Source organism: Canis aureus, chromosome 30, assembly GCF_053574225.1.
Source record: "Canis aureus isolate CA01 chromosome 30, VMU_Caureus_v.1.0, whole genome shotgun sequence".
Lineage (NCBI taxonomy): Eukaryota > Metazoa > Chordata > Mammalia > Carnivora > Canidae > Canis > Canis aureus.
In genome coordinates, this window is record NC_135640.1 from 9,820,820 (window position 1) to 9,964,998 (window position 144,179).

The 144,179-nt window shown below is 33.8% G+C and overlaps 2 long non-coding RNA genes across 10 annotated transcripts; one reads left to right on the top strand and one right to left on the bottom strand.

The window, feature by feature from the left end:
• Window positions 1–256: 256 nt before the first annotated feature.
• Window positions 257–72,299, bottom strand: LOC144301722 (uncharacterized). 9 transcript variants are annotated; one of them, XR_013368476.1, is made up of 7 exons: window positions 72,122–72,299; window positions 54,695–54,988; window positions 44,296–44,496; window positions 36,954–37,092; window positions 35,567–35,657; window positions 18,028–18,199; window positions 257–515 (listed from the first exon to the last, which is right to left on the bottom strand). It is a non-coding gene; the product is annotated as an uncharacterized LOC144301722 (long non-coding RNA). The 9 variants fall into 9 exon arrangements; XR_013368472.1 differs by lacking the exon at window positions 257–515 and adding an exon at window positions 14,912–15,279; XR_013368473.1 differs by lacking the exons at window positions 257–515; window positions 36,954–37,092 and adding exons at window positions 14,912–15,279; window positions 41,598–41,630 and having other exon boundaries at window positions 72,122–72,298.
• A 35-nt stretch (window positions 72,300–72,334) lies between these two features.
• LOC144301724 (uncharacterized) lies at window positions 72,335–95,644 on the top strand. The gene is made up of 3 exons (XR_013368480.1): window positions 72,335–72,755; window positions 74,370–74,445; window positions 94,702–95,644. It is a non-coding gene; the product is annotated as an uncharacterized LOC144301724 (long non-coding RNA).
• Window positions 95,645–144,179: the final 48,535 nt, after the last annotated feature.

Below are 144,179 nucleotides of genomic sequence, written 5' to 3' on the forward strand. Positions count from 1 at the left end.
TTCCAGAGAAATCCATACCTTCTTTGATAGTCCCAAACTGCACTTGGCAAAATTTTATGAAATGATACTAAAGACATTAGCAGAAATGTTTGTACAGAATTAGAGTCCTTGATTGTATTAAGTTTAATATTCCAACTATCCCATTTACAAATATAGTTGAATTGGATGCAAGAATTGAAGATTTCTTACATAATAATATTTCAAAGAAATGTTTTAGAACTTGGTTTGATAGAAAAAAAAACAAAAGCATAAATCTCTAATGTTTATAAAGCAATTTCAAAGTTTATTCATCCTCTTGATTCTGTGATGTGGCTTGAACAGGATTATGATTTCCAGTTTACAGAAGATGTAACTAAGGCTCTTGGGATGGTAAACAGACTCCCAATATAATACAGGAAGCAGGGGATAAAGCTCAGACTCAAACACAAGTTTTTCTGGCTCTAAATCTCCTACATTTGTCACCAGAATTTTAAACCCCAATGTTGCATAGAAGAAAAACAAAGGTTTCTTTAAACCTAGAGAAAGAGGAGAAATGAGCATTTTTAGTTGGTTCATTAAATGACACTGCAAATACAAATTCATAGAGTGATATTTGACTTAGAAAGTTAACATTTGAATGTATTTGGAGGAAGAGAAGTACTTAGATGGTAAATATAGTAACACAACTTTATAAACATATAAAACAAGATTTAAAATGTAGAACTAGAAGAAACACATTTGTATGAACTGTATGAAAATAACATTCTTCTTGAGCACCTAAACGTCTGAGCCCTATGGTCTTGTGCCTAGGAAGCATTTATTTGTCATACAAAAGTATTAAATTTCTACTATGTCAGGTACTAAGGTAGTTGTTGGGGCTAAAATAGTGAACAACAAAAATTCCTGTTGTATGTAAATTTACATTCCAGTAGAGCTGGCATAAATAATGATTTTTAGGTAAGGGTAGGAAGTAAAGAAAATAAAATGGGAGGGGCAAAGAATGGAGGAGGCATGCTCATGGAAATTCTTGTTTTATTATTTGTTAACTACTTTAATAATTCCACTTTATTAAATAGATTACTAGTTCTACCAGCCTACAAGAAATTCTCAAAAACAGTCCCAATTTTGACATGAAACATTGAAGAGTCTTCTTAAAATGGAAACAAGCTAACTGGAAAAGATAATTTAGAAACCTTACTTATGTTAGCCAGTCATCTTGCAAAGCTCAGTGACAATAATATAGAAAACTAGTAATTTTTGATGAGGAGGATGTGAAAAACACGAGAAGAGAAAACGAATCAGTTAGTAATAGCCGATAATTCAGTACAAATGGAATTCAAAAGCAAAGGGTACTGTCCTTCATTTCAGCATTTCTGAACCTCCCTACTTGAGTAAATGCTTATGAAATCTAACCTGCATGATGACAATGTAGTTCTGCTATGGCATCCTCAGATGTTCTTTTAATCTAGAGGTTTTTTGTTTTGTTTTGTTTTTTTAAGATTTTATTTATTTATTCATGAGAGACACAAAGAGAGGCAGAGACACAGGCAGAGGGAGAAGCAGGCTCCATCCAAGGAGCCTGACATGAAATTCGATCCCCCGTCTCCAGGATCACACCCTGGGCTGAAGGTGGCGCTAAACCGCTGAGCCATCCGGGCTGCCCAGATGTTCTTTTAATCTAATTGTGACACAATTTATACCAAATGACATGCCTATTGATGCTTGTGTCTAAGCCTATCTTGTCATTGTCTGCAACATTCTATAATTTAGAAGAAAAAAATTCGTAGTAATTTGTTAGGCCACTGCATATTTCATTATCAGTGAATTGTTCCTCTGAAGTTGTACATAGCATATAGTGAAATATATAAGGGAAAAGTAAATTCTATTATTATAAATCAGAATTATTTGTATTTTGCTCAGAAATCTCTAGTTTGAGGAAAATGTTTAAAGTCCTGAAGGAAATGGTGCATAAAATATTTTATGAATCTGGTCCTTACTGTGTAATTTAACTCATGGGGAATAATTAAGGCATTAAACAGCCTCCAAGTATTTGTTTGTCATTTTTATTGAAACAAAAGCAATTAAGACAATTTTAATGAAAGACTTAATTATATACACCTAATTATGAGTATTTTAGAGAAACAAAACCTAAAAAAATGGAGTCCTTATAAAGCTAGTAATGATCCTTTTAAACCATAAGCAAAGAGTTTTAGAAGATTCAGAAAGGAATTTTTAAAAGGGATAGCTCTAATTTCTAATTTGGCAAGAAAGGAAAAAAAAAAACAACTTACTCCTACAGACAGGTTCAGTGAATAAATAATTCAATAAAATGTAAATATAAATATATTTGAATAAACAACTAAATTTTCTCTAAGAAAAAAGGAAGCAAACGGGCAAACAAATTAATTTACCCACTTTAAAAATGGCAGATCATCTGAAATTGTCTGAAAAGTTTGTAATCAACTTTACATTTTTCAGCATCATCAGATGTAATAATATAAAGTTTAGGCAAAGTAGTTTTATGATACAAATGTACTTAAAAGTCAAACAACTTGCTAGACATTAGAAATTATGCATATTTCATCAAATCTCATGGGACCAATATTTGTGAACAGAGGGAAAAGTATGCTAAATAAATCTGAGATGTAAAGTCTAAAAGTCAGAAAAACGTGACTGTGATAGCCTATAGCGTAACTGAACAAAAGATCACAAATGAAGACGTATATAATGTCAAAATATTATCTTTTTATTTCCTAGTAATACTAGGAAAACATTGAAAAAAAGAACTAAAGAACAATTACAATGTTGGCTATGAACCTAAGAAAAAGATCAAATAAATGTATTTCTCTGTGTTAAGTTTCTTATTTTCATTTCAGTGAAAACAAATCACTTTGGTGGGTAGCAACACAGTTCAAATAAATACTGAATGTAATTTGGATGAAAAATAATTTAGAAATTTAGAGTTTTTGCACCCTCTCAATTTTGTAAGTGGAAGAATCACAGTACAATATATCTGGCTCTGGTTTTAAAAGAATTTGTTTTAGCCATGCTAGAAATAAATGCATCTTGTTTCCTATGAATGTTTGCAATGTCTTTGAGTTTTATAGGTATAAATATATTGTTAGGATATGGGTTGGGGAAATTATTGGATTTACATTTTTAAGATATCGGTTTAATATAATCTTATTTCAGGGCAGAATACACTAAGAATGTTAAAATTTGCATTTTTATATGTAATTTAAACAATATTTCTGAATATATATAAAGGGAAAAAGAGTAAAAACAAACCAATAAAAACGTTCAGAAACAGACTGGAAGTAAAAGCATGCTTTGAAGATGTGGGGTTATACAATGTGTCTAGTTTGAGAAAATAACTAGTGATAGAAGAGTAAATAACTGAAGGTGTGGGTATCTCTTAGAGAATTATCTGTTGGTCTTTAGAAAATTATGTTTATAGCTGATAAATGTGACAGAGAAAATAATAAGTAAGACAAAGTAGGCATGAAGTAAAAATTTTTGAAGAGATTGACACTTAAAAATGTAGACTAGAGAGAGACTCTATTAATGGGACAAGACAAAGTGTGGGAAATATAGAGGTGTTAAAATTGTGGTCAAAAAGATAGATAGATGATAGATAGATAGATAGATAGATAGATAGATAGATAGATCGATCTTCTTATTTATCATCATTCACCATCATCATCATCTACCTCCTTCCACATCAGCTTAACTTGTAGTTATACCCTTTATAGTGGGAAAAAAAAAGATCATTCAGGATCACTCATTCATTCATATTAAGAATATAGGGAATAGCTTTATTCAGGTTGTTTTGTACTATGAAAAATAGTTATTTCCCATTTATAAATATAAAATCATATGGATATGTGAATATTGAATATATATTTTCAAGTACCATATCCTCTTCTCATGAATATTTTTGTAATTACCATTGTTGTACAGTAACTTTTTAGACGAGTGAACACAAATTTTTCTTATAAATAAAATGAGCACCATTAAAAATGATAGCCTTACATACTTCGAACAATTTCCCATTTGAAGTGAAGTGATTAAACAGCAGAAACACACGTGAAGTTTGAAATTGAATGGATACAAGATAAGTTTCACTGTCCCATCTACTTGATTGAACAAAAGATAGCACATTAAAGAAAAAAATAAGTGTATTACAAAGCAAATATCCCACTAGAAAAAAAAATGTGTGGAAGGAATAGAGCTCTCTGTTTAATCTCATGGTGGTAGTTGTATGGGTTTAGACAGGGATGAGATGTCATTGGCTGTGGTGTATGAACATTTGGCGTCATGAGCATCTGTTTGAAGATTCAGCATCACCTTCTCTAGTTTACCACTCAACTTCCTAGGCCAGTCTCAAAAGTCTATGTTTAGAAGAGATTATTCCCAATCCTCTGTATACTTGAGACAGCTCTATAAAGAAATAATATTCTTTTAAAAATTATTTTTTTATTTATTCATGAGAGACATAAAGGCAGAGACATAGGCAAAGGGAGAAGCAGGCTCCATGCAGGGAGCCCAGTGCAGGACTCCATCCTAGGACCCTGGTATCATGACCTGAGCGGAAGGCAGATGCTCAATCACTGAGCCACCCAGGCACCCAACAGACCATATTCTAAGCCAGGTTGCTTGACCAGAGCCACCTTACGATTCTCTGAGCCACAAAGAAGAGAAACTAGGAAATGTAGGAAATATATTTTTCAGGGTTCAAAGAAAAACAAAATAACCTCCAGGCTTATGATACACGATAAGCTAAAGCTAAAGCTATGTACCTGAAACTACTTAAGATATCCCTTTTTTGCTTGTTTTGATAATAGTCATGGTTATATATTCTATGAACATTTTACTATATAAATGGACTTGAAAATACAGCAGTAATTTAAATAAATCACAACAAAGAAAAAATAAACATTAAACCTTAATTAAAAGTAAGCATTAAAACATTAAAAGTTTACATGTTCGCTCAGAAGAGTGACATGAGGTGATAGAGAAATCAACAAAGCAAATAATTTCAGTGTATTGCAGTGATTTCACTGACTTTGACAAAGAGATTCAGTGCACCTAAGGACTCCCTCTGAGTCTTGCTCTAATTTACTCTGTGACCTTGACCTTGACTAGCTTACTTGGGTTTTTTTATTTCTTAGTTTTCTCAATAAATTAAAAAGAAAAGAGTAAATGGAAAAAGGATTACTAAGCCTTATCACTATATAACATTATGGAGGGCATTAAGAAATACAGTTAGAACTCATCATGCCTCCTACAAAAAACTTGTAAAGACTTAGTGGGTTTTTGTTTTGTTTTGTTTTTAATCTGTGACATTTTCCCTGGTTGTTTTGGAATGCTTCTGAGTGTAGATCTCCATGATTGGTAATTTGTGTGGTATATGGGTGATTTCTGGAACCACTATACTTCCCATTTGTAAGTCAATATAAGTAAATGTGACCTTCAGATCTTCAGAGATGAAAAGAGACAGCCTTAACATTAATTCATTGTGTCACCTAACCTCTCTCCTCTTCAGGTAGAAAAATATATTGAGTCTTCTATTTTAGCGAATTTAAATAGGTTAGAAATAAAGGGCATTTGGCGTAACATATTAAATATATTTCCAGTTGAACTTTAATGGTGGTAAATTCTGTTTAACATCATATGCTTCAAAAACAAAGAAGCTTCTTCTGATAAAATATTGAAGGTACAAAATTGTTTATATATACACACAAACTTGAATAAATATATATCATTATATACATGGTCTTTGGAATTAAAATCTTATCACATCAAGCCATAAGCAGGCATGACACCTAATCCTTATCTACTTAAAAGTGCCTCAAAGATGGAACAGTGGTGTTAACTTTGACAAAATCATATATAAGGGAAAAGGCAATGCTGAGTATAAGAGTTATTTATTTTCAGGTTCTTTCTCTCTTTTTCAATGTTTGTCATTGAAATTTCTATAGAATATGATCTTCATTAGATATGTCAGCATTAGCAATTTGGAAAAATACAATTTGAAAGAATTAGTTAGGTACCATAGAAAATGTGGTGATAATGCAATAAGCAGGTAGGGGAATACTGTCAGAAACTAACCTTATGCCAATATGTGTAGGTGATAACTGAAATAAAAATTAAAAAAAAAAAAATAGAGGGATGCCTGGGTGACTTAGCGGTTGAGTGTCTGCCTTTGGCTCAGGTCATGATCCCGGAGCCCAGGCATCCAGTCCCACATCGGGCTCCCTGCAGGGAGCCTGCTTCTCCCTCTGCCTGTGTCTCTGCCTCTTTCTGTGCGTCTCTTATGGATAAATAAATTAGATCTTAAAAAAAAAAAAAGCCTAGAATGATCATTGCCTTAATAATTACACATCAGTATTTTTAAGATAGACTTCCTAACTTGAATGATATACTACAAAGAAATAATATATATTTGAAGTATATAAGTAATATATACTGAAAAAGTATATATTAGAGAAAAATATTTTAAAGGTATAATAATGAAAATGATTGTATACTGAGCATGATTGTCCTAAGGTCATTAAAATACATTATCTCCCTTCATAATTAACATAAATCAGTTGGCTAATTTTTACTTTCTCTTTTATCTGTATAAAAGCTGAGGTCAAAGAAGTGTTATTTTCCCAAGATCATACATCAAATTAAAATTATGCCAGAATTTAAAATTAGATCTACTTATTATAGACAGTCCCTTTCCAATAACTCACAATGTCTATAAACATATTTTTAATTTATATGAAATCTTTTCATTAAATTGGAAATACATATGGGTAATTATAAGCTTCAGTGGTTATCTTAAAAATAAAGTGCAGCCTGGTTGAAATTTTATAACTGCCTCAGTATGTTATTGGACATGTGTTCTGATTCCTGTTCAGATATGTACCTACCTGGTAGGTACAGATAGCCCAACTTCATGAGATGGTAGAAGCATTGTTTATGGGAGTCATAGCAGGGGGAATTGCCTATCTCTACACACAGTAATCACCTATCAAGATATTTTCCAATCTCTTTCCTGAGAATCCCAAAATCTGAAATATACATATTTTTCTCTTCTTGTGGTTCACTTAAAAATCCATAGATCTATGAATATATTCAAGCTATATTAAACACATTTGAATATATGCAGTATATAACTGCTCATAGAATAACTTAGAAATCAACATTTTCAAAATACAAAACAGTGCATCCAAAGTTTATTCATATATGAAAGTCAGTAGTATAGATCGTTTCATTGAAAAAAAGCAAAAACAGGTTTAAGAGGCTTATTCATAGATGATCTATGGAAATGGGTCTTGCAGAATAGCTGACTTTTAAATATTTTCCCTGCATATTGCTTCTTTTTTTTCAAATGAAATTTCCTTTAATCAAACCCTTTGATGGCAAACTGTCTTTCATAGTGGCTGTGCCATTTTGCATTCCCACCAGTGATGAATAGGAATTTCTGTTGTACCATTCTCATCAGCATTTGGTATTGTTACTGTTCCTAATTACGGACATTCCTATAGATGTTAATGGTATCTTGTTCAAATTTACATTTTCCTAATGATATATGGTGTGGAGCATCCTTTTCTATGCTTGCTTATCATCTATATATCTTCTTTGGTAAGGTCCCTGTTCACATCTTTGGCTCATTATTTTTTTAAAAGATTTTATTTATTTATTTATGAAAGATGCAGAGAGAGAGGCAGAGAGAGATACAGGCAGAGGGAGAAGCAGGCACCCCTCAGGGAGCCTGATGCAGGACTTGATTCTGGACCCTGGGATCATGTCCTGAGCTGCAGGCAGACCCTCAACCGCTGAGCCACCCAGCATCCCTTTTGCTCATCATTTAAATTAAGTTGTTTTCTTATTGATGAATATTAAGAGTTCTTTGTGTATTTTGCAGAATATTCTTTTATCAGAAATGTCTTTTTCAAATATTTTCTCCCAGTGTGGCTTATCTTCTCATTCTCTTAAGTGCCTGTCACAGAGCAGAAATTTTTAATTTTAATGAAGTCCAGCTTATCAATTATTTCTGTTATGGATCGTGCCTTATGTATTGTATCTAAAAAGTCATTGCCATACCCAAGGCCATCTATTTTTTTTTCTATGTTGCTATCTAGGAGGTTCACAATTTTGTATTTAGATTTGTGATCCATTTATGAGTTTCCATTTTTGTGAAAGGTATAAGGTCTATGTCTAGACTCTTTATTGCATGTGATGTCCACATTTTCCAGTACCGTTTGTTAAGGAGACTTTGCTTCATTATTGCCTTTGCTCCTTTGTCAAAGGTCAGTTGACTGTTTTATTCCATTAGCCTATTTGCCCTTTCTTGGGGAATTACTAAACTATCCTTATTATTATAACTTTATAGAAGTCTTGAAGTTGAATCATGTCAGTCCTTCAAATTTGTTCTCTTTCAGTGTTGTTCTGGCTATTCTGGATCTATTTTCACATCACATAAATTTGAGAATCAGTTTATGATATCCACAAACCTTTTGCTTTTTTATACCCAAACCCAATAAACTGTCCATATATCTCAATATAACACTTTCAGCTATTTAATAGGCTTATACAAAACAATGTGCTAGCAGAGTCTTGTGCTATACTCCAGATATAATCGGTAAATCATCAAAATAGCATGTAAAACACCAGATGTCAACAAAGGGGAATGTTATTGGCTCTAAGAGAGGCTATATGACACATTATTACATTCAAAGCAATGTTTGTTAATGGCCATCCTAATCAGTGATCAGGAAGAGATTAAATATGTTACTTCCTTATATCATGAGATTTTCCTGCCGCATGAGATCATTATCTTAAGTTCCTAAATCTAACGGTTTTCTATTATCCAATTAAATGGTCTCTTTGGAGCAAAACCAAAATCCAAAATTAGAATTTTGCTATACTTTTCATCAGATAGGGAAAGAAAAAACCGCAATTGGGAAACCTAGGGCAAAACACATTACCTTGAGTAGTACCTGCATTAGCACTAGATATGCCAAGGATATTTGGCGAATCCTGTTAAAACAGACCTAAGGGACCTTTGGCCATTTACCATGTGGCAATATTTTATTTAGCTCTGAACATATGGAGCTTGCTGACTCTTATGAGGAAAATATGGTCTAGGCTATTCAGTCACCATGATATATAAAAGTTATAGAGGAAGGGAATATAAATCTTCTGTATATTTTAGCTGTGTTATGAAAATGTTTACAAGCTTGCTATTTTGTAATAATTCAATCAGAGAATAGGGAAGGCTTACCTTTTTGTATTCAAATGATAAAAGAAACATTGTTATTAAACCTCTTAGGTATAAATAAGGGAAGAGAGTAGTCCTAAACATAAGGAAAAAATGAAGAGTTACTGTTTACAGACCTTGACCACAGATGAACATATTTTATCTACACATTATTTTAAAGGGGTATGGAATGAGGAGGAGGGTCTGCAGTATTTCTCAGACTTATGAAGCAGTTCATGAAGACAAAGATTCCTAGCAAAGAGTTAAATTTGTTATCCTCATGAGTAGAAAATAAGATAGCATTGGAGAAAAGACCTTCTAAATAATGTCTGTCACTTAAGACATGATAATTTGTTTATTGCCTTACAAAGTGAATCTACTAATTACTTTATGAATTGAAAAATAAAAATAATTCTCCCTTGACATTTGGCCCAAATTCCCTAATTATTTGGGTAAGTACATTCAATGGCTCCTTTTAATACATTTAAACAATCTGGAGGCTTCAGGAAATAGGAAAATAGTCAACATATCAATTAATTTATTCTGAAGACATGTTGAACACCTTTAGTATAAATGGTAAAATGAGCATAAGTGCTGTAAAAGTCAAATTCCTGCCTTTCATAGAGCTTACATTCTGGTGGAGTATATTCTGCTATGGAAGATACCACATTTTCCCTCAACCGAAGCTTTACCATGTACTTGCTATATCTTTTGCTTAAAAAAAAATAAAATAAAAGGTGCAATATTTTCCACTAAGGCAAAATAGGAAGCTAACCAAGCAAGCAGGAAATCAAGAAGATGGTCATATGAGTTAATTTGTAGGGGAAATTGTGTGTGTGGGTGTGTGTGAGTGGGTGTGTGTGTGTGTGAATTTGGATATATTTGTATGTATATTTATAATGGAAATAGTTGGGTGCAAAAACAAGTATTTTAAGGAAAGATAAGGTAATAGAAAATTGGAAAATAAATAATAGAAGAAAATAGAAGAGAAATGTTACTGTTGCTTCAGTATTTCCGCTAAAAAGCCCCCAAGAATTCTGTAGCACATTTTTTTAATTTATCCTACTTTAGAATATTTAGTTCAGAAATTTCAATTCTCAAAAAGAAATGAAATTTAATAAACTTTGTGTCTCTTGCAAGTGCTTTGATAAATTCTTCCATATGATCTCCCAGTGTTTCTATATTTAGAATTTTAAAGAATGTTTTTTGAGAAGGGCAAAAAATCATATTGAAATTGCATAAAAGCTTCCCAAAATGGGAAGGGCAAAAAGGGCAAAAAATCATATTGAAATTGCATAAAAGCTTCCCAAAATGGTAGTCCAGGGTTAAATTAAAGATTGACTCATTCTGATTCAAGGAAACCATCTACATTGCTAGACTACAATAAAATTCACCTGCAGATCAGAAATATATACAACAAGCTTCTGTATTGGTTTAAAATTGTGTCTCAATAAAATTGTGTTACGTTGCCAAAATGCTAACCACTGAATCCTCTCATATTTCTATTAATTTTATCTGCTATTATTTATTTTATTTACTTACATAGTTCTACAATGCAGTGTCATTTAAAACTTAACGTGACTAGAAATAAATTACATTCTAAAATTCAACAAAGACTTCTATTGGAAGAGGTTGTTTCATTAATTATACTAGACAGAGTGTAAATTAGAAGCTAAAATATTATTTTCCTTATAGTTACAGATTGTAAATGTATTTTTAAAAAGTTATAGACCTTTCCGAGCTTGAATCTATATTTGTCTCATTAAGTGGATTGATTCAATTTCTGGTTAGGAAAGATTTCAGCAGGTTAAATATGACATAAGTATTGTTGAAAAGATGGAACTATTGAAAAGTGCCTACCCCAGCTAAAGTCTATCAGTTTTCAATAATTTATGTCAGTAATGCAATAGACATATTAAGATTATGTTTCAGATTGGGAAAGAGACAGAGACAACAAAGAATTTTTTTTTTTATTTGCACTTTCATCCCAAAAGCAACCCTTGTAGTGTATCATGTACAGAAGAGTTATGTGAAAATTTGGATTTTTCACATGTAGGTAGAATGATTCAAATTACACACACGGAGCTGGCTAGCTGAGAAGTTCTACCAAATTCAAAATTTTGTTCAAGTATATTACTTTCTAAATACAATGAACCACAAAGTGAAGACTTGAAATTGAATACCTGAAATCTTTTATTTTTGTGAGGAACTGTTGTCATTGAAATAGGGAAAGATGAAGTAGCTAATTAACCTTTAAAAGGCTTTTCAATCCATGCCTAGTGAAAAATGTTTACAGTATTCTGATTTATTATGTTCTCTTATTCTTTGAAAAATGATATAGAAAGTTTGAGTTTGTCTGACTTTGATACTGAGCCTGTGTGTTTCTTTGTGACATTTCATCATACATTGGATGATAGCTTTTTATCAGCAGTTCTTCTCAAGTCAACTCAACCCATCACTTCCTTATTTTTATTTGAAACTCTATCTCAGCTAAATAGAATGAAAACACTTTCATGCTAGCTCCTCTCTGTTTTCTTCTTTCTATGTTTAAAGAAGTAGACGTGTTTTGTTTTGCTTTAATTTATTTTGACAATCTTCTTGTAATTGTTGAAATTCGAAAACTCCTATAACTAAATGATGCCATACAAAGTTGTGTGGGTTTCTTATGATTTGTAGAACTTTCTTTGTTTCTCTTTTTATTTGATATCATGCCACAGGATTTTTTTAAGCAAAAATTAACACCAGTAGATGCCTTGGAGATCTTCTGTTTAAATGTCTTCTTTATTTCCCACAAAAGAATTGAAAGCTTTGGGATGTGCATGCACAAGAGCACCAAGAGTTTAATGACTGAAGCTTGACCTCAGTATTCCAAGTATAATGCTTTCTTCACCACCTTCAGTCAATCATAGTACTGGACACTAATAAAGTGGCAAGGACATCTCTCTTTCCTAAAACATTCCCTTTAACTGTAGTTAGTCTCAACATCGAAATATATGTGGGTGCCTAAAATATGCTGACACATTCTCCTAAATAAGTATATAAAACTTAACACAACAGTAAATTGCATTTTTACCTCCTTCCCGTTTTAAAACTTTGTTGTGATTATTGCTATCTCACCATTCTATAACACTGACTATTTCACTTGGCTGACTCCTTTGTTGTATTAACTGCATTTATTTTTAATATTTTTAAACCCATAGGGGAAAATACTCTTGTCCTCAATCAGTTCATCTGAATGACTACAAATAAAAAAGTCTTTAAAGAGAATTTATTTCCACAGATTTCTCTTAGCTTTAATGTCGAATATAGTAAATGAAGATTTTTCTTTTCAGGGAAACATATTTTCCTTGTGTATTTTTAAAAACTACTTTAGCTCACCTTTAAGAAGAAAAAAGTTTTCATGTTTCAATAGAATTCTCTTGTCTTCATTTATTCATCATTAGGCCAAGTGCTGGAAGGAAATCCTTTGTGATTTATTCATTTTGAAATCATCTTTTATTAATTAAGGTGGAAGTACATTTACAACAATCACTGGTAAATGATGTGAAAAAATATTTAGCCTACTCTTCTTGATTGTAATATATTTGTTGAAGACTTTTCATGGTTTTCAAATTGGCATTTAGAAACTCACTTGGTTTAAGTGCTGAATATTTTGCTTGATATAATAATACAAAAGGTAACCTTGTGTCTTCCTTCATCTCTCTTTTTCAATATAAGTTTTCTAAGTGCTGCTTGCATACTCCTTGAGTATGACAAAGGAGAGAACATGCATTTCCTTGATACAAGACAGAACATTAGGAAACCTTGAGCTTCAACTTAGGTAATTAGTAACCCAAGTAAACAACCTTTCTAAATGCCCAGTGTATTTTTGTATTGTTTTGTTGATGTGAGTCCAATCTAATCTCATTTATTTTGCTACCCCTAAATTCATATTTGCTAGCATTCAAGGGTAGCAAGCAACCTACTTGATTTAAACCTTTTACCATCCTAATGTGTCACCTCAATGGAAAGAGAATGGACCATGAGCAGGGATCCAACAGAATGCTTACTTGAAATGTCAAGCAGAATTTGCTTGGTTGTTAGACTTCTGCCTAATAAACAAGTAACCTATTTTTATAACTATTCAGTTAGAGTGGCTAGAGGTTTAAAAGCAGTGTATTTGCCTATATAGTAAGATCATTATCTTTAAACATCCATATAGAGTAACTGGGAGATTGCTGTTACTATTGCAAAAATTGCTGCTCATATATGCATTGTCTTAAAATCTTCCTGCTATCCATAATACTGAGATTTCTTCACCTTACTGAAAGGTTACACATACTGTGAAACTGACCAATACAGTTCCTATGAGAGTCAATAGAAATTATGTGGAACTACAATCCTGTGTGAATTTTTGAAAATGGTAAATTTTAGGGGCACCTGGGTGGCTCAGCGGTTGAGCATCTGCCTTTGGCTCAGGTCGTGATCTCGGGGTTCCAGGATCAAGTCCCACATCAGGCTTCCTGCATGGAGCCTGCTTCTCCCTCTGCCATGTCTCTGCCTCTCTCTGTGTGCCTCTCACAAATAAATAAATAAAATCTAAAAGAAAGAAAAGAAAGAAAGAGAAAGAAAGAAAGAAAGAAAGAAAGAAAGAAAGAAAGAAAGAAAGAAAGAAAGAAAGAAAGAAGAAAGAAAAGAAAGAAAAAGAAAAAAGAAATTTTCTCTTCTTGAAGGTTGGAGAAGTTGGAGGCAATATTTGAAACCCGAAATGTGAGACCAAAAAAAGGTAGAAGTTGCCTATCTGTCATTCTTTACCATCAAAATGAGACATGAAAGACTTAAAGGAATAATTATTACACACTGCTTTTAAAGTAATCATTTTAATAATATTTATAATTATTCTATAGGATCCAAACAATTCTTTGTAAATATGCATTTCAAAAAAGCAATGGCACGACCTGTATATTGTAAAATCGTAATTGTTTCTATCATTTTATCCCACTTGCTAAGTCTCTGCTAAAATTATTTAATCATTATTTAAACCTCTCATAATATTCATGAAAGTATTTATTTTTCCTTTCGTTTTCTTCTCTTACTAGTCATGAAACTATTCAAGAATTAAAGATGTTTTAAAATATATCTTTCTTCAGAAAACGTTTAATATATGGAAGATGCATAATTTTTTCTTTAAATCAAATAAATATTTATTATTGTTATTAATGAATCATTGGAGCTTTTGTGACTGTATAGTTATGTTTCTGTGTTTTGTAAGAAAGTAAAAAGATACTACAAACCCATTTTCTTGGCTCTGCTATATATTACCCAGTTGCATTCAGGTAACTTCCCAATAGTCTACATTAGCAACCTGGGCCAAGCTGTTGTGTATACAAGTGATTTTTTTTTCCTTATCACATCATTTTGTTTCATGGAGAGATAAGTACAGAGCCTTTTTCACTTTGAAATAAAAATAAATTGCTTACTGAGTTCAGGAAATCATTTTGCAACTTCCTCTGTTTTTTTTTTTTTCTCCTCTGTTTTTATTTATTAAATTCAGATTCTATACTCTGATGCTTTTATAACAAAATGTGCCTTATACAGGATTATGAGAAATAAAAATATACTGGGTAATTAAATGATTTTATTTAGGCTTTTGCAGTAGAGAGACTATTTATTAATGAGAAACATTTCCATAAAGAAGAATAGGGTCTAGGCTTTAATAGAGGCAAATAAAATAAAGAAGTATGGACAGAGGTCTTATGAGAGCCATAAGGAAGAGTGAAGACAAGGTTCAGGTAGTATGTTCTTAGAGTATGTGGGAAGTCCTTTGCAAAAAGCAGTTCGTCACAACAAAAGTCTAAGATACTTCTCAGCCATTCCTGAAATCAAGGTGACAACAAAGGACATGTTGTCTCTGAAGTCTTCTAGAGAGGAGTCCTTTTGTCTTTTCATTGCTTCTGATGGCTCCTCACAGTTCATGGCCTTCCTTAGCTTGTAGAAAATCACTCCAATCTCTGCTTCATTCTTCACATGGCCTTCTTCTCTGTGTCCTCTCCTCTTTTCTAAGGACACTGGTAATTGTATTTAAGACAAACTCCAATACATTATTACCTCTGACTAATTACATTTGTGAAGACCTTATTTCCAAATAAAGTCACATTCTAAAGTTTCATTTAGACATGAACTTTTGGGAGTCACTCATTTAACCCACTACAGATAGGATTATAGGTTATGTATGAAGAAAAAGCACTTGGCTACCCATTTACTCACAATGACAACAAAAGATTTTAAAAATAATCATAGGAGGTTACAAGATTGTAAATAACCTTATCTTTTTCAAAAATGAGAACTTTGTTTTCATAAATAAGACACCATAAAATTAGCATACAGCTCAGATAACCATTCTGATAAGACACAGGATCTCTCTCCCATCCCATTGTTCAAATTGTGTAACTAACCTATTCTTGTTAAATAATACTCTTTCAGACTTTCCTGGTTCAAACAGTTTTCTTTCTATTTTAATTTTAACTATTGAGTTGAACAGTTCTGGTACCCTATTAAATGATGTCTTTCCATGACTGCTCAGCTTCATGATTAGTCACTACTCTGTGTCCTCTCCATGATTCCTGCCATTCCCACTGGTCTCAATCCTCTGTCTCTTCTTTCTAACCCCACATCTCTGTTAGTTCATTATAGTCTGATCATCCCCGTGTTCTTTTACTGGGAAAAGCCAGGACTTCTGGGTCCCCCATACTCTGTGCATGTTATGGAAAGGAGTGTTGACTCAGGCCTATCTATCAGTTTCTTACTGCTATCTTCAAACATGATGGATAAATATCTATATCCCAATCTATAAATATAGATTGAATCAGATAGAGCCTTTTTCAAAGACAGATCCATCTACTTATCACTCAGGCTCCTCTAAAGTAAAGCAAAGACAATCATTCTAGAATACAAGAAAGGACAAAATATCTTTCTCTTCTCTCTTTTATTCTGAACTTCTCTAGTTACACCTTCAGAATGACAGGTGCTTTTCACAAGTTTACCATTTTACTTGTCATTTTTCTCCCCAGAAAAGGGTTAGGCATCTTTTTCTGCTTCTCTTAACAACTCTTATCTCCTTTCTTTCTATCTAAAAGTCATCTATTATATTTTTTTTTCACGTTAAACATATCACTTCTCCTTTTTATCTCACTTTCTCCAATTTCTTCATATACTCTCCTTCGTGAAATAACTGTCTTTTCTATTCTGGGTCTTCAATGTCTTCCCACTCTGTTTTTTGTCTTTCTCAATAACATGTATGTTATTCAGATTTCCCAAGGATAAGGAAAGATACCTACCTCATACCCTATAACATACACTTTGTGTAAGGTACTTATCTTTTAGTTGAACTGGGAAAATTCTATGCTTTTCTCTGGGGTCATTTGGAAGCCTACTACTGACTGTGGCCAATATAAAAATCATAGACTTATGTAATAATCTATAATCTGCTGTTTAGCTTAGCTACCTAATCAGTGGGACATAAAGGACACTAATGGAAACTTTTGCACAATGTCTGCTTAAACCAAGATGCCCTGTATGTATCTTGGTGGTACATAATTTAGAGATGGAATACTTTCTGTCCAACGATAAAAGGGTCCTAGTTAGTTATGCAGAAATCTTCAGACCCATGATTCTTATCTGTGCTTTCTTTCCTCTAACATACCATACTCTTGTCTTGATTAAAACTTGATCTAAATATGCCTTGTAGTCTTGTGAGTCCTTTTAGTTATCTGGAAAGGTATAATCATTTCACTCTTTAACAAAAACCTCATCTTCTAACTGTAGACATAATATTCCATAAAAAGCAGCAGAGATAAGCCAGTCCAGTCAGATTTTTTTTTTCAGTCAGATTTTTAAGCACATGCTAAGAGAGAGAAAAGCTCCTTCTTTCTCTGGGATTATAAATTGAAATGATGTATTTCCAGAATTTTTGCTACAATGTTGTCACCTTTACCATCCTGATGGAATTCATTTGCATCGAGGCAAAGGGTGACTAGGACAATACACAAAGAAATTATAAATTTAACAGAAACAGAGAAAGGTATGTAAAAGAACCCTGAAGTCCTAAGTAAGCTCTACTACTTGACTCCAGTTATTTAAGCAATAAATTCTCATTTATGTTTAAGCAGTATGAGTGGTGTTTCTCTCACACTTAACCAAAGCAACTTTGACTAATATATTATTTAAGGACAAAAGCCATGTTTTATTCATATATTTGTTTCCAGTTTTAGTATAATGCCTGGCATTTTTTAGGTAAGTTACTTAATAAATTTTGAATCAAAGAATTAAACTAACAAATATCCTTAAGTCCACCTTAGGAAAACACTTTTAGATGTCCCCAAATTCATGAAATGGCAGGCTGAATTCAGCCTACAAGTCTCCACTGAAGCATATAAACAAATTGTGTAAAATTTAAAGCAATTTGAAATATGTGTAGTAGAAATATCTTAATTTTATAATAAAATATATAAGCACCACCCTTGAAATATAATATGTAAGGACTATTATCTCTCCTTTTCCATTCATATTAATTAGTGGAGCTAATTTTTTCATACTTCTAGAAGAAATTTTGGTGAAGACTCTTGAGTTTCTAGTCACTCCCTTGTGATACGTCTTCTGATCAGTAATAAATATGTCTCCAAAATCATTGACAATACCAAAGGCTGACAAGGACATGAAGCAGTAGGAGCTCTCATTCATTGCTAGTGAGAATGTAAAATGGCATAGCCATTCTGAAAATGTTTGACAGGGTCTTACAAAATTAAATATGCTCTTACCATATAATCCAGCAATTGTGCTCCTTGGTATTTACCCAGATGAGCTGAAGTTTATATCCTTATATTCATATAGAAACCAGTACTTGAGTATGTATAGCAGATTTAATATAAATTTCTAAAATTTGAAAGTAACCAAGATGTCCTAAGTAGATGAATAGATAAACTGTGGTACCTGCAAACAATGGAATGTTATTCAGCACTAAAATCAAAGGAGTTATCAAGCCATGAAAGACATAAAAGAAACTTCAATGCATATTACTAAGGGAAAGAAGCCTATCAAAAAATTATATTCTATATGATTCTAACTATGTGACATTCTGGAGAAGGAAAAGCTATACAGTAAAAGGATCAGTGATTGCCCAGAGTTGGGAGGAGTAACGGATAAATAGGCAGGGCATAGAGCATTTTCTAGGGCAACAAAACTACCCTGGTACGATACTATAATTGTGGCCACATGTCATTATACATTTGTCAAAACTTACACAATGTACAAAACTGAGAACACTAATGTAAATTATGGACTTTTGGTGATAATGAAGTATTAAACAGGTCCAGTGATGTGATAGATGTACCATTCTAGTGTGGGATGATCATATTGGGGGAGGTTGTGTGTTTGTGGAAGTGGGGCATTTATGGGAACTGTCCATGCCCCCCCCTTTTTTTTGCTGTAAACCTAGAATTGCTGTAACAGCAAAAAATCTATTAAAATTATTTTAAAATAATGATTCTACCAATTCCTGTAAAATTCTGAACAACTTAAAACTTCATTTCAAGCCAGAGTTTTCCCATTCCCCTAGACCAGACTTGTTAAGTCTTACTGTGTAAGTGGGGTGGTATTGGGTGGGGGTTGAGTTTTTTTCTTTCCACTTTTCCTATCTATGCTCATTTCTCAATTTGTCAAACTCTGTTTCATATCCCTCCAGGATAAAAAGGATCTCAACAGAATAAAAGTTTCATGAGAAGTGGGGACAGAGAGACAGACAAAAAAAGCTCCAACTCATTTGAAATTGTAGTGGTACAATGCCTTAATTGCTGGATGTGAGTGTTTTTGAAAGCTAGCTGAATTATGAAACTTGTTTGTGATTTTTTTCTATCACTGGGAGATATCTCATTTAGAGTTCCATTGTCTATTGTGACTGGTCAATTACTCATGCATTAAGCTTCTCAAGTCCAATGAAGCTTCTTTTTTGCTGAGGTCCATTTGCCTATGAAGCTGAACTCTTGGAAAAGAACTGACAGACACCTACACGCTCTCTGTATTATGTGCAATCCACAATTTCTCCTCAAGAGAGGGTCACGCATTTTGGGCCCAATAACTCTGAGCATGAAGATTTCTCTGCACTGCTATGTTGTCAGGCATGAATCCAACACCAGTCTTAATTGCAGAAGGCAATTTTGAAACATCCTGATTTTTCCATATGGCTTCTTGCTCTTGATTTGAATATAAGAAAAGCAAACCCATGACTACAGCAAAATTTAGCTCTTGCTAAAACTCCACTTAAAAAATAAAATAAAACAAAGCAACTCTTCCCAAGGTCCCCACAATTTATATACTTGGTGTTGGCAAGGAGATTTTAACATGACAACTTTAGGGTTTTATCATTTCTTTTTTTGCATGTACTGCTAGCGCCATCAAAATTTACTTTGTCCTTGGTTTTAGTGGAAAATTCTACCTGAGTATGATGTTATGTGTGCTAGAAAAAATAAGTACATAAAAACCTATTTCATGAAGTGTTTAGAAGCCCAGGTTTTAGGGAAAAGATGGCACGGATTTAAATCCCAGCTCTGCCACTTTTATCAGTTTTATGACCTTCACAAATAGTTTTAAAATTCTAGTCTTCAGGTTTTTGTCCCTAAAGATGAAGATAGAACAGTACATAACCTCACAGGATATTGGTAAAATGAGTAATTTAATACACTTAAAGAACCAGGGTATCTTTAACATGGTAAATTCTCAATATTAACTAAATAATCACCATATTTTTGTCACTAAAACTCTCCTTCTGTTTCAGCATATAATGTCATCAAATGTCATCAATTTGAATATTATATTACTGAAAACATGATGAAGGAAAAACTAAAAAAGCTTGCTCAAGCCAATATTTTGATGCAATAATATATTTCCCATTTTCTGCTATTTTTTCTATCCTATTATTTCTTAACTATCTTTTTTCATCCATTTTCCTTATTTTCATTTCTCCTCTTTCCCTCCTCTTCTTTACATATAAACTTTATGTCAATGTAAAAATCAATAAATATCCAGCTATTAAAACTTATCAACAGTACTTATATTATAAATATTTTGTGAAAACTTCAAAGAATTGAAAATGTTAATGAACTTTGTATTTTGCCTGAGAACCCAACAATTTACAATGTAGACTAATCAAGCTACAGATAAAAAGGAAAAACTATCACAATTTAATCTTTATTAGAAGATCCATAAATGTAGATCCTCATATAACAAAGATTTTCCATTTATTTCATAAAGAATCTAACATCCAATGTTTATCTCTGAAAGCCCTCTGAATTGATCACAATAAACAGAAAAGAGACTGTCTTTCATAATCAGGTATCATATGGGTGTTGGAAGAGGGTGATAACTTCCTGTTCTATTCTATTTTATAAGAAAAGGAGAAATTACATGGATGAAAGAAGATAAGGTAGCTTATTCCCTTTAGTTCTCCTAAATTTCTTATATTTAAGTATGGTATAAGACAAGGAGATGAAGAAAAATCAAGTTAGACACAACATTGAAAGCATGCCATACTAAAGAGTTCTTTATAATCAAAGCTGAGAAAAATTTTGCAGATAAGAAATATGGAAATAAATTACCAAGTCATTTAACAAAGCTTCAAAATTTATATTGCCCAGACATGAGTGAGGAAAAGGCTGTAGAATTCTTTTCCTTCAAGCAAGGAACAGGATAAAACTAATTTTTCCTTAATCTCTGGCTCATTTTTTAAATCACAAAAGTTTTCCTTTAGCTACTTCCATTCAACTTGTCCCCAATATTTTTCTTCATTAGTAAAATATTTAGCAGTTCAGACAAATGGATATAGGTTCAAGGGATAACAATGCAAAGGGGCTCTGATGTCATCAATAATTTGTGAGAATTAATTTACAAATAAAGATGAGTTTATATACACATTTTCCTCCTCTCCTTCTGAAGGAGGATGAAAAACAATCTCCCTGATAGTAAACAAAGTCTCTTTCAGAAAAGATGGGTAAGGATCTCGGCTTTTTATTCTCTAGAATGTAAATAAATGTCTCTAGGGAAAGATAAGACAAGTGTTGGAGTGTTTCAATCCTTGGAATGTTTCCATGGTCTGGATTTTATCTCTCAGTGATGTTTAAAAACATACCTCCACTAATGTAAATCCCTTGCTATTTATTCAGTCATCTCTCAGTTCTTTAATTTAAATCTAATTCTTTCTTTAATTCAGTTCCACATTTCTTTTTTAGTTTTATTCAGAAAGCACTAACTGCAGAAACATGAAAATATTTTCTCTACAGTCTCACAAATATTGCACTTCATATTCCACTTTTTTTATACATTTGTGTTACAAAGCTTTTTTAAAAAAATCTGACTTTTCCCCCCTCTCATAGCAACATTCACTTTTTGTTCATCAAAAAGTTAACTTTTCATTGTAGATGTCTCTCGTCTTTGCAAAAGCTCTTATTTAGCCACATGTATAAAGCTCTAGGGCTTAGGGTGTTTTTTTTCATTCTAATAATATCAGAGAGGAAAGGGATTGAAGATATCAAGTTACACAGAAAATGATGGAAGTAAAAGTGGGCCACAGGCCACACAATGCATCTGGAGATGACGTGATCTCAACACTTCATCTGGAAAAAGATAACAGTGGAGGTGCAGGGATGAAGTACTTTGTCCAGTGTTGTTGTTTGGGGGGCAAAGCTAATATCAATTTGTATTGTGAGGTTTTGGTGTCATCCTTACACTCAAGGTCTTTAATCTTACAGGTTCAGAATGAGAAAAACCTTGTTACCTCAGTAGAATACCATTAAGTTCAAAACAGTACAACTTTCAGTTATAAAACTCAGAAGTTACGCCAATTTAAAAAATTACCCCAAAGTATTGAAAGATGACTAAGAAACTATGTCATCAGCTAATGGAACGGCATGGGCACTACTTTTAAAAGTGACCTAAAAGACTGATACACTCTTCCACTGCATAGAAAAAGAAAACAGCACCATGAGCTCTAATAGGCACTATGATGTCAATGTCTCTGGTAGCCTCTCTTAGACACTTTTCTCCCAGTTGTTGTCTCCTGGACATCAGACATTGTATTATTGTAATATCTCCCTCCACACACTAATTCTCTTCACATCAATATTCTCCATATAGTTTCTTAATATACTCATAAATTATAGTATTGGTGAGTATTTCTCAAGTGTTGAGCATGGTTCTGGACTCTGTGCATTATTTTATTTTAATATTCACAACTTCATGATTATTATCCCTATTTACAGATGAGGCTCAGAGAGACTAAATAAGTTGCTGGCAGTCAGCTAGCTGAGAATTGGTTTGAATAAGGGACACATGGGTGACTCATGGGTTGAGCCTCTGCCCTTGGCTCAGGGCATGATCCCAGAGTTCCAGGATCAAGTCTTACATGGGATTCCCCTCAGGGAGCCTGCTTCTCCCTCTATGTGTCTGCCTCTCTCTGTGTGTCTCTCAGGAGTAAATAAATAAAATCTTAAAAAAAAAAAAAAACCCACGACCCTCAAGTAATGTTATTAAATATACTAATTCAGACCCAGTGGTATAAAACAGCTATTTCAAATGAGTTCTGATGTCAGAGATCTTTATAAGAAAATAATTTCAAAATTTAGTATGTTTATAGCCCCCAAACTGGTCATTGCCTTTATTTTTAGCTGTGAAATCATTTGGGGAAAAGAGTCATGAATTTCAATCCATGAGGGTCACGTTTAAAACAAAAGTGTTTTTGTACTTTCCTTGCTTCCTCTACCACCATCTATGCTCCATTAATATTTTACTTAAATGTGTATATATCATTCCATAATGTTAATATCCCTTGCATCATTTAATTCTATAAGCATATTTAAAAAATGTCCAACATTCTAAGTTGTACTGTATAAAATGTTTATAAAAGAAGATAACCCTTCCATGATAACTGGATAACTCTAACTTTTATAATAAACCTAAAGATTTTTTTTGTTCCTACAGATGTTTTTTTGATAAATTTTAATGCAAAATTAGCAGTTATTTGCAAAAAGTCCATCCATCCATCCATCCATCCATCCATCCATCCATCCACCCATTTAGTTTATTAAAAAATATTTAATATCATTGGCCCTAGGAATACTATGCTAAACATAGCAGACAAAAATCTGTGCATCTTGGTGTCCACATAGTGTGCGAATGTGTGAAGAAGTGAAAAGTAGTTGCTTAAGGACAATAAAAAATGAAAAAGTATAATGAAAATTGGAGTATAGTATTACATTCAAGCCAACTACATAAATTTTGCTACCATACTAACGAAGTAAAAATATAAATGACAAATATTCTCTATAGGAGGACAAATTTGACTGCTTATAATGCCAGAACAGGTACACCATCATTTATATTGTCTAACATACACTTTTATCCTTAAGGACTGGTTATTCTTTTTTATTTTTTATTTTTTTTTAATTTTTAGGGCTGATTATTGTTAAATGTTTATGAATTGGCTCCAGCATGCATGGCTCTGGCTATATATTATTACCATATTATAGGCCTCAATTTATGAACTCATTTAGCTAAGATATTAAGAAATAATTTATTGCTATGGAGGTAAAAACACAAAGGAAAATGTTACAAAATTATCTGAACCAAGAACTACTATTAAACCAAAATCAAGCCCAGTATCTCTCTCTCTCAGTACCTTGTGCTGGCCGCTATCTCTGTCCACTTACTTCAAGCTAGAAAGAGGATCCCTTGAAAAGATAAAGGGTTCCAAAGTGCCAGACTAAACCTATTCTTTTATGTTTCACATTTGTATAAATTTTTTTTAAAAGATTTTATTTATTCATGAGAGACACACACACACAGAGAGAGAGAGCGAGAGAGAGAGAGAGGCAGAGACATAGGCGAAGGGAGAAGCAGGCTCCATGCAGGAGTACGATCTGGGAATAGATCCTGGCACCCAAGGATCACGCCCTGGGCCAAAGGCATGTGCCAAACCACTGAGCAACCCCGGCGTCCCCCATTTGTTTAAAATTTTCAGAGGCAAAGCAATTTGTATATAGGAGACTAGGACTAAGAAAGAAGAGTGGGGGAGGCAATGTATGAATGGAAATTTTTTCTTTCCTTGTCTTCCAAGCTTGAGAAAAACTTGTATGGCTGCCCTAAACCTAAATTAAATATTCCCTATTGCAGCTCATCCTAGGGGTGTCTGGGCAACTGAGGAACTTCAGTGTATCTTTTTGCTTCTCTTCTTTCTATCTAAAGTTGATGTATTTTTCTCTACTGTTATCCAAATTAGGGTTCTCTAAGGGCTCTCTTCCCCAGAAACATGCCCTTTATGTGCAACTGGCTTTTTGTATAGGAAGTGACCCTTTACTTTTGATGGCAGAGTCTATGGGGGTACTGTTTTCCATATGACTTGCATTTGTGAGCAAAATTATTGAGGGACAAACCTGATATTCTGGTTTAATATCCTAGGGAAAACTAAAAGGGCCCTGTAATGATACAAGAAATCTTTTACTACAGAGGAAAAGAAAAGAGAGGAGAGGAGGGGAGAGGAGAGGAGTGGGATGAGAAGAGAAGAAGGTAAAAAAAGAAAGGGATGGGAAGGGAAGAACTTACTTTATTGGACTTGAAAAAAAAAAAAAGAGCAATGGTAGGCACATACTGTCTTTATAGAAAAAAAGCCACACTTTCTCAATATTTTCTGGGTGCCACTGATATTTTTTCAAGAAATTTAAGTAAAAATAAATTCATAATAAGTAAAACTTTCTTAGAAATAACCATTTTTATAGCAAATTTTAATTAGAGTGGATATGCACCCAGCATACCCACAATTCAATATCAAGGTTTTGGTGTCATTATAAATGTGTTCACAGTTTGTTCTGTTTCATTATGATATTTTATGAACCCTTTAATGGATTACAATCCATTAGGTGATCTAGATCTACCTAATAATTGTTACACTAGAATTATTTCAGTAGAAATGTATTAATTTTCAGAACCTATTTATGAAAATATCCTAATAGTAAGTTATAATAGGCGAGAAGAGATGGAATCATATTTGTGGTTACTTATGTTTAAGATTAAACATAGAAATAGTTATAATATACATTAGGAATATATCCATATTTCTAAGAACTCGATTTATACTCATGGGGGGAAATGGCTTTCAGTTTAAAATATTAATGGATGAAATAAAGTAATATACATCTTTGTAAATTTATATAACTGTTAAATACCAAATATGGCAAAGTTAAGGAAGGACTATGTGAAACAAAGTGGTATTAATAACTCTTTTTTTCTAATCATAAACTCCTAAACAAGTTAGAATCTCATTCTCTGGCTCCAAAAGAGGAACACGTCCTGTGTGTGCTTATATAAATAAAGCACAATAATAAACTGCTATTTATTTCAGTCCCTCCTACAGCTTTCTAAAAAGTCAGAACATTGGATATATTCCCCCACTTCTAGGGCAAGCCACAAGTTGAGCGCTTCCTTCAGTCATGCTGGACTGTGCCAACCTCCACTGCAGACCCTCTGGTGCTACAAACTGCCCATGGTCTCCTCTGTTTTCAGCAGGTGCCAGGTGGGCAGACTGTGCATTAGCACTTCAAGTCAGGTGAGGCACAAATGGTTCCCTTGGAAAGCCTTCCAAAGAGCTGGAATAAAGGCCTATAAGCATTTCAGTGTTGCCATCCACCGCTTGTATTTCCCAGTGGTATTGTAACTTCTGGTTGCTGGAGTTCCCATTTTAAGAGTCTCATCATGTCTTCACCCAAACCCTCTCTTGAGCTGACTCACAATCCTACCAAACCAATGTTCCGTAACTCCTGCATGGTCCAGATCTCCTTCCTCCCTAACTTCTATCCTGTGACAACCTGATCTTTTTCCTCTTCCTGTTCCTTGATCATACCAGCACCCATTAATGCTCAGATCTTTCATGTTCTATCTGCTGACATGTTATCCTTCCTCCATATAACCCCTTGGTTAACTCTCTTATCTCTTCCAAAACTGCACAGATATTATCTTCTCAAGAAGGCTAACACATAATTTCCAACTCAGGATCCCAATCTGGTTTAGCCAGATCTATATTTTCTTTATTTCACAGTCAAAAAATAACTTCTATTATTAGCACTAATGGAAGTAGAAAGTGGCACAATTTACATGTAATCCTACCATGATTTTTTAATTATTTTAAAATCAATTGTAACTGTTATTACTATTTTATTTTGATTGACAATAAATCTTTATCATTGTGTATGCCACATCTGATAATAAGCAAACGTGTTCATGGCTGCTGCAGTAGAGTACACATGAATCAATCAGAAAAGATAGTGTCTGTAAACAATCATTAAAGATATACCAGTGTCTACAGGCAAAACAGCCTCTTGTGATAGGAAAATACCAGTAGACAGTTTATTCTGTTATTATACCATCCATACAGGAATATTTAAGCTTTTAAGTATTGGATACAATCTTTTAACCGATTCCCCCTCCTGAATACCTATACCTTTCAGATACTTCTATTCTGATTCCTGTGACAGTAAATCAATGTGTTTCAGTTACTAAAGGAAAGAAAAGAGGCATGCAGCAAACATCCACAACATCTATTATTTTAATAATTCATTCAACAAACCCATTGAGCATCTTGCATGTGATAGCTTTTGGGATTAGAACTTGAACTATTGAAAAAAATAGGACATTGGCTCAATTAGGGAGCTCATGAAATAGCAGGGAGACAGTCCTATACAAAACTGGTTCTAAAGTAGCAAAAGGTTCTGCACTAACAATGTGAAAAAAGTGGTAAGGAATCACAAAGCAGACAAATGCTAGAATAATGTTATAGACTCATAAACATTTCAAATTTCCCTACAAGATCCCTGAATCAATATTGATAATCAACATCAATGTTTGTCCTTTATCATAATTACCTTTTCCCCCTCTTAGGTTAGTGTTTGATTATATACTACTTTATTTTTACTATCTCATAACTATTAAAGAGAATGCACATCAAAGGAAGTATTGTTCCCAGGAGAAGAAAGTACTAAATCCTACTGAGGAAGAAAATGCAGGCATTCCAGTAGTGTTCTAACTAAAAAATCAATAGATCTCTCATCTCCTGGTATTGTGGACCTTGGCTATGTATATAACCGCATGAGTTTCTATAGCTTGAATACTCTGCTGTATCCTGGGTGCACACATATTTAGGACGACAGTCCTGTATTTACCCTGTCAAAAATTTTAGGTCCAATATCTGGTTCACTTAGTAACTTCATATTATTGCTACTGTGATATGATAAAACAATTCAAAATGGCATATAGAACAATCATGCTTCTTGGGGTACCTGGAAAATAGGATTTATAAAAGTATATTCTTTCTAGAAAGTATGGAAAGGAGATGTTGTTTAATATATTATTTTATTTTATTAAATGTATTTTTTAAAGATTTTATTTATTTATTCATGAGAGACACACAGAGAGGCAGAGACACAGGCAGAGGGAGAAGCAGGCCCCATGCAGGGTGTCCGATGTGGGACTCAATCCCAGGACTCCAGGATCATGCCTTGGGCCAAAGGCTGCTCAACCACTGAGCCACCCAGGCGTCCCTAATATATTATTTTAAATGAGTTAGTTGAATTAATTTCCTGAACACTATCTTTTGTTGATACATTCTCATAACTGAGTTTAACAACAAAAGCAAAATATATTATTGACTAGTAAAGAAAAATAAAATGAAACAAATAATTTAAAAAAACAGGTTTCCAGTAGCTTCAAACCTATATTCTTATAAAACAATAGAGACAATAAAACTCTCTCTGTCCTCCAATTTTTGGAGCTAAACAGTGTAATATCTACTTTAAATTTTATTCTTAGTGTTTTCTAATTGCACATGAACTTTTTATAGACAAAAAAAGCATGTCACCATTTCTTTCTTACATCACTCTTAGACTAAGAATAAGAGTAAAATTTTACAGGCAACCCTTTGCTTATAATCAGAATATGGATTCTAATTCCACGGAAAATTTACCCATAATCTAAATCATTAAAAAAAATTATCGAAGTACTAGTTGTTTAAAAAGGGCTGCATAAATCATTTATTACAAAACAAACAGATCCTCTTATGTCCCGTTTCCCATGGTTTCTGATTATGGTAAAAATCAATGTATTAAATGGTGCCTAGGTGGCTCAGTCAATTAAGCCTATGACTCTTGATTTAGGCTCAGGTCATGATCTCAGAGTCCACAGGATCCAGCCCCACAGGGATCTCTGCACTAAGTTGGCTCCTCTCTCTCCCTCTGTTCCTCCCCCACTTGCACATGCATGTACTCTGTCTCCAAATAAATAAATAAATAAAATCTTTAAAAAAAATCCTCCTCAATTATATCATCAACATTTAGCCCACCTGTACAGTCAGAACATTTTCCATCCTAGATGTGACAAGAGGCTATAGTAAAAGAAACTTCAAATCAAAAGGGTCAGAAGAGCTTAAATGGAGGCTAGTTATAGCATATTAAGTCTTCTCCTTAACAAAGGCATGTTCTGCATTCAAAGGTGATTTCTTCTAGCTTGAGTCTGACATTAAAATATCTATGGAGTTCTCTACAAAAAAAAAAAAAAAATTTAGTGCCTTTTAATTACTGAAAACACTTTTTTAGGCAAAAAATCTAGGATTTTAGATAAAAAATATTTTTCTTAGTTTATTTTCCTTTCTTTTTTAAAGATTTTATTTATTTATTCATGAGAGACACAGAGAAAGGCAGAGACATATGCAGAGGGAGAAATAGGCTCCATGCAGGGAGCAAGATGTGGGACTTGATCCCGGGACTCCAGAGTCACTCCCTGGGCTAAAGGCAGATGCTCAACTGCTGAGGCACCCAGACATCCCTCCTGTTCTTTTTTTTTACCCCTATGAAAATTGTATCAATTTTGATTAGATTGTAACCTTGTATTACTATAACCACACTACATACCTAAGAGCAATTAATTTGTTTCACAATTGTTATGTCCATAATAGTTCCTAACAAAATTTCTTACTAATGTATATGTGCATATATGTAATATATAATAACATATATTAAAATAATTGAAAGTGAATGTTTTACTCCATACTAATATGTATAGTTAAAAGTAAACACTTTACTTCTTAAACTTACATTTGCTACTTACTCCATGCAGGGAGCCTGATGTGGGACTTGATCCTGGGACTCCAGGATCACGCCCTGAGCCAAAGGCAGACGCTCAACTGATGAGCCACCCAGGCATTCCAGAAACTGAATTCTAATTACACTCTTATTGGTACAAAGTGAGAGAAATGACATAAAACATCCTTAGGAATGCTTGTTTTATTTGTAGTCCTTGTTCTCTATAACTTTTTTAAATGATTGGAGGCAGCTTAGAAACAAAATATTGGACAACAGATTTTAAAAACAGAATGGACTATGAGAAGATGCACAAAATAAAGTTTTCTTACATATGGCTTTTGAACATGTTGCTTTTTGTTGCACACAAAAGCAGCTTTCCATTTCCTGTATCTAAGGAAGCATACTGGGTAGTGTGATTTTATGGCTTTTTACCTGTTTTTTGGTTTGTTTCTTAATAAAATATGGAATTCTCTTTCACACACACACACACAAAAGGAAGTCTTAAAAAGTATAAGAGATTCTTATATTTCTTTAATTATTTCATCTATAGATGTATGTATCTGTATTCATTCATTTTTTATCAAATCCATCATTTTATTTAATTTTATCTGAAAATATACTTTTTTTTTCAAGATTTTGTTTATTTTTTCATGAGAGACACAGAGAGAGACAGAAACACAGGCAGAGAGAAGAAGGCTCCATGCAGGGAGCCCGACGTGGGACTCGATCCCGGGATTCCAAGATCATGCCCTGGGCTGAAGGCAGATGCTCAACCGCTGAGCCACCCAGGTGTCACTGAAAATGTATTTCAATTAGGTTCTGCAACACAAGTAAATTATCACGGCTTAAAGTAAAGAATAGCATGCTCTCTGCTCCAGTTTCTTCAAAGAACCAGTCAGCATAAAATCACTTGCTAAAATCCAATAAAAATGGGTATAATAGAAAGTTTGCTTGTAAAATTTAGCAAAATCAATAAAGAAAAAGGTAATTTCTGAGACTAATTTGGAGGATATTTTGTTTGAATTCCTGAGATAACTATTTTCTTACTTTTTGCCTACTTATAAATTTTACTGGTTTTTAGTAGATTTTTTTTCTTACTGAAGACATTTTAGCTAGTTATGATAGTTTTACCTGAACAACAGAAAAAAAAAGGGGGGGGGCATAAATATGATAACCTAAATACAGGCATTTGTATAGGTACCTTTTATAATTGCTAATTGTCAAGTAAGATAATCCTCTTCATTAAATGAGTGAATAGTAACATACTTTAGAAAGCTTCATACTTGAATATTTCTTCAGTAGTTAGTAAATATGAAAGAATTTTTAGTCCATGGAATTTTAACATACATGTAAGTATTCTCTAGAGTACTACTCCAAATCAGCAACTACTATGGGAAGGATTAGTATCATGCCACATCCTATCAAATATCTAAATAATTCTATTACAACTTTAGATGTTGTTAGTCTAGCTTTACCTCCTTTAATTTTGAAATAGCTTCCTTTTAAAATTTATTAATTTACTTTCCATGTATATTTTGATCATGAAAACAATATAGCACTAAAATTTCCTTAAAAAAAAATTTACTTATTTATTCATGAAAGACACAGAGAGAGAGAGAGGAAGAGACACAGGCAGAGGGAGAAGCTGACTCCATGCAGGAAGCCCAACGTGGGACTTGATCTGGGGTCTCCAGGATCACAACCTGGGGAAGGTGGCGCTAAATTTGAGAGACAAACAATAGACAAGTAAGCAAATAAAGGATACTGTTTTGGTTAAGATATACTGACAAGAAGGGTAACAAATTAGGAAAAGTAGAGAGCGTGATGGGAGTGGGAAGATTTGAACTATTTTAAAAGATCAGGGAAGATTTATAGGAAGTAACAGTAGACAATTGAATGAAATGAACAGAGCACTGAAAAAAATTGGAAAGAAAAAGAATTTTGAGCAAAAGTAAGGGCAGAAGTTTTGAACTTACTGTGTTTGAGAAGCAAAAAAGGAGATTAGATTGGTGAGAGATGAGGGAGCAAGAGAAGCAGGAAATGATGACTCTGAGAGGTACACAAGGTTGGAACCAAACAGGGAAGTGGGAGCAGATGTATTCAGGAGTTAACATTTTCATGTATTTGAGGTAATGGAATTTGAACAGGGGAGTGACATGATTTTTTTTTTAAAGTTCTAATCAGGTGAAAGTTTAATTGCCTATTCATTATCCCAATGAAATATTGGGTAGCAAATCTGAAAATCTGAATCTTGGGGTAGTTTCATAAAACCTCATCTAAATAGTTTGAATAAAATTAAATTTCAGTTTCAAAAAAGAAAGAGAATGAAAGAAAGAGAGAAAAAAAAAGAAAAGAGCACCATATTGGATTAAAACTATGTGTTTTACAAATTTGAAATAGGCTTTAGTTTGCTCTACTCCTGAATGTTCCTAGAGGTCCTAGAAATTCTGATTCTTTTCATTTAGATTACAATCATGAATGGGCTTTCAATATTGTGATTGCATTATTGCATTTTTCAGCCTTTTAAAGTAATTAATTGTATGTTATTTTCTGAAATAACTCTCTTCTTTCTGTACAACCAGGTAGAATTAATTCTATTTATCTGAAAGTGATCTACTTAGAATTATTTTATTTTTCTGCTAAGTGAATGTGAAGGACATATGCTTTCAGAGTCCTCATTTTTCATTTAGGAATATGATAATGTGTTATTTATTCTCCACAAAAAGAGAAAAACAAAGAAGAAACAAATTTTCTTAATTATAATGAAGAAAAATCTGTTATTTATATTACATCTTATTGGGCATTTTCATCCTTTTTCTTTTCAAAGTTAATAGCAAGTAAAATTTTGTTAAAATTAAATAAATACATGATGAAATTCTTTATTATAGATCATATCTTAATGTGCTAAATTAGTGCATGGGCATTGTGTTGACGAAGAAAACTTTGTGATCCAGAAATAAGAGTGTGACCTTTATATAGCAAATCTTTATTTATACTGTCAATACACACACACACACACACACACTTTTCCTAAAGAAGAATATTTAGTGAGGAATACACTGAAAATCAAGTCCAGATTGATTCTTTGGGTTCTTACAAGATAAATGCCTTTGGCGTGTCATGTAACCTCTTCTTTCCATAATGAAGGGATGAGATACAATGAATGCCTGTTCTATTGTAACACACTTAAGAATTAAATGATTGGAAAGTCTAAAATATTGCTAAGATTAGGTATGAAGACTATAAGAGGTAATTCATTAAGTTATTCAAAGTTATTCATTAAGTTATTCAATTACCTACAATAGTCTAGTACATATTTTAGGCATATAATTCTAGAAATGAACAAATGAGACAAAATTTCTGTCCTCATGGTCTTTGTGTTCTAGTGGGAGGTAACAAACAAAAAAAGAAATAGGAAATATGTCAGATGGTAATTATGTATGAGAAGAGGGAGAGGCACAATAGGCAGTTGGCTGATACTTCAAATTTAATAGGGTACTCTGGGAAGCCCTCATAGATATGAAAATATTTGAACAGAGAACTATTGTAAGTGAAGAACCACATGGAGAGCCCTGAGGCAGGAACATGCTTCCAATTCAAAGGACACAGCAGAAACCAGAGAGTAGTTATAGTAAACTGAGAGGATAGAGTGGCAGATGATGAACCCAGAGTGAAAGTGAGCCTCCAGAGAACAAAGGCTGTTAGGCCATTCTGAAAACTTATAATTCTGAATTAATCAATAATTAGTAAGAGGATTAGAAAAGGAGTGAACTGGTCACTTTCATTTTATTTATCTATTTGTTTGTTTGTTTGTTTATTTATTTAGTTATTTATTAAAGATTTTATTTATTTATTCATGAGAGACACAGAGAGAGAGGCAGAGACACAGGCAGAGGGAGAAGTAGGCTCCTTGCAGGGAGGGGAGCCCGATGTAGGACTAGATCCCAGGAACCCAGGATCACACTCTGAGCCAAAGGCAGACGCTCAACCACTGAGCCACCCTGGTGTCCCAAGGTCACTTTCATTTTAAATGGCTCAATCTAGCATTTATATGGAAAATAAAATCCAGGGATATAAGTAGGTAGGAGAATAGATGATTCAAGTCATAGATAGCAGAATCCTTTTTTTTCTGCTGGAGAGGTTTATTTTATTTTTATTTAAATTCAATTTGCCAATATATAGTATAACACCCAGCGCTCATCATATTACATGTTCTCTTTAGTGCCTCCCCATCATCCAGTTACCCCATCACCCCCAGCCAGCTGCCCTTCAGCAACCTTCCAGTGAAAGTCAATTCTGTTTAGCACAACTACTGAATTAAAACCATATCTTTTTCTACAGTTAACTAAGGTCATGTAAGGATAGATAAATCCAGAATAGAGAGGATAGAAATAGGCCCGAATATATATATTCGGTTAAATTTAGAATAAGGAATCAAATCAATCCAATGAGGAGAAAAAAGTATTTGTTTATACATTTTTTCTGAAACAAATATCTATGTTAAAAAACAAAAACATGATACTTTTCTCACTCCATACACAACATTTAATTTGAGATGGGTCTTAAACCTAAACTCAGAACCCACAATCTTAAAGCTTTTAGAAAGAAACGTAATAGAACTATAACACAATTCCCTGTCAGGACTACCCTTTGTTTTGAACTGCCTTTCAAAGGATATTTATATAGTCATCAGTCTTAGAAGATAAAGGTAGTGTCTCCCTCCAGAACAAAAGGCAAGCTTGCTGATAATCTTGGAAAATAAAGATAAAGTCTCTTCTAGAAAAAAGTTATGCTTACTGATGAGTATAATTAAGATAATGTCTCCTTCTAGAGCAAGGAGCTCACAAACTTACTGCCTATTATAAAAGACTCAGATTTACTAAGCTCAGAGTTTCCCTTCTGTAACTCTACCCTCTGAACAAGGACACACCAATTTTGGTCCATTCATATTACTTCATGGAATTTGGGAGTCAAAGGAATTTGATAAAAATATGTGAATGTCAATGCTATGTATTGTTTCCTGACTAATAAGATCCTTTGTGTTGGACACCTGAGCATTAGATATTCTAATAACATCCATCATCCTGTAGTGACTTAATTTATTAGCTTGGAAGTATAAGACATCAGACCCTCCACAGTTCTTGAAAAGAATGCCATTGTAGCTTCAGATTAGGCAAAAAATTATTTTTTCCCTGTCAAACACACACACACACATACACACACACACAAATCATAAAAGGAATTGATAAATTGGACATGCTCAAAATTAAATATTTCTCATCAAAATATATGTTTAAGAAAATTATCAGACAAAGATAGACTGGGGGAAAAAAAAAGACCTCACAGAACATATATCTCACAAGGGACCAGTATTCAGAGTATTTAAGGAAATATTAAGAATCATCAATAAAAAAATAACCTAGTTTTTTTAAGGCAAACAATTGAATAGCCATATTACAAAATAGAATATACAAAATATCAGTAAGTACATGAAAAGCAGCTAATTATCATTAACCATTCAAGAAAGTTAATTGAACTGCAATTTATTTTAGTGGTATTTATTACCACTATAATGGAAACAAAACAAAACAAAACAAAACCTGATAATACCAAGTGTTGGAGAGGATATGTAGTAACCACAAATCTCATACTTTGCTGATAACAGCATAATACAGTGCAACCAACTTGAATAAATATTTTGGAACTCCTTATAAGTAATCATTCCAATCCCATTTATTCCAGATAAACATGAGAATATAGCCACATAAAGATATGTGTACAGCATCTATATTCAAAATAGCCCAAAAGTGGAAAAACAAGATCATCAATAGAAAAATGAATAAAAATAAAAAGTAAAAAAAAAGAAAAAAAAGAAAAAAAAGAAAAATGAATAAAACATTTTAATATGTACACGCGATGGAATACTACTTAATGATAAAAAGAATGAACTATTAATACATTATCTTATCAAGTTGAATAGTTACAATCTGTGTATTTTGTGTTCATTGTATTTCAATAAAATACCCATTTATGAAAAAATGAGATTACAAAAGAATATTTCTATAGGACAAATGTGAACACATTGCATAACCTTACTGATGCTTGTTTTTTTCAATTGTAATATAAAAAAAAACAAAAAAAAAACACAGCTGAGCCTTGAACAATATAGGTTTGAAAGTCCACTTACACACAGTGTTTCCAATAAATAAAGCACAGTGTGTAGATGTTATTTTTTCTTCCTTTTGATTTTCTTAACATTTTCTTTTCTCTTGCTCACTCTATTGTAAGAATACAGTGTATTAGACATGTAACAGACAAAATGTGTGATAACTGGTTGTTATCAGTTAGACTTCCAGTCAATAGTAGGCTATTAGCACTTAAGTTTTAGAATCAAAAGTTATATATGCATTTTCTATTTTGAAGGGAGTTGGGGCCCCAAACCGTTGCATTGTTTGATAATCAACTGGAATATTAAAATAATGCAGGGCTTCTTTTATTTGTGTAATTTACCAGGGATTATTTATTTTTCAGAAGCAGGAACATATTCAAACTAAATTTGGGATGAAAATAATTAGGAAATGTATAAGGCAGGGAATAGTGTAAACATTCACAAGGAACTAAATAAGTAAAATTCAACTGGTATAAAGATTATTTTTCTATCTCTCACTCTTTCTGTCTCTCTCACTCTTAGTTTCTCTGTCTCAATCTCTCTGTCTCTTGTCTCACTCCTTCCACTCTCATTTTAGGGTTTCTCTCTCTCTCTCTGTTTTTTCCTCTATAGTCTGGCCCTCATGATTTACCTTTTCATAGACCATAACGGCTGCCCCAAATTGATACCATCAGATACTAAGTTGACGTAATGTAACAAATTCTATCTTACATTTAAGTAACCCAGTTTCTTCAAGTACTAATACCCAGCAGAGAGAAACTTATTGGACCAGTTTACACTCTAGGATATCATATGCTCACTTCATTTGAATTCAGAGAAAGCAAAGCTAAATGCATTGGTCTGGTAAATAATTATAGCTCTAGAGCAATAGAGGAAGCAGTAGGCTTTTCTGAGACTGCAAATTAATAATAACAGCAACAATAATACAAATAAAGTAATAATGATAAACTTATTTTAATTATATAAATATTTTGATTATATGTAAAATTATTATATATATAATCCTATTTTTATACTTAGTGATATATACCTCCTTGATGCTTATAGACACACCAAAATAATAATAATAATAATAATAATAATAATAATAATAGAAGAAGAAGAAGAAGAAGAAGAAGAAGAAGAAGAAGAAGAAGAAGAAGAAGAAGAAGACATTTTATTTTACATATATGTAATACTATTACTTCCTGAATCTAAGCTTTGGGCTCATATGTTTGTTAGACTGCTTTTACAAATAAAATGAATATAATAAATATATGACTTCTGAGGAGGCCAGATTCAAGGGGACCATTCTTTGTCATGCAAATGTAATTTCAAACACCTAGTTTCTAATGTTTTGGTTAGAAAATTATTTTAAAAATTAATAAAGCGGGATCTCTGGGTGGATCAGCAGTTTAGCACCTACCTTTAGCCCAGGGCATGATCTTGGAGTCCTGGGATCCAGTCCCACATCGGGCTCCCTGCTTCTCCCTCTGCCTGTGTTTCTGTCTCTGTCTCTCTCTCTCTCTCTCTCCCCATGTCGCTCATGAATAAATAAATAAAATCTTTAAAAAAATAAAAAATAAAAATTAATAAAGCTAGGGACGCCTGGGTGGCTCAGCAGTTGAGCATCTGCCTTTGGCTTAGGGCATGATCCCAGGTCCGGATGGAGTCCCACACTGGGCTCCCTGAGAGGAGCCTGCTTCTCCCTCTGCCTATGTCTCTGCCTCTCTCTCTGTGTCTCTCATGAATAAATACATAAAATATTTTCTAAAAATTAATAAAGCTAAACCCAATCTTTTTTCTATGACATGCAGCAAAATGGCTAAGTGAGAATAAGAATCAGGACATATCTCTTCTTAAGTCCAAACTTAATCACCCAAGATATAGGGGAAGGGGGATATTAACTTTTAAACTTATATGGGAGATTTCTCTATTGTTTCTGAAGCAAATGATTTCTAAAATAGGATCTAAAAAAAAACTGATATTTTTTGAGCTTATATCTTCTCCCCAAGAATAAAAGAAACCAAACAAATCCACAGCTCTCGTTCTTTTTGAAACTAGATATAGTTAAGTCACTCTAAATGAATTAAAGTCTATTTTTTGTGTGCACGAGAAACAGATATTTCTACTAAAACTGAGACTACAAATTGCAGTCGAAAATGGATAGAAAAATGTATCTCTGTATTCAAATGGTAAATTTGTACCTCCACTTCACATGATGTACCAATAATCTTTATAAACAGCCTATGAGTTGCCAATCAATACCACAAAGGCTCTGACAAGGTTAATACAGGATAGAAAAAGTGACTTTATAACTTTATAACTTCCAGTTAAATACACAGGTTAACATATATTAACCTAATTTGTCTCTGTTTTACTTCATTGAAAGTTCCTATGTTTTTTTTTTTAATTTTTTTTAATTTTTTTATTTATGATAGTCACAGAGAGAGAAAGAGAGAGAGGCAGAGACATAGGCAGAGAGAGAAGCAGGCTCCATGCACCGGGAGCCCGATGTGGGATTCGATCCCGGGTCTCCAGGATCGCGCCCTGGGCCAAAGGCAGGCGCCAAACCGCTGCGCCACCCAGGGATCCCAAGTTCCTATGTTAATAGATTTAATTTATATATAAATATGAAATAATAGGAAAGAAATTATTATTTACAACAAAAAAAAAGGACTGCTTGATTTGGAAGAAACTTTGGCAGTCTTCTGGTTCTGTATTTTGAATACTTGAATACTAAATGTATTATCTTCAGAGTCTGAATACCTCCAGTATTTGGAAACTCTGGACCTCTTAGGCAGTCCACTGTCATCTCCAGAATGCTCTGCAGTACATGCATAGGGCATCAGCAAAACAGGCCCAAGCAATGTAATCATGTTTTCTGAAATAACTCAGAGTGCCAATGTGTCAAACACATTATGAATAGTAAGAGAAAAAAATAGAATTATTTTAGACTTCCATTCACATTTTTCATGTATCAGAGCTATTATATTTTGAATTACTTATGAGAGATTTGGTTCCATAAAGTGCTTGGGGCCTCATGAAGTTCATAGTGTGGGCCTATTTGCTGCCCCATAATTTTCCATTTTTCATATTAAATATTTTTGTCTCCTCTAATCATTCCTCATATGCCACTGCTACAAATCCATTGAAAGCACTGGCGACTTGCCTCTGAGTGTGCTTCATGTTTTTGCCTTAAACTGTAATAGGATAAAACTGAATACAGAGTCCCATTTGTGGTCTGACAACAGATTGTGGAGTAAGACTACCACTCCCCACCAATTAGTACTAATAATTAAGCCTAAGATAGTATCAATTTGGCAAGGGGATCTCGTGGTTGGCTCACATTTACTTCACAGTCAGAAAGCTTCCAAATATATTTATATGTATATACACTGGTCTCTCACATACTGTACTGTACAGATGGAGTTTCTGGACACAAGTCCAATACTAAATTTCTTTCTATTAAACTTCGTTTTGCTACATTCAATCTTTTAGCATATCTTTGACATTTTTTTTTTATGCGGAGTTTGTTACGACTTTTAACCGAACAACAACAACAACAACAAAAAATCCACATTCTGTTACAATATTCTACTATGACTTGATTCTGCTATGAATCACAAAAATCCAACAATCCACATTTTTCTATACTTATAACCAGAAATCCACTTTATATATAGGCTTTATATAAACTTATCCAATATTTAATCAATGATCTTCTTTTTTTAATTTTTTATTTATTTATGATAGTCACAGAGAGAGAAAGGGAGAGAGGCAGAGACATAGGCAGAGGGAGAAGCAAGCTCCATGCACCAGGAGCCCAATGTGGGATTCGATCCCGGGTCTCCAGGATCGCGCCCTGGGCCAAAGTCAGGCGCCAAACCGCTGCGCCACCCAGGGATCCCAATCAATGGTCTTTTGGAGAGAAATTTCTATGCTTATAAAATTTAAAGTTCTCTCTCAACTGTTTTGTCTTTTTTTAACTAGAATACAAAACTCCATATCCGTAGGATAAATGTTAGGACAAAACATACATCCCCAGTTCTATGCCCTTCTGCTAGGTAATCCAAGATGTCAAATAAGCCTCTTGAACTAGCAAATTAAAACATTGTAAAGAAAAACAAAAGAATGGGATGGAGAACATTATCTTTATAATATAATGAAAACAATTTGGTTGGAATAAAAAATATATAAATTAACTTAATTTCAGCTGTGTTTTGGGTCAAATAGGACTTTGTGGATTAACCTACAGATAAAATATCACTTAATGCATTTTGAAGCAAAACAAGTTTTAATTTTTAAATCACTTTTAAGATAGAACCCTTTTGTTTGAAGATTATATTTAAGTATACAATAATACATATTCTAGCATATTTACAAGTCACTACTAGTTTTTAATTATAGAACTCTTGACAGCTTTTAGAGGTTTTTAGCTTCCTGATAACTTCTTCATATCAAGAGTATTTTCTTGATCTTATGTTCTCTTCTCACACCTGTAGCTTTACAGTTTATTTTTTTCTCCTAAGAATGTACTTTCAAAAACTGTACCTTCTTATGAAGCAATGCTGGATCTTTTTTGCATTAACAATCAGTTGGGTGCTCAAAGTGACCTTCTACCATTAGAATATGTTTTATGTTCCACATAAATTGTTATGATCTTTTCAGTTTCAGGAATATACTCATGATTTTTATTTTACCACCAGACTTCATTTGTTGGCATTTAAAAAATATTTATAATGACTCTAATTTCCCTCCCCAGAGAAAGAAATTCTCCCTAGTCGTATGATTCATGTTGTACATCCGAGAAAGAGTAGCTGTTATAAAATGACCTCATGGCACATTCACTCAAAGGTCAGGAAGTGCCTGTTCTCTCTGGACACTGGGCTAAGATGCTTCCTCCATGTAGAACCCCTTGAATTGACTGATATTGAAGTCAAGCTCTGTTAAATGGAGCACTTCCTTTCTATGAAAATATTTCTCTTTCAGATCTTCTGCTTCCTCTTCTGAGGAAGCTCATTCTCTGATCTGCACTTGAATATGTGTTGACCTCTAGGTCTCATAGGTGGATCTACTTCCATTCACTGTTAGTTGTCTTCTGGTATGATGTTGCTTTTATCACATTTTCAGAAAAAGATCAGTTTTTCATCTTCCTTTTCTCTACTGATTGTGTTAGATCCTAGAAATATTTCCCTGAAGCAGTGTTACTGAGACCTCTGGTGCCACCATCTCATCCTGAATGGCCATAGAAAGGATTTTTTTTTTTTTTTTGTCTACAAGAGTTGAATTAAGTTACTTTAAAAGTAACACCTGAACTTGTTGAAAAATATTATGTCAATTGAAGAACAAGTAAACAGAGAACATTCCATAAATACCCATGGTCAGGGAAAACAACATATGATCCTATAATTTTGAAGAAACAGCCAGAAACAGCATCCCCAGGACATTTAGATATACGTCAACAAGAGGGTTTCTATCTAGGGGGCACAGCAATGTCTGAGATTAAATATACTGATGATGCCCAATAAAACCTGTCAATCAAACCACCTCTCCTCTTCAGAGCTATTTCCAGAAATCATTTGGAAGAAGTCATTGTATCAAATGAAAGATGTGGTTTTGATTTTTGATTCCTCAGAAAATAAAATATTTCATTTATGATAAAACCAGTACAAGTAGGTTGACCAAAATTAGACGAAATAACCAAAAAAGCCCTCTATGTTTCTTTATTTTCTAACTTGGACCTCAGTTTTACTGCTTAAAAGTCTCATTCTAAATCTCCCCTCCTTTACTTTCTTTATCCAATCAGTTACAAGCATTGGCATTTTAATCTCCAAAATATATCTCTTATGTTCCCTCTGCCTTTCTTTTAGCAAATTACCAATAAATACGAAAAGGAGCAGAAAGAAGACGTATTTGTACAAGAACAATATTATCAGAAAATTATGAAAGATATGATATAGCATGCCATTTAAACAAAATTTAAAGTGTTTAAGGGATTAAGAAAAGAATTTACCAAAGCTTGTATTATATTTACTTATGAAAGAAATGATATAAATAAAAAGAGTACCTGAATAAGCCTTCATTTTTTTTCTTGTCTTTTCTGTCAAGGAAAATTATATTCAGTTGGAAATATTATTTCAAAAGGGAAGTAAAAGCTAACCTAAGTCATAGAATGAGTGCACGTAGCTTTTCTGAAGGAACTTTTCCAGGCAAAATATCTCCATTTACAAATTTACTACAAAACAACAAGTATATATTTCACTCACCCATACTCGCTATAGTAAATATGATGATGATTATGATGGAAACTACAATTTGCTCCTTATTAATATCTCCAAATTCATGTACTGCAAGGATTCTACAAACACACTGTGATTAAAGTTTTCTAGAAATATCATAAGTTGTTTTCAAGTTTTTTTATAATCTGCCATATGATTGTCTATCACAATATTGCTTACTAACTCCCAATAGACTCTCTTTGTGTTTCCACAGCTCTCTAGACATATATTAATACGGAATATGTTATGCTATAATATAAATTTTATAAAGTCTCACTCTCAAATTTATAAAGTCTTTGAGTGGAGGAATAATATATTTTTCCTGCATGGGAGGATCCTGCATGGTCAATCCCTAAATAAGTATGTAGCATATATTACATAGATGTATAATAAATTTTGGTTTAACTGAAACTTATATAATTAATCATCATTGAAACTCAATTCATGCTGTAGAGTTAAATAACTACTTCAGAGGGAAAAAAAAAAAGGTATAGGAAACAAAACAAATACAATTTAAAAGTGACCTAATCATCAGAGTTGTTTAATATCAACATAAGTATGTGTGGTTTTTCTCAATACATACATACATACAATATAAATAATGAAGGGACTGTGATAAGTAGTTACGTCAATAAGATTCCTTAAACACACAGTTCATGATCACATTTCCAAATTCAGGTTGTTTCTAAAGACTGAGCAAACTAAATCTGCAATAGGAGCATAGTGATAACTGGTATTTTTGGTTCAGTAATATGCATGGGATTTGCCTGAGTTATAGATAATCATGGAGAGAATTAACTTTCACTCATTAAGTTATGAAATGATAGTGTAGAATACAGAAACTAACTCCACTCTGAGAAGGGTGATGCTGCTCCTTTTTGGAGGCATATTAATTCATACAATCCACAAGGGGCCCATGTAACCACTGTGAAATATAATCGGTACAGTTAAAATAGGATAGCTTGATCCATTATAACCTCCTTTCACTCCATTCTAATAATTACCTGAGGTATTTGGGGGTTGGTACTACATATGGAAGTAATTCTCTACCAGTTTCTTGTTCACTGTGATGTGCTACAAAGCCCATTAAGAATAAAATCATAGCATAAGTTTAAATGTAAAAACCATGTAGGGAAAATATTTTTATAGTTATAAATAAAAAGAGATGTGTGTGTGTGTGTGTACATCATTGATAAAATGATGGCCAAATACAGATAACTAAAGGTTTATCTTTACCATGGGAGAAGCTAGCAAGCAATATTATGTGTTAAAATACCTATACTTGATGTTTCCAGTCCCTCGTTTAATTTTATGTTCTCAGATCAGTAAAATAGTTCTGATTAGTAAAGAAACATGTTGGGAGAAAGATGAGGATATATAAAGCTTAAAGTTTCAGAGTCAAGCTTTAGACTCTAAAGGTTGAAATGTATTACATTTATAATATAAAACACAAAGAATAGAATTCTCTAGTCATGATAATAGTATTCATGGCTACAGTTAAACATTAGGTATTTCTCCTGCCATTTTCTGCCTCCTGGCTTTGTATCTACTCTTTTATATGTAAAATCTGCTCATTGCATTTCATTATACAGTTAAGAAAATGCTTACAATTAAAATCAAAATTTTATGTTAGGAGTTTTGATTTCAAGGTACTGAAACTGACTTTGTTCAAACATCTCTGTAAAGGAAATCTATAATGTTTTCTCTATATTTTGAAGTCCACAGAAACCTGAACAAATGACACAATTGATAACTTTATAAAATTTAGTATGAACTTAGAATTAACAATATTCAATATAACAAAGATTCAATATAACATTCATTCAAGATTCAATATAACAAAGGTAGTAAGTAAAATTAATTGGTGGTAAAAGTGACCCATAGATCTTACATACACAGTCATATGGTCAAGTTATGCATGTGTATGTGTTTTTCTTAGACCATTATTTAATAATTATATTCCCTTAAAGACAGTCTTGATATTATCCAAGAACATCTGGTTTTTATATCAATATTTAGCTTAATAATTGCATTTCTCACAAAGAGAGAGCGAGAAAGAGAATATACAGAAATTGAATTCCAGCTTGCATCCCATATTTATCTTTATTATGTGATTGTCTATTAAAGACTATGTAAAAAGTGAAAAGAATAAAGACAAGGAAAAATTGGAAGATGCAAATTATAATGTCCCAGGACCTTGAGAAAGCCTTTTTCAAAGTGAAAAAAAGTTTAATTTTCATTTAGAAAGTGAGAAAATCAAGGAAAATGTAATTAAGAGATTATATTGCAAATATAAGTAACTGGAGAAAGCATGGAAATAGGAGGATGGGAAACATTCTCTCTGACAGCATAACTTCAGTACTATATATATTTTTTTCATCAAAGTAAGGTAACAGTAGCATGATATTTACCATATTTGTACTGGAATGACAAAATTCTATGAAAACACTAGATTTTAAATAATATGCCCTCTTTTTACTTTCTTACCACTTTTTCTCCATATGTTGAACATCTTTTCCCTATTATTTTTCCTTTGAATTTCTCCAATTTTGTCCTGATGGTTTACTTCACTTGCATAATCTCCACGTAACCTTTGATACTGCACATTCCAAATGAAATCAACATCACTCAATTTGTCCAAGAGAACAAAGGGAAGATGGAGCAGAAAACAGGCTGAGGAAATGTGTGCTAAGAATATAATTGAAAAAAAAAAAAAAGAATATAATTGAACAGATGTTAAACTACATCAGAAAAGATCAAAATGTATTAATAAATTAACCAAACAGAAATCATCCAGACAAAGTTAAAGGGTGTTGTTTCTACTGGGTAAGCACTCTTTTTCCCCTCATTTTTCATTCCTACTCTTAAACATATGCAGCTCCTTAAAATGTTGTATCAATTTCCTAAGTGATATATACAAAACTACAATCTGTGTCCCTGCTAATATCTAAAGTCATAAATGCTAGGAGACAACCAAAAAATTAAAGAAAAAAAACATTATTGCCTAAGCCTATATAATTATGTGATTATGATCAATAAAGTTTGCACCAATTTTTACAATATTCAATATTTCCATACTGATTGATTTGCATAGAGTTGGCCACAGTGGCAGTTGATGGGGTCTGACAGAATGCTACCAGTGGTCACAAAGTGGCACAGGAGAATGAATGCATGTGGTATGTTCTCCAAGGGAACTCAACTTCATGGGGGCAGTGAAGCAAGTGACAAAACAGGCAGCAATTTTGTAAGCATTATCAACAGTCACAAAGGTCTTTCTGAGACCAGCCATTGTAAGAAGTACTGCCTTAAAGTATGTACAATCTAGGACAGGTGGCAAAGCACCTGGGTGCCCTCTGGCTGCACCAAGTGCCAGAAGCTGGTAGAATCAGAGAATAAGTACTTATTATGCAATTCATAATTCCTTTTGTCAAATTTGAGGTGAGATAAGGACATCCTTTACCTAGTGGTGTTACTTCATACAATTTTGAAAAATCAAAAAATGATTTAGAAATTATTAGAAGGATTTGGTAAGTAATTTCTACTGTAATGCATACCACTGATAACCAGATTTCCAAATATATGGGGTTGAGTTTTTAAAGGTGTGTTGTCTAACGTGGACAGTACCAATAACATATGGTGATTTGAATGCCAACTTAAATTGATTAGAGTTAAAAGTAAAATTCATTTCTTCAGACACACTTGCTACATTTCAAGTGTTCAATAGCCACATGTGTGGTTAGTGGCTACCACATTGTATGATGCAGAAACATTTCTATCCTTGCAAACAGTTCTCTAAGCAATGATTTGAAGATTAAAATGGAATATATTTGTAGGTAGTAATCTATATTATTGTGCCATTTGTTAAAAATGAATATATCCTTAGGGCATATTATCCCAATTTATTGATTTATATAATCAATAAATTATTGCTAGGTAATGGTATACTTCACAGTAAAGAATCATCTGATATATTTTTAAAACAATAATAAGGAAGCATTTTCAAAAGTTCTGTTATGTTGTATAAATGTATCTATAAAATATCTGTATTCATTAGCAGAACTCAGAATCTATCACATCAGACTTTGGAAATATTAGCGACTCTCTCTCTCTCTAAAAAACATATGTACTCACAAACGCAAAAGCTTTCTTTTTCACCATTCAAATTATGGTCTCTGCATTAAAAAGCTATTGGTCTTCATGGCAGTTTGAATACAAAAAAAAAAAAAGTTTTTTACTTATTTCCATATGATAAGAGCCAGTTGAAATATAGTGTTTTAACCCTCGCTCAAATGCTTCATAGCTTTATTAGGGTGAAATGCAGCATCTGAGATCTTTTTCCTACTTCACTGCTATTGATTTGTTTTTGAGCTCCCATTTACAAGTATGACAATATACACGTATCATTACTTGAACATCAATTATTATCTTGCATACAAATAATTATATTTCCTAAAATACTAATAATGCTTTATGATATTATAGCAATAATCTATTAAATCTCACCGTGCTAATAATCATTATCCATATAGCCAGATTTTCACTTCCAAAAACTCAATTTTTTAAAAAATTGAAGTAATATTGTTTATAAATAATTTTCCTTTATAGAGTTTAAAGTTATATTTGTTTTTGCCATTCCTGTGTTCAGATCAAAGGATAATTAGAGATTTCATAAGTTAAATCCCAACATATTTTTAAATATTTTAAAAATCTGTTTTATTTTTATCAAATTCTGATTTTCAACACTTTTTTTAAAGATTTTATTTATTCATGAGAGATACTGAGAGAGAGAGACAAAGACATAGGCAGAGGGAGAAGCAGGCCCCATGCAGGGAGCCCGACGTGGGATTCAATCCCAGGTCTCCAATATCACGCCCAGAGCCAAAGGCAGGTGCCAAACAGCTGAGCTACCCAGGCATCCCTGATTTTGAACATTTTCATTTTCCCATATATTTTTTCATAATTCAATCTTTACCTCCTCTAGCCCATACATATTATGAACCATTTCATACAGTTTTTCAAAGTCATAATCACCAGGGGTATAGGCAATAATGAAATACTCGTGGAAAAGACAATCTAGAAGGAGAAATATCCATTCCCTTTTTTCTTCTGTCTTTCCCTCTACCTTGATTTCCACCTTTATTAGTTTTACACTGAAAGATTAGCAGTGCAAAAATAGAGAAGGAATTCTAACTACATTTTGCAACCTATATCAGAATTTCAATTTGGTGGGAAACATAGTAGCAAAATATGCAATATTTTATATGCTTCCACTTGCCAGGCCCTGTCAACTTTACATAAATTGTGTGGAATTCTCACAAAGACACTGTAAAATAGTTTCATGGTAGCTATATACATTTGAACACTGAAGCTCAGATTAAAAGATGTTAGGTAATGTGCCCAGGTTGACACAGAAAGTATGGAAGAACAAAAATAATCACTTGAAAACCTGTTTTCTTTTCAATCAGGAGGGAATCCTCAACACCTGTCTACAGATTGCATTTTTTAATATAAAATTGTTCAAACACATTTGAAATGATAGTCTTATTAGTTCATAGACAATTGGTAGTTATCATCTGAAAACCCAGTGTAGGAGTGCCTGGGTGGCTCAGTTAGTGAAGCCTCTGATTTTGGCTCAGGTCATGATCCCAGCATCCTGAGATCAAGCCCTACATCAGGGTTCCTGTTCAGCGAAGAGTCTGCTCCTTCTTCCTCTCCCTCTGCCCCTCTTCCCCCACTCATGTTCTCTCTCTCTCTTGATCTCTGTCTCCAATACATACATACATATATATATATATATATATATATATTTTTTTTTTTTTTTAAAGGAAACCCAGAGTACTGTGGCATTAAAAGAAATACAAGAGCTAATTACTGTCTTTGAGAAGCCAATAGTATAACAAGAAGTTAAATAGGACACATTCTGGCTTAGTTTAAGCTGAAAGCATGAGGATAGTGCATTCTATATTTTAAAGATTATCTTTCAAAATGCTCTAATGGCAGTACCTGAGAATCAGGTAGATGGGATGGAATGTTGTAAAACAGACGATCTGTAAGGATTTCCTTGCAGAAAGTTCCTGCGAACTGCACTCCACCAAGTGGGAGAGAAGATAAATGTTTTTTCTCTGCCCAGTGTTAAAAGAGAAAGGCCTTAACATTACAGGGTGTAGTATTTTCCACATTCAGTTTGGAGAAGCAGAGGTGCCTGGTTTCTACCTTTTGCTTGAGACATTTAAGGACAAGATGTACTGCTAGGTCAATGTTGAGAAATGAGTCAAGGAGAAGCAGCCCAATGGGATCTGTCTGTACTCTGAAATTTGGCTGCATCAAAGGTTTCATGAATGTTCATCAATCAAATATGTGCCACACTTAAGAACATCCCAGCATGGGTTCACTTTACAAACTGTGTAACAGCACTAAGACAGTTATACAACTCACAGAAGCTAAAGTCGATTTCAACTTTTCTAGGCATCTTGGAAGGAGTAAAGCAACCAGTTGAATTAAGCGGGCATTTACTATGGATGCAGGTAAGACATTTGCAGTACTGATGTATCTATGAAGAATTCCCCATACTCACACACAGGAAAGTGCCACTTGAGATAAATTCAGCTTTAACTATTTGCAGGACCCAGCAATTGTAAGATTGCCAATAAAGTCAAAATATTTGCTCTCCTTCTTATTTTTCTTTCCCAGCTTCAACTTTGGAGAAACAGATAGTTGAAAAATTTTTGAGGTGAATAACAAACAAACAAAAGCAGTCCCTTTTCTGGAAATCACATGGCTATGTTCAGCCTTTTCTACACGAGATGAGAAGGAATAAGTCTAATTCTGAAAATAGACACACTGACTATTACAGAGGACTGAACATTTCAAGTAGGGGGCTCAAACTGTCATTTATAACCTAAAGCTCATTTTTATTAGTCCTTACTAAACTGAAGATTTTTGCCTAGTGATAGGGGAAGGAAAACTCAACCAACAAACAAACATTGAATTCCTGAGTTTTTAACCAGAGGTAATGGGAAAATATCCCACAGTAAATGTTTTAAAAGGAATATTGAAAAACAAAGTAAAGTAACTTTGTGATTAAATTCCAGGAGCCATATTTGTTCAAAATGTATCACAACAGAGTTGGGTGACAACACAGAGTGTGGCCTCTCTAGTATGTTATATTCCATATTTCAATATTATCAACTTCTAAGACAATGTTCAGTTATAAGAGAGATAATACAAACATAGAAATCATCTCTGTCCTCTAAGAGCTTATTATTTGGTTTCATTTCTTTGTCACCCTGGCATGTGAACCAACTCATTTCAAATCAGGCTGCCAAGCAAATTCTCATTGTTTTGAAACAACTCTACTCTCTGTAAATATTTTCATGTTTCTGCCTGGTGGGGACTAAATGATTAAATTGTAAGCATGGTTTGAAGCTAGAGATCCATGTTGTTCCGGAGTCATTTGCTAACATTTCAAAGTAGAGACATTTTCTATCCTCCTTAGAGAGGATGTGTCTATATTCCAGAGAAAATCTCTCTTTCAATCTCTCTCTCTCTCTCTCCCTCTGGAAGGGAAGAAAAGTTGATGTGCCAGCCACCCTGCATATACTCTGAGTCTCCTTATTTTGTGATTCCTCTCCAGGGGTACAATTCCTACTGCACATACAAGTGACATCTGGGTCCCTTCAGAAATTGGATCCTGGGGATCCAGTGCTGATAAGATTAGTCTGTGAGCAAACCCAAAGTCTGTTCTATGATGAAGATGTCTGGGTTCCTGTACGTGTGTGTATGAGTGTATGTGGGTGGGGAGGAGAGAGAGAAAAATGAGAGAGAGAGAGAGAGAGAGAGAGAGAGTGTGTGTGTGTCTTTGAGAAAGAGAGACAAAGAAAAAGAGGGAGAGGGAGGGAGAGATAAGGTGTTAGCCTAGCTGGTTAGCCTGAAAATAGGATAACATCTCAAACCCTTCACTTAATACTCTTACTCTAATATTTATAGCCATCTCTTTCAGTCAGTTTTCCAGACAAACCTAAGTACTTATTTTGATTTTATCTGTTATAAACCTAAAACCATTTAAGTTATATGCACTCCACTAATCTTCAAACTACTTTTCAGTTTCCTATAATTTTCACCCATGCTGTCTCCAGGTGTACTAATCCCAACGTGTTGTATGTGTTCCCTATACCTGCCATCTGCAAAAAAAGATGAACACAGTTCAAAGTGGTGGCTGTCATTTTAAGAAATCAACCTATGACCTTGAATGTTGCATGAGAAAAGAGGAGAGTAGATATGATTTTCTTCTAAAGGAGGTGAGGAGGATATGAACTGACTGCATGCATCCCAATTTAAGCATTATTTTAAATACTGGCTCTTCCCCCATAGTTTTGTTCCCCTCTTGACAGTTACCCTAAAACAGCTTGGATACCAAGTATGCAGACTTCAGAGCACCCAGTTCTAATCCATTCCTGGATTTGTGTACAGTGTTTGATATCCTGAGCACTAGTCAGATTGAGAATCTTCAGCAGTGTCTCTGATATTTTGTTTCTACCTGTGAAAGCTACAACATAAGAATAAAGCCAGTTTCCCCACTTCAGGGCTGGACCACTTCAGGAAGCAGTCACTGTGACTGCAGTTATGTCATCCATTAATAAGGCTGAATTCTAGTGCCATATACTCTGATGGCAAATGTTCTTCCCACGGAGTATCTTATTAAGGCAAAATAGAATACTAATATTTCTCAAATCAATTGATATTGACCTTGAAACACCTTATGTCTCTAGGAGTGGTGAATCACACAGGTTGTCATTTGGCCCAATGTTGCTATTTCAAGAATGCCAACTCACAATGGCAATTTCCATCAGCACCTTCCCTGCTCTCTCTGTTTCCTCATTTTTCAAAGGAGGTGTTTGGATATGATGAGGTTGCTCCATAGTTTAACTCAATACAACCATGTTTTTAGCTTTTCTTTGTGTTCTCTTTAAGAAAAAAAAAAAAAAACATGTATCTATACTTGAACGTAATATACTTGCAGATGGGGGGGGTTGTGTGTTATTATTGTGTTTTTTTTTTTTCTCTAAGATTACTCCTGAGAATTATATTAATGAATTTGTAAAGAATCATGCTATTTTCTCTATTTGGGCTACTGATGTTGTGTGATTTTTTTTTTTTAATCATGCCATGGATTGTTAACGAGTTTCTCATTTGTCACTCTTAAAGACAACTCAAATAAGTATCAAACCAGATCTAGAAACACTAAACACAATTCCTTTAGTGAACAAATATATAGCATTCCTCCAACTTGGTCTATATTTTATTTTGAATTCTTAATTCTTTTTTTCTGTATTTTCTGGACTATATCTTTCTCACCATTGCAGAGATGACCAACTGATCAACATTGGTCCGTGTTATACATGGAGTAAAAGACTTCTTCTCTTACTTCTCATTTAGACATCAGAAGCCACAAAACAATTCGACATGAAGCAAATGTCTGATGTGTGATCTTTCCTACTCTATTTACATACACCCATCTGTGTCTCTTAAGCCAAGGTCAGTATTGATGTAGATTTTCCAGAAGTGGATGAAAGGTTTTCACTAACTGCAGCAAAGCAGAAGGCACTATAAACTGATTCCTCCCTAGGCAGCAGCCTCAGGATACTTTTGCGTTGGGACTTTCATGGAGGTGGCAGGGAGGGGAGGAATACCAATAAAGAAAAGGGACTTTGAGAAATAAGAAAAATAACAAATTCTGTCTGTGGTCAACATGATTCTATACATATAGAGTTGTTGTTGTTTTAAGTTTACATTTTTCCTATTTAAATTAACAAAAAAAGCCCTTCTATAATTCCTAGGTATTCATTGTGTAATTGTATAGTCCAGAAATATTCTACTCCCACCCTTTCTCTTATCTTTCCACACTTCTAATGTGGCAGGCAAGTCAAGCCTGTAATGCCTTCTTCCTTCTACACAGTGAGTCTGAATCACAGCAGAGTGTAGCCTAGGACCAAGATGAGAGCTTCAAAAATAGCTCATGATGTTCTAGAAAAATATGATTTTTAAAATATTACTCTTTCAGAAGAATACACTTCTGTCTTAAACTTCTTCTAATGCACTTTCATGTCTCTCAAAAAAAGAGACTGGATATCTTGAAAATCACTGCTGGCTAAGGTGAAGGAGGCTTAAAGCAGTTGCCATTATCCTTGCACTAGGAGACAGATTAACCCTACATTCACTTAGATTAGGTTTTTGGGGGGATTAGCTAAGAAGATAAACTGCAGGCACCTAACTGTGTTATTTGCAGATGAATGCACAAGTAAGTTGTTCTTTTTTATTTCTTTTAAGTTCAAATGGGTCTGAAAATGAATTTTTAGGCAATACAGACCTAATATCAAGTTTACATGTTAGTTACAAAGACATAATTTAGGAACTCTGGTAAAATACATGTAAATAACTGATATATAAATATCGACAAATGGAAAACTAGTAACAATTCAAGTGAGCTCAAAGCATTTTTCTATAAAGAAATTATAATGAAGATATGTTCTCAGCAACTGTCAATAGAAAAATGCATATTTTTAAATATTTTACCATTCAATCCCTTAATTATATAATTTTTACTGATATCTATGGCTTTAAAATAAGAATAGCTTGTGAATTTCATTTTTTTAAAACATATTTATATGGCCTTTTACTATTCAGTTCCTATTCTGTTCTCTCTACATCTGCATAACTATATTAGGGAAAATATCTCTTTGTAGTTAGTGTCTCTAATTATCACACTGCACATGGCATATTAATCATGAGCCTCACCTTCATTTAGATATTTAAGTGAAATTGTTAGTATCTATGTAAAATGGCAAGAACAGCTTGTGAATTTTACTTCAAATATCATTAATTAATAGTAAATTAAAAAGTAGTAAACTAGAAGAATTATCTGCCAGGAAATTTAAGAAAAAATATTTTGTTGTGCCCAAGATTGCATGTCCGAGAAACCACCAAGAAGCCAACACCAATGCAAGCCAAGGAGGGTTTATCTGCAAGCTGGAGGTTGGGTCAAAGTATACCCGACACAGTGGAGCAGGGACTTGGATCCGAGGTTAAAATTGTGTTGTTTATGCTTACTTTTAAAGTGAATGATTAATTTTAAAGTGTGGAGTATTGCTGTTTTTGCCTGCCCTTATAAAAAAATGAAGGACCAGGGACACTGACAGACACTGCAGTGTCTGCAGTGTTAGAACCTCAGTTAAGAACATTAAAGAATGTTCTCTGTGATTTAGTTTTCATATCTGTAAAATCTAAACTATATTACTTGAACACTAAAATTCTTTCAAGCTGTAGATATTTAGAGATCTCAATACTTAGGATTTATCTTGATTAAACTTGAGTGAATCTTCATGATCAAACATAGAATATTGTCCTGATTACATAGCGAACAAGCGTCACATCGTTGTATTGTAAATCAGTGCTCAAGATGAGCAGGTTATTTTAGGATATTTCTGTAGGATTATGCCAAGGGTGCGAGGTACAATAAGAAGCAGTAAAGTATTAGAGCTAGGCTAATGTCTCACTAACTAGATTCTCAGAGACTCAGCTTCCAATGTTCATTCTGAGCCTTGGATTGAGTTGGGGGGAGATTAAACTAGAGTTCAGGGGTAAAATGCTAAACACAGCAGTCAACCTTTAGGTTCTAAAAAAAAAAAAAAAAACGGGAGAAGGAAGGAATAAAAGTTTTATTTCCTCCTTTCTCTGTTTCTCTGCTTTTGCACGTTGTTTCCTAATTTTCCCCATAAGATTATTTTCTGTGGCTACCCACAATTACAGCTCCTGAAGTAATGCTTTTTTTTTTTTTTAATTCCTTTTTTCTCAGCATTTGTTTTAAAGAATAGGTTAATTGAAAGAAAGATTACTGGCCGTCTGAAAACTTCCTCAGTCTGCCCATTGTGTCCATATTTTAAACCTGTCAATATTCATGAGATCTGGAAATTATTAAGTAATTTATTAAAGTGTTTTTTGCCCTTCTTTCCATCACAAAATTTCCTCTGCTTTATTGATATATATAAGATCATTTTATTAGAGATCATATACTTTTATTTCAAATATTTTCTTCTAGTTTATCATTGATATTTTAGATTAATTTTAACATTTAATATTTAATATTAAGACATGTGAAATATAAACTTAGGCAAATGCTTTTTAAACCATTATGTATCTTTCTTCTGTGTCTTTGCCTCATATTGAAACTTCAATCTAAAACTGCAAAACAAACACCCTGAGTCACTAGTAGCAAATTAAATTCAGTTTGTCTTGGTCAACATAAATTTAGTGATCCTACCTTCAATATTAAAATTCAAAGATGAGATAGAAATTTAATTTTATTTCATTCCAACTTGAAATTTTCTTAAGTTTATTAGCAAGAATATTTTGCTAAAATACCAAGATCAGCTTTAGATAATATAGAGGTAACTTCTTACACTATTCCTCCCTTCCTCTCCTCAGTGTTCTTGATCTCTTGTCCTAAAGAGATACCTACTACTCATTTTTTTAAGAATTTGTTATTTTAGAGAACTTTTGGGTTCTCAGCAAAATTGAGAGAAAGGTAAAGAGATTTCCCATGCACCGTGGCTCCAGGACATGCATACCCACTGTCACCACCATCCCTACCAGAGTTGTATGATTATTACAATTGATGAAACTTCATTGAGAGTTCATAATCATCCAAAGTCCATAGTTTACATTAGAGTTCACTTTTAGTGTTGTACATTCTGTGGGCTTGGACGAACGTATTAATGGTGTGTAGCTATCATCATATCATATAGAGTATTTTCACTACTCTAAAAATCTTCTGTGTTCTAGCTACCCATCCCTCCTCTGCCTACCCCCCACATTCCTGTCAACCACTGACCTTTTTATTCTTATGGAATATTGCCCAGAATATCATATAGTACGTAGCCTTTTCAGATTGTCTTCTTTCACTTATTAGTATGCATTTAAGTTTCTTCCAGGCCTTTTTAATTTCCTTTTTTTAGCAGTAAATAGTATTTCGGGGATCCCTGGGTGGTGCAGCGGTTTGGCTCCTGCCTTTGGCCCAGGGCGCGATCCTGGAGACCCGGGATCGAATCCCACGTCGGGCTCCTGGTGCATGGAGCCTGCTTCTCCCTCTGCCTGTGTCTCTGCCTCTCTCTCTCTCACTGTGTGCCTATCATAAATAAAAAAAAAAAAGAGAAAAAAAATAGTATTTCGTTGTCTGGATGTACCAGTTTATTTATCCATTTACCTACAGAAGTACATCTCGGTTGCTACCAAGTTTTTAACAATTATGAATAAGATAAACAGCCATGTGCAGGTTATTGTAGGTATGTTTTCAACTGTTTTGGACAAATATCAAGAAGCACCATTACTGGACTGTAAAGTAAGAATATGTTTAGCTTTGGAAGAGACTATCTTCCAAAGTGGCTTTTCCATTTTGTATTCCTACCATTAATATATGAGAGTTTCTGTTGCTCACATCCTACTTAGCATTGGTATTAACAGTATTCCAGGTTTTGGCCATCCCAACACGTGTGAAATGGTATCTCATTATACTTTTTCATTACTATTTTAAAATGTATTTCCCTGATTACATATAATGTAGAAATCTTTTCATATATTTTTTATGCCATCTATATATCTTCTTTGGTAAGGTATTTATCATGTGATTGTATTTCCTCATTTGTCATAGAATATGTTATACTTTTTATTCTTTACTTTTTTTAAATTGATTGCCCTAGATTTTGCAATATACATTTACAACTCATTTAAGTACACTTTTGTATAACCCTATAAGGTTTCATGGGTAGTATGATTAGCTTATACAAGAAAATAACCCTACTTTTTCTCTCCCATCCTTCCCTTCATTCCATCCTTTATATCACTGCTATCATTCATTTCACTTAGATATAAGCATACAGAAGTATACATTATGTGTATAGGTGTATGTAACATACACACATAGGATACATACATACACAATTGAATATATTGTTATTGTTATTTTTAATAAACAGTTATCTGTTAGATCAATTAAGAATAAGAAACATATGGGGGTCCTGGGTGGCTCAGTTGGTGAAGCATTGGACTCTTGATTTCGGCTCAGGTTGTGATCTCAGGGCCATGATCTCAGGGTCATGAGATAGAGCCTTGCATCAGGCTCTATGCTCAGCAGGAAGTCCGCTGGAGATTCTCATTCTCCTCTCTCTCTCTCTTTCTCTCTCTCTCCCCCCGCAACCCCTCTCTCATACAAGCTCGCCGTCTCTCTCTCTCAAATACATACATACATACATAAATCTTTTTAAAAAAAGAATTAAAAAAAATAAAAGTTTTTATTTTACCTCCACTTAATCTTTTTCCATGCTCTTCCTTTCTTTATGGTGATCTGAGGTTCTGAGCTTAATTATTTTCCTTCTCTCTAAAGAATTACATTTAACATTCCTTTCAAGGCAGATGTACTGGCAACAAATTCCCTCACTTTTTGTGTATCTGAGAAAATCTTTATTTCTATTTCACTTTAAAGGATAATTTCAGAATACAGAATTCCAGGTTTATGATTTTGTTCTCATAACACTTAAATATTTCAGTCCACTCTTTTCTTAAGTGCGTGATTTCTCAGAAGTCAGTTTTAATTCTTATCTTTTTTTCTCTATAAATAAGTAAGGTGTTCATTTCTCTTTTATTTTCAACTTCTTTCAAGATTTTTCCTTACTTCCTTTGTGACTTCCTGCCTTCCTGCCTTTCTTTATTCTTATTTTTGTAGTTTGAAAGTTATATGCCTAGGTGTAGGATTTGTGTGTCTTGTTTTGTTTTGTTTATTATCTTGCTTAGTGTTCTCTGAGCTTCGCCAATCTATGCATTGGTGTCTGATATTAATTTGGTGTAATTCTCAGTCACTACTGTTTCAAGTATTACTTCTGTCCTTTTTTTTTTGCTTCCCCTTCTATTACTTCTACTGTGTTTGTTACACCTTTTATAATTGTCCCACAGTTTTTGGATATTCTTTTTTTTTTTTTTTGTCTTTGTCTTCATTGCTTTTGAGTTTGGGAGGTTTCTATTGATATATCCTCAAGCTCTAAGACTCTTTCCGCAGCCATATCCACTCCACAAATAAGCCCATCAAAAAGCCATACCTTACTCTGTCAGAGTGAATGATCACTAGCATTTATTTTTATTTTGTTCTTAGAACTTCTAAATCTCTGCTTTACATGTTACATGCTATTTTTTCCCAATTAGATCACTTAAGATATTAACCATAGTTGTTTTAAACACCCAATCTATATTTCTAACATTCCTGAGATGCTTAGTTCTGATTCTAACTCAGTCTCTTCAATTATCTGGGGTTTTTTGTCATTTGTCATGCTCTCTAATTTTTTTGATAGCTAGACATGGTGTCCTGAGTCAAGGAACTGCTGTGAATAGGCCTTTTGTTAGGTGGTAGTGACATGTGGGACAAGTGGAAATGATCTATAGTCCTATGACTAACTCAGTATTTTAGTGAGCCCATGCCTCTGTACTGTGAACTTTACAAATGTTTCTCAGTTGTTGTTGTTGTTTCTCCCCATTTATATGGGACAGGATGGCTACAGTGATTAGAATTAGGTATTTCTCTCCCCCCATGTCAATTAGGCTGTGATAATGCACCAGGAGGTTAGGCTTTGGTTAACTAATTTCCCCTGAGGGCAGGCCTTAGTAAGATCAGAGTGTTCTTTCATATTTCACTGGTTTCTTTTTCCCTTCTTTTGCTGGAAGCGGAAGGGTTTTTTCTCCAATATTTACTGTGAGAACCTGGCTGAACTTCTAGACATAAAACACACAAAAATGTGAGGGCAGCCCTATGATTTGATCCTACTGGAGTTTTTAACTCTCAGATTTGCCTGCATTGAGCCTCCATCAATTTGTCTATCACAGTTCAGGTTTTCCTACCCAGTACTGGTTTCCCTGGTGACTTTTGCTTATGAGCCTCTGCTCAGGTTTAGCCTTGACTCCCTATATTCACCTGTCTGTCTCTTCAGCCTTAAAGGCAGCAGATTTTCTTGCATCCTCACCCTTCTTATAGATCCAAAAAGAGTTGTTTATTTTTCAGTCTGTTCAGCTTTTTACTTGTTAAGAAGGAATGCTGACTTTTAAGCCATTTATATGTGGAACTGAAAGTCCCTACTGTCCCTTTGTGAGCACAGAGTCAGTCAAAATCTTCAGGTGGCAGGAGAAATAGATTCTAGAGTACACAGCTTATATCTTGGGGATTTGGGCTTATACATGACTTTGTAAAATCAACTGAAACCACTTTCTTCTATGGAGTTGGATATTCATGTATTTATAAATAAATATATACCATTTTTCTTTAATTACACAAAAGACATATAGATTTGGGGCGAAATATATGCTTAACAATGCAAAAACAATACCCATATAGCTGTACACTTAGAAAATCTCTTCTCAAAACCAAGATTAATCATATAATCACATGGAGTTTTTCTTCCTTTTATTCTTTCTTCCTTCATGAAATCCATCCTTCCATTTAAAAAATAATTTGTATTTCTTTTTGCACATGATATTTTTGTAGATTTTGTTTATTTTTATCCAAGTAGTCAAAAATGTTCTCTGGCACCATTTATTAAATTGATGTTCATCATGAGGAGTTTCGTTCTAAAGCTTTTCACATATATGAGCTATATCTAATGTCCATTTTTGGAGATTTTTGTTTGTGAAACTCATCCTTTTTTAAAAAGTTCATTTTAGGTGTGCAATATGGTGATTTGACAAGTCTATATATTATTCTGTGCTCACCACAAATGTAGCTACCATCTGTCAATTTATAAGACTATTACAATACCACTGATTTTATTCCTTAGGCTGTACCTTTCATCCTCATGACTTATTTATTCCATAACTTGAAGCCTGTAACTCCCATTCCCCTTCACCCTTTTTTGCCTTCCCCCATCCTTTTATTTATATTTTTAATTTCAACTCAAGTGTAGTGAACATGCCATGTTATATTAATTTCAAATGTACAATATAATGATTAAATTATTCCATACAACACCCAATGCTCATCACAAGTGCACACCCTAATCAACATCATATATATCACCCACACCCATCTTTCTCTTATAGAAGCTCATAGCTCACCTTTAGATAAATTTTATCATATATTTACTATACAGAACAAGTGCCTTCATGTCTTCAATTTATTTTCAGCTATTTCTCCATATTTACTTTAGATTACTATTTCTTAGTTAAAAATATCTTGCTATATTTTTCAAAATACTCATTTATTTTGTTTAAACATTTTTATTTTCTCAATTTGTTGAATTCTGGTTAGAAAATTTATCTAGTTGGTAAAGTAATTGGCAAGTTTCTCTTTACTGTGTACATTTTGAGTGTTTTTGAATATTACATTGATTCCTGAATGTTGATTCACTGTTAGTTTTTATATTATAAAATTTAGTTTGCCCTATAATTATTTATATTATATTATATTGTATTATTATATTATATTTATTGTATTATTTCTCCTTCCTTCATTCCTTAAAATTATTTTTCCATTAGCCTGATAATTTTATTCTATACTAAGCCTTTATAGCAAATTCTATTTACAAACTATGATTATTTCACTATATAAAAAATATTTTTGTATCCTGTAACAAATTTTTTTAGATTCCACTAATATTACCATTTCATCTTTTACTTTATGCCTGTATCCATTTGCTTTACTTTTGACTTTTAAAATCTTTCTGTGCCTCTTTGATTTAGATGTATCTTTGACAGCATATTTTTCTGTTTTGTTTTGACTTTCTTGTTCAATAAATAGTAAGATGTGGAAAAATGGGCTTTCAGGAATTCTGGAAAACCATAGGCATAGATATTTTTGAAAAACAACTAGCCATAGATTCTGTTTCTTCCTATGGGAAGATAACATGTACTTATTGTCTGAATTTCTTTCAGGAAATAGGACAAGACAATATTTATAAGCAATCCCTTAAAGAGAAGCACTTACATGTTTAGTATAAATTCTTCTAGAATCATAATTTAAGTATCAAGGGGTATGGTAACAATTGAGATTTACAGGTGTATGAAAACTGCGGGTCCTTGCTCACACTTAGCAACTGTAAACCAAGGGAAGCCACCTAGATTATATTACATCTACTCTTATCCTATGTGATCAACCTATTTCTCAAATGACAGTATACTTATATTATTTTTAAACTGAAAACCATGAAAACACACAATGGTTGGATATAAATGGTTTCTTCCTGCCAATCAGGACACTGCAGAAATTTTGAATTATTTGCATTTACTAAAATAACTTATGTTTGGTTTTCATTCTATCATTTTATTTTTTCTTGGTTATTTTATAGATTATACGGATGTTTTTATTTGGCTCATCTTCTCTTTTTCCTTCCCCTCCTCCCCTTCTCATTCATTTTCATCTTCTGCTTCTACAAATCTAGCAGGTTCTATTACCATTGTAATTTTAATTTTAATAATACTAATCTGTAATTATTTTAAAATCATGTATCGGGCAGCCCGGGTGGCTCAGCGGCTTAGCGCCACCTTCAGCCCAGGGCCTGATCCTGGAGACCTGGGATCCAGTCCCACATCGGGCTCCCTGCATGGAGCCTGCTTCTCCCTCTGCCTGTGTCTCTGCCTCTCTCTCTCTCTCCCTGTGTCTCTCATGAATGAATAAATAAATAAAAATCTTTAAAAAACAATAAAATAAAATCATGTATCAATAATATTAATGGATTCCATAAGGGCATTATATTACTAGAATGCATATTGTCACTTCCACGACAACAGCTAAAATAAATAGTAAATAAAATAAATAACACAACTCAATAACAAAAATAAATAACCTGGTTAAAAAGGAGACAAAGGAAACAAAGGAATTGCATAGGTATATCTCCAAAAAGATACATAAATAAATGGCCAATGAGCACATGAGATGCTCAACCTAACTTATCACTGGAAAAATGTAAATCAAACCACAATATTATATCACTTCATACTCATTAGGATGGCTATCCTCAAAAACAAAACAAAATAAAGCAAACAAACAAAACCCAGGAAACAAGTTTTGATGGAGTTGTGGAGAAATAAGAGTCCTGTATATTACAGGTAGGATGGAAAATGATGCAGCTGCTGTCGAAAATGGTTAATGGTTCCTAAAAAATTAAACATAGAATTACCACATGACCCAACAATTTCATTTCTGTATATAAACTAAAAGCAGAGAATCAAAGGTATTTGTATAGCCGTGTTCATAGGAGCTTTACTCACAATAGCTCAAAGGTGGAAGCAATCCAAGTGTCTATCCCTGGATGAATATGCATGTAAAATGTGGTATATACATAGAGTAGAATATTATTTGGACTTGGGAAGAAAAATTTCTGATATATGCTACCATATAGATGAACCTTAAGGACATTATGTTATGTTACTACACTTATATTTAATTATAGAGACACAAGGTACAATGGAAGTGGCCAGGGGCTAGGGAAGAGGGGAGAATGGGAGTTATTATTTCATTGATAGAGTTTCAGTTTGGGAAGATAAAAAAGTAGAGATGGATGGTGGTGATGTTTATATAAAAATGTGAATGTACTTAATGCCACCAAACTTAAAAATAGTTTAAAAGGTATATTTTATATTAAATATATGTTTCCACAATAATTTATATATATAATCACAAATATATAATAATTTAAAAGGTGTATTAAAAATATACCTTACTTATTAAAAATATAACTTACTATATTTAAATAGTTTAAAAGGTATATTTTATATTATATATATGTTTCTACAATAATATATATATATATACTCATATATATATGTATATACACACACACACACTCATATATGTGTGTGCCTGTGTGTGTGTGTGTGTGTGTGTGTAAGGTGAGAAAATTAATATTTTGGTTGTCTTTAATCAATTCTGTATTGAAAAATCATGGCTGAAATGTGTCAACCACAGAATGCATCACTTCTATGGCTCTTCCTGACCTAGCCAATTCCTTTTCCTAACTTTGAAACACTGGATGCTTTGTGCTCTATCTTTTTCTGCTGCTAAAAGGCATGTTGCATTTATGATAATTATAGTGGTAAAATGAATATTTAAAAGTAAAACTGGAGGGCATTGTGAGTCAAAATGCTCTTAGCCATCTTAAAAAGTAGTTTCCCCCTTTTCTATCAGTAAAGACTATTGCAGAAGTCAATTGCGAATAAGATTCCATTGGCCCCCTTAGTAACCTTGCAGCCATAGCTCTTGCTCTTCATCAAGGCTAAAGGACAGATTGTTATTAACTACAATGGACTTCTAAGATAGTAACTTAGTTTAGGGTACTATACATTATTGTATTTTCCTGACACATTATATTTCACAGTGGGAAGTTGTGAAGAGCTGAGTTATAAAGTTTATATAAGTTTGTTTCTTTCCTGATACATTTTATCTGAATAGATGCTTATTTTAAAATTAAACTAGAAGGAACTACCTAACATGGTTTTTTAAATGGCTAGCATAAAATAAATAATATTTTAGTATAGTAATTTATTATTAGAACTTTTTATATTTACCCATTATTTATGTTTAACCTTATTTTCAGAATTCATGTTCTGTGTCAGTATATCAGGAGGAAGACCTGAAAGTGAGTAAATTCTTGGACTTAGGAAAAGATGAACACTTCTTATCTGTATACAGAGACCTGATCTTCACAATTTTACTGTTGACACTTGGGTAAACCAATAGAGCGAAGATTTTCTGTAAGAATATCCTCACATTTGGAGTTTTAAAGCTTAATAAAGATTTATGATTTTCTAAAAACAAAATAAAGCTCTATATACTCAAATAATTTAGGTGGGACAGCCAGATATATACCTTCCACACATCACCCCTCTTGTCACAAATATGACCCCATATTTGGGACATGTACTGATACTTTCCTCTATTCACAGGTGTTTATTTTGTGTTCATTGCCTTTTGAGCAGGCTTTATATACATTAATCCATGGCTAAGCTGAAAAAATGTAACAATAGATTATTTGTTATCCTTTAGTGGGCATCATTTTAATCAATCCTATAGTACGATATTTGTCTGTTTATTTTCCTGTATTTGCCATGCATTCATCTGGAGGAGTTAATCATCTGATAGAAGTTAAGGCAAAACCACTGGTCCTGTGGAACTGAGAACTGGCATTCTTTGATTCATAGCAGATGGATAGTTGCCAGTCGGCTTCCCACTCTGAGCTGCCTTTTGGAGAGGAGAGGCATTAGTATTCTCCTAGAACAATAATTATCACCCTCCACCAATACAAATACAAATGTGCCATCCTTACTATTCTGGGTCTGTAACAATACCTCGGACTCTTGTAAGACAGCTCACCTTCCCACACTGAGGAATGAATCAGATTCACTGTATAGAGGTGATTATCCTTTTCTATATTTTGCTCTACTATCATTTAAGTCTAAGGTTATCACATATCCTCCCTGTCATTTTTATGTAGGAAATCCTTAGTGATAAGGTGACAGAGTTTGACAACCCATTTACCTCCCTGGTTACTATCATTCATTCTACTGAATGCTCTGTCTTTACTGGGGAGATATATAGGTAATTGCCTCTTTCTTGAAGATTTTGCAAGATAATCTTGCAGATATTGGACAAAAATTCACAAATGAGACTCCCTAGTCCCAACCACCTGCTCTTTTAATGTTATTTCAGAATCATCCCTTATATAAATATGTAACTTTTTTATATGATACAGGATGCATACTAAAATGAGATCATCACAAAAATTAGAAGACAGTATATCTGAAACATTTGTAGTTGTAGATTTTTTAAAAAGTACACATAAAATAATCAAGTTGGATTTATCCTTATTATCATTTCTAATAAGTTTACTCATGTGTTAATAAAGCATGTAATTTTGAAAACTTTATCAGCTTCCTTTATTGTTAAAACATTTAGCCACACAAAAGCTGAAATGTACTCTAAATAGCACATCATTTCAAATATGTCTATATATTTGTTATTTTAAAATAGTACTTAAAGTAGCTTCACGGTAAATGTTAGAATATATATATTCCTATACTTAGCTCTTTATTATATGTTACACCTTGTATGTTTTACCTACTACATAAAAATCTTAATATTTATGTTAGTTTATGGAACCTCAGAGTTGCACTGTAAACTCAGATTAATGTTTCTATCCTTTGTGATCAAAATAACTAGATGGACCAAATCTTCGTTTGTCTGAATTATCTGATGATTTAGGATAATTGAATGTTAAAATAATCAAGTCAGTTGTGTAAAAAGCTAAATCCCACTGTTAATGTAACTTGTAAATAAACTGAGAAAAACATTTCTCACTTGTCAAGAGAAACTGAGTTCATAAGGTTTGTTTTGGGAATTAGGTCTCAAAAAGGTTTCTCCATACTGAGAAAGAAAGAAAACGTGTTTCTATTATATATGATATAAAATGTTTATAAGATTTTTGAGTGTATGTCCTATTATGTATTTTTTAGAATTCAGTTTCATGAGGGAATGTTATTATAAAGTTATAATGAACTTAGCTTCCTCATTCAACTGAGATCCTCTTGAGAATTGTCCATCCCCTGATAAAATTCATTCTAATCTCCATATTTATAAAATAAACACAACCACTTGTTTCTTCCCATCCCACAGCCAATCACCCAACCAGAACTGATAGGGTAGAAACCAAAATCAAGATAAGCCAGATTGTCCAAGTAAATTATAATTAGAATCCTGCTACTTAATGCTAAATTCCAGGAGTGAGAGATCAGAAGGTAAAAAGTAATATGGTTAAAGTGATCTTGAAAAGAGAGTCAAACATTAAGTGGATATAAAGTGATAATAACCATCACTATGAGACTATGTGGAGGGGAAAAAAAAGTAATTGGATCCAAATTCTCTGGCTCCTATTTTTTTTTTTTTAAAGCTGGCTTTTATTTTTTTTTATTTATTTATGATAGTCACAGAGAGAGAGAGAGAGAGAGGCAGAGACATAGGCAGAGGGAGAAGCAGGCTCCATGCACTGGGAGCCCGACGTGGGACTCGATCCCGGGTCTCCAGGATCGCGCCCTGGGCCAAAGGCAGGCGCTAAACTGCTGCGCCACCCAGGGATCCCTGGCTCCTATTTTTTAGATGTATTTCCTTTCAAAAAATGATTCCCATTTTGTGGTTAGGAACTGTTAACTTTGTATGCTAACTCTTCTTAAAAACTTACTTATAAAGTAAGTTTATTGCTTTATAATAATCTAATTGCTCAAATTCCTTTCTAATAATGGCACAGACCATAATCTTGACAATTTGCAAAATATTTAGTTATTTATTGATTAAATTTCCATATTGGTTGAGTAACCATTTAGAAGGATTTTCCTTCTGCCATTATCTCTCAATCTTCTATGTGATAGTGATTAAACGTCAAAGGGTCCTGACATGTGCTTTGGCACTGAAAATGAAGCCAATGAAGCTGACAGTCATTTCAATTCTTCAAAGCTTTCCACTTGTGAAATTTTCAAATAATCCAGTCAGGTAACGTGTCTTACAAATTTCTTCATTTTTTCTTGCTCAATAATTCTTGAGTTAGGGAACCCTGGGTGGCGCAGCGGTTTAGCACCTGCCTTTGGCCCAGGGCGCGATCCTGGAGACCCGGGATCGAATCCCACGTAGGGCTCCCGGTGCATGGAGCCTGCTTCTCCCTCTGCCTGTGTCTCTGCCTCTCTCTCTCTCTCTGTGTGACTATCATAAATAAATAAAAATTTAAAAAATTAAAAAATAATAATAATTCTTGAGTTAAACTTGACCTTCAGGTTTGGGGCTGTTTACCATCCACACAATGCTTTGGGACTTGTCTCACAGACCCTGGCTTTTGCAAATCCAAAGTACTTTGACTATCAAGGCTCTTGACTCTGCTATGATTTTCAAACGGCTATTTGACACTTTGTCCTTAACAATGTCTGTCTCCTCTTGAAAGCAGTGCTTACTGAATTCTGTGGCTACTCTCAGAAGCATTGGTGTAGTGTTGGTGTCAGTGAAAGGACACAGGGGATGGAGAATAAATAACATCTCAAGAAGTTATCTTAAAATATCTTCTAGTGAATGTATATCATTATAAATTTGTCCAAACCTATAGAATGTTCAACATCAAGAGTGAACTATATAAACTCTGGACTGTGGGTGATAACGATGAGTCAGTGTAGGTTACAAATGTAAAATTGTACAAATGTGCCAGTCTAGTGGGGAATGTTGATAATGGGAAATGCTAAGCATGTGTGGAGGCAAGTGCTATCTATATATGAGTTTCTAGACTTTCCATTTGATTCTGCTATGAAATCAAAACAGCTCTAAAAGTAAAGTCTATTAAAAATTTAGTAGACTTAATCTTATCACTAAAATTGAATGCACTCATCATAAAGCACAAAGTCTAGTACACAGTAGTTATTCATGAAATGGTTGCTGGTAAGCTAAAGGCATAAACAAATTGATGGATAAATTAAAGTATAAACAAAGATCATACAAATACATAACTTCAAGAAATAATAATTTAGTAGTGAAATAATAATAAAAATAGATATTTTATAGATAAAAAAGTAAATGGACAAACCACAAAAAAAAAGAAAAAAGGATGAAGTAGAAGAAAGATGACTCAATATAGCATCTTTCTTCGTAAAGATGTTCAAATCTGTTTCCAAAAAGTCAAAAAGTGGTAGCTGATATATATCTATATACATGCATTCCTCTGAAATAATTTGATATCATTAAATCTAATTCCTAAGTGGCATGTGTTCAGAGATTTTCATTATTTATTTATTTATTTTAAAAGATTCATTTTTTTATTCATGAGAGACAGAGAGAGAGAGAGAGAGAGAGAGGCAGAGACACAGGCAGAGGGAGAAGCAGGCTCCACACAGGGAGCCCGATATGGGACTCCATCCCAGGACCCCAGGATCACACCCGGGGCCAAAGGCAGGCGCTGAACCGTTGAGCCACCCAGGGGTCCCTCATTTTATATTTAAAACAAAGTAGAACATTCTGAACGCACAAACATACATACACAAAGAGCAAATGGACAGAGTAGGAAAAAGTGCTCTCAGTAATTTCTAAAACATTATTTCAAAAAAATATGTAATTTGATCCAGAGGGTTTCCAAGTCCCTATCAACTTTATCAGTTCATCATTGAATTATACTTATGTTTGGGTAAACAGAAAATTATAAAAACTGATGTAAGTCTCATTCTCTAGAATTTTAATTTTTTAGAATATTTTGATTTTTTAAAGCATTTAGTATTACAGAACTAAATTTTACTTAGTGGACAGAAAATGTGAGAACAATCACATAGAGAACTAGTGCTAGCAATGAAGAAGAGATAGAGAACTAAGATGTAACTAAAAGTTACATCATTGCTACCTTTTGACATTCCTAGATAACTTTCTATTAAAAAAATAAATAAACTATTACCTTCTTTCCATAAAATCAGCATTGAAAAAGCCCTTTGTATGTTGCATTGGCATTGCTTCTTCTCTATCATGCTGGCAGCACAATGGATTAGAAGACCCAAAAGAAATTATGTCACACTGGCAAGAGTGTCAAGACGTTTAGAGAGAGGAAGACAAACATATTGTGAACCTATGGTTGGGCATCCAAAGACCATTGCCACTGGAAACAGCAGTGAAAATCTTGCTATAACAGCAAGTATCAAATGAAGCCGGTGGTTTTCTATGTATACACTAGTTATGAACTTGTCTTTTAAAAAAATATTTCTTTTTCATATTTAGACACATGCTTTATGAACTGCTACATGATTAGGTAAGAAATACTGTATCTGCAACATCTAATATGTGTCAGGGCTTTTTAAAATTTTCAATCAAAAATATTTTTCTGGGAATTTTTTTTATGTTGAAATTAATGCACACTGAAATTGAATAAACAAAAAATTGACTGTTCATAGTTTCAAAGGGTAACTATTCATTTACCCATTATTGTTCTTCAACTGAAGCCAAACTGGAGCATTTGTTATTAAGTAGAAATAACGGGTAGCCCAGGTGGCTCAGCGGTTTAGCACCACCTTCCGCCCAGGGCCTGATCCTGGAGACCCCGGATCGGGTCCAGCATCGGGCCCGCATGGAGCCTGCTTCTCCCTCTGCAAGTCTCTCTCTCTCTCTCTCTCTCTCTCTCTCTCGTGAATAAATAAATAAAATCTTTAAAAAAAAAGAGAAAGAGAGATCCATGTCCTAGTTTTTCAGTTTGTCACCTATCCCTCAAAATTCAGGAAGGTTCACCTCCTAATTTTGTATCTTTACCCCCGAGTATTCTACCCTCTTTTTCTTTTTTTGAAGATTTTATTTATTTTTGAGAGAGGGAGAGAGAGAGAGTGCACATGAGCAGGAGGGGGAACAGAGGAGGAAGCAGACACCCCACTGAGTGGGGAGCCCCACCCAAGGCTTGATTCCAAGAACCCTGAGATTATGACCTGAGCCGAAGGCAGACACACTTAACTGACTGACCCCCCAGGCGCCCAGCCATCACATTTTCAATTCTTTTTATTCCTCAGTTTTCCCCGAAATATTTTGTAGTATCACATTCTTTGCAGCCATTTATTTTTAGATCTTATTTTTTTTTTGAGACTTGCTTGTTTTCACATAACTTCCAAATTTATCTTTCCTCTGTCATATTTTTGGCCTTTTCAGTTCAGTTCAAATACTGACTTGGGATAACTCATGCATACAACACTCAGTAAGGTAATACTTTGAACATCTTCTCCTTTTCTATCAATAAAATTATTCTCTTTCTGCCTGGAAATTAATTTTACTCTATGCTTAACATTAAAATCGATTCCTGTATAAAGCAAATCTAAAAATACATGACTTTTTTTTATCTCCCAATATGTAATTTCATTCAATAATTTGGACAGTTTCAGTTCTTCTTGCCATCTGCCTGTCTTTCCTCTGCATTTTGAAATAGTAAAAGTTTGTAGGATGCAGACTGCAATAAAATGAGCCACCATAGTCTATAGTTCAGGATAAGACAATTCTACATTTGACTGTTTTACAAAGAAATTTAGTTACTGAACAAGCTCTCCCCACCTATTAATAGACAAAAATCTTGTGATTCTAGAATGAATCAGATGATTTTATGGGTGGACATGATGTTTATGCCCAATCATTAAACAGGAAACTGCTGTCCTTTCATCTCTCTCTTACCTATTTTCATTGTCTTGTCTGAAATAACCTTCCCTTCCCTTTCTTTTGCTTTATTCCTTTCTCTTTGTTTTAATTTTCCTTCAGAAATTTCCTCCTGTTTCCATTCTTAACTTCTGTACTGTTTCTAGATTAGTGATGTTAATTATATAAAAATTTAAGAGAATAAAGTAATTTAAGAGACTATTTTATATTAAAAATTCATGACTGACAAACCCTTAAGGATTGAATATGTACTGATGTTTTATGAAGATTCAGCTATATATATGGATATAGGTATGCATGTATTATAACATAAATTAAATCAACTCTAATTTGAAAATTTTAGACATTATTCACCTTCCATTGTTTTGTTTGTTCAATAGATTTAAAAAAATCTCTTGTAATGCCATAATTAGGCTTCCCACATATAATAAGATGAATGATGCATTTAAGGGCATTGAACATATAAAGAAATCAGTAACAAGTGTAAGACTATAATTGTCAAAAATACAATTAATGAAAGCTAGTATGTCCATTACACAATACACTGACAATGTCTCCATATTTTTTAAACTAGGGGGGCTATTATATTACCTCTTAAATACTTCATTGTGGGGCAGCCCGGGTGGCTCAATGGTTTAGCCACCTTCAGCCCAGGGCCTGATCCTGGAGACCTGGGATGTAGTCCCACCTCAGGCTCCCTGCATGGAGCCTGCTTCTCCCTCTGCCTGTGTCTCTGCCTCTCTCTCTCTCTGTCTCTCATGAATAAATAAATAAAATCTTAAAAAAAAAAAAATCTGTATTGTGGTTGTTGTTAGGAAAAAAATATGGAAAAGTTGAAAAAAATTATAAAATTTAGTAAGTATTATGTGGCCAGAGTTCTATCATACAGTATACCTAAAAGTCATTAATAAGAGGTATGCACTGTTACTTCGAATTTTTATTTCATTTTTTTCTTCCAATAACATCATAATAAAATTAGATTTTGTTTCCCCCACTGATGGTAGCTATTACAGTATATTAATAGAAATATATACTTACTTTTTGGTGATAGAGCATTAAATTGGCATCTTCTTATTAAAAAAAAAAAAAAAAAGTTGTGGTGCTTAGAACTGTTGCAATAGTCTCAGACTGCCCACCAAGCTCCTCCAATGTGTAAGCTAATAAATGATAATGCTCTGCTTTAAGTTGGTTCAAGCTACTGCTGAGACTTTCAAAGTGTAATCTATCATTTTAGAGTTAATAGGATTTTTTTTGTTATTACAAATTAAAAGCATTTATAAAGAATGTCATTTTGTCCCTCTGCAAAGGTTATTTGTTACATTCTTGCTATTATTGGGAAACAATGGCTGCACTCTTTTACATTTATTTTGATCCCACTGAGCTACCTGTTTGAACAATAATGCTTTCTTGAATCTCATTATTTGATGATGTGATTGTGATATTGGATTTCACTGAGATAATCAACATAAACGTTACTGGAATTTATGCATAGTCTATGTTCCTGCTGCTTTTATAATGTCATAAAATAAAATTTTTTCTTACAGCATGATGTTACATTTAAAATAAACCAATATTAAGTACTTTTGAAACTTTTATTAAAGAATTTAAGAATACTTTGTTTCCCCTTACAATCTCTAGATAAGCTGTATAGGTAAACAAAATTATATGAGATATGCTGTGCTCCATATTATTGTTCATTAAATTCATGTATAGGTCATGATAGCAAATCACAGGTAAAAATTAACTAGATATGTCATTTTATTTTGCCTAAGTGTCACATTAAGTATTTATATTTTCAGACATGTGTATACTCTTGACTTGTTTCCCTCCTATCACCTATTCCTATAGAGCAATGCATAGATGTACAGGTTATCAAAAAACATGTGTGTCCATTAAATTTAACATTTTTTCCATTGTGAACTACTATCTTCATGAAGAGTATCAAGCAAACAATCTGAAGTAACTTCATATTTCTAAATGTGTGGTTGTCTAGACATCCAGAAATAGTCCCCAGAATTTTTTTTTTTTTTGAGATTCTATTTATTTATTCATGAGAGACACAGAGAGAGAGAGAGAGAGAGGCAGAGACACAGGCAGAGGCAGAAGCAGGTTTCATGCAGGGAGCCTGACATGGGACTTGATCCGGGGTCTCCGGGATCAGGCCCTGGGCTGAAAGCAGCACTAAACTGCTGAGCCACCCGGGCTGCCCAGCCCCCAGAATTTTTATTTTATTTTATTTTATTTTATTTATTTTATTTTATTTTATTTATTTTATTTTATTTTATTTTATTTTTATTTATTTTTTTAAAGATTTATTTATTTATTTATTTATTTATTTATTTATTTATTTATGATAGACACAGAGAGAGAGTGAGAGAAAGAGGCAAAGACACAGGCAGAGGGAGAAGCAGGCTTCATGCAGGGAGCCTGATGCGGGACTCGATCCCAGGACTCCAGGATCGCGCCCTGGGCCAAAGACAGGCGCCAAACCTCTGAGCCACCAGGGATCCCCCAGTACCCAGAATTTTTAATAGGAATGTGTTTTGCCCACCCCTCCCCCCAAAAAAATTGGTAGAACATGCTTCAGGTGGTAGTCTAGGTTTATTTCCATACCACAGGTTTACCCTACAAGTAAACCTCTTTTCTTTCTTCCCTAAAGAAAATACATTAGAAAACTTTGCTCTACTGGTTTGCTGAATTCCTTCCCTTGTTGAGAGAGAGAGGAGGAGAATGGAGAGAGACAGAGTAGTGAACAAAGCATGAAACTGATATCAGAAAGGTTAGAACTGTACAAAAAAAAAAAAAAAAAAGAACTGTACAACATCCAGTTATAAATGCCCACTAGAAAAACATGTAAATTTTCTGTTATTAACGATGGAGCCACAAGGATGCATAACTGTTTGGGATGTGTATGGGATTTGGTGGTGAAGGGACTGTCAAACTGACTAATGAACTCAGTTCACTGACTGTTCCTTAAGTTTCTAATAACCCCAGAACTGCAGGAAGCCTCCCCACTGTTTTGTCCCTGATGCTGCCTAGCTATATCCCTGTGTCAACCTAGTTTTGAAACAGCTGCCTCTCCACAAGAAATTCAATTACCTCAAAACTTTTGTAGGAACATTGAAGATTTTGGAAACAGTGGGGAGGAATCTCTGGTGTAGCAATCAGCATTATGTCATCTGGCTCCCCATCCAATGCTCTGTCTCTTCCTTAAACCCCTACCTGCTTCATGCCCCAGGTCCTAATTCTTCTCATTGTATTATGCAGAGTTCTTTCTATCTTGCCTGGAATCCTGGCAGTCAGCCATTCTGAGTTCTATATTTCAACCTATAGGCCAAGAAAGGTTATTAAGGCTTAGGTCAATATTGGCAGGTGCCTCCTTCAGAAAAATTATCAGGGCAGCTCATCAGGAAAAAAAATAATCTTGCTTAACTCCTTATATAAATAAATATTTGATTCAGAATATATTTAGAACATGATGTCTTACAATTTCCACATCACGTTTGTAATACTATAATTTATAAAAGGAAATACATATTTGGTTTTTATCCCTTTTCCTGGCAAAAAAGCTGCAAAAAACCCTTGGAATTTCCTAAGTGAAATAAAGGCACCTTTTGTTAAGTTAATGAGGTGACTCAGAAAGTCCCTAGGTAACCCAGAGATAGGGCTGGCTGCCAAGGGGACCCAAATTGGTGATAAGAGGGTTGGAGATTTCAGTCCTACCAGTCCTCAGGTAAGAGAGAGGAGGTGGAGGGCCAGAGGTTTGGTTCAATTACCAATGACCAACAACTTAACTCACCATCCCTAGGTGAGTAAGTCTCCATAATAACCCAATAGAATGGGGTCTGGAGAGCTTCTGAATTGATTAACACATAGAGATTTGGGGAGGGAGCATGCTGAGAGAGGGCATGGAAGTGCTCCTACCTTGTTTTATGAACCTCTTCAATCTGACTATTCCTGAGTTATATCCTTTCATAATCCTCCAGAAATCTAGGAAGTAAAATGATTCTCTGACTTGTGAACCACTCTAACAAATTAATCCAAATCAAGGAGGAATTTGTTGGGATCTCTAATCTATAGCCATTAGTCAGAAGCTCAAATGATATAATGTGGACTTGCAATTGACTTTTAAAGTAGGAGTAGAGGGGTGGGGGCATCTTGTAGGACTGAGCCCTTAATCTGTGGGATCTGATGCTATCACCAGGTAGTGTCAAAACTGAGTGAATTGTAGGGCACTCGATGTCAGAGAACTGTTTGGTATGGGGGAAAAATCACATATCAGAATTGGTGTCAGAATCCTAACACTGATCCAAGCTACCCTCTATCTCTCCTAAACAATGATATACATCTTCTAACTTCTTTTCTTGCTTCTTGAACCACACACAACCTGAGGGTCCCTTATGAATTATAGGAAAGTTTATGTCCCCGTTATGTTCAAGATGTCACTTGTATTACATCTCACCTAGAATATAAGAAAATGTCTTTTCTGTTCTCATTCTCTTCACCCTTGCTCATGCCTATGTAGCAGCCTTGGCACTGTCAAACACATCAGCTAGTTGGTGTCTTTGGATTCTCTGTTCCATTGCCTAGAATGTTTTTCTTCAATACATCTGCATAGGTCACTCACTATTACTTGTTTCATGCCTCAGCTCTGTGTCTCCTTAATAAAAAGAACTGCAAAACATAGCAAGCAATCCCCTACCCCTTATCAGCAAACATACTCAAAAGTACGCACACACTCATATCCCAATCTCCCTTAATATGTGTTATTTTTCTCTATAATACTTATCATCTATCCATCATAACTGGCATCTTAATAAATACTATACTGACTTAAATCTAATATTTATTTCTTTTGTATATAGAACATAAAACATTCTGCAAAGCAAAAAAACATATATTTCACTTATTTCATTTATTCTGCAAATTACCTAATTTCTGTCTGCCTCAGTTTACTCAAATGTAAAATAGTATAAAAATAGCATTTACCAATTATAGTGTTTTGATGATATAAATTCAGAAGATATATTTATGTAATTGGCTTAGTGCACAGAATAGAGAAAACTACTAATCAATATTAGCTATTGATATTGTAATTTTCTTGAGAACAGGTAATTATATAAAGAATAAGATACATGTATAATAATATCCCTGCTTCTATTAGTAGGTACTTTCAGGTCTTAAGAAGCAGAAACTGAGATGGGAATTCTAATTGAAGAAATTAATTAGAGGAAAGCTCTCAGGAGAAGGAGTGAGGAAAGTAGGATAAACATATTTGAGCCTGTGTTGGAGGGGGTGTTAAGTAATGTGTTATTTGCTAACCTATAGCTTAGCCTTGATTCCACAGGAACCTCTGATCCATAAATTACACCACAGAGTTCCACCTAGATGCAAGGTGGCCAAATGTTTGTACCTCGTGACAGGTAAGCAGGGCCACAGGAGACCCAGGGTGAGGTAGAGGGAGCTCAGAGGGAAGACTCTCTTGCAAGAATACCCACTTCTGCCTGAAAGTGATGAGAGAGCACTTGGGAGTTGTTAGTGGCCAAAATTCACAATCACTAAGGGATGAATGTACCCCTGTTAATGGGGGCAGGGGGAAGTTTATTGGGAGGAGGATAGGGTGGGGATTGTATTTTTTTATTGAAAAACAAATATACAGCTTTGACTGGATTTGATGTAAACTGTGCCATAAGCAGGCTTCCTTTAGGTGGCTAAACAAAGTCCAAAAAATAAGAAACAGTGAAAAAAATGTCTCTGAAACCAGACCAGCCTTACAAAAAATAGTGTAGAGTGTCTGGATAGTATACCTATTTTGCAATAGTGTAACTTGTAAATAAATATTGTTGACTGCCCATAGTCCACAACTCCACACTTCAACAACATGCTGACAATCCCTAGGGAAATCTACTTAAAACTCTGATGTTCCTTCATTTGACTAACTCCATCTTAGTTTGGTAAGCTTAGTTTGGTTACTATGTCCAGAGCAAGCCACATGCAACTTGTTACTTGACCAATTTTCTAAAATAAGTTTTCAGGACAAACCCAGCAAGATAAGGGAAGAAACATCCACTATAACTTTCAAAAATTTATCCTAATTTCAGAAATTAAAGATAACAGGCTGCAGAGTTTGAAATTCACCCACAAATGGCTCCATATATGTTTCAGTAGTGATAATTCTTGTCCTTTCTATTTTCTTCCTACCTTGTAATTGAACTCCGATTTTAGATTGGTGATCACAACTCAACAATTTTGTGGCCTCCCAGGAATCCCTGAAACTCATAGAGCATGCTGTGGGATGGTGATTGATTTCTTTCAGTTTGTTTATCTGAAATTTCAAGGAGATTAACAGATGGAATGTCAGATTCAAATGAAGCTTTATGGCTTCAAGCGAAGGAGCAGCAATTAGATTGTTGTCTAAATAGATTAACACTCTGAACCCCTACTTGCTCCAAATACTTACCACTAGGACAGAAACTATAGATTCTAGGCATCTGTAACAGCAGCCAAAATATCCTTGGCCATTGATAAAACTTTTTATCCTTGAATTATACTTTCTGTTGAATCCATCTGCCAATAATAATAGACCTTCTGATACTTATTGCCCAAATACATGCTGAATAGAATAAATTTTAAAGGTTTTGATGCCCCATGTTAAAATATGATAAACTGAGAAATATTTAATGATTAAAGTGTCAGCAAATGCAATGCAGACCATAAAGCATCTGGTGTGGCAAATAAAATAATAGTAATAGTCCCCAGGTTATTGAGAGATCTATTTTTTGAAAGGTACATCTTAAATAATTAAAAATCCACTAGATTTAGCACCTCACAAACCTCTTCCTGACTCAAGCTTAGTTCTTCAGTCTTACAGAAATGGATGTAGTGAAAAGGCTTTTAACAGCCAAACATACAACAGTTTGTAGTCCTGTATATTTTAAATCACTTCTAGGTAAACAACCATTCTTTATCTGATATATCTGATATATGGGTTAGCAATTCACACTGTAGAAACCTGATAGCTTCCTCTCGACATGCATACACAAACAAAAGGGATAACAACACAAAACATGAGAATAATTATTTTTATACACTTAATAGAATCATAATACTTAAGTATCAAATTAAAAGTGGCTAACAATATACTTTATAGTACTTTATAGCAGGGTTTCTCAACCTTGGTACTATCAATATTTGGGGTCAGATAATTCTTCATTGTGAAAGACTGTGCTGTGTATTGTAGGGTGCTTTGCAACATTTCTGCCCTCTACCCTCTAGATGCTAGTGGTAGAAACCTTCTTTCCTATTATGACAACAAAAAGCGTCTCCAGATATTCCTAAATGTCCCATGGGGGAAAAATCTCTACTTGAGGACGATTGCCTTATGATATGTTGTATCTGAAAACAGATATAAAATCATGTTAATTATTGAGGATGTAAAAGAGGCAAATCAAGAACCCATCAGTACTCAGCAATATTACTGTATATCACAAGGCTATGTGAGCCTCTTTGGGCAGCTGAAAGTACAGCCTTAGGCAAATTGAACAAAGAAAACTAGGTTGTAGAGAAGGCATACGACAGAATGTCAAGCCTACTATCCTGTGCAATGGGTAACCCAATCTCCCAGAAACACCTCAGACAAAGAAAATAAGCCCGCTTGCATTTACAGGACTTGCTATCATTTCAAGAGCAATATGTAGGCAACTTAGGAAGCTCTGAATAATTTTTTATTTATAAACGCAGCATCACTATCCTCCAACCACTCCTGACTCTGTGGACCACAGTCTGTATGGATCATAGTCTGTGAGGTCATGGTTGTAATTTATGTGTGTATATGTATGACTAAGAGCAATTTTATTTTCTTAGATGCTTGTCCTAAGTCCCTACATAACTATTCTTTATGTCAAAGATTGCAATACCTATACATTAAAAAATTAATTACATTATAAAGGAGAAAATATTGAATTTTCTTTCTCAAGATTCCTTCAAAATGCTACAGTACATCCCATAACAGGTTTAAAAATCTAGAAAAATTGATAGGAGACAATTCTTCATGGGCCTGTTGCAGTTCTGCATGTCTTGCCTGCAGAGACACTATCTATATTCCTGATTATCTGTTTCCCTCTGGGACAAAAATCTGATTTTTGCCTATTTTAAAGGCTTGGGCTCCCTAAGTTCAGAGTTCTTTGCTTGTAACACAATTCACCACTTATGTGCATATGCACCCTTACACTTTTCATGTCACCTGTGGGGATTAAGATCAGGTCACAGATACGTGGAAATGTCAATATTCACACTCTATCCTTTGTTATGAATAACAGAGTCTTTTGTCTCTGACCCAGGAATGGTATGTCTGTCTTTCACAGGAAACTGTGAAAGTCACACAGGAAACTGTGGCAGGCAAACATGTTCTTTCTATTCCTCAATGCTGCACATTCTTTACCAGATGTTCAAATAAATTGATCATTGTCCCATATTTTCCCAGTTTTAGCACTGAAAATTCCACATGTAAGGGGGTCTAGAGAAACCAGGACAGTTATTCACGCTACAACACATATGAGAAGTTTTTTTTTTCCTATGACTTTCTTATCTCTTCTTTCTTCTCCTTTCTCCTCTTCCTTCCTTATTTCCTTCCTTCTTTCCTTTTTCCCTATCCTTTCTCCTCTTTATCTATCTCTCTCTCTTTGTATCTTCTTCCTTCTTTCATTTACTTCTTTCATTCTACCATTATTCATTTAGGACTATAAGATTATAAAGACAAGGCACCAAAAAACTAGTTTTGTGTCAAGTATCAAGAAGACATGTTTTTAGAATAGATTTCATAATTAACTAGAAAACTCATTGAAACAAATTCTTAATATTTAATAATTTTAAGGTATGTTACCCTACTATTTAGACATAACTATTTTAGATATGTTAATTCTGGGTCCTGAAATTGATTCTGTAACTCTTCTCAAATATTTTGCTATCCGAATTTATAAAAAAGTTCAATCCCTCATGCCATTCATCAAGCCTAGACATGATATTGGAATGCTCCTTTCTGTAAGGGATTTTACTTTCTACCTCATTAAAATCAGAAATGCCTCTGTTGTTTACTCGAGACAAATAAATTAAAGCCAAAATGCACAATGCCCTTCCAAGGGGGAGCTTTCAAGATCCAGAAAGCCATTCCATCATTGCCTTTGCTCCCAGGTTGGCAATGTCTCCCCATAGAGCCAATCCAAAATCAGAATCAGATTCCTTGTCTTTCCCGTGCATTAATGCAATCACACAAGCCAATGAAGATATCTTCCGTTTCTGCTAATGTCTTTCTCATTTTATATCCATTCCAGCTTAGGAAGGGAAAATTATTCACCACAAGGAAAAGTTTAAAGTATTGCTGATTAGTTACTATAGATCAGTAACATAAAACCAGGAAAGACTCTGAACTGATAAAAATTTATTTCTATATTGTGAGCCATGTCTTTTTTTTTTTTTTTTTTTTTGAGCCATGTCTTTTTTCAGGACTGCTTTATGTATTTGAGGAAACCTAGTCTCTCAGACATACAAATAATAATAATTAAAAAAGGACAATTAATGTTAATTTATGAAATTTTAAATGAAACTATTGTAAGAGAATCTGGAGAGGACAGTTGTCTATAATACATTATGGTAATATATTTATGAAGAAAATAGCATAGTCATGATGGGAAACCATGTACACGCAAAGAGGGCATAAATTACTAATATCAGAAATGAGAGGCGGCAATATTACAGGTCTCATGAAATGGGTAATAAGGGAATGCTATGGACAACTCTAGGTAGGTCCATAAATTTTATGACCTCAGTGAAATGAAAGGATTCCAGGAAAGAAATAATCTGCCAAAGTTCACATAAGAATAAATAAACAATCTGATTAGGCCTGTATTTATTAAAGAAATTGAATTGACAATTAATAACCTTAAAAAACAGCAAGTACCCAGCCCAGGTAGACTCACTGGTGAATTACTTAAGAAAAAATCACACCAATTACCTACTTTTTCTTTCAGAATACAAAAGCAGATTTACCTCTTAACTCATTCTATGAGGTCAGCATTACCCTCTATTAAAACCAGACAAAGACTATAAGAAAAACAACCACACTCCAACGTTTCCCATGAACATAGATGCAAACATTCTTTTTTTGTTTAAGATTTTATTTATTTATTCATGAGAGACACAGAGAGAGAGAGAGGCAGAGACACAGGCAGAGGGAGAAGCAGGCTCCATGCAGGGAGCCTGATGTGGGACTGGATCCCGGGACTCCAGGATCATGCCCTGAACCGAAGGCAGGCGCTAAACTGCTGAGCCACCCAGGGATCCCCCAGATGCAAACATTCTTAACAAATATTATCAAATCAAATCCAACAACATGTGAAAATAATTATATACCACCACCAAATAGGATTTAGTCCAGATATGTACCACTGATTCAACATTTGAAAATCAATTAATATAATCTATAACATCAGCATGTTGAAGAAAGGGAAAAAAACATAGTCATAACAATAGATGTAGAAAATGCATTTGACAAAATCCAACATCCATTTATAATAAAAACTCTCAGTAAACTAAGAATAGAGGGGAGCTTCCTCAACGTGGTAAGAATATCTCTACAAAACATCACTTAAACTAACATTTAGTGATCTCTCTTCAGAATATTACTAATTTCGTGACAGTAACTTTCTTTTATGAAAAAAATATATGTTATGATATCATGCTCTGATAAATCAGGGTTATGTCACCTTTCTTTAAAATCCTTGAATGTTCTGGCTTACTTAGTGTATATGTGCAACTGCTCAGTGCCATTTATGCAAAATATACAATTTAGGACTTTTTTAATAACATTACTGTTTGACCAGTAGAAAGATGAAGTAACTGAAAGGTACAGACCAAATACTGTTCTTTATAGATAAGTGTGGACATACTTTCATGCAGGGTTCAAACTCTGCTATTGCCAATGTTTAGAATTGAATGAAAATGTAAGAATTCAATAGTATTCATCATTTGTCATTTCTGAAAGAACACAGTTGTCATGAGTCACCATTTGAGTCAATACTAATTAAGTCTCAAATTACCACCTTTTTAAATGGCATGCTGGCTCTCCATGGGGAGTAACAATAGGCTATATAAATGTGGAGTCAATTTGACTTGTACTTCATATGATGTGAATCATTCTCATTGTAAAATAAATTTACATATAAATCAGGGTACATTTAGTTCCTTCTCCAGCTCATAGATGGCTGAAGACTCCAAATGAGGTGTTCCTCCAAAGATTGGTAACTAGTAGGAGAATTTCATTCTGATATTGAAGCTGGAAAGATTCAACATAAATTAATGAGATTAGCCATCTGCAGAAGTGACCCATTCTAACAGATGGTTCCTAAATGTGAGAATAATTACACAAGGGTACTTCTCAAATCTCATTAAAAAGACTAAAATAAAGCCAATGTAGGATAAACTGTGACCTAATTAATTGTAACTTCTTCTATGTAATGTCAGCAGAAGGCTAAGGCATGCCTGCATGCCTGAAGTAGGGGGGAAGAAAAGGAGAGAGCCAAAAGGCCAGAATTTGTTACTGGCATCCATTCAGGCAACATTTATTGAGTGCCTACTTATGGCCAATGATTATGTAATATGTTGGCTCTTCCTTAAAGTAGGAACCACAACCCTGAAGATAAATATTTGTATTTGCTTGGCAAGTATTTCTTTTTGGTGTGGAGGGTTGGATTAAACTACTAGATTTTATTAATTCTACTAATTAAAATTCTCCAAATTTCTCTGGAATCTTTTATAAGTTTGTGACTTGATTAACTGATATAACTATTTTGTTGCCATATATTTTTAATTTAAACATATGTAATAAAATTATTATTTTATTGAGAATATACTAGACAGAAATTTTGCATAAAACTATGAAGAATGTGATAATAAATATGGCTTGATGCCTTATCAAATAAAGTGATCATTGTCCCTATATAATTATTTTTATACACTTAATAGAATCATAATACTTATCAAATTAAAGTGTATAATTTTAGAAATAAATCTATGAATCATAGCTATAATACTAAGTAAAAGCATATAGAAAAGAGATAATTTTTCATTTGGTATTTGGAAACTATGGGTAGAATAGGAGAAGCTTTCATAAAGGAGATGATATGAGCTAAATTTGAAAAGATTTGAAAAGCACCAAAAAAAAGGAATAGCACAAATACCATTCAGGGGTTATAATTAGCATAGAAAATCAGGAAAAGGTGAAGCTGACAAGTATGAAGGGGGTAATAGCAGATGAACGTAGAAACATGTTTGGAAGAAAGTCACTGAGTGCTACAAGCCAAGTTACATATAGTAAACTTAACTCTATAGAATGCAGGAAACTACTGAAATATTGTTAGTGTGTAACTGGAGATCATGCTTAAACATTTCAATGCTTCCATACACCGTTATAAGATTGCTTTCTGACTTTTAGGTTAATTTATTGTTATTTGGATTAATAACCTAGCACATGAACCATCCCTAGATTGACTGATTAAATCAATATCCAGATTATAAAATACTGACAACCAGAAAAAAAATGTTTCATGAAGTCATACAATAACCAAAAAAAATTGTAGTAGATATTTCTACTCCTCTTCTTTCCTCTAAACTATGATAAAGTCCAAATTTTAAAGGCTGAATTATCACTGAACAAAAAACTGAATCTAGTCAAACTATGATTCATTTAGTGAAATAATAAGCCTTCATTAAAAGAAAAACTTTTCCCCTCAAATCTACTAATGGTAGATAATTACATTGTTGCATGTGTATTCTCTTTAGAATTTGAAATTTCACATACTTTGAGATTAGAACATTGTTTCAGCTATCTTCTTTCCAGTGAAGAACCCATAGTTTGAGAGCAAGTTTTTAAAATATATTTTAATGTAGACTTTATGTCAGAATTATAGTTTTAAAGTACTTTTCTACTTAAAATTTTCTCCAATGAAGACTTTTTAACATCGTTGACATTAGTAATTTTTACCTTAGCTGCTTTTCTTCTTCAATGTACCCCTGAATTAGAGACCAAAGTATGAAGACATGTATTCCTACAGGCCATTTCTTTTTTGAGGGCTATCATAAACATTGAAAAAAGAAAAATGACCATTTTTTAACTAACTTTGATGTAAATAGAATCTTTATTCTCTTCAGTTCCTTTATATATTTTTAAAAGATTTTATTTATTCATTCATGATAGTCACAGAGAGAGAGAGAGAGAGAGAGAGAGAGAGAGGCAGAGACACAGGCAGAGGGAGAAGCAGGCTCCATGCAGGGAGCCCGATGTGGGACTTGATCCCAGGTCTCCAGGATCAGACTCTGGGCCAAAGGCGGGCACTAAACCGCTGAGCCACCCAGGGATCCCCTCTTCAGTTCCTTTAATTACCTGATTCGATATCTAAGAAATTCCTGCTTAATATCATAAGTTACAATACAAAGTAAAACAGAAAATAATTTCATACTTACATGTCACTTTGCTCTACATATCATCAAAAATATGTTTGTATAGATGCACTTTTAATTTTTAATTTCCTTGTAAGAAGATATTAGTGTATTACTCTCATCTTCTGGATAAGATGGTATCTATCACCATAGAGATTCCCATGGAAATAAAAAATAAGAAATAAAAACAGAAAATTAAAAATAAAAAATACTTCCATACTACCAAAGAAATGGGAAAAATAGGATTCTCTTATATGATTATGCAATATTAGGCTGCCAGAATAGTGCTAATGCTAGATTTTGGCTACCTCTCACCCATATCAGATTTAGGATTCGTTCAGCACTTTTACCCTCCAATGGTCCATTGTGATACCTTGATCTTAAACTGCATGTATGGGCTTAAATGGCTCTCTGCCATTTAATTCTGATCATGCTGCCACCACCCTTCCACAATACTCAAAAGGAGCAGAGGTAGTAGTAGGCATCTTTGACCCTATGTGTAGCTCATCATTGGCATCAAGGACAATTATGCCATCTCTTCTGCAAGCTCCAGGGCAGACATCACGCAGTCTTCCAAAGACAGTGTTCTCAATAGAATTGTGTGCCCCCAAAAGATGTTGAAGTCCTAATGCCCAGTATCTATGCTTGTGACCTTATTTGGGAGTAGGGACTTTGCAGATAATCAAATAAAGATGAAATCATTAGGATAGACACGAATCCAATATGCCTGTGTACTTCTAAAAAGGAAAAATTGAAGACAGAGACACTGAGAGAATGCCATGTGAAAATTGGTATTCTATCACAAGCCCAGGAATACCAAGGACTGCCCATAAATGACCAGGAACTAGGAGACAGGCACAAAAAGGTTCCTCTTTCACTGTTCTTGGAAGGAAACAATCTCAGTCTCCAGAGTTGTTAGAAATAAATGTTCATTGTTTAAGCCACACCATCTGCTCAAAGATGAAATATTCTCTACCTCTGAGGGGGTTTTTTGTTTGATTTCTTGGGGTTTTTTGTGGTTTTGTTTTTGTGTTTGTGTTGTTTTGTTTTGTGGGTCAAATGGTGGTAGTGGAGCAGATCCTTCTAAGTTAATGTGTTTCACAGTACATTAGGTTGCTGGCTGTAGCACCCCAGGGCTTCCCAGCCTTCTCCTTTAAAATTCAGTGGTTTCATGATACATTTTTTTGCAGATCTGTATCACAATTCTTTAATTCAACAATTGAAGTTACTCATAAATAATGATTGGCATGGCCTGGAGAATGTCTATTCCATATTAAAATTATCTCAATTTCAGGTCTCTGAAAATTGCTGATCATATGGCTGTCTTGACTAGAATCTGAGGGTTCATTTCTCTGGCATACTTTCTATAAATAATCTGATTGTGAAGGTTTTTTTTCATTATAAATCAATAAATGCAGTAGATGTTTTCCTGCATCAACAGTTAGTAGATATCAGATATATCTTGCCTTTAACAACTTCAGAGAACAGTCATTCTGTCTTGTCTTTACCTTCTAAGAGGAAACTGTGATCAGAATGAAGTCTCAGTAACTTAAGGATTTTTTCTGGTGCAAAGAGGCCATTTCCAGGAATCACGAGAAATGCAAACTGTCGGATATCATGGACTCCTATAAGAAACTAGCCAGGGAGCTTGAGATGGGCATTCTCATGTTCATCTTTCCAATGACAGTTTTAAGGATTTGATTAATTGATTGATTGATCAATTGATTGATTTAGAGTGTGTGTAAGCGGGCTGGAGGGGTAGAAGGAAAGAGAAACTCTTAAGCAGGTTCCACACCCAGTGCAAAGCCCACTGCAGGACTCGATCTTATGACCCTGAGATCATGACCTGAGCTAAAATCAAGAGTCAGATACTTAACCAACTGTACTACCCAGGAGCCTCATCTTCCCAATGATATTTTTTTTCTCTTTCTGAAAATTAAACTAATCTATCAGCCAAAGGCTAATTGAGCTTCAGCAAATGCAAATGCATTTATCAATGTAGGGAACATAAGAGAAATACCAGGTTCAACTCTGGCTTTTAAGGGAGTCTATGAGACTTCTCTCAGCTGACTCCCTTGCTCTTTTACCTTTTGTTTAGACAAGATTGTTTCAGGGATAGCAAAGACTACATATTTGGATATATTATTTCTCTCCTAAATTTGGAAATCCTAAAATTCCAATTTTAGGCAGGTACTAATAACTAAATTTAAGTGTGTTCTTAATTTTTAAAGTTTATAGCATTTGCAGAATACATCTGAATACTGTCAAGTTTCTAGTGATGAATACTTGTCTTTAACCACTTTTTTTACCACTACACAATCTAACCTAACAATTTAAATTAATGAATATTAGGACACCTGGGTGGCTCAGCGGTTAAGCATCTGCCTTTGGCTCAAGGCATGATCCTGGGATCCCAGGATGGAGTTCCACATTAGGTTTGTTGCATGGATCCTGCTTCTCCCTCTGCCTATGTCTTTGCCTCTCTCTCTGTGTCTCTCATGAATAAATATTTTTTTTTTAAATAAAATAATAAATATCCTCATAAATATCCAAGAAACATAAGAGACTGTGATTTCCAAAGTTGTTTAAAGTCTTTGCATGTACACTTTTGTGGTATCTTTATTAATCATAAGAGCAAATATTAAAAGTAACTGACAATTTTTTAATGAAATGTATGTTATTCAGTGAATTTCGGTTTTATCTCTGCTTTGACACTAATTGATTGTAAGAGTTCCACAATTTCTTCAAACTCTTTTCTCTAAAATGAGATATTAAACTAGATAACATTTCAGATCCTTTACTAATTTTATATGTATAGAATTTGGGGGGAATAGCAGTTTATCTAAAGTGATGGAAGATCAGCAGGCCAAGAAGAGCTATAATAATAACAGAAACCACTGGAAATGGTCAAAATTAAGAAGCTATAGCTCAGCCTTGGTTTTTCTAAATCTTTTTCTTAGTTTCAACTATTATTCGAAATAATTCCTATTTATATCTGTATCCCCAGTTAGGTGAAAGTCATGCCACTGTAGATACATTTGTTGATTATTTATGATGTGTAATCAATGGGATATCTCTGTAGCAATTATTTATTATGTCCCACAATATTGAGTGATGACATAAAACCATGTACATGATTATGATAGGCAGAATAATGGTCCCTCCAAGATTTCCATATCCCAATCCCTATGAATATGTTACTTTGCATGGCAAAAGGGACTTTGCATATGAGATTAAAGAGGTTTGAGAGAAAATCCTACAGCCTGAATTATTCACATGGTCCCAATGTAGGGATCCCTATAAGGTAGAGAAGGAAGCAGTAGACTCAGAAAAGGAAATGTGAGAAGTAAGCAGGTGAGAAGTAAGCAGATGTTGGGGTCATGCACCATGAACCAAGGAATGTAAGCAGCCTCTACAAACTGGAAAGACGAGGAATAAATTATCCCCTAGAATCTTCAGGAGGAAATCGGCGATGCTGAGACTTTGATTTTAGCTCCATAAGACCCATTTTCAGATTTCTGACCTCCAAACTATAAGCTAATATTTATTTTGTAAGCCACTAAGTTTGGGGTAACACATTACAGCAATAACAGGAAACTAATGCAATCTTTGACTTTAAAAATCATGCAGAAAATTTAATTCGAGTTCAAGTTGGCAGAAAAAAGCAACCTTATCTGTCTTCTAGTCCCCCCTAAATCTTGCTGTAAAAGTACAAAATGTTAAAATCTGTTAACAGTGAGGAGTATAATACTCATAACAAGAATGGGTCATCAACACAATTAAAATGTTTCTGACACGTTGAAAATCAAGATATATATATTTTAAAAAATTAATCAGAATAGAAGACGCTGCAGTCTAGCACAACAAACATAAGAAGTCAGGAAAAGAGTTTGGAGGAAATATCTTAAAAGCCTGTGACTTTGGGACATGTAAGCTTTGGGATTGGGAGTAGTGGGACCGGAAATGGGTTGATTAATTCAAAGATCTTCTGTGCTGAAAGTTGCTAAGTCATTTGGTTCTATTTACCCTCCATTCCCCAACTCAGCTTATGCAGGGATTTAGCACCTGGTATTTTTTCAAGGGAAAAACTGGAGCTCTGTTTCTAGAAATTGCATGCCTAGGGAAAAATGAAGTTTTTAAACATAATGTTAAGACTTAAGAGTCATTTCATCGTATTTGAGATTTGCAGGAGAGGGGCAGGAGCAACAGAATGCCTCCTTCTGTCTCCACATACATTTATTTACCAAGTCTTGCCTATTAGTCTCACAGCTCTCCTCTCTACATTCAACTGCCAGTCATCCTAAGATCAAGGAAACAAGACCTTTGAGAAACAGAGCCTCATTACATATTGACAGAGGAAACCCAAAACACCTGCATACATTGATCAACATGCAAATACTATTAAAGTATTTCTGGCAGATTGAAAAGCAAGATATACATATTGAGAAACTAACCCGAATTGAGGAAGCTATGACCCAAACTCACTCTTTGCTCTTTAGTATTAACAGAAAGTCAAGGTCACTGGAATTTTGAGAAAATAATACTTCAGAAAACAAATAGAAAATTAGAGAAACTTTTACATACCTTAAGTTAATAATATTAAACTAATAAAATGATTGATAAACTGAAATAGAAATCAAGATATTCTTCCCCCAAATATCAGATGAATCTTCCAAATCAAACAGGAATGCCAGAAGCCCAGAGAGGTGAATAAAAGACTTAAACCTAGACACAGCTTTATGATATATCATAAAACCAAAAGAGAAGACCCTAAGAGCTTTTAGATCAACAGCAACAAAAAAGATGAGATTTTCAACTCATAGCCAATATTTCTGTAGTTCACTTACAAGAAATTTTAAAATGGTTATTTATAAAAATTATGAACTCACAGTTGAAAATAGCTTTTAGTAACACTGAAATAAGTTCGTTTTCTAAACAATTATTAATATACTGCAGCTAAACACTCTCCACAACACTTGGCTCAGTCTCTCCTCACTTCTTCGCAATTTGTCTCAGCTGCAGTCTGGTTCCCAACTAGAATGTTGCTCTTGTTTACCATCGTCCTCTGTCCTCTGGACTTGGCATTTACATTGATTTACTCAGCAGGTTTCTGATTCCCCTCAAGGACTCTGGCTCAGTTTTGCACACTGACCTTCCCTACAGTGAATCACTACTGAGAGCACAGGCCTCTCATATCCTGCCAGCCCAATAACCAACCAGAAAATCCTCTACCACAGGGAGAACAGAAAAGTCTTAGGTTTCCTGCTTGAAATGGCCAAACTCATTTTATTTTATCAGGTGGATGTGACAATATTTTTTGTCGGGAAGCAGGTTCTTATTGTTCCTGTTGTTTTGATTTTGGTTTATTCCCTCAGTTATTGAAATGATATACAATTTCTCCTCATAGTATTTCTGTCAATTTCTTTTCAGTCATCCAAAGTTTGCTCACTGTAAAGTATATTTCTGAGCCATCTGCAGCTACAATTCATAGCCCATTTATGTCCAGATCAGCAAAATGTATTTCAGTAGACATAAGTTGAATGATGATGGATTCAGAAGTGACACTAATGGAAATGCTCAAAATATAAGATTTGTTGCCTGTTGCATAGCCAAAAATTACAGCCATATTGAAAATTAGATATGCATACCACCCAAGGCTTCAAAGCCCGAAGAAGTTTTTCATCCTAAGATGGATACAAAGAAAATGCTATGTTATTTAAAAATGCAGTCTTTCAAGAACATAGGCCAAAAGCTGACATGACAAATATTGTGTGCAGTTTTATGTGTTACCATAGCAGTCACTTCTTACTGTAGGAATAAGGTGGTAGAGACCTCCCCAAGAATAATCCCTAAATGGACCAGAAGCCTAAAATCAATGTTTACCCATGTTTTTAATAGCACTTTGCTTTCAACATTGATTGAGTTTATTGAATACTCCCACTGGCCATTTAAGTATCATGTTAAATTGAAAGTTCCCAATGGTGTTATGGAAACCTACAACTAGCAGGCACCCTTGGTTTTTCAGAGAGCCAATGACCCTGAGTATCATCGTTTGCTTAAACCCATGGCAAGAAGCCAGAGGATTTCTGAAATTAGCTGCTTTTCTGGCCTGTTTTCATTGAATTATAAAAAAGCTTTATAGAAAGTAATTACAAAGTCTTTACATAATTCTAGTAATTAAATGTGACTCTACCTATTATTATTAGCTTCTGTTCTTTTTTGCATTACTAGAGAGGCAAGGGGAGCTCAACATAAGAGTTTGTGCCTAGGTGGGCATGGATCATTTAAATCAAGAAAATGGACATATTACAAATGTATTCTCTTTGAACAATTTGGGAAAAATTAGATTTTTTTAAAATGCAAAGAGACATTAATTTCATAATGAGAAAGTTGTGTGACTAGGTCAATGAACAATAAAATGATCAAATCCTGTTTCTCCATTCAAGTATTTTTTTTTTTGTCAAGACAAAACTAGTATTGGAAATAGCAAGAATTCAGAGATCAGTAACACTAAATTTTCTTTCCCATACTATCTTTACACTAATTTGGAAAAATGCACTCTGGAGAAAAAAAGTCTGAGTTTTTCCTTCTTGCCTTCTTTATATGGTGTTTGTGGCATTTTGATTAATGCCCATATATTTAAGAATGTCATCCATCTATTACCAGTGTAGAATAAGAATGACAAAAAGAAGATTTAGAAGGCTCCTTTATATGGTCCTTTTATAATAACTGTGTATTAAACTAGTATGTAGAAAGTGGTTATCTCTTTTTTTTTTTAAAGATTATTTATTTATTTATTTATTTATTTATTTATTTATTCATGAGACATAGAGAAAGAGGCAGAGACACAGGCAGAGGAAGAAACAGGTTTCCCACAGGGAGCCCGATGTGGGACTCTATCCTGGAACTCCAGGATCCCTCCCTGGGCGGAAGGCAGGAGCTCAACCGCTGAGCCACCCAGGCATCCCTGGCTATCTCTTTCTATGACACCTATAAGTCCAATGTGGAAGAGTTTGAACAATTTATTTAATATCTTAATTATGACTCATTTATTATTTATCCCCTCTGATCTTCATGCTATTTAAAATTACGAGTATACCACAGTATTAAATTAGAGTATTTACCACAGTATTCTCATTGGGAGACCTTAGAAAGTTAGTAATTACAGTGGATATATGTTTTGTTTCCTCCTACACACCCATTCTTACTGCTTATTTTTTATTATTATCCCTGGTTTTTACATGTTATTCCAGGGAGATTAGTCTAACTCCCATCTAGGAAAGTAAGCATGAATCCTTGACTATATCAATCTTCATAGTCCATCCCCTGGCCACAGAATTTGCTTCAGAGATAAGAATGTGATTAAGTTCGTTCAATCAAAACGAAGCATAGAATCTCTACTAACATGCATAATACCCTCTCCAATCAGGATGATATATTGGAAAAATGCACTACAGCCACTTTGCTATTAAATGTATGCCAATCTAAAAGGTGAACTAATACGTTAAGGAGACAGTCATGAAGACTCTTGGAGCAATAGAAATGCAGCCAAGATTAAGCCAAACTCAGATTCTGCTATTTTTGTAGATTTCTCTGTGTGTGTGTGTGTGTGTGTGTGTGTGTGTGTGTTTATGAACTGTTAAATCAGTTTGAGTTGGACTATGTCTTTGTAACCAAGAGTCTTGACTGTTGTAATAACAGAAGGAGATAATAAGGAAGTAAGTTACCTGTGAAAGTAACAAAACATTTTTAAGCCAAAAGAAATGCATCTTAACAAATATTCTGTGATGTAGTATTTCTCAATCACAGCACTATGGCACAGTGATAAATGCCAAGCTCTCAAGTCATATTAACAAATTTTAGTTAATACATATTATTTTTTGTAAACAATGTATTCATTGTTTTGATGATACTTAAACACTACTAATGCACTGGATAAATTATACTATGCTTCAGCTTAGTCAGTTGCCCTAATCAGGAATTTGAACTTTAAGGGTATTCAGTTATAATTAAATTTGAGAAATCTAAACTGGGAGTAATTGCTAAAAGCACTTCTACTATCCATGTGTCAATCAAAACCAAGGCCTTTTCCAAATAGTATAATGAATGTTAGAATTATGTTTCTATTGGTGAAATTAATGGCTTGTTCATCATCATCACGAATATTGGCAATGGGTTCTCATTAAAAAGTAGTATTCAAAATATGTAAATTGACTAAAATAATTAAGAATCACTCCTCAACTTTGCATAATGAGAAGATAAAATTATCACAAAACTTGATCATTACATGGTCTATGTTCAGCTATTGGATTCAAAACTTCTAATTTATTAAATAAAAGGGAAATAGAATCCTATCTCTGTAATATTAGCATGCCTGCCTCCTATGAACATCTCATGCAAGGTGTGGATGAAGCATCAAAAGAACAGAGATCTTTTGGACTTAAAAATAAGTGGCATGAGATATTTCATGTCTACTTCTTAATGGTTGCTTAATACCTTTCTGTATATATGGCTAGAATTGACCTAAAATTTTCTTTCCTTTCAAGCTTGTAGCAAGATCATAGGAGGAGAGCTAATTTTCACCTACCTCAAAAGTGTCCAGTGGTTATCATTATCCAACCAAAAAGAACCTGAGCATTAGGCATAACCAAAATGACTTATTCTACAAAGCCTATTATTAAAGCAGTGTTTCTGAAAGTTAACATTGTGATGCATATGCTTGACATATGGCTTAAAGTGAGATATAACCCATTTCAAAATAGAATAATGGGATCCCTGGGTAGCGCAGTGGTGTAGCGCCTGCCTTTGGCCCAGGGCGCGATCCTGGAGACCCAGGATCGAATCCATCCCACGTCGGGCTCCCGGTGCATGGAGCCTGCTTCTCCCTCTGCCTGTGTCTCTGCCTCTCTCTCTCTCTCTCTCTCTCTCTCTGACTATCATAAATAAATAAAAATTAAAAAAATAGAAGAATGATAATTCTGTCAAAGATCATCTAGAGCTGAAAAATTATAGTCCAATGTTGACACAAAGTTAAACGGTAACTGAATGAATAACATTAGCCCTGGGATTATATTTTTGTTTCCTTAAATCTATTATTGTATTTATGTTACCTTTAAATGAAAGTTTCAATTATTTAAATAATACATAAACTCATTTTCTTTTTTTTTTTTAACTTTTATTTATTTATGATAGTCACAAAGAGAGAGAGAGAGAGAGAGAGAGGCAGAGACATAGGCAGAGGGAGAAGCAGGCTCCATGCACCGGGAGCCCGACGTGGGACTCGATCCCGGGTCTCCAGGATCACGCCCTGGGCCAAAGGCAGGCACCAAACCGCTGCGCCACCCAGGGATCCCATAAACTCATTTTCTTGGAAGAAAATTAACCCATTACATAACAACGAAGTCACTATAAACATTAAATTGAATACCATCAATCTCAGTCTCCTTATTGGTAAATAATTGTGTGTATTTCAGAATTGTTTTCTATGTATTTACACACACACACACACACACACATATGCACAGTCATGGTAAATACATACATTATTTAGGAGGAAAGGAGAAAAGTTAAAGAAATATATTCTTTTCTTTTCTTTTCTTTTTTTAAAGATTTTATTTATTTATTCATGATAGTCACACAGAGAGAGAGAGAGAGAGAGAGAGAGAGAGAGAGGCAGAGACACAGGCAGAGGGAGGAGCAGGCTCCATGCACCGGGAGCCCGACGTGGGATTCGATCCCGGGTCTCCAGGATCACGCCCTGGGCCAAAGGCAGGTGCCAAACCGCTGCGCCACCCAGGGATCCCAAGAAATATATTCTTTTAAAATTTAGTATTGTCTTAGCAAAATAGTGCACATGATTCCAACATACTGGTTTTAGCTTAGTTATATTAAATGATACCTACTTGCCTTTTTTTTTTCTTTTGCAAACAATGCTATGGTGGGTATCACTATAATTTTTTCTTGTGTTGATATAGGAGGATTTCTTAGGTTCATATGGGAGTATTTCCCTACCCTAAATTCTAAGAATTCAAAGTAGAATTGCTGAGTCATAGGGCATGTACATGTAAAAATTTAATGGATATTACTAATTGTCCTCAAAGTATTTCACCATCAGACGAGAAAGGATCTGTTTCCTTATGCTGACTTCTCTGTCAACACTTGATATTATCATATTTTAATTATTTGCTGAACTCATAGAAGAAATCACTATCCCATTCATGTTTTAATTAATAATTCTATGATTTCTTACAAGGTTAAAAACTGTTTCATAAGTGTGTCAGTGATTAGAATCTCCTCTTCTATGAATGTCCTACTCATATTTTTAGCCTAGGAATACTTTCATAGATAATTATAATCATTGCTATACAACATTAGTAATTAATAATGATTTCCAACTTGCTTGGTGTTTTGACACTTTTAATCCCTTAATTGTATAACATATCAAAACAATCTTGTGCTTTAAAGGTAGGCTACAGAAATATTGTAAATCACTACAAAAATTTAATAAATATTTATGTAAGCTCATATATCTATGATTGAAAAGTGTACAACCTCCCTGAAGAAGGAATTATGGCAGGCAATCACTAACATTCCTTTTTAAATCTTTCCCTACTCTATATTCAAATGCATAAAAAAGAGTGCTCAATTTTTCCTAAATTCCAAACAATAAACCACAGGTATAGAAGGTTTATTTTTCAGAAAAACACAAACTAACAAATATACAAAAACACCAAAATTTCTTATTTGATTGTCGAAAAGGGCATCCAAAAAGAAAAATAGGACTCAAACAATATTCAATGAATTTCATTTCCTCCGTAGTACAGTAGCATCAAAATATGGCTACACAGCATTAGATATGAACTATTTAAGTATGTGGAGTTTTAGTTAATTTTAAATTTTCTTCCATGCCTTAAGGAAATCATTTAGTATTTCTGGTTTTCATTGTCTTTGCTCTGAAAGTGGGAAAAACATTTAGCTCATGTTGTTCTTTTAAATTATTGTACTAAGGATGCAAACAAACTACTGCAGAAATAGTTTGAGTAAAACAGAGGCAAAAACCACTTATATATTAAAGAGGGTTTAAGGAAAAATAGAAGGAAATATATCTTAGGAAAAAATTAAAAGAACATGTTCTCCTTGACATTTTTTTTATTTTCCATAAAATTCTGGATAACAATTTTATCTTTTTAAAAGATTCAAATGTTTAAAAATTATTGCTTTTAGGTATATTCTAACACAGTTTATCCTAGCACTTCCTTAAGACATTTGTCTGAATTTTTTCAGAATACTTCACAAAAGAGACACTCCAGTTACTGAAATAGGAATATAAAATGAGGGCCTAATTAGAAAATGTTCAAAAAGTTTCATGTGTCTCAGTGTTTTCTCTTTATTTTAGGAATGTTGTTTTCTTAAAAGAAAAAAGAAAAAAAAGTCCAATTCTTTTACTACTCAACACAAAAATATCCAGTTTCAACCTATTGCTTTTGTGGTGTCTTAAAGTCATTGTCTTTGCTATCTATTGGTTTATATTATCTAATGAGGTACTATGATAAATAAGAAACATGCTGTCTCCTTTTTCTTTCTTTTGAAAGAAGTAGTCTGTTGAGAGTTTTAGCTTGTAAGTTGTAATATTTTTATGTGCACTATTCAGTAGGATTTCTGATTATTAGAATGAATGATAATATCGTGGTTTGAAGAGCATTGATTTCTCCATCATGCAACCATTTTTTATGATGAATCTCTCCGACTGTTCAGAGTGATTTCCAAGGAAATTCACTGTTTTAAAACTGTTTTAAACAATGTAAATAAAAATTCCACTCTATGGGTCAATATACCAAGCTGATATTTCTATAGATTTTTCAGGAAAATGATTGGGGGATTTGTGAAAGCAATTTAAGTTATGCCTCCTCCACCATGTATTTTGTCTAACTCTCAATAATAGTAAATCTGGTTGGAAAATCTTTGACTCTGCCAAGACTTATAAAACAGCTAGGAAAGTTCGAGAAACAGATTTAGAATTGCACATGGAAAATATAGTTATGAATTAACTGATTACTCTTTAGTTTGACATAATTAAATAAAAAGTTAACGCAAGTGGGAAAACTAAACCTCATTTGTACCATAAATTAATACCAGATTATAGAGGAAAATTATAAAAATATAATGATGTCTTTATTCTTTGCTGCCAGACTGTCTTTCATCGAGAAGGTTTGTTTTCTGGGCAAGATGCTTCAGATCCAGGAATGATGATTCATGAATTCTGGAGACTGGCATTATTAAACAACAGGATTTTAGAAAATATTACATTAAAAAATCAAAATATCCAACTAAGTAAAGATGAATGGCTTGTTCAGCATTTTAGACAAAGGAAGTAATATTCCCTAATGTTATATGTAAATTGCTCTTTTCATAAATTTAGTACTCAAGTAAGATGTTCTTGAAAAACAAGTAAAAAACATACAATCATTATTCCTTGTATAAATGATTTTTTAAAGCACATTATATTTTTCCATAATAGGGATGGTTGTTTTCTTTCAGGTTCTTCCTAAAATTTTAAATTAAGATTTATTTACTTTTATTTTGTTTTATTTTTGCAGGAAATAGAACCTGGGAAAAGGTGCATACTGTAAACTAACACATTTGCTACAATCATTTGTGTCATTCAGAAATAAAAATAGCATATTATTTTTCAGATATTTTCCACGCTAGATGTTTAATTAGAGCACCGATGGCAGTAAGCCATATTTGTTTTTCTTATTCTGATATATGACTTAGTAAGTGTAATAAACTAGAAATAGAAACTATTGATGAATAATTTTTTAATTTGTATCTTAGCATTTTACATTTTTAAAAATGTATGCATTTTTTATTTGTATCCTTTCTGAAATGATACAGATTGGTACAAATTATATACTTCTGACTTAATATTTGGTTTGAATTCAGAAAAGTGATAGCAACAATCTAGATAAGCCTAGAAGCATGATAGATCTCACACCAAGACTTGAAGACAAACAACTCCAAATTAAAATGGCATCATTATGATTTCATTTCAGTCAGACTGCTCTTAGAGGTTTCCTATAAGAACTATATTTTTCTGGCACGCTTTTTGTCTTTTTCCCAAAACTTTTCATTGTGTAATGAGAAATAAAGATAGAAATGTTCATTTTTAAGGCCCATTTTTTCTATATTTGGGTTGTGCTCAGACGGAAAAGGTTTTGGGGCCAGAAGGCATCATTCAATTAATCACTATTTATATCCTAGGGGTCCTATGCTAAGTTGTCAAGAAACAAAGCAATTAGTATGAAGCTAGTCTAAGACAGTACACCATATAAAAAAGGAGACAGCTTTATAAGCAATTAACTATATAACACAATATAAGTGCAAACCAATACAAGTGGACAGTATGACTGAAGTAGCTATAGACTCAAAGGGAAAGACATAAATTAATCTCTAAGTAGAAAAATGAGATTGTTAAAACTTCATAGAAGAGAGGATCTATGCACTGGGCCTTGAACGATGACCAGCAATTTGTCAGGTAGAGAAAGGATAAGAACTATGTTCTAGGCAAAGGGAGAAGCATGAATAAAGACATCTAGATGCATAGGGCATCTGGGGCCACAGGTCCTGTGGGGAGAAGTTGTAAAAAAAAAAAAAGAAAGAAAGAAAGAAACCAGATTGCAAACGGTAATGAAGTCATCTGGGCTATGATGAGCCACAAAAGAAATGACACATTATGGTAAGTGATCATAATTACTGTGGATATTGGAGAGGAAGGTCTGGAAGAAACGATGCCATTAGGAGGCCACTGAAATTATATGAGCAAGAGATGATATAAACTGGATGAAGACAATTAGAATTAGAATGAAAATGTTTTTTTTTAGAAACATTCTAGGCATTAATTCACAGGGTCTAGGGTAAGATTTCTTCTAGAGAGTAAAGAAAAGGGATCAGAAATCATCGGTGTATCTTTTGGGTTCCTGGGTAGTGACATTACCCAAAATGAGGAATCTAGAAAAAGGCATTTGTGAAGGTGAAGAAAAGAGAATATATTTATGTTTGAACTTGGTACACTTGCCGAGTCTATACATACCCAGATGGAGATAGCATGTGTCAGTTTGCAAATATACATCTGGACTCAACAAAAATGTTTGATTCGGCAGCTAGTGCTTTGGAAATCATCGGCATACTGGCAGCAATTGACAAGGGCTAAATTTAAATATCAATATTTAAGATTAGGAATAAAAAAAGCCTCAGCTGAAAGTTGAGTGCTTTACTGAAGTCCCTCCTTCCTTTACACACCATGTATTCCCATTTTTCTCCCAACACTGGGAAGATTGCTGGAATCTTTGCTTAGCTCCTGAGACCCCTAATGGCTCCTTTTGGTCTAGTTTCTTGGAGTCTTGACTCAGATATGTAGCATCACATTCAGATTATTGACTCTGCAAGTCTTGATTGCATTGGTGGCCCTAAATAAAATACTATTCCTATTCAGCTCAGTGCGATGCCACAAACTAGGGGTTGTTACTGCCTCTCTGTCTCTTGAGGTGAATAAACAGAATGCCCTGACAAAGAAAGCCTACAAAAAATTTAGCTCACTGAAACACATTTTTCTTCTCTCTGAAATACTGACTGCTAAAATTCTTGGCTTTTTTTTTTTCTAATTATTCAGTCCTAAAAAAATCCTATATCCAGATTCTATAGTTCATCATGGTCAGAGGATTAGTCTGGTAACAAAGACTTTATGACAAGCAGATGTAGAATTCTCTTCAGAGCATCTTGTATGTAGCTCTACCAAGGCACTACTGCAACATGCTTTAATTATAGAAATGCCCTCTTCTCCCATTTGATCTAAGAATAGTGAATCGTTACATTTATATATAATCTATATTATATATATTATAGCCCATACTTATTATCTGGCATCAACAATTGATGCTTGGATAAATAATGAGCTTTTAAACATTATGCAAAGTTTTCCCAGAGGCAAAAGGGAAGATCACCTGTCTGTGAGAGAAAAAAAGGAGCTGTCTTTACATCCTCCTTTGTGGAATACATCTGACTCCCTCACACTTTACCTTCCTATCATTCTGAACTTCTTGATGGCTCCTACCACCCCATTCCATGCTGCATTGCCCCTCCTTGTCTTTTAGCCACATTTCATCAGTATGAAATCATTTATTTTGCTTTTCTTTATCTGTCTGTGAAACTCCTGTCTGTGAAACTCCTTTTCTTCCCTCAAAATCTAATTAAGCAGCATCTCCTCAGTAAAGAATTTCTCAATCTCTCCTTCCTATACCACTCCAATATTTTGCATTTTTACTCTCCCTCTTTTTGTTTCCTTACATGCCTGCTTCTTTTGTGAAAATAGCTGAACAACCATTTTTAACCATTTTTCCAAACTGCTGTGATTATGATCAGCCAATCTCCATGGAGGGCTTGCAGGCTATGGATAAGAGCTTTGCTTGTTTTGTTTTTTAATTTCACACACACACACATGCACACAATCATGTTTGTATTATTAGTTCCATTTTATATATGAAAAAGACTGAGATTTTGAGGAGATAGGATAATTATCCATAGTCATAAAGGCAATAAGCAATATAACAAACCAAATAGTCCCAAACTCTTGTTCCTAATTTCTATTCTTGCCACTCATAGCAATGCCTAGAATGTGCAGGCACTATGTAAATCTTGTGGAATAGAATATAATTCATATCATATCATATTCATTGCATTATTGTTATATTGCTTATATTAAATTGCATTATATTATAATGAAATATAATAAGTCAGGATTATTGTACCACCTAGATTAACCATATATAGGTTAACCACCCAGCAGTAAATTTGACTCATTTTCAGTTATTTCAGGTAAAACCATAAAAAGATAGCAAAAGGGGTGCCTGGGTGGCTTAGTCAGTTAAACATCTGCCTTTGGCTCAGGTCATGATCTCAGGGCCTGGTAGCCTACTTCTCCATCTCCCTATGCCTTTGCCCTTCCCCTGCTTATGCCTTCGCTCTCTCTCTCTCTAACGAATAAATAAAATCTTTTTACAAATAAATAAAGAGACAGCAATGAATCATTTACTCAAAATAAAAAAAAATAATCACGTGAAAATGAGAACATTTTAATAAGCAAAGCTACATTAATCTGTGATTTTCTTAAAATTAAAGAATTTCCAGATGCAAGCAAAATGTTAGTAAAATGTTTTATTTCACCAGTTTGGTAATCTGTATTAAAAAAGTTATAGGCAAAAAAAAAAAAAAAGTCATAGGCAAAAAAAAAAAAAGTTATAGGCAGACCTCATTTATAGCTTGGCAAATGCTCCATTGCTGAAATAGCCAGAGATGACTACTTGTGATAAAATATACATGCAGAAAACAAACTACGGCTTAGGTTTTAGCAGTGTGTCCTGGTTGTTGTTGGACTTTGTGCCTTTTTCATCATGTTAGTCATTTGCATTGTGGCTACTGATGGAACCTTTCATATTAAAATATATATATATATTAGAATTGTTTCTTGAGAAGTAATCAAAGCTAGAAAGAGAAAAAATTTTCCTTCCCTGAAGACTAGAATAAGAGTTATATTATCATGAGCTCAACAGAAAGAATCAATTCAGAGAGTACTGAATTATTACCTTCATGTAAATCTACTGTATCAAAAAAAGAAAAGAAAATCTACTGTATCTAATCATGTATTATGTATTAAAATACAATTTAAGTACATAATGCAAAGGATACTACAGAGCTATGTTACTCCCAGAATCACTTTTTATGCCATCATATTTTAAGTCACATAGAAAAAACAGTGGTAATACATGGTATTTGACTTCAGGATCAAAATTAAAGGACATACAATCAATAGAACTACACACACACACACACACACACACACACACAAATTCTTGCAACCAATAAGCAGATTCTGTGGTTTGTGAAAGATGGTATCTTAGTTCTCTTTTGCACTGTAGCTTAGAGTATTTTCAAGCTGACTTATTCCATACCTATTTTGCTGATATTGAAGTAATTCAAAATAATTTTAAGCATTCAATCAATTTAATCATACTCAAGTAAATTTTGATTTTTTTCTCAAGAAGTAGAAATAGTCTGATTATTAAATTCCTTATTTTATATTCTTAACAATAAACCCATACTTTGACTTTATGAAGAGATTAGCTACAGGTCAATACTGTTATGGTAGATTTCACAGTTTTACACAAGCCAATCCCAGGTTTACTGTCAAAGACAACTTGGGGCCACTACAGAGGTTTGAAAAGAAAGATCAAGGAAATAATACATGTATATAGATTTTCAAAGCACTTTCACTTCATGCATAGTTGGATTATATACACATACATACACATATACAATAGACACTGGGGTAGACCAGGTATTATGGAGTATTTTAATTTGGGGAAGAGAGAGGGGTATTCTAAAACAATGGAACATGCTAAACAGAAATTTAATGTCCAATATCTGTTCAATTCAGCAAATTTTCAGTGAACGGAGGTTCACTGATACTCAGATATTATTTGTGATAGACGCTGTAAGAAAGAAAATATCAATATTGCAACTCATAGTTTTTTAATACTATATTTTTTTATTCAAAATGTATGACAAGTGTTTTTTAAGTCATCTATATATACATATATATCCTTCTCTGCATAGCGATTTGCTTGTTTTCCTTTTACTTATACACATACATATTTACATATATATAGTATGATTATTCAACATCTTTCTGTGCAGTAATTTTTATTTTTTAAAGATTCATTTATTTATTTATTTATTGAGAGAGGGAGGGAGGAAGGGAAGTGGCAGAGGAAGAGAGAATCCTAAGCAGACTCCATGCTGAGCGAGGAACAAGGAACGGGAGACAGGGCTGGATCTCTGGACGCTGAGAACATGATCTGAGCTGAAACCAAGAGTTAGATGGTCATCAATTGTGCCACCCAGGTACCCCTGATATTTATTTCTTTGTAAGTCAGTGTTATCTATGTGGTAACTCTGACTAAACCAGAATAGTGAACTAGTCAATCAGTTTATCCCAAAACCACTTCTAGTAAATGTGTGCCTACAATAATACAACAGCATCGCAGTATTTGTTAAGGAATTATACACACACTTGTCATATTCTCTCTAGTTCAACCTTCTATGGGAAGAGAATTCCTGTTTGCATCAGAAATTGAATGGTGTAACATTACTGATTCCCTTTCCTGATATCATCACTCACATAAGGCTAGGAGCAAATATGAGAACCCCAATAGAAATAAGTCAATCTAGCACAGATAATATTTTAATCAAAGAACCTTTCTTCTTTTTAACACTATTTCCTCAACTGATACTGGCTATAGTGACGAAGTTCTGACTGACTGTGAATTCCTCTTAGTAAGCCCTTTGATTTGCAAGGCAAAGTAAGACTCGGTTATGATATAAGTTGTAACAGGCGTCTCAGCTACAGGCTTGAGGGCCAGAGGTGAGGTAAGACATTACGAGGTATCCATGATATCAATTACATCAGGCTAGAATAGGAAAGTAATGAAGAGTCATTAGAAATATTATAATTTTTAAAAGACATATTTAACTGAATTACTTCATTTTCCTTAGTTGGCAGTAACTTAATTGTAGCAATGGGACACTTTAGGAAACAGTGAAATAAAGAGACCTGGAGCCTAGAAACTCCAGACATTGCATCAGTTTCTTAAAACTAATTAACTGCAATTTATTAACATAGAAATGCATAATAGTTAAATTTGCCATTCAAATAAGATGTCTTTAAGGTATAAAAACTTTAGAGAGGCCCTACCTATACAAATATTTCTCAAATACCATGTCCCTAAAATTGATTGGTAGTCTTTCTGCTTCTAATGACTCCGATTATAAACAAAATAAGATATTTACAAACAAAAAATATCAAATCCTACAGGAGCAGAACATATGGTAAGGCATAAAGGTAGAAATTCCATATTATGGCTGCAGATTTTCACAACTTCTTTAAAATGTTTTTCTATTTTTTTGCATTTATGGAAACTTATTCTTTGTTCATCTTTATATTTTGTATTTCATAGTGCTAATATTTAATACAACCACAAGAATTAACTTAATAAAGATCAAGACTGTCCAGGTGTGCTCCTGAATTTTTTACACACACTTTTTGTACTTCTAACAACAAAATGTTGGAGACATTTTTACTAGCTGCATTTAGTGATTACTTTCTGCATATGAACCATATAGTATGCTGCATATTCTATATATAATAACTCTTTCAAACCTCATTACGATCCTATGAGACAGATAATACTATATTTTCATTTTATACAGCGTCTTGTCCAAGTTCTTGTACCCAGTGAATATAAGTAAATCCAAGCAATCTGGCTGTAAAATCTGCACTCTTAAGTATTATCTTAAAAAGCCTATATTAATAACTACTCTTTCTATAATATATACTATGCAGCCATGTATTTTTATTATTTTTATATCCCTTGTATTTTTCATCATCCCAGTTCTACAAATTTAGATTTGAGGGTTAGAGACTTCAAGTTCAAGTGATTCTATTGAAAGTTCCAGTGACTATCCCAGTTCCTGACAACTAGTAGAAGCTTTTTTAACTTAACAATTAAATTTGGATTTTTAAAAACTCAGTTACTTAAAAAATATATTTATTTGTCATAAAAAGTTTTTCTTATGTTAAATTGTTAAACTAAATTCTGCAGTCTTTTCTTTTCTATTTTGAGAACTCCATATAAACCCCTGCAGGGAAAAAATGGCCATGGAGAGCAGTGAAAACATGTCAACATTCTGTGGAAAGGATACATGGGGACTATTTCAGTTATCTGGACTACTATATAGACTGTGTTATAATAATAAATGCATTGAAGTGCCTTAGGACAAGGATATCCACCTGAGCTCAATAGTAAGAGCATACTTTGGCAGGCAGACAGACAAAACCCTACTTAGAATGTAAGTAGCATGAATCATAATTTAAATTCTGGTAGATTTCACTGGTGCTAAATTGCTGAAGACATTGTGCTGGGGCAGCAGGCAATTGTGAGGAAGAACTAATTTTATGTTAAAATGAGTTACATATATTTTGGGGACAAGAATTAAAATAATTGTCCTGGCAGGCTAATATCATTATAAAATATAAAAGGAAAATACTAGTACAAAAGATTCCTATGCTGTTTGATAATTAAACATCTGGAGAAGTGAAGGAATAGTTATTTATAACATATTCATTAGACATTAAAATTACAGACTGGGAAAATTGTTCAAGTCTAATAATAAAGAAGCAAAACACAATCGAGAAGAATTAGAATACTATGTTTCTTCCCCCTTTATCTCCCAAACTCTCTTTCTTAGGAAAATGTGACATTTTGTAATTACGATTCATCTCTAGATTAGGTCAGTAACACGTCCCTTAAGAGATCACTATGTATTCAGTATCTTGGGTTATCTTAAAGCACTGCAGCCAACATATCTACCTCATTCTAGAAATATCTTTTAAAATTCAGTCCATCCTCTGCTCCTTCCTCAAAATCAAGACCATGAACCCAAATCTCTATATTGTACTTTACAGATTACAAGAAAGGTGAGAAACATTTTTACCTAACACATAAACTGGTAATCAGTTTTAGTAGCAAAGTAAAATCCTGGGGCAGACAAATTTGTGAGAATATCTAATTAAGACTATTAATACCTGAATACAAATAAAAAACTGAGATAAAAAATTCAATACAGTATACAAAAATGCTGCATATATGAATAGTCTTCAAAATGGATGTCATTTAGATTATTTAAATGTTTGTTCAAGTTGGGAAAACAATTTAGTTCCTTTGCATGTACAGAATGAAGCCAATAAAAAATTTTATTTTTTAACTGCTAGAAGGAGTATCATGTGGATTTCCAATTTTACATTCTATAATTATATAGTATGACTAGATACTAAAGTGCTTAGCTACTTCCCATGGGGGATGAGGCTAGAGTATAAATGAGAATTAAGAATGAAAACCACATTAATATTAATTTGACAAGGAAAGTCTAATTGAATAAAAACTTTTTTTAGATAGGATAGATTCACTCTCTAAATAATTTGTAAACATGGATAATATATTTTTAATTTTTTAAAAAACAAAGCAATTCTAAGATTTATTTTATGATATGGATTTATGTTAGATTTTAAGCTTTAATTTTTCTTCCTATTTTTCTAGAAGACTAGATATACAAAAAGGAGAATAAAATCTCTGGAAAGTATATTTAGAGGCCTTTATATTTACTTTTTACAAAAGCAAACAATATATGCATGCTATTGCTCTGGGTTGTAAATTACTCATTAATCATATTTGTAAGAAAGATGAGAAAAACTTTCATGTCATTGGATTCAGATAAAGGAAACCCATCATATTTCTCTGATAAATAATAACATAATCATAAATTCTGCAGTACCTACATAAATCATGTGGGTAAGTTATTCTTTCAAATATAATACATTATGTTCAAAATACCCTGTTAGCTATTTCACAATTAAGTGGCTGGTTTTTCTTTATAAGTGCAGCTCATATTTTCATATAGTAACTTTTATTTAAGTAATTCTTGATGCTGAAACATATATTTCGATATAAACATTGTGTCCTTTCCATTAAAGATTGCCACATGATTTTTCTAAGTAAGAGCACTATAGTATATTAAAATATATTTTTCACCACAGCTTATAACTGCTCTTTCAAAATAAAATGAATATGAGTGCTTTTAAATTATTTTATACTAAAATTAATATTAAGAATTCTGTCAGCAATATATGTTCTCTATTTTATTTACCCTAGCTTTGGTCCATATTTATTATAAACTTAGTGTGTTGGCTAGAATGAAGCTTAAAGATTGTTTCTCTTTCATTTAAGTGTCTTTGCTAGCAAGCCAAATTCAAACCTAAATGTGGTTCATGCATAATTTTGGTCATTCTAATTCTTTATCAAGATTTATTTTTTGCATTGGTTATTGTTTTAACTATGCTATAATTACAATTTTTAATTGACTCTATGACATTAAAATGGTACCTTTTCTATGAAAATTAAAGACCGTGTGGCTAGTTAGTACCTTTCAGACTTTTTTGTAGCTATTCCTCTTAACAAGATGACAGAATCGAACATATTTTTAGTTAAAAATTGATTCATAAGTATATTCACAATGATTTTACTACTAAAATTTTAAACACACTGTGAGAGTCTATTATTTATTTTGTAATGGTTTACCAGTGGTTTTCACTTTAAATATATTATATTAATATACTTAAGTGATATCTACATCTATTTTCTTTTGATGAAATATGCAGGGTTAAGCTTTAATGCCTTGACAATAGCTCCTCTTAGGATTCACTCTTTGAGTCAGATGTCTTAACTACACTAAAAAACAAACAAACAAACAAACAAACAAAACTACATACAGACCCACAGATGTAAGAACATCCTTTTCTCCATTGTCTCCTGAATATGCTGGTGGAGAAAGCTTGTCTGCTGTATTTAGCAACAGATGTAAGTTGATGAGTCTCCAAAGTCCCCTGGAGAAATAAATTTGTCAGAAATATTTTTTGTTCCTTACAGAATAATAGTATATCTCTTCTTCTAAATTACTCTTTATTCTTTCATACACTATACATTGATCTGCTGTGCACCTAAGTAGCTGGATTTTTTTTTTTAATGAAAATTCTGGGCACTAAATATAGGTTAAAAGATGCATTGCTTTATGCAACAGTATCATAGCAACCAAAGTTCTAAACTAAAGCAATCAGAATGGCAAAATGATGTAATTCAGATAAGTATATCAGAACAAATGAGTATGACAATAACCCAAACTTGCTCTTTCACACCCCATGCCTAGATCCCTTATGAAGAGGCAATTTTCATTCCCTGAATTTCAAATATTCTCACTCCTGGATCCTAGAATGGTGGAGGGTATAAAGCTGGAAAATTATGTCTCTCCAGCTATAGCCTAATTTGAAATGAGAGGATCTAACCAATACACATATGCCAAAGAAGCCACTGTATTTTTAATACCTATATACAAATTACTTTTGTAATAGGGAAAAATATAATGAAAGAAAAAGCCAGAAACTTCATTTAACCGTGCCTATTACAGGAAGGGAAGAAAGGCTATATAAAGGCAAAAGTTGCTACTGGACTGAAAATGCTTCCCTCTCTTCATTTTAGAACTCTAGTTAGTTCACTTTGTTTGTTTTGCAAGCTATGCTTTACAAACTAAACATTCTTTTAGAAAATGAGTTTAAACACACTAGCAGTCAAAGAAGGAAGCATAGGGGAATAAGTGTATAAAGATAAAATCAATGAAACCATTCCAAAATGTAGTTAACAAAGTGTAGGTGGCCATAGCTGTTTAGAAGCAAGGAAAACAGACCCATTTCCAATATGTCTCAAGTAATAAAAATAAAAACTAGCACTGGTTTAATTTTCCTTTTCTGACTCTCTAGAGACTCAAGATACATCTGCTACATCAGTTTGGAATGATGTAGGGTGACACAATACCAATGATCAACTAGTCACAAATAGCCAGGAACCTTAAACTTTGTCTGTTTGGGTATTTGGGTTTTGTTTGTTCGTTTGTTTCAATTTACACACAAAAAAATTGTTTAAATTAACTCAATATCAATACTACTGACAATGTGAATCCATGCCCATGATTTGTTCATGATACTGAGCAAAATAATTTAAATGTGCCAGGAAGTGAGAAAAATCAACTGGAGAGTAGTATAGTGACAGAATTAACCAGAGGAGGGATTCATGAAGCCCATTGAGAAGACAGCAGAGGAAAAAGAGACTGAAAATAGATTCTGATGTTCCTTCCATCTTTAATGAACAGGCTCTTAATTTTATATAACTCTTTAACTCATTATTTCCCAACAGATTCTACCTTCCTTATTCTTCTACTCTTCCTTATTTTCCATTCATGATTCTTTACTTGTTGGCATCATTTTTTTTAGGATTTATTTATTTATGCTAAAGAGAGAGAGAGGGAAAGAGTAGGAGGGACAGGGGGAGGAGGAGAATCTCAAGCAGATTCTGCAGAGTGCAGAGCCCCACATTGGGCTTGCCTCAGGGCTTGATCCCAGGACCCTGATATGACCTGAGCTGAAACCAAGAGTTGGACACCCAATCTACTGTGCCACCCAGGTGCCCCTGTTGGCATCATCTTTAACATTTTTATGCAACCATTTTACTAGGTTGACAAATAGGCATCTAAAAACACCTTCAAAGTATGATGTTAGTTGACTTCTTTCCTGAAACTTCCAAGATGTCTACCACCTTCACCTTGAGACACTTTCCTTCTTTTAGTCTGTATCACTTTTCTAAATGTTATTTTTTTGAATGTTTTACTGATTTTAACTATCATTCTTAGTACTCTAGGTGGGCTGTTATTGGCAAACCATCCCATAAAAGTTGGTGTTCCCTGAGTCTCTGCTCTCTGGCTTTCTCCCATGTTATTTCATACTGTCCTTCTGCAACCTTATCCAGAGTCATAATTACAAATGTTATGGTAATCTCCTACAGGATATCTTCACTCTTCTGACTTACGAGTTACTTAATTCAAGTATCCATCAATGTAGTAGTTCTATAACTTCTAAAAATCTTTTCCTCCTTTGTTATTTTTCACTTTGGTAGAAGACTCCACAATCAATTTGGTGGCTCAAGTCAGAAATATAGATGACAGAGATTCATTCATTTTCTTGAACATTTATATTTGAGTTCATTACAGTTGTCTTGTCTTTATTACCAACCTTGCTTTAACTTTCTTACTCTGACTAGCATCATGTCCTTTAAAAAAAATTTCATGTTTAACATGCCTTTAAGATTAACATGCTTTCCAATTTTTTCTCCACTCCTCCAACCCACAGCCAGAGGGATGTTTCTAAAATGCATAATTATGATATTTCTCTACTTTAAATTTCTTCAACACTCCACTTGCATATAGGATAAAGTTCAAATGCCAATGCATAAAATAAAAAGCTCTTTACCATAGTCATAGAGAGCAATTTGGTTTTCCCTAAATAGACTACATAATGTCTTTTACCTGTTTTCTTATGTCTTTAATGACCTTTTACATGCATCCAAGCTGATTTACAAACATAAAACCATCTTTTGAATTGCAACATATTTGACATCTATTCAAGGGAAACATGCCAGTATATCTAGACGGTTAAATTTTTCCTCTTCTGAAATTTCAGAGTTACTTAATTATGGCTTTCATAAAACCTTTCATAATACTTATTGTATTCATTAGAATTTATAGTGTTGTACTGTGTGCTATCTACCTATGCATCCTTAGTAGTGTCTTAACACATTATGTTGAAGAATGGAAGATGAAGAAAAGGAAAAATAAAGCTGAAAGGAGTTTTACCATTAATTCCAGTTATGGGATTGCTCTCAGCTCTCCTCAAAATCTACTAACTTATAAATGTTTGATATCATTTTAATTGCATATATGCACTGTAGTGGTTAATATTATGTGTCATCCTCACTGGGCCACAGGTTGTCCAAACATTTGGTCAAACACTCTTCTGCAAGTGTCTATGAGGATGTTCCTAGGTGAGATTAGCATTGGAATGTGTAGACTAAATAAAGTAGGTTGTCTTTCCTAATATGAGCAAGCTCCATTCAATCAGTTGAAGGCTTGGATAGGAAAAAAAAAAAAAAAAAAAAAAAAAAAGGCTGACACCCCTATGAGTAAAAGGGAAATAAATTTCTCCCTGCCTGACTGTCTTGAACTGGAATATCTTTTTTTTTTCTTTTTTTTTTTTAATTGCCTGTTAAACATTAAGTCTTTCTGAGTCTTGAGCCTGTAAACCTTTGGACTAGAACTATGCCATCTCTCCTGGGTCTCCAGCTTGCTGACTGCAGATCTTGGGACCTATCAGCCTTTGTAATTGCAGGAGTCAATTCTTTAACAATAACTAAATCTCCTCCCACCTGGATATAGACATATACATCCTATTGGTTCCATTTCTCTATAGAATCAGACTAATATATACATACATGTAAGGATTAAAATGACCAATATGACAAAGGCGCATGTTTGAATACGTCACCTGCAGACTAGAATGTAATCAGCTTTTCAAGCCATAAGAATTAATGACTCATCAAGGCTACTTGTGTCTGCCATTGAGGACTTCAGAAAGCAAAGAGTTTTGGAAATGTGCACAGGAACACAAAAAGAAAGAAAACAATTCTCTGAGTATACAATTTTCCTGTGTTAGCCTGAATCATCTTAAATCATTTAACTTTAATTTGTTTAAGTTTTCTAATGAAATATTTTTTTATCTGAGAAGATATATATACAGAATTTCATAGGGACTTTGCTTTGTTCCTTTAATGCAAATGAACATATCCTCTCATGATATATGAGGTTTTTGCTGCTTTGTCTAACAAAACTAACTCTATAAAGTGCTGAGATTTTAGAGGGATCTGTAGTAAGATCACTTGGTTGTGTCTGGTAGCCAGGGTATTTTAAGGTTTGTCTCTAGGAGAATGTGCTAGAATTGAAGGCATTGCAAAAACAGCAGGCTGAATATGAAAATGACAAAATAAACATGATTAGTTCTCTGAGAAGATCCAAAGAAAAATATGAACTTTCTTGTAACTGTGCTTGTGACCGATAATTATAACCCAAAGCAAGACAGGGGACAACGGGGATGCCTGGGTGGCTCAATGGCTGAGCGTCTGCCTTCAGTTCAGGGCGTGATCCCAGATTTTGGGATTGAGTCTCACATCAGGGTCCCTGTGAGGAGCCTGATTCTCCCTCTGCCTGTGTCTCTACCTCTCTCTCTGTGTTGTTTATGGATAAGTAAATAAATAAATCTTTAAAATAAAGACAGGGGACAACATAGTAATATCAAATAAAACAGTAGGAGTTAATAATCAGGAATAGTAAATAATCATACCTATTTACAGAGGGCTCACAATGTTCAAAAACTGATGTCAGCATATTTTGTACATGTTACTTAATTTATTATTATCATTATTTATTTATGATAGTCACAGAGAGAGAGAGAGAGAGAGAGGCAGAGACACAGGCAGAGGGAGAAGCAGGCTCCATGCACCGGGAGCCCGACGTGGGATTCGAGCCCGGGCCTCCAGGATCGCGCCCTGGGCCAAAGGCAGGCGCCAAACCGCTGCGCCACCCAGGGATCCCCTACTTAACTTATTTAACAAAAGCTGTAAAAGATAATATGATCATTATCCCTGTTATACAGACAAGTTGTCTAAGGCACAGAGAAATAAGATACAATTTTTTTTTTTACTAGATAAATAGATACAAGGCTGAAACTCAGGACCCGTGTTCTCATTTCTATTCAATTCTACTTCTTAGATGATAACAAGTCTACCAAGAGGCTACATAACCATAAAGACAAATTATAGGACAAACCAGAGTACTCAGTTTTCAGAGTTCCAAACACAATATGTATTTAAATATTATTACCATAAATGAGTATAATGAAGCCAATTATCCATTTATGTGAATAAATGGTGAAATGAAAATTGTTTCCATTTCCACTAAAGTATATTAACCTCACATGGAAATGTAAATTTTTTTTAAAAGACCCTCTCTGACACTCCTGTTGCCACCACTGAATAGATATGTAATAAATATTTAAGATTCTCCAAATGAATAGCCTACAAAAAGTGCCAATTTGTGGTAGTTTATCCTCATTAAGATGTCTGCCCCAAAGTACAAAGAAGTAGACAAATCACTTTTTTTATGATGAGCTGCTGACTGCATTACGTGGCAGGGAATTTTGTGATCAGAGGGCAAGAAGCAAGTGGCAGGTAGAGAGAGATGCACAAGGAAGGAAGAGAGAGAGAGAAGCACAGGACATTTCAACTGTAAAGTGCATTGGTTGATTATCTATGGAATTCCAACTTTATTTTCTGAACAAATATGGGAATGGAAGTAACAATAAACGAGTTTGCCATGTTGCTAAGAGAACCCTGGAAAACACAAGTACAAATATTTCTAGAAACAAGGAAAGATCCAAGGTACAAATCCAAATGGGCAATCAGAGAGGAAACATGAGATCTGAGGGAAATATGCTTCAACAGAGTTAAGAAAGAACCGGAAGACAGATTGCCAGAATCATAGCTCTGCACACAAAACGACTTTTGTAAAGGGCTATGCATAAATTTGTAGGACCCCTTTAGGTGAATTATTTCTGATTTGATTTGGTGGAGTTTTCTAGAATGAAATGTAATCCCAATTCCCTTGACCAGGGAAATCTGATGAAGTGGAACTAAATTTTTTGTGTGTGTGAAATGCCAAGCTAATTGTTTTAAATCTTAACACTGTCACTGGACCAAAACTACTATATTAGTTTTCTATGCTATGTAACAAATCACCACTAATTTAGGGGTTAAAGAAACACATATTTACTGTTGCACAGTTCCTGTATCAGGAGTCCTGGCATGGCATAGTTGGGTCCTCTTCCCAGGATCTCACAAAGCTGAAACCATTTTCACCAGTGGTTTGAATAAGGAAAAAGTTCCTTCAGGTTATTGGCAGATCCATTTCCTTGCAGGTACAGAACTCATGACTACTTTCTTCTTGAAAGCCAGCAGAAAAATCTCTTTTGTTTTCGGCCTTGAACTTCTAGACTCTTTTCTAAAGGACTCCCCTTTTGATTAACATAAATAACTCCCTTGATTAATATCTCCTTTTGTTAATACAAAGTCAATTGATTTAGGACCTTCATACATCTGCATAATCCCTTTACTTTTTGTCATATTTTGGGGTTAGAATGAATAACAGACTTAGGGCGCATGGTTTATACAGGGTGTGGATAATTGGGAGTCATTTTAGGACTCTTCCTACCTATATCTATCATGACAAGTAGACTGACCAATCAATACAAAGGCTTAACATCTCCAGATGCTTTATTATAAAGGTCAAGATTATTATCCTTGGTTCACAAACTGGAAGCAATTTCAAGACCTAGTTCAGTGCAGATGCAAATTCAACTAATCATGGTCTTGAAAATTTCCAAACTGAAGAGAAAAAACTTCCCACCTTTAATCCTTAAATCACAGAACTTTTCTCTTATCAAACCTCCCAATTAAGTTTATGTTATTAGGTGTTTTCTGACTTTCGCAGAAAATACCCAGCACTTTCTTTCTTAAAAAAAAAGGTGTAATATATGTTTGCATTCCCGTAAATGCACTTTCTGGGTTTTATAAACAGTATTATAGGGTTAACCTGTTTTCAACTTATGTTCTGCCAAGGAATTGAAATCTCTCATATTAGTATGAACTATTTTCCAATTTGTATTTGTTAATTATTGGCTTATAGTACACCAAACACTTTATGATGTTTTCTGTTTTTTTTTCTAATGTTTTACAATGGTTTAATATGTTCACCCTATACTTTGGTAAAGAGTACATTTTCCATGTTGTTATCAGTCATGAATGAAAATGTTAAATAGAATTGGGCCAAGTCTCTATAGGGTATTTGTCTTCCATCCTCACTTGAACTATTTGTGTTTTAGTCAAGCCACCTATACACTCATTTTACACTTAGCTGTCAGTCTAATAGTTCAATTGAAGAGTGAGCATTTTCCAATGTATTGATGAATATGTTATATGGAACAAAGTAAAAAGTTTGCTGATACAAAGATTGATTATTTTTCTTGGAGTATTTTTCTTGGATCTTCCAAAGTCATTATTTGGTATGACTTTGGGTTTTTAATATTTAAAAATCAATGGCCCATTCTTTCTCTAACCAGTAAGAAAAAATAAAAACAACCTCTCCCCCCCAAAAACCTTAATTGGTGCAAACACAATTTCAATTGTGGTAAGATGAATAAAATAAGATAAATATATAGTTTTCAGCTTAACCTACTTCGTTTTTCTGGTTTACATACAAAAGACTCTTCAGATGTTTTGCTAATTCTTAATGATTACAAAAAAATAATAATAATAAAGCCCACCAGCTTCTTTAATGATTCAAATATCAGTGCCTAACAAGTTTGACATACCAGGATCTACATGTGTGTACTTTCTCCATCCCATTCCTTCCCCTATTCCATCCCACTTTTTGGAACTTTTATTCTTTAAGTTCCCATTTCAAGTTTTTCTAATGGTGCAGGTTAAAATAAGCAATATCTGGGGTTCTTTTAGTATTATCTGTTATTGGCTTTAACTTTTGTTTGTCTTTTTCTGTCTTGAGGCCTGCCCTATAAAAAGAATACTTTACAATTCTTTTTATGTCATGTGGAATTGCATCTCATTTTGTTTTGATTTATTTTTTTTTAATTTTTTCTCTAAGCATTTACTAATTCTTTTTTCCTCTTTTTTGATAATTTAATGGCTTCCTTTTTGTAGTAGTCTCCATGTGTTAAACTTTGATTATACTATTTTATAGGTACAATGATTGAGATTATAGATTACATGCCTTTCTAAATAATAACAGTTGTTTGGACCAAAACATTTTCCCAGCTTTACTGGGGATGGAGGATAAAAATCTTAGTGAGAAAATGTTTTTTAACTTGGAAAAGCAAAGTGAGTTAGAATACAGAATGGATTTTGCTTATCCTCAACGTATCCTCAATGAAATTAAATAATTTTAGCATGTCAAAATATATATTTGTTGTTGCACAAATGGAGCCTTCCATACAGAAGTTAATATGATAAAAAGGAAAGTAAGGAAGATAAAAAATAGGTTCCTGAGCTCTTATACCTAATATTTCATAGTACCACCCATTCAAGATGACTTGCTGTATACTATACTAAATGGGAAATAGAATGTGATATGTTAGGCATATCAAATTAACCCATAATTTAAAGAAAATTTTAATTATCAAAGCAACTAACATTATACGTAGTATAAGAATGAATTGACAAACAAATGACTCATTATTATGGAACTAATTACATACCACCAGACATGCCAATTTGGTGGCTGTAGGTGGTGGTGGTAATGTAATTTACTTAATGCATGAAGAAATCAAAGATTTGAAATTTCTTAGCTACTACAGTTTGTCAAACAATAAAATATACTATATTTTCATGAAAATAATACTTTACTAAGTTTTTAAAGATTTACCTTTATTTTCATATCTGTATATTGGAGATGAGTTGGTCCATGAGAACCTACAGAGAACATATTCATGTTTAGCTGCAAGCCATTATTCAAATTGCCGTTGACCACGTATTTGTCTATTTTTTTATTTTTATTTATTTATTTTTTATTTTATTTTATTTTTTAAAAGATTTTATTTATTTACTCATGAGAGAAACAAAGAGAGAGGCAGAGAAGCAGGCTCCATGCAGGGAGCCTGATGTGGGACTCCATCCCGGGACTCCAGGACGACCTGAGCCAATGGCAGATGCTCAACTACTGAGCCACCCAGGAGTCCCTCTAACAGCTTTTTAAAAAATATACATTTGTTTGGATTTTCACATAGATAATCATGTCATCTGAAAATCAACACGGTTTTAATACTACCTTCAAATCTGGATGCACCTTATTCTTTTTTTGCGCTTGTGTTGAATGGTGAGGACCCCAGTGCAATAGTTGTAAGAGCAGACAATTCAAGGTTGGAAAATGCAATAGTTTTCCATTTGTAGAGAAAGCATTTGAGATATTAGGTAGAATTATACACTAACTCTAAAAGTGATAAGTCCCACATTATTAAAAACACTAAGTTAAAACCTATAGCAATTGTATTTTAACTTCCAGTGCCAGGTAACTGTATATAAGCCCGGGATTTCCCACAGCAGAACTGATTTTATGAAAGGAAGCATTAATAAAGTCTCCTTAAAGCACTAAAATAGAAAAGAAAAAAAACAAAGAGCTAAAATACACTGTAAAATTGAAGTCCTAAAGTTTTACCCTAACTTTGTTAACTAGAACATTAGCATTATAGAATTTAGAGGAATGAACAGTCTTTAAAATTAAGCTAGCCTTTAATGCTTCAATTTTCTCTACCAGGTGTTTGAAAATCTTTGTTGACAAATAATCCACTATTTTCTAGACTGTCTCATTCCATTTTTGGATTTTACTAATTGTTAGCATATCCATTGTTAACTCTTCAGTTGATTGTGTCTCTCAGTATTTTTTACTCGTTGGTCCTTTTTCTTTTCTAGTCTTTCCCCCTTTTCTGAGACATCTATTTTCAATGTTAAGGGTCATAGGTGACATCAAATATTATTATGATTATGATATAATCATGATGATATAATTCAGTGTCTTCTAATTTCTCTCTTCTGAATATAATTCAATTTTTATAAACCCATGGCAAAAACGTGATGTGCCAATTAATTCCATTTTACATATGGAAAAAAAAGACAGGTACCAGTTCTTTAAAATAGAATACCAATTTGATTTGCATGTGTTCTGGAGTAGCTTTTTTCCATATCTGTTACTTTCTGTAGAAAAAACTTCTCTGGCAGCCCTGGTGGCCTAGCAGTTTAGCACCGCCTTCAGCCCAGGGCTTGATCCTGGAGACCCAGGTTCGAGTCCTACTCAGGCTCCCTGCATGGAGCCTGCTTCTCCCTCTGCCTGTGTCTCTGTCTCTGTCTCTGTCTCTCTCTCTCTCTGTGTCTCTCGTGAATAAATAAATAAAATCTTTAAAAGAAAAGAAAAAGCTTCTCTACATTAGGCTCTACAGAAATAAAAATTTCCTCTTTGGCTAATTTCCATTGAGATGATGTTACTTATCTTATTCATTCATCAAATATTTATTGAACTTAAGTTGAATAGGCTCAGAGCTAGGTAGAAGAATTATCAAGTGAAGAAAGCAAGTTCATGCCCTCATAGGTTCAAAACCGAAGTGGCCTTTACATTACAATACTAAGTGCTTATAAAGAAAAATATATATAAAGTTAGTAACAAATAGAGAAGGGGCTATTTAACTCTGCCTAAGGGAACCTAAAAGAGGATGGAACATTTCATCTGAAGAATTTATAGGAATAATTAAAAGTAACCAAAAAAGGGATGTGAAAAGGCAGTCTGTGCCCAGCGAGCTACACAGAGAAATTAAGGTATAGGAATTTACAGAGTGATAAGAGGTGCGGTCTGATTTCTTCCTTTATACCTCATGTCTGGATTTTCAGGTTTCTTGTTTGTTTGTTTGTTTGTTTGTTTGGATGATATTACCCTTTGCTCTATCTCTTTCTCTGGAAAGTAATTTCAAGATTGGCTGTTTGTAAAGACATTGAAAGCAAGGCATTTTCCTCACCTTTATGTATGGTTTCACATTTGGAGGAATTTTGATTTTGTCTCAGCAGTAATAGCCTGTTTGAGAAAATTTTTTAAAAATGTTTTATTCGCGGATCCCTGGCTGGCTCAGCCATTGGGCGCCTGCCTTCCGCAGAGGGCATGATCCTGGAGACCCAGGATCGAGTCCCACATCAGGCTCCTTGCATGGAACCTGCTTCTCCCTCTGCCTGTGACTCTGCCTCTCTCTCTCTCTGCGTGTGTCTCTCATGAATAAATAAATAAATAAATCTTTTTAAAAAATTAGACAAATAAAAATGTTTTTCATTGACAAAACACAAAATGGGGGAGAGGGTAGCCTGAATTCCACTCAAAAGATATGAATGCTAACCTGGACCAAACCTTGTGAAGAGCCTAATTGAGATGGGCAGTGTCATTGAATTGATGAAACATGTCACCACAGTTTTAAGTTAATGAAAATAAAAGTCTCTGTGAGAAGCTTTAGCATTAGTACTTTTAGAAGCAACAGCGGCTGTATCTGTCTTTGCTTTAACAGCTGTTTCATGTAGGTGACAGGCTGACAGGAGAACAATCAGGGGTTTATTTCTGGTTGAATTTTTAGTTTCTTCTTTCATTTGTGGGTTATTGTTTGAAAAGAAGTGTCCCCGTATTCTCTGCTTTGTCAGCAGTCTTCCTTTTCAAGTTTTTGAAGCTTGTCATAGATAGCTAGCAAACAACTGAACTTTTTAAAGCTTTTTATTGTATGTGCATGATGTCCTCTATGACTTTGAGTTTGAAATAAGTAAAATGAAGTCGCTTAAAAATTGGGTTTTGGCATAAATGTAACAAAACTAGTTTAACCTGCATAATTACTGATATCACTAGAGAATTATGTCACTCTTGCATGTCTTGTACACTACTGACATTCAGTGAATGTTAAAATAAATCCTAACAATGGGCTTTCAAATCTGACTAAAGTCAGAGAAATTCCACTGATTTTGAGAAAGTGGGTTACTTTAAGTGTGTAAGTATATTAACCTCACATCTTCATTCGTGATGGCCAATTTATTCTCGTGAATTTTTCCTGGAAGGTGCAAGGCTTTTTTGAAGATACATCAATCCTCTCAGTCTGGAGTGCCAATGAAATCACTACAAAGATACTTTCCCAAATAGCTGAAAGAGTTAATGTTGTGCCTAAAAACCTCTAAAACCAACATTCTAACAGGAAGTTTCTGGATGTGTTTCAAGCAAAATGACTTAAAGTAGTAATCATTGAAAACTAAAAAATCTGGTTAATAATGATTCCTTTATAAGTCAGTAATGATGAGTGGCAACTCTTTCTAAGACCTCAAAGAGCACAGGTAAAACATTGGAGGAATTTTGAACTTCTATAGACATGGTGAAGAAAGGACTGTCATGACAGGATATAATGTGGATTATTCCATAAAACAGAAAAAAAAAAGAGAAACCCACATATACACTGTTGCTGGGAACAATGGGCAAGATACTTTCCATCACTCTGAAATGACATTTATTAAGTGCTTATTATGTTTGATATATGTATTGTTTTAAATGTATCACTTCATTTAATTCTATATCAGGGCAAAACTATGCAGAACATATGGTCAATGATGCTGTATAAATTTATTTTGTTATTTGATTAAGAATATACTTGTCAGCTAGTAATATTTTATTGATAGTTTACTGAGTTAACAGGCATTTATTGAGCAATAATAAATTTGCTGATAGACAACTCAAAGAGGGTCAAAATTAAGGAAAATTTTATGATTATATAATCCTAAAAAAAAAAGTTGATAGCCTAAGAAGAGTAAAATTTTAGAGTGGCCAAGTTTTCAATGAATATACTTTATACGGTGGAGCTTGGAGAAGGAGGAAGTGGGATGGTTTTTAAGAATGTATTTATTTTATTTGAGAGAGAGAGCATGAGATGAGAAAGGGACAGAAGGCAAGGGAGAGCAAAAAATCTTAAGCAGACTCCCTGCTGAGCACAGAGCCCAATGCAGGACTCAATCCCATGACCCTGAGATCACCATCTGAGCTAAAATCAAGAATTTGTCACTTAACCTACTGAACCACCCAGGTGCCCCTAAGATTTTTTTAGACTAGTAAATTAATAGTATATACTTCTATGGTAGCATTGAAAGAAGAATATATTTAAAGTAAATTTTACTTCTGTTTTATATAGGACTTAAAAATTAAATTAAGAAAGGAATACTATAATATGCTATTTTTCTCACATATTTCTCACATTTCACCCTTCCAGCTTAAAGAATAGTAATAAATATGCTTAAATTAGACTGAAAGAATAGCAAGAAATATTTTAAAATGTAATTAGCTCATATACGTATAAAAGCCAATACAGTAGGCTACTTTATCTCAGTGTATACTTTAAAACCCTGAAGAATACATAAATGCTGTATTTGGATTAATCAAAATTTAAGAAATGTAATATATGTATTAATCACGGTTCTCCAGAGAAACAAACCAATAGGAGATATAGGAGATATGTATATTGTTTTGCAGAGAGAAATTAAGTAATAATATATACATGTAATTTCATTATATAAGTAATTTAAGGTTTATATATAGATATTTATATATATACAGAGAGATAGACAGTGACAGAGACACACACAGAGAGGGAGAGACAGATTTTATTATAGGAATTGGCCCATGGGATTATAGAGGATTATTATCAAGAAATCCCAAGATCTGCCATCTGCAAACCAGAGAACTAGGGAAGTTGATGGTATAAATCAGCATGAGTCCAAGGGCCCAAGAAGCAGAGCCAGTGGTTTGGTTTAAGTCCCACTCCCAGCTGGAAGGCCAAAGAACCAGTAGTGCCAATGTATATAATAAATCCCAGACTAAATAGATGACAAATTTACCCTTCCTCCACTTTTAAAAACAACAACAACAACAAAATGAAATGCCAAAGGAATTTCACTGGGATGAAGTTCCTCCACCACTTAGAGAATATCTCTGTAGCCACTGGATGAGCTGGGCCACCACGGTGTCCGAGATCCCAGGACAGGCCTCTTCCATCAGGTAGATGGCCCCTCTCAGTTCTTCTATGGACATCATGTTTCCTCCACTCACCTGGCTTTTCTCCTTCAGCTCTGCAAACAGAGGAGAAATAATTGTAGATAAACACTGAGAAAAAGGCCTCTTTGGGATATCTTTCACCTTATTTCTTTCTAAGTCCGAAGGCTGAAGTGCTCCATTCTCAAGATCCTTTGGATCTTTCTCTCGGATGGTGAAGATCCAGTCCCAAGAGTCACTGCCCCCAAATGCCTGGATGCCCAAATCAAATAATGCCAAAACAAAGGCCTGGGGATCTTAGCTCAGGGAGAGACTAGGGACAGGGATGGAGAAAAAAGGACCAAAAATGATTCCCAGATGAAGAGAAAAACTTTTGTGCAGAAGTTGATCTAGAGATGAGAGAGAACAACACTATATTCAAGAAAGTAAAAAGAAAACCAAAGGTCAATTTCTGTAACAAAATTTTCTACAAGTAAAATGGAGAGAAATGTGACCAGAGAGATAAATATGAGGAAGTTCACCAAGGTTTTTTTCTAAAGTCATGATATGAACTTTGCAACAAGACCATAAAAGATGGTTAAGTAGGCAAGTAACTATGAGCAGATTTGCATTTGGGAGAGAATGTGTCAGAGGATGCTAAACAGTGAGCAGTTAGGAAGTGGAAGTGTAATTCAAGTGGGAGACAAGGGTGACTTGAACTAGATTGATGACAGTGGGGATAGAAAAAAATCCATGGATGGAGCAGTTCTTTTTTGAGTTAGAACTTATTGGCATGGAGTAGGGAAAGAGAGGAATCAAGAATGAAAAAAACAAGGTTTCTGGTTGGAGCAAATGGGTAAAAAAAGTCATCATTGGCTGAGATGGGTGATCTCAGAGGATGATCAGTTCTGATAAGAAGATGGTAAGTTCAATTTTAGAGGCGCTGAGGTTAAGGTTTTGACATTCAGAAATACCAAGCAGACAGCTGCAAACAGAGTTATTCAGAGAATTCAGGTGTCACTTATCATTCTCAGATGTGTTATTAAGATTGCTGTGGGGGGCAGCCCTGGCGGCTTAGCGGTTTAGCACCGCCTGCAGCCCGGGGCTGATTCTGGAGACCCAGGATAGAGTCCCATATCGGGCTCCCTGCATGGAGCCTGCTTCTCCCTCTGCCTGTGTCTCTGCCTCTCTTTCTCTCTGTATCTCTCACAAATAAATAAATAAAATCATTAAAAAAAAAAAAAAAGATTGCTGAGGGACAGTGGATGGTGAAAGCCTAAGGCATGAGCCCTGTTTAGGGCTGGGTGGACAAAGAAGGAATTACCAATGGTAATGCTACAAAGAAAAGTCAGAGACATTAATCATTTATTTTCTATAGATTCATTGAACACCTGTGAGGCAGATGGTAGGAAAATAACAATAATCCAAATAGCCTAAGGTTCCTGCCCTGCATAGTAAGTTTTTAAAAAATCAAGAAGAGGGAGGCATGGTGCTCTAAGATGAAGTAAGTGGTTAATATTTATTTAAGTTTTTAAAAAGCTATAAAGTAATTTTTTCCCCAAATGTTCCACTTTTTCTCATTGAACAATAGGAGTTTGTCTAAATCTAGTATTTCTCAGAAACAAAAGGATTGTGTAGCTCATTCCTTAGACATCTTCACTCTTTTCCTAATTTTGGTTAGAAAACCTGTCAGATATTCCTAGAAGGCTCATTAATATTAGTTTAATTTCTGTAATGATTGGGTCTAGGGGAATTGTAGTGTTAGCACATCTGTCTGTTTCAGAAATACCTTATGCTGGGAACACTTTGATGTGTTTTTGTGGACTCGATTCCCACTGCAGAAGCCAAGTTGCAAATGCTATCTGTGACTCCAGAAGACTCCTTGCTCCTATTTTCTCACTAGCTTTCCTCCTATTATTGCTATCAACATTCATATCTTTAAGGGCAAAGACAATCAAGCACAAATGTTCTTTATCACATAGCCAGCCCTAATAGTCCCCTCTGTCCTTCAAACTACGGCAAAGATATCTACTCATGCCCTGTGATATTGTGCTATTTTCTCAAGAGGACAGATTTTTACTAAGCTTTATTTTTTCAATCTGGCTTTACTTAAACTATTTTTGGTCAAAGCCCTTCATATTTCAGACACAGGTATGACACATGACCTTAGTTTCTGGACCTGGTCATATTCCTCTCCCTTTATTTATTTGACACATTTCAATGTTCAATATTGTTCCAATACCGGGGAGGAGTAGAATAACAGAAGAAGGAAAATCTTGACTTTCCATGTTACCTTAAATTCCTCAAATAACTTCAAATTTGACGAACAAAACTGATGAACATCAGTTAATTAAAGCACAATATCAAGGAGGATAAGAATTTGATAATAAAGATTAAATGTTATATTAAATTATGTAAGAACTATTCTCCATTATCTTCTTCATAAGTGTAAAATTACAATACAACTTTTATATTGAGCCAGACTCTGAACCACTGAGCAACCCAGGAGCCAGAGGCATCTTTCTTTCTGACACTTGTTTGGCTTGCTCCATCTCTTCTTTAAATTATTTATTCAAATATTACCTTTTCAGAAAGAGTTTTCTGGACAAACATATTTCTTCATAACAATATCATAAACTAATAAATATTTATTTATTTTTATTTTAAAAATATTCGTTTATTTCAGAGAGAAGAGAGAGAGCATGAGCAAGGTCTGGGGTGAAGGGCAGAGGGAGAAGGAGAAGCAGACTCCCACTGAGCAGGGACCCCAATGTGGGGCTGGATTGCAGGACCCTGTGATCATGACCTGAGCTGAAGGCAGATGATTAACTGACTGAGCCACCCAGGCACCCCCTATATTTATTTGTTTATATTTTCTCTATCTCTAGTAGTCTATGCCTCCAAGATAAAATACATGTTGGTTTGTTCATTGCGCGATCTGCAGTGTCAAGAACAGAGTTTGACTGATAGCAGACACTCCATAAACATTTGAGTGGATTAATAAATTATTTGCCTTCTATTGTATAGATTACAATGTTATTAATCCAAGTAAATAAACATAAATCAGATGGCCAAAGATGATTGAATTTTAATTCTTAAACATGTGTTATTAAAAATAATCTACCTTTTGAAGATTAGAGAGAATCAAATTCTCCACAAAAAACATACATTTTTTAAAATGTGCATAATATCAAGAAAGACCAGCCTAATCCCACTGCTAAGAAATTTTATCATGTTCATTCTTTATCATTTGAAGGTTAGCCCTGATTTCTCAACTGTGTTTTGTATATCTCTTCTCTGCAAGAAATTCCAAGGTCTGCTCCCATTTATTTATTCAGATTTTATGCACAAGGATAAGTTATAACTCCTTGAGACAGAGCATCTCATTTTCCAAGACACCCCACAGATATTAGCAATTACGCTGCTATATAAAAGGTTTCCATCCAAGCAAATAATTTGTTTTCTAGTGAAAAATAAAGGATATTTCACCTTGAAGAGAGAATTTTTTTTGTTTCTTTCATAACTGTGAATGACCAGTGAGACCCATCTGGTCTTTCCACAAATGAAAAAAAGAAAATCCTTCAAGGGTAAAATATTACTTATTCTATGAGGAAACAATGTTAAATTAAAAAAAAAAAAAGAAAAAAATGTTTGGCTTGTATCATGCATCTGTCTGATTTGAATCACTTTCAGTGAGTACTGTTGTGCCCACTTACAATATTTTTGTTGTATAATATATATGTAAAAAGAAAATATTTTATTTCAGGATAAGCATTTGTAATAAGCATGAAAACTCTTCTCACATTATCAGAATTAATGAAGTATTGTTATGCGTGAATATTTTATAGCTTACTGAAAAATCAAGTCAAATGACACCTTTATACCTATACATATTTTTCAATGAAAAAGTTCAAAATTGTACTGAAATATATCTCTGCCTCAAATATAGGACAGAAACAGTAACAGCCATTTTACAGAATAAGTCAAATATTTGAATGAACGAAAATAAAACTTAGTCGTCCCATGATTGTGGAAACACATGAAATATTTTTAATTAGTTTAATTTTAATCTATCTTTCACTAGATTATTTTTGCATATAGGTAGTACCAATTTCCCATCAAATGTTGCTTAAATTAGGCCACCTGAGTGGCTCAGTGGTTGAGCATCTGCCTTCAGCTCAGGGGATGATCCTGCGGGCCCTGCAGGGAGCCTGCTTCTCTCCCTCTGCCTATTCTCTGCCTCTCTTTCCATGTCTCCATGAACAAATAAATAAATAATTAAAAAATATATTGCTTAAATTAATTTTTAGGGCATTCAACATTCTAAGGAACAAAATAGATTAAAAGGCATACATTAAGTGATATGACAAAGTATCCTTTTCTCTTCTTTTTGTAGTTACCTCATTGGTTCAAATCTTCATTATATTTAATCTGGATTTCTAAATGTTTCTCCAGTTTATCATACTGACAATAATTTCTACTCAGTGCTACTCAATACCACTTATAGACAAACCTCTAGTATACAGGAAAATGGAATAGTGAATCAGACTACTTTAAATAGTGGAAACTTTTGCTAGACATATGACTTTAGGTAAATCAATTAACCTGCCTCAGTCAGTATCCTCATCTGTACTGTAGATGGTATCAGCTCTGGGATTTCTGTGAAAATAATATAAGGTACAATTTGTCAAGATGCATCAGAGACAAGTACAGACTGAATGCTGGCTCTCTTCTTTCTTCTGCCTGGGATGTAAAACTACTTAAGTTACCTCATTGCTGTCCTCTCATCTCCCACGTGATAAACTCCAGGCACCAAAGCATACTATACAAGCCCCACATATGTCTATACACCTCAAATCATTTCTCACCATGCTTACTCCAGAATGAACGTGATGCTACCACAGTGGCTACACAGCTATACAAAATGCTATTTTGTATGTTTTCTTCAATAATCTGTATATTCTTTGTAAGGAGACACTGTATTTTGCCATTCCGATAACTGAACTCAGAACTTCCCACTCTGGCTGATTATTTAGAAAGTTATCCCCTTGAAACTATCTTTGTCCATTTATTCCTTGAAGTTATTTTTGTATATTCTCAAGGTACACTTATTCCATTTTAAAGAAAGTGACCTAAAGAAGAAGCCGGTGGTATTCTCTTAATAGATAATACACAGGAGTTTAATGCTAGAATAATAATTTTTAAATATCAAATAACTACATAATAGTCTTCTTAAAAATCAGATGTAAGGCTAATCCAGGCAATTAAAATACTTTATTTTACTAGTTTTCTCCACAGAAGACAAAGCATAAGTTATGAAATAGATAGTTTAGTGTATTTTCTTAAAGTTATAGTAATAGACTGATTATTAAAATTTTTCAAAGCTTCATTTTATATACAAGTCATTTCCAATGTAACTTTGAAACCACATAATCAGTAGGAATAGTATATTTCCCCACTTCCTAAGTATAGGCTAACTTTGTGGCTTACTCTGACCAATAGGATGTTTGTGTGAAGTTCTAAGCAAGGACCTCTAAGCTCTTACTTTCACTTGGAATCAGGCCACTGCCAAATTAAGTCCAGGAGACCTATTGGAGGATGAAAGATGATGTAGAGAAGACTCTAATTGTCACAGATAAAGAAAAAATAGAGTAACCTAAAGATATTTGACAGACATATGATATAGTCCTTCTAAAATTAGCAGAGCTGGCTGCACAATACAATGTTGACCACAACCCCATGAGTGAGATCAGCCAAGAGAAAAAGAGCAAACCAGGTGATCCATGAACTCCTGAACACTAATAAATGAATATTGTTTGAAGCTATTGCATTTTTTTAAAAGATTTTATTTATTTATTCATAGAGACAGAGAGAGAGAGAGAGAGACAGGCAGAGGGAGAAGCAGGCTCCATGCAGAGAGCCTGACGTGGGACTCGATCCAGGGTCTCCAGGATCATGCCCGGGGCTGCAGGCGGCGCTAAACCACGGCGCCACCGGGGCTGCCCAAGCTATTGCGTTTTGAAGTAGCAGCTACTAAACCCTATATTCATTTCAACCACATTCTTTGGCCAGACTGAATGTGATACAATATTTCAGTACCGTATGGAAAAAGAAAAACGTGAAAATAAATTATTTATATGTCCTTATACCAATTTTAAATGTCTTAGTTCTATGTATGTTTAGCATTGATTATATTATAATTTATACTGCGTTCTGATGTTCTTTATTATATTTTATACTGCTTCAGTTATCAGTTCACACTATGGAAATAAATGTGTTATCATTCACAGTAATTTATTCAAAAGATACGTATTGAATGCTTGCTAAAGGCAAAGGCAGCCTACTTTATATCAAGAGTGGAGGGGTTAAACAGAAACTCTCTTGAGAAATCTTTCTATTAAACTTTTTATCAGGACAACAAGATGTGTGTGCTGTCTATGGCTTTGGCAAATGGACAGTCATTTTCACTACAGACTCCAATCAGGAAATTCCCTTCCCACCAAAAAAGAAAGAAGGACCAAAAACATCCCACATCCTTCACTGTCCCGTGACATGTTGATGTACACACCAAAATATAACAGGGCATGCTGCTTGAGAACAGGATACTCAGATCAAAAGAGACAGACAATGTTGAGATTCTAATAACTCTTCCTAGAACAGAAAACCAGAGCAAGACTTTAGCAGTTGGAAATGTACAATGTAAAAGGGAAAACTTATTTAGCAATGATGTGTTCTGTCATATGATATTAAGGATCCTGGGATAGGAACGTGTGACCCCTATATAAAACACATAAAAACAGATTAATGAAATTTGGAGACTTCCAGAAAAAGAAGCCATTATGTATTGCACAAAAATAATACTGTTCCAGCTATTCTAGCTTAAGGATTTTCAAAGAACAAATAAGGAAATAATTTGAGGAATATATGAGAAATTTTATTAGCACCCCATTGCATAGATTCTATAATTTATTGTAGTTATACTTAAATTGACAGAAAGTAAAGCTACATTATATATTATATGAATAATATTTTAGATTATAGTGTGGGGTTTTTGGTATCCTTTTTTAATTTGTATTGTCATCATAAAGTTATGAATCAACTAAGCTCTTCAAGTAAATTATAGATATCTGTTTAGACTTCAACTGACAATAATTATTAAGAACACACTTTTCTTTTTAGTTTCAAGTGTAGAATTTATTGATTCATCACTTATGTACGGCACCCAGTGCTCATCACAAGTGCTCTCCTTAATGCCCATCACCCATTTAACCCATCCTCCACGCACCTTCCCTCCAACAACCCTCAGTTTGTTTTCTATAGTTGAGTCTGTTTAATGGTTTACCTCTTTCTTTTTCCCACTTATGTTCATCTGTTTTGTTTCTTAAATTCCATGAGTGAAAACATAGGGTATTTGTCTTTCTCTGACTATTTCACTTAGATAATACTCTCTAGCTTCATCTACATCATTGCAAATAGCAAGATTTTATTCTTTTTGATGGCTAACATTCCATTACATATATATATATATAAAACTTCTTTTTTATCCAGTCATTAATTGATGGATATTTGGGCTCTTTCCACAATTTGGCTATTGTTGATTAATGCTGCTATTAACAGTGAGATGCACGTATCCCTTCAAATTAGTATTTTTGTATCCTTTGGGTAAATACTTAGTAGTGCAAATGGTATATCTGATAAAAGCTTAGTATCTAAAATATATAAAGAACTTATAAAATTCAACATCCAAAAAAACAAATAATCCAGATTAAAAATGAGCAAAAAACATGAATAGACATTTTCTCAAAGAAGATATACATACAGTTAACAGGCACCTGGAAAGGTATTCAACATCACTCATCACGGGGGAAATACAAATCTAAACTGCAATGATATATCACCTCATACCTACCTAGAATGGATAAAATTAACAGCACAGGAAACAACAGATGTTCTTTGTTTATTTCTGTATGTGTGATGCCACATGTTACATAAAATGACTGCTGGGCAGTGAAAAAAGATAATATTTACAAGATACAATATCTTGGACTCAGAAATTCACAAGCTAACTTTAAGTTTTCTAGAATACTGGTTTCTTCTTGGTTGGAAGTAGTTTTGCATTTTGAAAATAACTAGAATAGTATTAAAAGTACCTAGCATATTATAATAGTTCCTGTGCTTCAGATTGAAGCATTTTACCTAAAGAGGCTCAATTAATTATCATGACAAATCTATAAACTAGGAATTATTGTAAAATTTATTTTGCAGATAAGCAAAGGAGAGTATAGACAAGTAATTATCATTAGAAGGTCAGCTAGGAAGTAGATGAAACAGAACTTAAACCAGCCAATCTGGTTCTAAAGTATATGTCCTTAATCACTATACTAAACAAACTCTTGTTACCTTTAAAGCATTTTGAAGAACAGTTATTGTTACAGTTTATTTAACATCTTTCCATGCAAGAACCTGCATGTTAGTCCATATCACTAAAGAGCTCTGATTTTGAAGCCAAATGGGACAGATTTTGAATACTGGATTCACCAATTACTATCCCTCTCATCCTGCATAATTCACTTCTCTTAGGTTTAAAAAAGCTTTTTCAGGTCTAAATTACTGGTTATAATAGTACGCACTTTTCCCACATGATTTCATCACAGCGATGGGGGGGCAGGTCCCAACACATACCTGGCATCCCACTTTGATGGTCTTAAGAATCTTCTTTTGACCCTGTGTCTTTCTCTAAAGTGAGAAGAGGTCTCTTACAATAAACACAATGCACAGTTTGGAGGTACAAGGGAGCTTTCAATCAGTACATGCTTCAATTTTTCATCTTTTGGATGGACAATTCTGAGGTACATTCTACAGAATTCCTCAAGAGGTCCCTAATAAGATTGAAAGTCAACTATCCATTATAATAAACAGCTCAGTACAAAACTTTTTTCTCTATTTTCCCTTCTCCCCCTCCTTTTTTTTTTTCCATCCCACCAATAACCTCCAAAATAAACTACTTGTGCACAAGAATGTCTGTCGCAGGCACAGTTTCAGGATGATGAATGGGAGAGACAAGGACTGAAGAAGATAGTCCATGTAAAATTCAGTAAATACTCTTAGTATGCACTCACAATGATCAAATAATAACATTATCATTTATCTGAAAATTTAGGGTTTTGAAGAAAATCTGTTTCAAGTTTTTAGCATGAATATTCTTTAAAAGAAGAAGCCATGAACCAAAGGATGATGACTACAAGATTAGTGAAGTGAATCATTCTAATACATAAGGAAAGACAGTTCTGTTCTTACAAATTCTAATAATCATAATCACCAAAACACTACAAGAAAAGTCTGAAGTTATTTTCATCATATTGAGCTATAGTGAACTTGATTTCCAATGAAGCTGTTTTAAGGAAAGAGAAGACTACACTATAAGAGATTTTACTTATTTATTTAGACAGCTGACATCAAGATAAATTATGCAGGATATCTTAATGTAGCTAAGTACAGAAAATCATTTTTGTGACATATAGTCTGAATAAGAGAATGTTTTCCTTTATTGACTCCAAAATTGAATTTAAATTTATGAACAGTCCAATGAAGCTAATTTTCAAGTTGTTGTCATATGATTGTACCTTAAATTTGAAATGTGTTATCAAACTATAAGAGCAGTTTTATATTCCTCCTTGGATTGTGAGCACCTTTTCCCTTACTTTAGCTTATTTCCTGTTCTGTTTCTTCTCAGACCACTTTTTATTTTTATTTATTTGTGTTTTTTTAAGTTATTTTCTAACTTCAAGGAGTTTGGAACACAGTTGGGATGATTAAGAAACAACGCAAGACATAGGACTTTGTATATATTCTTTGCTATAGGAATTAAGAATAGACCAAAGTGTAACGAAGTAATTAAGGAAAATTATAAAGATGAATTTACTGATCACTGAAGTCTTATGATACAAACAGTATATAGTAGATTGAAAAATTCAGCTGGAAGAACACCAAAGAATAGAGAAAAAATTATTTTGTTCAGAACCAACAGTTAGCCCTTTGATTATATTGTTAGACCAGAACCAGATCGCTAAAGGCTATGAAAACCATTTCAAAGAATTGGAAGCCATTTGTCAAAATTTTTAATTGCCAAGAATTTCAGCACAAAATTTTTACACATACACTATATATATTAATATAATTATTTATATAAAATTAAACTATCAGTATAATATATACAAATTTAGAAAATCTTCAGGAAAGCTAAGTAATATCTTAAAATATGATACAGCTTATACATGATGTTACTAGTAACTAAAATCCTATTTATTCTTGAAACTTTCATGCTTGTAAAAAATATTCAATAAACCCTCTTGAAAACTTCAATACTGGAGATAAATTTTTGTCAGCATTGTTTTTTTAGAATGTATATTAACATATTGGCTGAATTCATAATCTAAGTGAAATGCTAGTTCTGTTAATGTCTTGTTCAGGTCAGCTGATTCAACCTGTTACTTCTCCAGAGGAATTATTTTAGACAATATCAACATTTTATGGTGATATGTCACTAAAATTCCATAATGTGACCTTAAATGCCACTTAATCAGAGACAGGTAAACCATAATACATAGAAACAAACTTATAGCAAACAAAATGAATGAGGAAGGACATTTGATTTTTGATTCCTGCCTTAATACACTTCTCTTTGCCCCCATTTTCTCCCAGCTGTTTTTGTATTTTCATGAAGATTACTAAATCCTAGCATGGCTTGTCCCAGATTTGAAGGGAATGTTGAATCTCATCTATAATTTTATCTTGGGATCTTCAATTGAAAATCATTTTCATTTAATACACAAACTAAATTTTAGAAAAATAATTAAAATGATATAAACCATAAAGACAACAAGACTGGAATATGATCCAAATACAGAAAACAACAAGGTTTAGGCTATGCCAAATCTCTTTGGCTTTGGGACAAGTTGGAGAAACAGCTTCCATCCTTCTCCAGAGTGCACAAAAAATATTTTTATGAAATGTAGAGAGAGAGAAAGATACAATTTGGAAAGTAGACTTTGGTCTAATTAATTTAGACTAAATTTGGAGATAAAACAAAGAGGATTCAGGAGACACATAGGTTGATTCAAAATCTCTAAACATGTTAGCAGAGGGAAGGAAGGAAGGAAGAAGAGAGAAGAAGAGAAGAGAGAGAAGAGAGAGAAGAGAAGAGAAGAGAAGAGAAGAGAAGAGAAGAGAAGAGAAGAGAAGAAGAGAAAAAGAAGGGAGGAAGGAAGGAAGAAAATATGAAAAGAAGAAAGAATCTACCATATCTACCATAGACCAAGCTAAGAATGGGATGTTGAATTTATTTAATGATGTGTGCTAAACTGAGATGGGAAACAACTTTTTGCTTTCTCCCCATCAATAGGTGAGGTCTAATTTCTTTCCACTTTGTGACTTACTTTACTGACAGAATTCTTCAGAGGTGATATTCTAGGATTGCTAATATTAGGTTATAAGAAGCATTACACATTCTGCCTGGCTCCCATAACACACCCAACTTTAATGCTAGAATAAGCCCATGCAGCCTTAAGTGGAGGCTCATATAGAGACCAACTGAAGCCTCCAAACCAGCTGAAGCTGAGCACAAAATAGACAACTTCAATTTGATATTCTGTCAGTAAGCATATTTGCCAATAGATCTTCTAGTCCAACTGAGCCAGTCTAATTCATGCCACACCAATTGCCCCAGGGCTCACTATTGAACTAAGGATTTTCTCAGTGACAGACTCAACTTACAATTCTGAGAAAGTTGAGATAGCCAGTCTACTTTATCCCAAAGCACATTCTAGGAATTGTCTAAAATTAAAGGAAAAGCTGATCTAAAAATATATAGGAGTTGGCAACTAGTGAAAATCAACGGCAAGATAATTATTTTCCATATAAAATGAACGTGCTCCTTAGTAAAAAGGAGTAAAAGCAAACAAATACACAAACAAAAACAGAAGACAGATCTTACATGCCCCATTTATTGCCGAATATCCAGCACCTAACACATTGAGACATAAAAAATATTCAGTGGGTATTTATTGGATGGATGGATAGACATTTTCAAAAACATATTTCGGTGACCAGTAGGTTCTATGAAATAAGGAATAGGTCTACAATGACTTCAAGATTCAGCATGATTCTCACTTTTAGACATTCGCAGATGTTGAATAAGCATCAATTTTGGCATAGCCACTATGATATAGTCATTTTGATGATGTGGTCACTTAGAAATATTAGAATGTAATGAACTCAAAACAAAACTCTTTTTTACTTATATGGAGTGATAGCTTCCTACAATCAATCAGGAGAAGAAATTAATTAACTAATGATCTAAGTTCTAGAATGTAGGTATCAGAAAAAAATCTTTAATACAATTTATACATCTTGAAGACATTAATCAAGCTGTGAATCTGACAATCTCCACCTTCTTTTCTACTAAATGTTGGAGACAGACTTTAACAATACATGATGAATTATAATGCCTTTTTAAAAGTGGTTGAGTAAATCTATTTTCTCCTGAAAATTAGATCTTTACTAATATAAATTTAGAATTCTACAAAAAAATTGTTAATATCAGGCATCACACTTTTCATTCTGATATAAGAATTGTTTTTAAACAATTTGTTTAAAAATTTTGAAATTTTGGAAATAATTGTTTTCAAAAAACTTTGGAAGCCATTGTGTCAAATAAAGACAACAAGTTGAACTGGATATTCTGCTTGCTATTATAGTTAGAACTTGTACAATAGCAGAGTTTACCAAGGAAACCAGCTGATGTTCTTTTCCAAGTTTCTTGTTCTTAGAGAGGAAAGCTATTGCCACTTATTCTTAAACATGACTTAGTCTATGTCTATCTGTACTCCAGATATCTAATGAGACTATTTTCAGTGTTGCTTTGAAGTTAAGTGAGTCACAACTTCAATCCAGTGATCTTTAGTCTAGTTATAAAACTCTTGGAAATGTACCCAGGCTTCAAATACTTTCATGTCTATCAAGATTGAAGTCATCGACTAGGAAAAAATCTCCAGAGCTTAAGAGGGAGGAAGAGACAGGCAATTCATCCCAGGTCCTAGTCAAGGGTTCTGTAATAGATGAGCTGGTTCAAAGTGTCTTGTGTCTTTTATCATAAAGGCACAGAATTAAAGAATGAGAAGGGCTTACATATTTGAAGAGAAATTAGACTGTGAGAAGGCAGGTGAATCAAAGTCACTCATGAGAAATGTCACATGAAATATATGGAAAGACATTTATAAGAGGATAGAAGTTAATAAATTTGGACAAACTCATAATTTAGGTTAGTAAACAGATACAGATGCCGAAATACATTTCAAATTAAAAGAGGAAGCTTTGAGGAAAATATAATAGGCTTTGACTGTGAGGAGGTTATGTGAGTCTGCAATCATTCATTTATTTTCTACTCAACAAATATTAAAGACTAAATATCCTGGGGAAAGCATAATGATGGAAATTCTAACTTTAAAGAAGTATTTATGAAAATATGAGAGAAATATGAGCCAAGTGCATGTAATTCCAATAAAGCCTAGCTACCTGCATTCTAGTCTGAGCTTAGTGTAAAGATTCAAAAGAATGCCAATCAGATTAACATCTAACAAGGATTTGAAACCCTTTTAAATATTTACTATTTTTTTCAAAACTGCAAAAATAATTTATTATAAATCCATTATGCAAGTGATTGTAGATATAAAAACATATCTACCATATGTTCAAGTTTCCTTTCTTTCTATAAAGATTCTTCTGAACTAAGCACATGCCAATCCCAATCTTTCTTCTGTTCATTTTACCTGCAGATCTATTCATTGATTTTCTGATCAAGACTATCTGTTGTTTTTAAACCTATCAAAGCAATAAATATTTATATAGATTTCCTGTTCCATGTAAAAATCAAGAAAATACAATATGGAAAAAATATATATATATAAAAGTGATCTACGAATATAAATTGAGAGCACTGAAAAAAATAGGATTGAGAGAAAGACAATCGATTCAGAGCCAGATGCATTAATGGAAGCTACTAGCAAGATTCAAAATGGATATTTCCAATGAATACCTTCAAATGTTGATTAGAACTTGGGAGAAAAGATATGGTTGGGTAAAATATTTGGATATATAAGGTTAGGGAAGTATTGCTGACATTACAAACTTCTGAGATTGCAAAGGGTGAGAGTTTTGTTGTAGGACAGCTTTCTGGAAAACAACTTTATTAAGTGGATAAAACAAGGAGAATGAATCAGACAACAGATGGAAAGAGGAAAAGAAGATTGAATAATTTTGTGTCAGCTAATAAAAAAAAATTAGGAAAAAACAGATGCCACAAAGAGATCAAGAGGGTGATACATAGGGTAAGGTTATTTTTGTGCCGTGGGTAAAATTTCCATTGAAACATGTAAGAAATAGTATCAGAAAATTGTTCAATTTTTAAAAAAATAGTAATAATTTAGTCTATCAATTGAGAAAAATGATGAGATATAAATGATCTACTAAGACTAAAACAAAAATTACAACATTGGTACACCATACACTATATTTGGGGGAGTCTGTTCACTTGCTTGTTATTTTAATTTTTTTAAGTTAAGAATGGCTATCAAAAAATGGATGATGTAAAATTACTCCTAAATAAGTCAGCCTAGAAAATAACATGATCAATTACTGCTCTGACTCAAAATATTTTATGAATATCTCCTGGGAAAGAATGAATGAAAATATAGGAATTACCTTTTTTTCTTTAAATAAGCATAAGCAGATATAATTTGATTTAATTATTGTATTACATGCTATATTTAAAGAAAGACAATTGACAAGGATCACCAATTACCTGTAAATCTGTCTCCCTCTTCCTTCTTATCAAATAATAAGTACCAGAAATCGATAGTACTATGTACCATTTAACACATACATTCTATTTATTGTACTCTCTGAAACACTCAATTTAAGCAAGTATGTAAATTTTTGTCCTGTAAATATTATTTCTCTGACTTGTTGAAACCAGTGACCCCTTTTAGTTATCAGATGAATTTACAGAAAATAAACATAGTTGAGCAACTCAACAGGTATCTAACACATAAAGAATGAAAAATGGTATTTGTGGAATTTCATTAGCCACAAGGAGGCAAATTATAAGGCCAGGTAAGAGTAGGAAATAGGCATGCATTCTCCTAAGTAGGAGCCTGTAGCTAGGGACCTATTATAAAAGAAACTTTCTTCCTTAATTTTTTCCTTTGTTTTCAAGCAAGTTCTATATGTACTATATGTTCTTTGAACTTATAAAAATTTAATTTCTGTGAATAAATGATGTTTTTACAGGCAAAATGGTTATATGAGCACATTCACAGCTTATATACCCTTTTCTGTTTTCAAGAATGTCACTTTTCCATTTTTTTCATTAAAAAAAGTCCTTACTCCTACATCATTAGCTATAAGTCCCCCTTTTATAAGTTTCAGCTCGGTTTTGTCTTTCTAAATTTTTTGGTTCTGCCTCAGTGGGATTCAACATTTCCAATTTTAAATCTATCTTATTGCACTGACCTTTAAAAGCTTTCTGTATCCATCTATTCATACAGGGATCGGATTGCCAACTATAGGTCCAATTTGCAAAGCACCTACCTTTTTTAAAACTTCTAGTACCAGTTATGCTTCAGTAACCTTTTTTCCCCTATTATTTTCCTAATATAGGAATCCAAATGAGTAAGATGACTATATTCAAAAATCAATAATTTGAAAACATTTTTTACCCCTATGGAGGTATAATGGCTTTAGCAAGACTCTGTAGTTACTCTTAAAAGATATTTAAACCAGGATACCTGGGTAGCTTAATGGTTTAGCGTCTGACTTTTGCCCAGGGTGTGATCCTGGAGTCCCAGGATTGAGTCCCAGGTTGGGCTCCCTGCATGGAGCCTGCTTCTCTCTCTCTCTGCCTGTCTCTCTGCCTCTCTCTCTCTCTCTCTCTCTCTCTGTGTCTCTCATGAATAAATAAATAAAATCTTTAAAAAAATTTTTAAAAAGATATTTGAACCATTTTCTTTTTTTTTTTATTTATTCTTTATTGGTGTTCAATTTACTAACATACAGAATAACCCCCAGTGCCCGTCACCCATTCACTCCCACCCCCCGCCCTCCTCCCCTTCTACCACCCCTAGTTCGTTTCCCAGAGTTAGCATTAGCAGTCTTTACGTTCTGTCTCCCTTTCTGATATTTCCCACACATTTCTTCTCCCTTCCCTTATATTCCCTTTCACTATTATTTATATTCCCCAAATGAATGAGAACATATAATGTTTGTCCTTCTCCGACTGACTTACTTCACTCAGCATAATACCCTCCAGTTCCATCCACGTTGAAGCAAATGGTGGGTATTTGTCATTTCTAATGGCTGAATAATATTCCATTGTATACATAGACCACATCTTCTTTATCCATTCATCTTTCGATGGACACCGAGGCTCCTTCCACAGTTTGGCGATTGTGGACATTGCTGCTAGAAACATCGGGGTGCAGGTGTCCCGGCTTTTCATTGCATCTTTATCTTTGGGGTAAATCCCCAGCAGTGCAATTGCTGGGTCGTAGGGCAGGTATATTTTTAACTGTTTGAGGAACCTCCACACAGTTTTCCAGAGTGGCTGCACCAGTTCACATTCCCACCAACAGTGTATGAGGGTTCCCTTTTCTCCGCATCCTCTCCAACATTTGTGGTTTCCTGCCTTGTTAATTTTCCCCATTCTCACTGGTGTGAGGTGGTATCTCATTGTGGTTTTGATTTGTATTTCCCTGACGGCAAGTGATGCAGAGCATTTTCTCATGAGCATGTTGGCCATGTCTATGTCTTCCTCTGAGATTTCTGTTCATGTCTTTTGCCCATGTCATGATTGGATTGTTTGTTTCTTTGGTGTTGAGTTTAATAAGTTCTTTATAGATCTTGGAAACTAGCCCTTTATCTGATATGTCATTTGCAAATATCTTCTCCCATTCTGTAGGTTGTCTTTGAGTTTTGTTGACTGTATCCTTTGCTGTGCAAAAGCTTCTTATCTTGATGAAGTCCCAATAGTTCATTTTTGCTTTTGTTTCTTTTGCCTTCGTGAATGTATCTTGCAAGAAGTTACTATGGCCGAGTTCAAAAAGGGTGTTGCCTGTGTTCTTCTCTAGGATTTTGATGGAATCTTGTCTCACATTTAGATCTTTCATCCATTTTGAGTTTATCTTTGTGTATGGTGAAAGAGAGTGGTCTAGTTTCATTCTTCTGCATGTGGATGTCCAATTTTCCCAGCACCATTTATTGAAGAGACTGTCTTTCTTCCAATGGATAGTCTTTCCTCCTTTATCGAATATTAGTTGCCCATAAAGTTCAGGGTCCACTTCTGGATTCTCTATTCTGTTCCATTGATCTATGTGTCTGTTTTTGTGCCAGTACCACACTGTTTTGAAGACCACAGCTCTGTAGTACAACCTGAAATCTGGCATTGTGATGCCCCCAGATATGGTTTTCTTTTTTAAAATTCCCCTGGCTATTCGGGGTCTTTTCTGATTCCACACAATTAGAACTAAATCACAACAAGAAGTTTGGAAGGACCTCAAACACGTGGAGGTTAAGGACCATCCTGCTAAAAGATAAAAGGGTCAACCAGGAAATTAAGGAAGAATTAAAAAGATTCATGGAAACTAATGAGAATGAAGATACAACCATTCAAAATCTTTGGGATGCAGCAAAAGCAGTCCTAAGGGGGAAATACATCGCAATACAAGCATCCATTCAAAAACTGGAAAGAGGGCAGCCCCGGTGGCGCAGCAATTTGGCGCCGCCTGCAGCCTGGGGTGTGATCCTGGGGACCTGGGATCGAGTCCCACATCGGGCTCCCTGCATGGAGCCTGCTTCTCCCTCTCTCTCTGCCTGTGTCTCTGCCTCTTTCTCTCTGTGTCTATGAATCAATAAATAAAATATTTAAAAAAAAAACAAAAACAAAAACTGGAAAGAACTCAAATACAAAAGCTAACCTTACACATAAAGGAGCTAGAGAAAAAACAGCAAATAGATCCTACACCCAAGAGAAGAAGAGAGTTAATAAAGATTCGAGCAGAACTCAACGAAATCGAGACCAGAAGAACTGTGGAACAGATCAACAGAACCAGGAGTTAGTTCTTTGAAAGAATTAATAAGATAGATAAACCATTAGCCAGCCTTATTAAAAAGAAGAGAGAGAAGACTCAAATTAATAAAATCTTGAACCATTTTCATGCATTTCACACGTGTCAAGTGATTCTGAACTTAAACCTGAGATATCATAACAGACAACCAAATTTATTGAAAATTGTTAACTAAGAATCCAATGTCAGTGTATGCAGAAAAAAAGATTTTTGTTTTCAGCCTATTCTACATATCCTTACTTTACCAATCTTCTTTACAGCAAGTATAAAGCCTTTTTATTACTTTCAAACGCTATTTGCTATAGAACACCTTTTATCATAAACAAATTCATGTATTCAAATAAAGAAGTACTTAACTAGCCTTCAACTAATGCATTATCTTTCTGCTAAACAGAGTTAAGACTGTGACTTTAACTTAAAAAAAAAATAAAAGCCTTGAGAAATAATTGCTAAAAGTCAAATTGCCACATTTGACCCTTATATCAAAGGCCCAAAATGTTTACTCTTCTAGATGAGGGGAAATGATATATGAAAATAGCACAGTTTTAAAAAATTCATTAATTACTTCACCCATTTAATAAATTGTTGTTAGACATTTCCAGATACTCCAACAGGTAAATGTATAATCACTTGAGAAAAGTGTCATAAGGGAAATGGTAATGGTTCTAGGAGACATTTTTTCCATTTTTTTTCCTTTTGGGAAGGAGAAGAGGAAAGCCATCTCTAAAATGTGAATTGGTTTTGGTTATGGATAGTAAACTTACTACCTTAGCAAAATTATCACAATTATATTTCCTTACACAAAACTCACATTTTTATATATATTTTTAAAGAATCTATAACAGAAAGACCAGTAACAAAGGTTAAAAAAATAATAAGTAAGGTCATATTACACAGGACTCTTTCAGCTGCAAGTAACAGAAGACAATTCTGACAAAGCTAAAAAGCAACAGAACGTTAATGATTGATATTGACAGATACGGAATAAGACTGTCAATATTTTTATCCTGGCTCCTCTTGTGATATCCTGAACTAGTCGTTGTGTGGTAAACACCATGGTGCACCACTCAGATCCCCTTCACTGAAGGGCTTGAGTCCCCAGTGGAGAGTGCCACTGGAAGTAGACTTTAATTGTCAGTACTTTGAAGGATTGCCTCAAGTGAAGACATCAACCCTGTCTAAAGCCACATATGCTCCCCTAGGTGGCCTACATCTAAGAACTGGTTAAGTGGGCTATAAAGAACCTCTTGTTCCAACAGGGTTATCTTTGAAATGGCATTATAGCCCCAGAGCTCCAGGAGACTCCCACAACTTCCTTAAGCCTTCACCACAGCTCACCTTCTCTTTCTCTCTCCACTTCTGCTTATTTCCCTTCCCTTCCATAGGTCTTAGTCCAAGAACACTTCTAAAACACCCTAGATACTAAACTCCAACTGAGGGTGTTTCCTGGGAAATCCAATCTGTGACAACTATCCTCGCTAACCTATTTTCTCATCCATAAACCTTTCTCCCTGGATTGTTATGCAATTTCATTTAGAAAATTCACAAAAGGTACTTAATCTGGTGCTTTACATATAGCATATATACATATAGTGTATACATTTTATCTATAACGATAATGATTATGATGACTGGGGGAGAGAAATGAGGTAGACAGGCATAGTGTGATTTCAGTATCCCAAATGATGTCAGTATGTTTTATCACTTTCTTGCTCCCTCCAGTTTTATTTTTTAAATAAGCAACCACATTTTCTCAGCTATGTGTGTGTTTGCCTCATTTGCTCTTACTACCAACCAGCATGACCATCTCTGTGGTAGGAAGAGACCAGAAGTGAACTAAATGATAAAATAAATCTTCCTCTTCTCTTCAAGAGGGATGCCCTTTGATTTTAATCCCTAGCCCGGTTCTTCTGTTACTTATTACCCTTTAACCTTTATCTACCCTTCAGGCAAAATCTATTTGACATATTAACAGTGGTCAAATTTTGACTAAAAGTTAAGGCTCGTCTCCTTTATGAAATGTTTATCTTCCAGAAAGAATTAATTCTTTACAGAGTTTAAAAGATGAATGAAACATTTTTCTTCCCTTAGATCTTCTTCTGAGAGTAGACACTGGCAAAGAGAGTAAGGAAAGAGAAATGAAGGACACCACAGGGAAGAGCTAGAAATAGGAAAAAGAAAAAAAGACTGACAGGCTTAAAATCCTGAAGACACATACTCTCTACTTCATAATACTGCAATGGGTCAGTATTACATCACAGTGTCACATGTAAATATTTGGGCATAAATATGTTCTTCCTAAACATCAAACTGATATCATCTTTATATAGCAAAGTAACATTTAATCAATTCCAAAGATGTTTACCTGTTTGTCTATTTAGAAAATAGCAGAGGAAATAATGTAATTAAATGAAAAAATGTATAGAAAAGTGTTCATACCTCTTCCTTCTCTGCACCAACAGAGTGAGTACATTAGAGGAAAAAAGGCAGTATTAAGAGAGAGCTCAAGAACCCTGAATAGACATTCACTAAGCCAAGGACCCAGAGGAGACCACTGCCCTCTTGAAGGATGTGCAATTCTTATAGACATTGTTGATTCAAGGAGGATGAAAATACAATCTCTGGCTGGAGAAAGTTGAATTTGTTTTAACAAACCCTGTCTTCAAAAATAAAAATTCCTAACTTACAAAATATTTTTATCTTGGACTATGGTGCTTTGGCTTTCTACCTCAATAAATCAGGTAACTATCAAGTAAATTCATTATCATTTCCCTAATTTCCCATTATTAGCTTGATTTCTTCCAATATTCACAATTATAACCAATATTTAAGCAAATATTTTTAAATATACAGCCTTTTCCATTTTTCCATTATTTCTTTAGGATCGAGGCCTAATAGGTATTGTTAAACAAGAGCTTTTTAAAACTTGACAATGAGATGAGAAAAAAATGTGTAAGTAAAGCTTCCTGACTTTAGAGTGAAAGCACATAAACTGTCCCATACTATCCCACATGCTCAAATGTTGCTTGCAATCAGTATGCTTGTAAAGCTATGCTTCTTTCTTCTGCAGTCACCTCCTGCAGCCTCAGGGCATGACTTCCCTCAATTTGATCCTGCTCTTCCCTATGGCACTTAATTTCCGACCATGGGTACATACCTGACCCTCAGCTTCTTTCAATACCAAACATTTCACTGAAAGCTTATAAAAAGTACAAGTGAATTACAATTCAGATAGTTTTAAATGTCACACTCAATAGGACTTCCTTAAGAGTTCAAAGGCCCAATTCCTTCTATAGTATTTCCCAAAAGAATGCAATTTATAACCCAGCTCCTGGCTTGCTTCACTGTGGTAGACGGAAAATAATCCCATGGGGTCAGCGTTCTCATTCATAATGAAGAAAGGCTTGGACATCTCCTCTTCCTGTTATGGTTCAAGAAAGTGTATCCCTAAGGTTTAGAAAGAGAGTCAACTCTTCACCCTTCCCAGGAACATAGTCCAATTATCCAAGTACTAGGGCCCTAATACTAGAGGATTTGTTTTAGATCTCAGGATAATTGTCAGGAGAGAGTAAATCCCACTTCCAACCTCAGGAGTATGGTTCTAAAAGGAAATTAAAAATTCAAAGTCCAATCTCAAAAATTTGCAAAGGGTGGGTTACATTGGATATGAAATAACTTTACATGGACTTAAAAGTACAATCCATATTGTATTGCATTAAGCTTTGTTCTGCTTTTACCCAGTTTTCTCTGGGCATTAGGTGAGGAGAACGTATGACTACATCTTCTGCTAGCCCCTCCGTGTGATGGTTCTAAGTAACAGCACGCAGAATACCAAATAGCATATGATCATACACAGTCGTGGCAGGTGTGGGGAGAGTGGTGTGGTTCCACATGTAAGAACACATATATAGTGGGAACGTAATCTACCGTGGGAGAATGGCTTAAAAAATACAATTAACTTATATTATTAAAATAACTCTATTTCTTAAGAAGATTCTTCATTAATGTTTAAATTTCAGATGCACTTAAATGATTTCCCAAAGGCTTTCTCAAAAACAGACACTTGACAAGCTCCAAAGTTAAATTTAAAGACCCATTCATAGAAAACAGAAGATGCTTACAACCTTATCTTGAAAGTTTTCTTTTCATTTTTTTTCTGCTATTCCTGACCATGTTTAAAAAGTGGTATACTAATAACAGCAATAATAATGAAGATTCTGTGTAGATAAATATGTAAGAGATTTGAAGTTTCAAAAGGAATAACTGTCTGGAAACATTAAGTAAAGGTGATGAAACCTGCATAATTTGAATAAACACTGCTGAGGATTCCACTATATTAGAATGTTTTAAAAGGTGATATTCACTCACTTGAGGACCAATTGAGTTAAACACAATTCTTAGGCTTTTGGGTAAGCGACTGTCGTCAATGAAATATTTCAGGCAGATAAACATTGCTTACACCCTACCAAAATCTTACTGCTAAGTTATAATTAAAATACATTAAAATGTATTTTAAAATACATTTCAGACCAAAGTTTGCCACATGTATTTGTTTCATACAAACATTCAAACAATATTAGTAATTGAGTTTAAAGAAATAATAGTATATCTTGTTCTATATACCATATGAAGTTAGCTTTTGATCATTTTATTTGTTCTGACCACTACCTTGCATAAAAGACTTATTTATGGTAAACTATCCAATGCTCTAAAGGGAAGATTTTATTATGTTTATAGTTGACATCAAGTACACAGCATCTTCTGTATTCGTAGCCAAAGAAAACTTGGAAATTAATTTGTAATATCAACTTAAAGATACATGCTATTTGCCTAGCAGAATTATTTGTCCCTTTCATGCAGTGTGTGTGTGGGGGGGTCTCCAGCTATTTCAGTCATGCATATATGCAGGATCCCATCCTTTTCACAAATAATTGAAAGTTCGTTTCTGACACTTATTGTGTTAATTAGCAAAATTGTAGCTCTTGCTGGGGTGTACATAAAGATTGCAAAAGCAATAAAAGCAATTTTTATAGCCATCTCTGAATTGAAGAGAATACTAGATAGCTATTTCTGAAGTTTGATTGCCTTTATGATGAATCATGAAATCAGGTAAAGTAAGTCTTCTTCCTTTGTTCTTTTATTCAAAGCTGTTTTAGCCATTCTAGGTCCTTGACTTTCTATATGAATATTAGAGTCAGGTTGTCAATTTCTACAAGAATGCCTAATGGGATCTTGATTTAGACTGCTAGGAGTCTAAATATTAATTTAGAGAAAATTGACAGTTCAGCAATATGGCATCTTCTGGTCCATGAATGTGGTGTGCATCTCTATTTAGATATTCTTTCATATCTCCAAGAAATATTTTGCAGTTTTCAACATATAAGTCTATAATTTTATCATATTTATTCTAAAATATTTCATAGTTTTGATCCAGATGTGATTTTATTGAATTATTTGTTTCAGTTTTCAAATATATGCTGCTAGTATATAAAACAATTTATTTTTTATATATTGATATTTTATCCTGTAAAATTACTTTATACTACTAGTAATAATAAAATACTTGTTATTTTAGGAGAGTTTTTTGTTTTTTTTGTTGTTGTTTTGGTTTGTTTTTTTTGCTTATTCCCTAGGATTTCTATATAGATGTCTTTCTGAGAATAAAGATAATTTTACTCCTTTTTGCACCGTAATGTTGAATAGACTTGAGAGCAAATATCTTAGGCTTTTTTTCTTTTTCCTTTTCTTTTTTTTAAATTTCATCTTTATTGAGTTATAATTGACATATGAAATTGTTAGATAATTAAAATGTGTATTGTGATGTTTTGATATATGTATACATCATCAAGGATTCTTCCCACATAGTTAATGAACACATCCATCGCCTCACATGATTGTCTTTTTCAAAGAGTACATCTGAGAGTTTCTTTTGTTTATGCATTTATTTTTTTTTCATTTTTATATCAGGCATCATTTAAAAAATTTAGCGGTAAAATTGTTTATTGGAAGTAATTAACCGCTTCCATATGTAGGCATACAAGTAAAATACCTATCATCTTCCCAGACTTTAAAAAGAACAAAATTAGTTTAATTCTCATATTTATATCTTACTAAATGGAACATAATGTTTTTAAATGCTTAAATATTTTCTATTGCACATGCCAGAAAACAAGTGGCTTTAAAAGTGTTCTCAGCTCCATGTTTGTAGTTCAACAACACCCAGTGTTTCTGTTCAATTCCACTACTCAGTATAAATTTGCAACTTCAACCTAGTATTTACTAATTATCCACTATCCTGACATCTAATTTTTAAAAATAATTTGAATTTCTAAATCACTTCAAAACCTAATGGAACTCAAATGCTATTACAGCTGAAACCACTTAATAAGGCCCTGTTAATAAAGACAATCTAGTTAAATCAGGCACTTTCAGTGAACATATTTTATCTTGGCCACTTGATGTAATCCAAAATAATAATGATGGCTAATAAGTATGGCCTGATAACAGGGACATTTACTCCATTAACCATTTGCCTGGGCTGTTTAGATTTTTCTGTTTTAGAGATAGTAAAAGTCATTGATTTGAGAGTTTTATTATAAATTCTGATCTGTTGTTTATATGGAGGAAAACAAGTGCCCATAATGTAGTGATGCTGGTATAACTTAACTCCATATACAAAAGCAAGTCCAATAATATAAGCCCTTTATACCCTTGCCCAGAAAACTAAAACTAGATTTTTTTCATAATAGATCAGTACTATTTTTATTTTAGTTCTATTAATTATCAGAACTGAAAAGTCACAAACTCTCATTTAACATTATATTACTTGTTTGAAATACTTTGCAAACTGTACAACATTATTATCAATTTTAAGGCCCTTCAGAAAAAAATAATATAGGCTTATAAAGCAGCTGACAATTTTTTAAAGTTATCATGAACATTTAAAAACAATGTGTCTTAGAGGTTTTTCTGGTGAGGGGGGCGCAAAGGGAGAGAGGGAGAGTGAATTTTAAGCAGGCTCCATGCCAAGTGCAGACTCCAACATGGGGATCAATCTCATGACCTGAGATAAAAATCAAGAGTCTGAGGTTCAACCAAATGAACCAAACAGGCACCTCTTAGGGTTTGTATTGTGTTTCTATTCATCTCCAGTAAAATTTAGTCAAACATTCAGCAGTTACTCTAAATACTGTGACACATCAAGTGTTTATATATACATATAAACAGTTTATACACACACA